Source organism: Lepisosteus oculatus, chromosome 7 (genome assembly GCF_040954835.1).
Source record: "Lepisosteus oculatus isolate fLepOcu1 chromosome 7, fLepOcu1.hap2, whole genome shotgun sequence".
In the NCBI taxonomy this organism is placed as follows: Eukaryota; Metazoa; Chordata; class Actinopteri; order Semionotiformes; family Lepisosteidae; genus Lepisosteus; species Lepisosteus oculatus.
This window is the reverse complement of record NC_090702.1, coordinates 40,738,390-40,874,171: the sequence shown is the minus strand read 5'-3', so window position 1 is coordinate 40,874,171 and position 135,782 is coordinate 40,738,390. Positions and strand designations below refer to the sequence as shown.

General features: G+C 36.7%; 5 protein-coding genes across 15 annotated transcripts; 3 read left to right on the top strand and 2 right to left on the bottom strand.

Moving 5' to 3' along the window:
- Positions 1-15,964: 15,964 nt before the first annotated feature.
- Positions 15,965-27,378, bottom strand: socs2 (suppressor of cytokine signaling 2). Of its 2 annotated transcripts, none has more exons than XM_015352373.2 (3): positions 26,850-27,378; positions 24,724-24,913; positions 15,965-21,353 (listed from the first exon to the last, which is right to left on the bottom strand). In XM_015352373.2, exons 2-3 carry the CDS (start codon positions 24,848-24,850, stop codon positions 20,893-20,895), a joined length of 588 nt encoding a protein of 195 aa, XP_015207859.1. In that variant the 5' UTR covers positions 24,851-24,913; positions 26,850-27,378; the 3' UTR covers positions 15,965-20,892. The 2 variants fall into 2 exon arrangements, with proteins under 2 accessions (XP_015207859.1, XP_006633374.1); XM_006633311.3 differs by lacking the exon at positions 26,850-27,378 and adding an exon at positions 25,722-25,857.
- Positions 26,052-55,427, top strand: ncaph2 (non-SMC condensin II complex, subunit H2). Of its 5 annotated transcripts, XM_069192500.1 has the most exons (23): positions 26,056-26,140; positions 31,578-31,737; positions 40,317-40,382; positions 41,809-41,936; positions 43,031-43,132; positions 43,319-43,374; positions 43,951-44,032; positions 44,943-45,014; positions 45,454-45,527; positions 46,277-46,422; positions 46,960-47,055; positions 47,943-48,034; positions 48,177-48,248; positions 48,385-48,451; positions 49,074-49,181; positions 49,446-49,493; positions 49,684-49,754; positions 49,929-50,046; positions 51,874-51,951; positions 53,506-53,555; positions 53,647-53,748; positions 54,160-54,309; positions 54,669-55,427. In XM_069192500.1, the coding sequence occupies exons 4-23, from the start codon at positions 41,823-41,825 to the stop codon at positions 54,810-54,812; spliced, it is 1,842 nt and encodes a 613-aa protein (XP_069048601.1). In that variant the 5' UTR covers positions 26,056-26,140; positions 31,578-31,737; positions 40,317-40,382; positions 41,809-41,822; the 3' UTR covers positions 54,813-55,427. The 5 variants fall into 5 exon arrangements, with proteins under 5 accessions (XP_015207856.2, XP_069048601.1, XP_069048602.1 ...); XM_069192501.1 differs by lacking the exon at positions 31,578-31,737 and having other exon boundaries at positions 26,058-26,140; XM_015352370.2 differs by lacking the exons at positions 31,578-31,737; positions 40,317-40,382 and having other exon boundaries at positions 26,052-26,140.
- Positions 55,428-56,263: 836 nt separating this feature from the next.
- Positions 56,264-59,396, bottom strand: sco2 (synthesis of cytochrome C oxidase 2). Of its 2 annotated transcripts, none has more exons than XM_006633370.3 (2): positions 59,304-59,396; positions 56,264-58,482 (listed from the first exon to the last, which is right to left on the bottom strand). In XM_006633370.3, exon 2 carries the CDS (start codon positions 58,430-58,432, stop codon positions 57,479-57,481), a length of 954 nt encoding a protein of 317 aa, XP_006633433.2. In that variant the 5' UTR covers positions 58,433-58,482; positions 59,304-59,396; the 3' UTR covers positions 56,264-57,478. The 2 variants fall into 2 exon arrangements, with proteins under 2 accessions (XP_006633433.2, XP_015207754.1); XM_015352268.2 differs by lacking the exon at positions 59,304-59,396 and adding an exon at positions 58,904-59,287.
- Positions 59,397-59,562: 166 nt separating this feature from the next.
- LOC107077995 (death-associated protein kinase 1-like) lies at positions 59,563-83,047 on the top strand. Its single transcript, XM_015352265.2, has 17 exons — positions 59,563-59,595; positions 60,530-60,647; positions 60,777-60,875; positions 61,082-61,186; positions 62,028-62,126; positions 63,490-63,588; positions 64,162-64,260; positions 65,456-65,578; positions 65,860-65,940; positions 66,860-66,985; positions 67,460-67,553; positions 70,529-70,692; positions 71,336-71,456; positions 73,439-73,593; positions 76,949-77,026; positions 77,837-77,950; positions 78,666-83,047. The coding sequence occupies exons 2-17, from the start codon at positions 60,546-60,548 to the stop codon at positions 79,857-79,859; spliced, it is 2,853 nt and encodes a 950-aa protein (XP_015207751.1). The 5' UTR covers positions 59,563-59,595; positions 60,530-60,545; the 3' UTR covers positions 79,860-83,047.
- Positions 83,048-92,446: 9,399 nt separating this feature from the next.
- ccdc136b (coiled-coil domain containing 136b) lies at positions 92,447-134,429 on the top strand. 5 transcript variants are annotated; one of them, XM_015352437.2, is made up of 10 exons: positions 92,447-92,632; positions 92,974-93,083; positions 110,840-111,205; positions 112,624-112,698; positions 116,136-116,453; positions 120,658-120,775; positions 121,186-121,495; positions 123,557-123,691; positions 126,055-126,166; positions 127,395-127,484. In XM_015352437.2, exons 2-9 carry the CDS (start codon positions 93,032-93,034, stop codon positions 126,154-126,156), a joined length of 1,476 nt encoding a protein of 491 aa, XP_015207923.1. In that variant the 5' UTR covers positions 92,447-92,632; positions 92,974-93,031; the 3' UTR covers positions 126,157-126,166; positions 127,395-127,484. The 5 variants fall into 5 exon arrangements, with proteins under 5 accessions (XP_015207923.1, XP_069048598.1, XP_015207922.2 ...); XM_069192497.1 differs by having other exon boundaries at positions 92,447-93,083; XM_015352436.2 differs by having other exon boundaries at positions 92,447-93,083; positions 126,055-126,172.
- The last annotated feature ends 1,353 nt before the right edge of the window (positions 134,430-135,782 follow it).

Here is a 135,782-nt window from a genome sequence, read left to right as displayed (position 1 = left end):
CTTGCAAGATAGTACAACATTACAGTAAATAGATCCAATAAAATTATATCCTAAAAGATAAAATAGAAAAATAGGTATTTAAATTAGATTTAAAACAGTTCACAGTTGCAGACTCTGTAATGGATCTGGGCAATAAGTTTCACAATTATGGTAGTGCACATGTGCAGGCTCTCTCACACATTATGTTTACTGGTCTTATGTAAAAAAGACACCTGAATTAGAAGATCTCAGATTAAGAACTGAAATATTCTCAGGCAACATATACTGTACTTTAAATAACCTGGAGTTAGACTGCTAAGTGTCATATGCATAATATGGATAACCTTGAAATCCATTCTAAATTTCAAAGGAAGTGAACAGCTGTGTAGCTCAGGCAGACTAGTTTTATTTAGCACTTAAACCAATGAGCTCTGGATGTACTAAAACTTATTTAGTATCTTAGTTAATACTCCAGTAAGAATCACAATACTGTTTTCTCATCTTGATGGAATAAGGTTTTGTAAAATTCCAGTTTCAGATAGAGCAAAGACATTAACCAGGCAATGTATGCAAACTGAGTTTTTCTTGAGATGTTTATAACATGAGCTTCAAATGACAACATAGGGTCAAAAATAAAACAAAAGTTCAATGAAGGATTTAATTTTAGGATTGTGTACAACTGTGGTTGTTTTTGTTCTTCAGAGTCAATAATAAAATAATTATTATTCCTAAATAATAATTGCTTACACTTATATAGCACTTTTCTTGATACTCCACTCAAAGAGCTTTACAGGTAATAGGGACTCCCCTCCACCACCACCAGTGTGCAGCCCACACCTGGATGATGCGACGGCAGCCATAGTGTGCCAGTACACTCACCACACACCAGCTATCAGTGGGGAGGAGAACAGAGTGATGAAGCAAATGCATAGATGGGGATTATAAGGAGACCATGAATGGTAAATAAACATGACATATAAACATAAATACAAAATTATAAACATAACAATAAACATAATGTATTGTTAGAAATGTCCAAATCACTGTTTAGTTTAAGAAAGTTGTATTGTGTGTTAAACACAATAGTTTAGCTTAAGAAAGTTGCGTAACTTAATATCCGACAGACGAGTATAAAATACAGAAACTGGAGTAGTAGCATCTAATTTAGGAGGAAAATAAATTTGACTATCATGAGTATTATAGTGAAACCCTAGTTCATGATGATGAATAATCTAGCCAAGACATAACCTATGTAAAATAAACAGGAACAGATTAGAGATGGAAATGTTTGGATCATCCAGAATAACATGGACATTAACAGATTTAGAACAGCAAAGGTTTATGAATTGACTCTTGGAGCCAAACCCATGAAGGGGAGTATAAATAATCCCTAAATCATTTTCCATACAATGAAATGGAATGATTGATAACATCAAAACCTACACTTAATTCCAGAAGCAGAAAAATAGTGGTCCAAAGTGAGAATCCATCGGCAACTCCTGAACTACAGTATCTTAACAAGGGCAGTTTGCGGTACTGTATCATTGTCTAAAGTGCAGCTGGAGAGGGTCAAACAACTCACTAAATACAAGATAAAATTGTAATTGTGCTGCAACCACCTGTTTAAGACTATGAGATTTTTTGCAATTTTGGCTTCAGACCAGTTTTCTTCGACACAGTTACTGTCTGATAGCAGGAAGCCTGAAACCTGGTCTTGTACTTGAAGGATTAAAGGTTAAGGATGAGGTTAGTAACCAATGGATAAAGTGGAGAGAATCTAGATTTGAGTAGCTATGTACTGTAGGAACAGTGGCCCAAGGTAGAAGGTCTCAGTTTAGATACAATACCTTCTCAGTCACATGAGACCTACATAAGTAGAAGCAAAAACAGTAAAATGAGATAAGCCCAAACCTGTGAGAGCATTGATTATTAATATTGTGTATTTCATTGTGAAAAATTGCTTTAAAGTATTACGTTGTTCAGTCGGTGTGTAAAAACCAGACATATTAAATTGTAAATTTTAATGAGGTTACAAATAGGAATGTGGGCTTACCATGACCTTTCTCAGTAAGACTTGGAAAGAAAAAGGATCTAGCAGCCTTCAGAGCAAACGTATAGCACAGCTGATGTTGTTCATCAGTCTAAAATGATTTGGTTGGTGCCGCATTTCACTTAGAACAAATCACCTTAAAGATCAATACAATACTCTTGTAATCAGAGCCTCTTAATATAATGGTTGGGGTTTGCAGAAAGCTAATCTTTTGAAGTCGCTTACCATAGAGAGTTTAGGAATAGAGACCATATATGCAGACATTTTGGGAAATTAGCATAGACAGCCCACACACATCCCTTGGGTGAATAGTGGTGACAATGTGATCAAACAGGAACAACATTGCAGCTCTAAGTATTATTATAAACAAACCTGCAACCAGAGACACTTGTGTTGGATATAGACTTTGCAAAATTCCAAGGGTACAAGAGTGGTAAGAACATAAAAGCAAAAGACGCGTTGACAACAACAGGAGGCCATGCAGATTAGATCTCTTATTAAAATCCTTTGCTCTAGACTGGAGAACCTTAGCTCCATTTAAGCTGTCATTCATACCGTTCTTCTATGAGCTCTTTCTAAGATTATATTTTATTTTGTGGAATTGTGTACCAATCTTTTACATTCCACTGTTTAGAAAGGCAGTCATGGATGTTTAGAAAGGAACAGTGTCCTGTATATGATCAGAAGCTCTGTCACCTTGAGACAGGTGAAGAGACTGTGATTATTAGTCAAAAGACAAAATTACAGTGAAAGTGTCGAAAACATATCAGTGCTGCTGAACAGCCAGTCCAAGTTATACATAGTATCCACTACAGCCATCTTGAGTTGGCCGCCATCTGACCAATAAGAAGACGACACCCTACGCTGTCCACAACAGCAGTGCACACCTCAGCAGCAGCAGCAGTCTCTGACAGCAGACAGCGGGTGTTAATTGTTTTTAGTCTTCACGGCCACCTATCCATTTGTAAAACACATTCATTACAAGGCTTATATACTTGCTCTTTTCTCACTGATCAGAAATAATATATTGCTGTTTCCCAACTTTTTGTAGGGTGCAGTAAGGCATGACGGTGCAGTAATTAGCAGTACTGTCTTGCAGCTTTGGGGCCCTGGGTTCAGTTCTGGACTTGGGGTGAATTTTGTATGTTTTCCCTGATGCGAGTGTACATCTGTCTCTGTCTGTGTGTACCCTGCAATGGACTGTTCTTCTGCTTGTTGCTTGCTGGGATAGGCTCTGACTCCCCCATGACCCTGTACTGGATAAGTTAATAAAGCGGTTAATGAATTGCAGTGAAAGTTCCCCTTGCCGGGTATTAAAAGCTTTCTGCTACAGAATGAGTTTAATGCTTGAACAATACCTTTTGTTTTTTATACATAGTTTATTTCCCCACATTTCCTACAGTATAACTGTATATCACATCAAGACACTATACAAAATAGAACGGAAAATAGCTGTATTGTTATGGACTGCAAAACTATGACTGCAAATGATTATTACACTGCATGTTTTCCTTTTGTCCATAATTTATCTAGAAGAATGAATGCTATTGTCCGTGACACTAGTTCTGATGTTTTTTGCTTTTTAGTCAAGACTGTGTGCTTTTACATATTACAAAATTACATTTTACACACATTCAGATTATTCTGAAAGTAATCTTTGCTTGTGGCTTAATATAAATAAAATCTCAGATGCTGGAAACAAAGTGAAGCCACAACTAACAACTAATTAACAGCATTAACTGTACATAACTAAGGGATCTTGGAGCAGCAGTACTTATTCTCAAAACTGTGGCAGTTAAAGAAAGATATTGGTCTTATTCAGTTATTATAATTTCTTATTTCTGCAGGATGCAGAAGTGAGTTTCATTTGATAAATCTCCCAATTAGAAAACCTAATCAGATAACTTTTCTTGTGGACTCCAAGAAAATATATTTCAGTTAATTACCCTCATGTGGGCACTTCTGTCTAGGTTGTTCAGACAAAATATTCTGTGCGCTCTGATCTGTAAATTGTATGCATTAGTTAAAGCTGAATTGGAATATTATGGTCTGTTTTGGTCACCATGTTACAAGAAATATAGTGGTATACGAGAGCAGGTAGAAAGAAAAGCAGCCAAACTAGTTCCTGGTTTGAAGGGAATGTAAACTAAGTGGTAATAAGTGAACTGAACCTTTGTAACCCAAAAATAGAGAAGATGGCACGGGGATTTGATCCAGATATTCAAGGTCCTGAAAGCATTGACCTAAGTCTACTCAGGGTGGCTTCTTCACTATCAGCAGCAAGACAAGGACCTGGGGACACGAGAAGACATTATGTTTAGGGCCGATCAGGATAGAAAACAGGAGACACTTCTTTAAAAAGAGGATTGTGGGAACAATGAGCATCCATGTCATGTAATTCTTATCCATCACATTCCTACCTGTATCCCCACTCTCTCATCTCTTCTTCTACCTACTGTACAGTACCTATTCTGCTAGTCATGGCCCTTCTTTGATTTACCGCTTCTAAATCTGGTCTTTATCTAATGTTGCCTCTCTCCAGTGGAATGACCTGCACAGTCCTTGACCACCTTTTGATGCCTCCACAAAACACATCTGTTCTGACAGTGCTTGTGATGATCTCCTCTCTCAACTACACTCAACCTTACCCTCTACTCCAGTTACTGTGATTCCTCTGAATCGGTCACTTCATCTCAGTATTTGCCCTAAGGCTACCTTTCACAGTGTCCTTTACCTGAAGCACTACTTGTGCTGGTTTTGTACTGTACTCTATCCTGTGTGTGTCATTATCTGTGTTGCACTTTTCTTTTGCAATGTTAAATTATCCCTCCCTTTAGACTTGTATATTGTAATTACCTCGCTTCAAGGCATCTGCACTTATCTGTTCCGGTATTTTATTATTATTATTATTTTTATGCTGCTATGTTATAAAATTCCTGTTCTCTGCTTTATTTTTTACTTTGTGCTTCATTATTGTTTATTCCTTTTTGTATAAATTGTATGCAACTGAAAGTCAATTTTGGTACTAGATTGGTGAAACAAATAATAAAGATGATGTGGTTGGAGCTGACTTGACAGGAGGCTTTAAGCAAAACACAGAATTCTTTCATCATCTTGCTGCTACTACCCATAATGAGCAAGACAGTCTGAATGGCCTTCTCTTGTCTGTAACCCTTTGTCGTTCTTCTTTTGTGTACTGTATATTAAATAATCAAATTATTAAAATAAATATTTTTATTTTAAAGATAATCATTTGCGACGGACAGTATTTGGAAATCTTTCAAAAATCTAGATGTTTAATTGCCAGATATAACAGTCAGGATGCTTTAAAAAACAACATCCTAAACACTAACAGTTAACGTGCTGTATGAGCCATTCTGTTGCAGCAGATATGGATCTTACTGTTGTTACTGAGTGTCTTGCCAGAAATAACAGAAGATTTTAAATGATAGTCTTTATTTTCATTTGAGCCACATGGTTAAGCTTATTTAGAAAAAAAACACTCTTTGCTCTGGTGTGTATCCTTGGAAAAGCTTTGTTTTTCCTTTACTCATGACATCATGCAAATAAAGGGAAAGATGGAGGTTGATATTTAAATTAGCTGAGCATACAACCACCTTAAAACTACTGACTTTAACTACTTTAACTGTAAAATACCCATCAGTGTCATTTCCATCCAAAGAAAATATTTACACAAGAGAATCTACCTAGGAAACCCACATTGTCGGGTTACATTATGTTTGACTTAAAATATTTAAAGAAAAATCTTACGCTGAAAGAAAAAAAGTTTTGTGTAAATGCATCCTGACTACCTTGTTAACATTTACTTTTGATACTGTAGCCTTAATTGTTTTATAATTGCCACCAGTTGAAGAAAGTGTAATTGTTAATAAAACATTGTAGGCTACTTTCTTTCACAATTGATTATTGAAAATAGAATATACTTATATTAACTCTTATGCACTATGGATACTATCCAGTCCAATATTTATTTTGGGTCATCCTGACCAAAATCCAGAGCAAATTAAGAATGTTAGATACCTTTAGCTGGATTCTTCCATATTTTTTTCTAAGGTAGTCTGGATTGAGAACAGTAGATGTTATGCTTTTCCTTTGTCAGTTTGAGTATTTGAAAATCTTAACATCCTTTGTCAATAAAGCCTTATACTGATAATAAAAGAAAGGCAATGAGAGAGGAGGCATTCAATATACTAACTAATCTATTCACATACAGTATTATTAGCTGTGAACGTCAATATTGCTCTTAAGATGAAAAAGGATTGTTTTATAATTGCCATCAGCTGAAGAAAATGTAATTAGTAAAACAATGTGTTATTGAATATTACATTTACTGCTCAGTGGAAACTGGGTCATGTTTGTCTTTCCTGGTGCAAGACCAAAACTTACAGGACAAATCATAAGGCACTTCTAAAGTCAAGCATATGTAATATGATTCAAATGTAGTTATTATAATGATTTAATTCTATGTTTTGGCTGTTTCAGATTCACTCTTTGGGCCTTACCGCACTCTTGTCCTGGATGGTGCTGTTTCTTCTCCAATACTTTCACCAGCTGCTACCATGCTGGACTAAATTATCCATGGCTTTTCGGGTTATGGAGACTAAGCACTCAGAATTGAAGGTTATTGATGGGGTTGGTCCTATGTTTCCCTGAGTTCTCTGCTTTGTTCCCATAGGGTTTTCCCATTTGACCTTGGTCTAGTTTTAGGTCATCCTAATCCCTTAGTATGGGTTCCCATATGAACTGTAAGAGGAGGTATGTGCTTCCAGCTCCCTTAAGGAGGACAATACCTATTAACCTCTGTTAAGTTCATGTGTCCATCCATACTATATGTAAGAAGCTTAAGGGATTTTACAGCATATGAGCTGAATATGATGTTATGTAATTAGGAGGTGTAACAGTTTCACAAAAGTATTTTTTAAATGAAAAACAAGAATGCTCTTAACAACGTCTAGGATTTGTATGTATGTTATGTCTTATAACTTGGAGCTAGGTTTTAAAATTGTCTCGACATGCTTCTGTTTTTATTTTATATTAGTAATTAATCTTAGTAAAGCAACAGGTAGCTATTTATTCTGTGCTGAAAAGAAAAGATGCACAGCATTTTGGCTGTGAAGCCTTCTCCAGACACCTGGCTCCACAGCGGAAACGTTGTGTCTCTTTTCTTTTCCTTTCAGTATGGAATAAACCTTTATCTGTTCCTTTAAAGCCTATGCTTGCTGAGGCAGTTACCTACTCGATTAATCTTAGTATACCACATTAGAGATATTACTGACAGCAGTGATTACACAACAAATTAAGAATTCAGTGATAAAATGTTTTAGTACTGATTTTAATTTATTAGTAAAAATAATTTGCTAATGATAACTTCATAATAGTTTAAATATAATTTTAATCAGAAACGTGCATTTTGATTCCAAGGGATTAAAGTGCTTTACATACTGTATAATGCCAGCAGCCATATCACCCTGCAGCTCTCAACTGGCTGCCCACTGAAGCTAAGCAGGTGTGAGCCTGGTCAGAACCTGGATGAGAGATCTCTTGGGAAGCTATGGTTGCTGCTGGAAGGGGCGTTAGTGGGACCAGCAGAGGGGCGCCCACCCTGTGGTCTGTGTGGGTCCTAATGCCCCAGCATAATGGCGGGGACACTATACTGTAGTGGGTGTTATCTTTCAGATGATACGTTAAACCGAGGTCCTGGCTCTCAGTGGTCATTAAAGATCCCCGGGCATTTCTCGATAAGAGTAAGGAGTTATCCTGGTGTCCGGGCCATATTTCCTCCAAATTGTCCCCATGTATGATTGGGTTGCACTTGCACTGCGATGGACTGGCGCCCTGTCCAGGGTGGACCCTGCCTTGGGCTCGTTGTTTGCCGGTAGGGTCCGGCTTCCCGCGACACCGTATGGTAAGATAAGATCACCACTTACTTTATTGGCCATATACAATTTCTTGTATTAGGAATTTGTCTTTTCGCATATGGTATAACGCGGTTTGGCAAATGACATGACATGTATAAGGAAGGGACCCTCTTCATCTATTCCTGGAGTGCAGTGCCACCTGAGTGATAGTCCAACCCCACTACATAGCACATCCGGTCGAGAAGTGAGGAATTTATTCACCCATTAAAATAGAAGGGAAATTTAGGTAAGCCAGAGCATGTGTGCCAAGTGTAAGGAGATCTTAGCCAGAACACTGAGATGCTAAAAACATCCCTACTGTTAAAAACAGTGCTGTGGGATCTTTGATGGTCAGGACCTCAGTTTAGCATCTCCATTCTAAGGAAGGCACCTCCTACAGCCCTGTGACCCCAGTCATCACACAGGGGCACTGGTTTGACAAACCCGGTCCAGGGGGAAGACTGTCCCAGCAACACCAGTTCCATCAGCAATCTGCTTCCCATCCCGGTATAGGCCATGTTCAGCCTTGCTTAGTTGCAGCTGGTGATGCAGTTATCTCCAACAGCCATCTTCCCTTCCAAAGAATTATTGAATAAACAAACAAAAAATGTAAAACCTGCTACAGAAGTTGCAATGATTGGCTTCAAAGCACTCTAATGAAACACAGGATTCTAGTGGGAATGGAGCCCTGAAGGTGTACTTGGAAAGATCTATTGTAAATAGATGTGTTATTGCTTAAACATCCCTGTACTTGCTTGTGTTATCTTGTTCTTTATGGTGTGTGCAAGAGGCTGGGATACAGTTAGGGGGTGGGGGGCAGGACCACAGAATGCACTCCTGTTACAATGAATTCTTTAACCCCGGGGACTGGGTTGTGCAGACTGTAGAAAGTCTACGAGCCCACGTGGTAGAAGGGATTTGGATTGGCAGGGATTAAGTTCTGTGTGTGGCTGTATTGTATGTCTGCTGTGAATGAGGCTTTTATGTTTTGCGATCACTTTTAATGCACGCCCCCACAGCACTTACCTGCTGGATTTGTCTGTGCATCCTCAGCATCCAGGCAATAACTTCTACTTTCATTTCAGCGTTAAAAACTGTAATTTACTAATCTCTTTCCTTTTGTTAATCTGCATCACGTCCTGTAGGTGTTGCTTCATGACCAAAAAAAGACAGTTGTCAGATGTTTTTTGATGCATTGACATCCAAAAAGAGTGTGTTACTGTGTATTGAAAACGTTTGTAACAGGTAAGTTAAAAATTTAGGTTTTTCTAATTTTTAAACATTAGTATTCAGATTACATTGTTTATGAGGATTTACTGTACACACTATAATGTATACAAGAGCAGTGGAAATTATATAATCTGCAGAAATGTTTGGGAACACTGAGATGATGTTGCTCTATAGTACATGCAATAATAATAAGCATCTTTGCACTTTTACCACACATTTGTTATTATTTAGTTTCATTGCAATATTCTAAAGTGAGGAAATAATTCCTACAGTAGGGCTCTCCAACCCTGGTCGTAGAGAGCCCCAGTTAAATTATTCTTAAAGGTCACCTTATATCACCAGTTATTTAAAGATTAGGAAAATGTATTAAGCAATGGAATGATCAATTAAGCATGTTTCGATTAAGTGAACGCTGGTCTTTGAGTATATTTACAGCATAAACATTCAGATTGTTTTCCAAATTATCTCAGAATTACTTAATTAAACACGTCTGATATTTAGTTGATCTTAGTTAAATTGTTCCAGGTCTTCAGAATCGCTACCGCGATTGATTGCAGCTGTGGGGAATCAATAGCTTGAGGGCCGTGGGTCTGTCTGGAAAGACTTCACAGACACTCTCTTACACCTGGCCCGCATGCATAGAGACTGTAATGGCTTTCTTGGATCACAGAGAGGAAAAGCATTCTTCTTTAAACAGCACTGCATGTCAGTAGAGAACTCCTTCCGAACCCACAGTATGAGAGTGTGTGTGAGTGTTGTACATAGGTTGGTCTGGAGTGAGATAGACGCTGACGATTGCAGAAGTGTTGTATGTAGGCTGTTCTGGTGTGAGGGAGGTGTTAGTGGCTGCAGGAGTGTTGTACATAGGTTGGCCTGGCATGAGAGGAATGCTGGTGACTGCAGGATTGTTATATGTAGGCTGTTGTGTTGTGAGAGAGATTCCAGAGACGGATTGTTGTACATGCAGTAGGTTGGCCTGGCGAGAGAGTGACGCTGGAGGCTGTAAGAGTGTTGAATGTCGGCTGGTCTGGTGTGAGGGAGGTGCTAGTGGCTGTAGGAGTGCTGTACATAGGCTAGTCTGGTGTGAGAGAGACACTGCAGGCTTCAGGTGTGTTGTATGTGGGCTGTTCTGGTGTGAGAGAGGTGTTAGTGGATATAGGAGTGTTGTACGTAGGCTGGTCTGGTGTGAGAAAGACACTGCGGCTGCAGGAATGTTGTTCGTATACGTAGGCAGGCAGGTGTGTAAGAAAGCAATGGCAGTAAAGGCATATGAGTGTTGGTAGCCAAGGACTTACAGCTGCAGTGTTGCTAAGGGCTGAAAGAAAAGCACAGCGTTGTGCTATATGAATGTTGTGTGATTGTGGCCCTAAAAGAGAGTTTGTCTGTGTGCTGGTGTGGCCAAAGAGGTGCTACATCCCATGGGTGTCGCAGAGGTACTGTATGTGAATTGTGCTTGGAATGTAATCCACCATGGACAGCCTGGTGAACTGTAACCTTGTAAGCTGCAGAAGGCTGACAGCTGGAATTGCCTGAGACGTGACACAGTGGTGCAGAGGCATGTGTTAAGTGTCGGCAGGGTCGTTTGCGAGAGTAAACTGTTTGTAGAAAGACAGCAGGTGAAGAACAGTCTTGCCTGGATAGGACACAATGCGGGGTTCCAACAGAAAGGGGCTTTGAGATCACAGCAGGGCTGGTCTCCTGTCTGGTCATACCTGTGTATGAGTAAAGAATGCGAAAAGTGTGTGAGAAAATGGTAATGTTTATTAATGACTGAATGGTTGTTGCTGATTTGGAAGGGCCACACACGGGAATATTAGGGAGAATATTATAATGGTGAGACTGGAAAGCAGGAGACTCAGCTATAATCTCCCAGCTCCCAGTAGGAAGGGTGGGTGGGCTGACATTTACCTTCCTGTCTCAGCTGCTGGACTAGGCCTAAGGGTCTCAGCTCTGTTCAAGAAGATGTGGAGGAATCTCTGCCTGTCCAGAACCTGGTTGTCTGGCAGTGAGAGGTATATGCCATGTCACCACTGCAGGGACAGAGAAGAACCTTAGCAGGGATGATTATATTCCACACTGAGTTGTTGTACCTGTGTAAAGAGAGGAAAAAATGGTTGTGTTACCTGTGTTTATGGACTGTGTGGTATGAAAGAAAAAGAAAAGGTGTTGGAGTGAGAGTGGGCAAAATCATGGCATGTCTAGTGTAGCTACATATAAAACCTGTTGGATTTGGGCATCCCAGTAATCCCCTGCCCTTTGGTATATCATCAGATTAAAGTCACACACTTTCTAATGAAGATGAGCAACCTCCTGTTGGTTTAACAATGATGTATGAAAAATCATTGCTGTTTAAAAGTTTATAATTTGGTTTTGAGACATTAAACTGCAAAACATTCACTCACATGTACGAACATCTGTATAAAAGTATTTAGTCATCATGGCAAATGGTTACATGATTGTAAAACCAGGTATTGGCAAATTGGTAGTCATTTTTATTTTAGAATATTCTGGAACTCCACCCTCCTCACTTTGATAGCTCATGTTTTTTCAATTCTGCAAGACAGACTTTGCTAATGATCCCCTAGTCTCCTAAATGTCTCTTGACTAGGAACCGTCCAGGTTAAAAATGTGTTGGCTGCTGGGAAATTGCCATTTCTGGTAATGCTTCAGGATAACGGGATGGGAGATGTTCAGCAAACAGTATATAGTACTTAACAAAGCATCTTAGTTTTTTAATATTAACCACTTATTGTACTGTACATCCCTAATAAGCATTTGTGGGATAAGAGGATTTTTGAGCTTCATTAAGTATCCCTCAAAGTTGTCCTTTCATAAAATGAAATAGGATTCACCATTTTAAGCTAAATGACTGACGTTTTTAGTTCACAGATTTTACAAGACATAAATCTAGCTTTGTTAAATGATCTGTTCAGATGCCTTCCTACATTTTCAACCTAAACCACAAACCACATTATAGTGTAACCAGTGCTGCTGAAGGTGGAACTCTAAACAGTTGTCCATGGAGCAGCAGGCAGTGTAGCAAACAGGCAAAGCAGTCCAGAAACATAGTAGGGGAAACAAGTACTGTTCAGGCACAGAGAAAGATCCCAAATCCCAGGTCCAACGATGCAATCCAGTTAAGTAACCAGGAGACAGGGGAGGAGATGTGATTACCCACAGGTGAAGCAAGCTTCCTGTGTGAATGCGTTTCCATGGCACCCGGCCTGACTGGCAGGGGGAAGAGACATGGGTGGCTGGTGACTAGCCCACTCCCCGACGCTCCTGCAAGGACGGGTGTGACACAATCAAGGACTGCAATTTTGATTCTAAAATATACTCTGAAAGGTCTTTTAGATGATTAAAATATGTCCACTCAATATCTGCTCCTGGAGGTTTCTAAGGTTCTACAAACTCATGCAAACCACTAACAAGGTTTACAAAAAAAAATCTTTATAAACTTGTCACGAACACGGACTGAAATCCGTGTCAGATCTTGTAGAAGACCCTATGCGATGCGGTAGGAGCTGGAGAAAACAGGAAGCGTGGTAAAAAGAAACACACAGGGGTTTAATAGTGCACAAAATAGTAGTGACAGTCCGTGAGACAGTGTACGGGGAAGACAAAACGGCATCCAAATCCAAACGGGTCCAAGGGCGGGTCAAAGCACAGTCCGAGAGTCCACCAACAAGGAATCCATCCTGGGACGCGACAAAGTTAAAATCCCCGGGAGGGGGGAGCACACGGACAGACAAAACACGGAGGTCCAAGGGTGACGGGGCGAGATCCTCCAGACCCCGGGCTCAGGAAACGGGAGGTGTCGGGGATGAGGCCTATGCCCTCAGGAGACGGACGTAGGGTTTCCTGGTGCTAGGCGGGCCTCGCGACATCTTACCCTAATGATGAGCCCCGAGGACTGGAGGAGCTGGTCTTTAAATAATAACACTAAAAGGGTACACTTGGAGAACTAAATCACACAAACATTAATGGGAGCAGTGGAGCGCCCTCTAAGGAGGGATGTCGGGCGTGACAGTACCCCCCCCCTTCAAGGGTGGCTCCTGACGCCCTACACAATTAAAAATAAGGGCAATACTATCAGCAAGAATATCACAAGCACAGACTATATACAACCAGAGAAGGAAATTCAGAATCACTATATACTCAAGAGATAAAACCAGAGGATACTATATACAGAACGGTAGGGCTGTCCACTCTCAAAATAGTTCCAGCGGAGAAAGAAAAAAAAAACGGAGCAATAAGACGGTCCAGGAAAAAAAAAATCCAAGAATTCCTTAAAAAAAAATCCACAAAAAATACCTTGTCCAGCGAAACAGGAATGGATCTTGACAGGAAAACAGGAAGGGCATCTTGAAGAGAAAAAGGTCCAGATGAGGGTCCGGGTGTTCCAGATTACCGCTCGCGGGGTCTGGCGTAGGCTCATCATTCTGTCACGAACACGGACTGAAATCCGTGTCAGATCTTGTAGAAGACCCTATGCGATGAGATAGGAGCTGGAGAAAACAGGAAGCGTGGTAAAAAGAAACACACAGGGGTTTAATAGTGCACAAAAAAATAGTGACAGTCCGTGAGACAGTGTACGGGGAAGACAAAACGGCATCCAAATCCAAACGGGTCCAAGGGCGGGTCAAAGCACAGTCCGAGAGTCCACCAACAAGGAATCCATCCTGGGACGCGGCAAAGTTAAAATCCCCGGGAGGGGGGAGCACACGGACAGACGAAACATGGAGGTCCAAGGGTGACGGGGCGAGATCCTCCAGACCCCGGGCTCAGGAAACGGGAGGTGTCGGGGATGAGGCCTATGCCCTCAGGAGACGGACGTAGGGTTTCCTGGTGCTAGGCGGGCCTCGCGACATCTTACCCTAATGATGAGCCCCGAGGACTGGAGGAGCTGGTCTTTAAATAATAACGCTAAAAGGGTACACCTGGAGAGCTTAATCACAAGGACAATAATGGGAGCAGTGGAGTGCCCTCTAGGGAGGGATGTCGGGCGTGACAAAATTGGTTTCAAAATTGGGAGTGTATATCTATTAATGAGCATGCATTCACCCTTAAGAGGCCATAATAGTTGATGGAGGAGGTAAAAGGTTGAAGAGCTCAACTTGACTGGAATGCATTACACATATTTTGTGAATTATCTTTTTAAAGCAGGTGAATGTCTTGAGAAAACCCCGATGCCTTATTTATGTGACCTTCCATACAGTATCTCGGTAAGCTTAAATACTGTACATAGTACATTAATACTGTACATACTGTACATAAATACCAGGTTCAATAAATATGTAAAAAACATGTAATTATCTGAACAACAACCAACAATAAATGAAAGAAAAAAATATTACAATTTCACTTGAATTTCTGTATGTAAGCTATTATGTGGTAAGAATGCTGCTTCTTACACTGAACTTCCCATTATAAAAAAATTTGAACACGCTGTCTTTAGGAAAGTGTCTTGAAGTACTAAGCTTTTTCCGAATTAAAGAACCTCTAGAATGTTGCAGTTTCCGCTCAGGCTTTGGAAGAGGATCCCTTCAAAGTTTTCAATACCAAATGAGAACGGTAAAACTGGTTACTTCTGTATCAGGGATGCCAGTGTTGTAGAGAAGCATCCCTGGCCAAACAGGATCAGCTGATAAGCTTGGTGATCAGTACCCATTAGGGGCAAGAGTAAAGAGATGAGTTGAGTAACGTGAAGATAAGTGAAGCGAAGATGGAGGATTGGACGACTCAGAATTAGTCAAGCTAAATACTCAAGTAGTTCAGGTAGTTAGCTGCGTCAGTGTGCGTAGGCTGCAAAGGAACGTGTAATAGGTTTATTCCATGCTGAAAAGAGAAGGAATTCTTTTCAGCGTGGAATAAACATATTACTTGTTCCTAAATACACAAGTGCCTGATTGTGTTCAAGTGAATAGTGAAGATTGAGAACCAGGCGATAAGGAGTTAATGAAGTTTGATACTCAAGTGCCTGGTGGTGTTAAATTGAAGAGTGAAGTGAAGATTGAGAATTGGTTAACAAGGTGTTAATTAGGCTGAATTATCCAGCACCTGATTGTCTTAAATTAGAGAGTGAAGTGAAGATTTAGAATTGGTTAACAAGGAGTTAATTGGGTAGAATACTCCGGTGCCTGGAGATGAAATGAAGGCAGAGAGCAAAGAACTACCAAGAAGACCTAGAGAGTGTGATGTCTATGTGTGTGAGTAGAGCCAAGGACAGACCAGAAGAAGGAAGGAGACCATCCCGTCTTTTCTGAGAAGGGTCAAACACATGAGGACTGGGATTTTGGATGGGGTCAAAAAGAACAGGACAACTCACTAAAAATGCAAAAAATATGGTGGCATTCTGGCAAAGTCAGGATCGTGATGGAGTGTGTGTCAGATTGTATCACAGAAAAAAAACTTTGTTACTAACTGCTTTTCACAAATCATGAAAAGCAGCATCTGACTGAGACTAAAATAAACTCCTCTTGACTTCTTGCATAAGAAAATATGTGCTGCTTCTGGGAGTAGCTTTATATAATCAAATTACCCTTATTGAATTAGCAACAATGGAAAAAAAAAATGTTTTAAGGTTTATTCTGACAGTATTGTATACACTGTATAAAACATATCATCTTGGGTTTATTTTTTGTATATGTGAACAGAATCTAGGATTCTCAACAAAGGCATGTCTTTGAAAAAAGGCATCGAGGCATTATGACAATCCCAAGAAAGAAAACCCAGTTAAGAAGGAAATATTTGATGTGTTTTCTGAAAATATGCAAAAGATTAAAAATAAGAATGGAACAACATTTTTATTAATGCAATAGTAGCAAAAAACATTAACACCGAACACTCGTACACAAAAAAATGAAAGTACATTGAAAGTTGTGCTATTGGTATCTCAGAAATTAATTTAGTCTGCAAACAAAATCATTTGAGATGTATCAGTTTATTTTCACAAGCAAAGAATGAAAAAATGCCGAACTCAATACGGCAGGCATGTAATGGATGTCCTTTTCTAACCTGGATTTACTTTTGAAGCTTTCAAGTATGCTTTTCACCATGTTTGTATTTTTAAATGAAAAAAAAACAATGTCCATTTCAAGTCAGGTTTGGCACACAAATAATACACCACCCACAATTTTCAGGAAGGGAGTGGTTTGAGCATACTGTATTTGTAAACCAAATAGCAAAGATTACCTTTAATATTGTTCTTGGAAATGAAAATAAGTAACAGAAAAAAGCTCAAGAATTCCTAAAGACAACCTATCTGAAATACAGAAAACAACTTGTAGGGGACATGATGTTTCCATTTTTTTACTTAACTAACTTAGGTTAAGTTAGTTAGTTAACTAATTTAGGTTTCAATAAAACATTTCTCATGTCCACGGAAGACTGGGGGTTTAATTAAAGAAATATGATTTCCCTAATGATAATCAACTGAAAGAGAATACAAAGGACAATAGAACTGTGTGACTTGTAAGGATTTAATAAAATGTGCAAAAAGAGTATGGAAGGATTTTAGACAGATAGTATATTTGTCCCTAATTCTAAAAGCCAGTGATTTTCTGTGATTTTCTACAGCTCTATGGCCTAAGAAGCAGTATTTATATCATGCAATGTACATACAATTAATTTACAGTTTGCTTTATTCTTAACTCAAACTACTTTAAAAATCAGCACGAGATGTTTTTTTTTCTGTACACATACTGATCTAGCTCTTCAAACATTTATGTCTACAGTATTTTCCACTTAGCTCACTAATTTATCTGACCAGTGTCAATAAAAGGCTTTTTTCTCCAATTTAAAATGACTTATATTCTTAAAATAAAAGCATACAAGTCATTTAAAGAATTAATAGCTGTAAAATGTGGTGTTTGTTTTGTTTTATTTTTACAGCAGTATATTTATTTTTTCCATCATTATTATTGAATGTAAAAAAAGTAAATTTTAGGAATTGTTTTTGAAAATAAGGTAGTTACTGTACATTTACTGTAAGTAGTTAGATTTTCGAGAATTTGTAATATTTTACATTATGTTGGATATTAATTGTGTAAAGTTATGCACATACATAAATATCTGTTCTGCTTAAAATCTACTAATTTAGTTGAATACATCGTCATATTCTGGGAAATATTTTGTGTAATGTAACAAATATCATAGTATGCACACTTTAGGCACATCCACTAATTTTTATTTCATGTAAAAATAAAGCCTTAAGAAATATCAAAATGGGCAGCAATATAATTAGGATCAAGTCAACAGGACAGATTATCAATCTGACTTTAACTATACTGTTTGGTTTATACCAGAAACTAAATTAGGAATTTAGAGTTTCTCTGTTTTTGTAATAATTACTATCCTATATATGATACAGTATTGTGTACCACATCCAAAGAAATATTTTGTCTTGCTCAGTAACCCAATTGGGGTTCTTAGCTACACTGTTGACCTCAGAACATGACTAAACATGATCATGTCACAGAACACAACTGTGAGCACTGGAATCCACATTCTTATGAAAACTTTTTTTTGGTGCCTGTAAAATATGCCTAACAAACAGGCTATATTTCACACTGATCTGCGATAGCTATGAGATCACTGAGGTTTCTTTGGTTATATTTTTAGCACACAAATTTTAGTAGATAATACTGATCCACACAAATTCCTTTGGTTGAAAGTCTGTTTGCCCATTAACATACAGGTTTTGGAGAACACCAAAAAGAAATATGTATAAGTATCATAAAATAACAAGAGAACTGACAAATAAATAACATTTTGCTCTAAGATCTTTCAACAACTGTATTAAAATGACTTAAACAAGAACAATGTGGGATCAATGTGTTCTTTTCAATTTCAAATAAAATCATAAAGTTCAGCATAACTTTAAAATTAATATTAATTTTAAATCTGTAATCTGTCATATTTATTAAACCTGGCAACTGAATACATGTGGTGCAACACAATTTAAATAATTTAGGCATGTTATGCCAAAAATATAGTCTATTGCATCACTGTAAATCTAGTTATCGTTAGGTACTGTAGGTATTTCTAGAGACCTATTATAGTTGGACTTCAAATTCTAAAACACAAAATACCAAGGGCAATTCTGAGAACCTTTAACAGGTGAAGGGAATTTTTTTCATCAACACAATCCACAATCCACACTAAACAATAATCATTTGATTGCGGTAAACTGGTTTTCATTATTTTAATTTTTCCAAAAAATTTATTTTTTTAATTTTAATTAAATTGTTTCATTGTTTTATCCTAGGTAGAGTATAGATTGCTTAATATCTTAAGTATTTCATGGAATTTCAATAAATCTTTTTTATTTCAGGCAGATTATGACAATAACTTTAATAAACTAAAGATATTTTACTTTAATTGATCATGAAGATAAACCAGTATCTTAGCTGCTTTCTCATCTTAGGCTGTTTCCAATTATGTTTATATACAATACTACTTCTTTACAATAACTCATCTATTCCTGTATTTTATGTTTTAGAAAACATTGTGTGAATACTTCCAGGCACAACTTTCTTTGAAGAGCACTACTACATTTACGAGCTTAATTAATTGGCCAAATTCCAATCATTCTTTTTCAACTTTAATGTTAATGCTGTTTTGTTTAATTTAAAATAACATCCTGTCTTGTACTGATTTTAAAGTATATACTGTACTTGTCTCCTACTCTGCATTACAGGATGGAAATAAGGGAAATAAAAATAAATCACTTGAGTACAAAAGCTTTTCTCTGCCATAAAAGAAATGTCCTTATTTAGACTTGCCTGATTTCAAAATGTATCATTAGATGTGCAGAAAATAAGAGCATATAAGATCATTTTTTTGTATCCAAATACTTTCTGGTAAATTAAATCTTTTAACTATTCAACACACCTGAGCAAATTGCAATTTGTTTGGCACCTTTTGAAAGCTAATAGCCTAGACAATAAATTAAAACAATCTCAGAATACAGTATTGGATTTAATAATTTTCTTTTCATACTAATGTATCAGAGCAGACAGGATAGACTACAAAATTAAATTTCAGTTATGATATGATTGCATAAAGTGATGCAAAACTTGGCTACTTTTAGGAATGCAGATAATGTATTTAACATAAAATATAGAGATTTGATGACCTGAAAGCAATGAGGTCAAATACAATAAATTAGATCCTCACTCTCTGACCAGGATAATGCAATTAATACGACTCAGATACTACAATGCACTTTACAAGTTGAATTTGTTGTAATTTCTGTACTCCTGAAAAATAGATGTGGAAAATGAGCAAGCCTGGATATAATAAGACATCTCATCAATCAACAGTCCAAAAAGCAAACAGTAACTACAGTATAAATATCAATGAGAAATAATGCAGAAACTCCAATTAACCTGTGACCCCTAAATAAATGCCTTACTCAGTTTCAGTACAGAATGGTTCCAGTTTCCATTTTAACATCAAATTTCTCATCTTATTTGAATTTTACCCTTCGAAAACACAATGTAACTAGAATCCAGAAAACACCCATCACCTGTAAGGTTTCACTGTCTGTCATTATTTCACAAGATCATAGAAAGAAATGGGCATTAAATTGTTAAACATTGTAGTTATATTTTAAAATAGACACCCCTGTTTAGTCATGGTGAACCCCAATCCAATAAGTCTTATAGATCACATTGCCTCAAATTTCCTATTTCCAAAGACTGGGAACACTTATTAATTATTGCTTAAAAAGGCTCAGCTCTGGAACTCTGTTCCTCATGGGCTAAATTTGTGTTCCAGATTTAGAGATTATTTAACACATCACCTGGAACTGATCTGAATTAAATTGTTCCAAGTCTTCAGAACCTGATGTTTTAATAGTTACCTGTAAAACTTGCAGCAGTGAGTCTCTCCAAGAACTGGTTTAGAAATACCCACTCTAAGAAACACAAACATGAAGAAGGATGGTGGATGCAGACTGGTTTCAAGTGGTGAAACATCCCGCTTCAATTTGACTCATTCTCTATTGTATTTTTTTTTCTTTGATTTAGACAGAGGATCTGTTCCATACATTGAAGCAATCTAAATTAGCTAAATACAATGATAACTGATTATAAAAGATTAAGGTAAAATGTACACCTGAACAACCTTTTCAAAACGCTGGGATAAAAACTAGTCAATTTTTTTTTCATTTCTTCCACCAAGTGTAACGACAAAGTAAAAGCATTTATTTTCAAGTGTTAAAAATATAAGGACTTGTAAAAGCACAATTCCCACAGCTGAGTTCATAAAAATGATCACATATACAGTATGTTAAGTAAGGGCACCAAAGTCTCAGTCAACAGAAAATGTCACATTTGTATAGCAGTCCCAGAGACTTCACCTAAATAATGGAGCTATTGCTTTGCCAAAAGCTTTTATTGCTTGCGACAGTATTAACTCAATTTGTGGCACAAAACAAAAGTAACAAGATTGTGTCAAAGACAGAAAATATCCCTTAAGCCTGTCAATGAAATGTCAGATCTTCATTTCAGATAAAAAAAGATACAAAATAAAAATAACACTTACAAATGTACTTCTGTGATTTTTAATATTGCTTGTAGATAATCTGCATTCATGCCACTCCAAAATCTTCATGAATTTAAACACTTTTTAACCCCTTATTTGGCAACAGTGAAGAAAAAAAAATATCATAGATTGAATGTGTGTACACTGTTACAAAAAACACCTTTATCAAACGTGGTAAATGTAGTCTGTTAAATAATCTTTCAGCCTGTTAGGCAGAGGCAGGTCCTGAATCCTTTTGGTTGCTTTATTGATGGAGATCCTACAGAGATGCTGCAGAGATGGTATTGATGTATAAACTGGCTTGGTCAAAAGCAGCTGGACTGTGCCATTGGGTGGGTTAAGAGACTCTGAGCCTTTCAAAGTCCTTGACAGAAACACATAGTGTTCTACAAGATGAACTACGCTGTCAAACTGCTTTAGTTTGGGTTTGATGAGCACCACTGAGTCCAATTTGAATTTGCCATCTTTGTATTCTATGCGCAAGTTGGTTGGCCCCACGGAGGTTTTGGCAGAGATGGTAAACAGGTAGTCCCTTTGTGAGCTATCCCTGACCAGGAAGGTGCCCTCCGGTGTGTCCTGGAGTATCTCTTTAGCTTCACTGGCAGTTAAACTACCCCAGTACCACCCTAGTCAAAACAAAACAAATGCATTGGATAAGTAATTCAAGTAAAATAACAATTATATTATCAATATAAAAAAGTCCTTATTTCCTTTACTTATACCTTAAATAATGTTTCAGTGCTGCAAAAACACCCAAAAGCATACCTAAAATAGCATAATTCCTTTCTAGACTAATACTTTAAGTTGAAAAGGTCAGCGATCTCATCTCATTTAAGAAAAAAATCCAGCATAAAAGAGTTTAGTTACTTTTACAATAAAGACATTGACTGAAAGATGCTAGCTGAATATCCCAAAGGCTCTGTTGCCCCATTGTTAGTATCATTTATGTCAGTAGTAGCAAATCAGTGACATGAAAGGCATTAATTCCAAGATCATGTACAGTACACTTACATTAGTCTCTGTTTAAGTACCTTGGAATGAAAAAAAATGTACAATCGAGGAGACTGAACTAAGTCATTTCATGGACCTGTAAAAGCTAAGTTACAATGTAACTGCTTGTTATGCGTTGTTGTATTTAATCGGCCAAGACACAATCTAATAAGTGGAAAACACAATACTTTGTGAAAAGCATTAGTTCATTCTATTAGATCAGCAAATGCTCACTGTTTTATAGAATCAAAAGAGCACCATGAACACAAGTAGAATCTTTGTGGAAGTGCCTTTAAATTTGAAATAAGGTGGCACTTCTTTACACAAAGGGTTGCAAGAGTATGGAACAAGCAACCTATCCATGTTGTTAAAGCCAAAACCTTGATTTTTTAAAATACATTTCTTGAAGAGATCCTCAGAAAAATAAGCTACTAACTACCACTAGATGGGCACAATGACCATTGGGTGTTCTCATGTACTTAACAACATATCTTGTAGTGAAACACTGGTTGCAACAGAATACCGATCTGAAGATACAGCAAAAAATACCTAGCATGATAGAAGTTCCAACTCCAGTAGCACACAAATGATATGTGGAGCTTACAGCAATGGGAAATTGCAGCAGACTTTAGTACGGACCATCAGAAATCCTGCTTAAGCACAAACAGACTCTGCTGAAGACAGTGAGTGTCTGTGTCCCTTTACAGCCAAAACATTAATGGAGGTTTGCTCTATTTCTAGATGACTGTACAGTCTGCACAAAGGAGCAGCATTTTGAACTCTGGTCTCTAAAAGAAACACTTGTGGTGTAATTAAATAGATAAGAAGCACCATACATTGTGGCAGTGATCTTAAATTCTTAATTTCAGGCTGTTTTGCAGTTCTAATAGAAAGGTGATATCTTATTACTCATTTATCTGTTTGCTGTTGGTCAAAACTGTTGCATTTCCTTACTAAGCTACACTTTGTTGAGCCCTTGCTCTTTGATTGGTCGCCTGACTAGATTCATGTCTGGATTATTGTGCCTGTGAGCACACCTAATTTCAACCCCAAGTGAACTATCCACGATGATCTTGAAGAAGGCACATTTATTTGACAACATCATTCTGGAACTAGGTGAGAGCTACCCACTGACTAGAGAAGAAGATGGTGCAAGGGCCAAACTCGGAAAATCAACTTAGTGATCTGGAGCTAGTGCCGTCTCCACTGAGCAGCAGTGGAATGACAACATGGAAGTCAACCGAGCCACCTCATAGCTCCAAAGTCCTGGTTTATGATTTTGGTGTTTGTGTTGGTTTCCTCGGGTACTATAATTTCTTCCTAAGTACCCAAAGGCTCTTCAAAGGATATCTTTACATTTATTTGTCTGACCACTGGTCTCCCATGATGAACACATGTGTGGCATCCTACCACTTAATACTCTGCAGAGAGCTTTGGTGCCTCTTTGACTTCTGCATTTGAGAATAGAGAGAACTGAGAGAAGTACAGATCTAGATTTAGTCTTCAGCTAAAGGTGACACTTAGGGAAATCAAATTGTATTTTGAGTGGTGTTGACTTAAAAGTGGTACCAGAAAGTCTTCTTATGACACATGGAGGGTTTTTCCATTCCTCATTTTTAATCTACACTGCTCCTGTGGAACACTTTATACAGTATATGTGGGTTTTCAGCACTTTTGACCATTTTAAATTTCCAAGCACAATTATTGCACAACAGACTCGGGCGGATTTTATTCTACAGCCATGTGACCCTTTTTGTTTTTGATCTGTTGTGAATAGCCATGCACGCGCTAGCAATCGCATTAAATAAACGATCTTCAAAATGTATGCTGGAAATGTGGAAATCTGGACCCACATTAAAACGGCCTGAATTATACAGTACATGTTGCAAGCAGGCTACTCCATGAAACTAAGAGTTAAGAAACTCTTCTAAATGTAAGTGGGCATATTCAAGAACAGTACAAACTAAAATGGTAGCAAAATGGCTGTGTGAAACATGGAGAAACTGACTTAAAATGATTCCAAAACTCAAACTGCTTTGCACTTCTGAAGAATTGTAATTTACTCTGAGATAGACTCATTTATATTGAATTATTATGTATTAATTCCAACGTGTAGCTCCCATGTATCTTCTTTGAATGATTCATGCTTTCTTTGAACAAGAATTAAATTGGAAAAATAATAAAACAGGCTCACTTAAGGAGTGCCAGTTCTTGTCCTGGATAGCCATTGAATCTTCTGGAACCCTGACGTAACATTATCCTGTATAAACTGACTCCACTATGGTTTTGGCTTCTCCAAATCTTATTTTATTCCAGGAATTTAGTTACTGATATTTATAGAGGCCAATAAACCGTGCAAAATGTGGCTCACCAGTTACAGGTTAGATCACCCCTGGGCTACATAAAAATTTAATACAATAATTTACAGATTTTATTTTACTTTAGGCTAAGGAAAGATATCAGCAAGAAAGCATGTGATGACAAAATACTTTTAAAATCCTTGGTAAATCACAAAGAGGCTTATTTGTGTGCATTAAAACACAAAAGCACATCTACAATTGCACCACAAAATCACATTTTGAAAAGCCACGGTACTATATAATCTGAGGTGTATAGAACTTTCCCTGTTTATGATTTGTATGTGTCACAAAAAACAGCTTGCATGGAGTACGAACTGAGCTATCATTAACTGACTGAATTAATTTAAAAATATGAACACTTTAAATTCTTGGTCAACCTGAAAAACTTTAGTACAAACTGCTTTTTCAAAATAAGAAAGGGAAACAGTCCCACGATAACTACCTGGCATAACGCTGCCTCTCTTTTCATAAATCTAATTTACACGGACAAAGAAATATGAAATGACATTTTAAGAGACAGAAAAAAATAGCGTATTACTCGTTTAAACGTTTCCCTAAGAACACTCAGTGTCCTGAAAGGGGCTGTGACCCTGAGTTGTGCTGATGGTGAAATACGTTATTATAACGCAAACTGTGGTCATCGTACCTGTCTTCTTAAGATCTCTCATGGCTGCTGCAATGCGGTTCTGATCGGAATCTACAACTCTGGACTCGGTTTCCGACCTCCTTTCATTCTCTATGGTTTCGGTGGAGTCGGATGAATGGCAGGTCATTGGAGAACACCCTGAAATCCACCTTCGCGCCTCCAGCAATGTCTTTACCTTTTAAGTGTATTCCTTCAAAAAATAAAATAAAATGAAATCAAAATGGGTTGGCTAAACCTTCCTATCTTTTAGTATCGGTACAAATCTATGTTCTTCCACCTAAAACAAAAAAGGGTTAGAGTTACTTTATAATGCACTACTGTAGTAGGGGAATTTTGGATACAGTTACTTTATACACTGTAGTTGTGTAAATTCAGTTACATATTGTTATATCGCCTTGATATTTTGAGATTACAGGCAAGACACTTAACTTTTATTTATAGCATGGTTCATGAGCATCGCAGGCGAAAGGTGAGAGGAAAACGTGTATTCTGCATTTCTGCTACATTTTTTCACTTTCCGACTATTGCATAATACTGGACATTTTTAAACAAACAACACCAAGCACAGGGCTCTCTATTAAACGCACCAAGTCCTAATTTGCCTGTTTGGCGTAAAGAACAAATTTAATGTTCACTCCATTTTTTAAATTCAATAAATTTAAAAGTTAACAATTTTGAAAAAAAAAATACTTTGGAGTCAAGTTCTGTTCTTAACATTGGAGTCAAGTTCTGTTCTTAACACAGAAACGATGGGATCCTGATAAACAGCGTTACTAGTCTATACATAACTTCAACTTTAATTAAAAAAATGAAACAAATGAAGCAATGACAGTAACACACTTCGTTTCCTCATCTTGGACGAGATGGTGTTTAAACGTGATGCAGCCATCATATGAATACAGAAGATTCATTTGAATAAATAAAACGAATGAAAAAAAAAAGAAACGACGTTTTTAGTACAGCTCAGTGCTGTGTCGTTGGAACGAAAACAATCTTACCTGTCAGCACGGAAGGAGCGGGCTCCAATTTAAAAAAAAAAACATTAGTTGTTGCACCAGATTTTGTGTTTCACGGACTTCATCTGACTGACAGTGGGATAAAAATGTGCAAGACGTTATCACATCCACGCGTACAGCGCGAGAAGCCACTTGAAAGAGTTCCCCTGAGCAAAGGCGTTAAAAATCTTCTAATGCTCCATTACCCGTATAAATGGAAGCATTCAACGTATCATCCTTACAGATATATCCACCAGGCACCAAATGTCAAGCCTTAGGTAAATATGAACTGAGAACGTTTTCCCTCTCAACCTCACTGGATTTACATTTGGTGCTGCCTGAACTGTGCACTATAAGCACGAGGACGAGCGACGAGATACCGCATATCTCGTCTTAGCATGGCGCGCATTTACAGAAAAACGGTAAGGATGCGGACATCTTCTGCGACTTCGCAAGTGTTTCTCTTTGCATTTGTATTTTTTTTTTTGTTGTTGTTGTTTGACCCAGTCCGTAAGAAAGACTGCCAGCTGCTAAACACAAAAGGCCGATTTCCAGGAACTTTCCAGGAATCGTGTCACGTGACCTCACCAGCTAACCCAATTTTCTTAAGGTGGCTCCAAAATGTGTTTTCTTTAAAAAAAAACGTTCTTCCACCGTGTTGCGTTGTCTGTCGCGAGTTGCAATAGGTTCAACATTCCTACGAAAATGTATCACATCGCATTTTTTCCCCGTTACATAAAATATGTGTGCTATATCTAAACATTATTGGTCGTCTGCTAAGGTGAATTACAATGCATTTTTTAAAAAAAACGTTGTTTCAATGCAATAATCAATGAAATATTTTCATAAATCACAGCGCGGCGTTCTCCATTTTATGTTCATGTAAACAGAAACACGAAAGTCTTACAAGATAGATCCCAATAAAGTAATATACTATTATTCATGCATTTTACAGTTATACAGCTGCTTTTTTTCCGACTGGCAATATTTTGCTTCCCGGTGTTTGCGAATATGAATACAAAATTTGTATGTCTTTAAAAATGTGAACAGGAGATCAGTGCTTCTGTTCATAAAATGTGTGTACGTTACAATCGCCCACATTATACAAGCATTATATTAATTTGCACTTACCTCGGTCGCTGTTCCTTCAATACCTAAGAAACACGCCAATTCACTTTGCATACGGTACATTTAGCATTACACCTTAGCTTTGCAGTTTCACGGCACGAAAACGAAGTTATAAAACCCGTCCGCAAGGTTTTTAGAGTAGGGCAGTAAAGTAGAATGAAGAGCCACTTATAATGAGATGTAATAAATTCTGGTTAGCCTTAAGTAACTCTTAATCTTTCTCCAGCTACTGCAACAATCGTAATTGTAATCCTAACCTATATTTACTGTATACCAACTGATTAGATAGGTGTTTATATAATGTCCAAAACTAAAACGGGTTTCTTCAAATTTGGACTCGTTCGATCATATTATTCCAATCCATAGATCAAATACGGCTTCAGAGGACTGTATGTCATGCACTTTCGGCACTTGACAAACCATAAATTCTCCTTAGCTCATGTTATGTTTGCGTTTCTTGTTGTAATTAAAACGTTGCTTCACATCTGAAATCATTGTCTTTTATTCTGTCGATGGATTCTAAATATGCTTTTGAATAAAAAAAATCGTAAAATAAATAGCCAGATCGTGGACAGGTTATAGTTAAAACACTTCATGCTGGTAATTGCGACACCACGCTTCCTTAAGAAATGAATTTTTCTGCACGGTATTTCACTTAATATTAACAACATAATGAAACAAAGAAAAAACACGAACTTTAAGGTTGTGGTATACTGACTTTATGTGAGTTCTTAGAAAGTCAAAACAGCTCCGGTACTATCAAGAAATTAACAGACTTCCATTACAAGAAAAATGAAATTCTTCACGTTGTCACATTATCCGATCGAAACTAATTTGTAGATCCTAGTATGGATTATTATAAAATCTGTATTTAAAGTTTAATATCACGATAACCCATTTCGCAGCAAAGCTCAGATTTGTTATTATATAACTGCCTAATTCTTTTTTTTTAATTTTAGATCTGCTTAGATCCGCTTTGGAATAAGAAAGAGAAACAGAAAACTAGTTTTGAAAATACACAATCTATCTCGGTTTTGGCGTTGAAATTAACATGAAACAGCCAATTATCGCATCGATTTAATATGAATTTATTGTAATGCAGTTGAGGAATGAGCTGCAGTGCCATTGAGTAAAAGCATCCTGGGGCCCTTAATTTATGCGAAAAATATTACATAAAAAATACTGCGCACTAGAGTTCAATTACGGTGAAAATGTTTTTCCGAATTTCGGTTAAAGCTGTGTCGAAGAAAACACCATCACCAAACTTCAAAGTCCTAATTTATTTGATTGTTTTCATAGTTCATTGCATTTAACAACCCAATTTAATTACATTTTGGAAAAAAGTACATTAACATGAATCTGTTTTAAAACTCCCACTAAAAATGTTTAAAGTGTTGTATTTTTACCAGTGTTAACTTTAGGTTGTTGTTCCTATTACGATCTCGCACCCTCTCCCCCCCCAAAAAAAAATAAATCTAATCACCATTTTCGGGAATAAAATAGTTTTTTTAGTCTTTTTGAAATGAGCAAACATTAAACAAGCAAACAGAGTACTATAGGGTGTCTACAGATCAGTTAGCTGATTGGGCTTTTAATTATACTGTGCATAATGATTAGCTGTGTCTTGAACTAGGCGTTGTGTTGTGGTACTATTTTAGCAACGCAATAATTGATTTCGGCGTTGATGTGGTAGCAAAAGTTAATGCAGATTCCAAGGTTAAATTGTATCTTTTCGTGGTCGGTGTAAGCTGCTTTTAGTTTATAACTAAGTGTTCCCATATCATCGTGATCTGTCCTTAAAATAAACTAGGCAACTGTTAGGCCTAAATTATTTTATCACAATACAATACTCATGCACGCTTTAAACGCGATAGAGCACGGTTCGCAGCAGTACAAGGTTGTTGGATGTGCAAAACAGAATTAGAGGTGAATTATGTCTTTTTTTTATATGAAAATACAATTTATTATACTCATATGTTGTAAATCAATGAAGACAACCTATGATCACAATCCTCCTGGTTTTCAAATTATAATGCATTCTTCACATAATATGTGTTCTTGAGATCCAGTAATCCGTGTAATACCGATCTAGTTTGGCCATACAGCCCGAAAATCAAGGGCACTCTCGGTAGTATAAACGAAAAAGCAGTGGATTGAGGACTGAACATCTGAATACCTTATTTATATCAAGGTAATGGATGTTTGGAGCAAGATTTACAGCTATTTTGTTGACGATGATTCTATCGAAATCTTTCAAGAAACTGAAAAAATGACGTAATTCTCATATCTTTGTAATTAATTAATCACTGCAAAGTAGGTACAGTAATTAGCACGATGCCTCACATGCCTCACAGTTTTTAAAAGGCAACTTATACAGTAGATACACATAGGTCAAATGCGTGTGTACAATGCATACCCCAATTATCAATCTACAGTATGTGTAAATTAAATGTAACTAGTACTTTACATAACACATAAAGGTACTCATGTGCTGATTTTGCTGTTTGTGTTCTGTTGATTCAAAATGCATCACCCTAATGTTTTACAGACTCTCTCAATTTTTAAGTAGGAGAGTGGTCAATTATTCCAGATTTCATAAAGACCAACTAACAAATACTACCTAATCAAAAATATCTGTGATGATTAGGATGGTTTTATTAACACAGATAAGAATTTAAATTGTGAGACATTGAAAAATGGGAAAATGTAAACATTACCTAAGAATAAAAATGCATTCGTAGTTGTAAACTATAGATTTTTTTTCCCACAAAACCACCTGTTATTAACAAAACAAAATCAGTTCCACAAAGAATTATAGTTTATTTTATCTGTTCCTTTATTTGAGATTAGGAGCCAAATTAAATACAGACATCTTCAAGACTGAATGTCTTTAGTCTTTGAAAGTATTTAAAATTCTGGAGGTTTTTGACAACTTGCTGATGTACTTCAGTATGTGCTGTGAAAGATGAACCCAGGGACGCAGGTGGAAATTAATTGTTTTCTTGGTGCTAAGCAAAGTCTAATTCAAACCTACTGTAGCTAAACCAATACACTGTACTAGTCAAAATCAAGAATCCTTAACTCTGGACCCAGATTATACCAAACCTTTTCACCCAATGGAACACCAGCATCAAGTACTGGGTCTATAATGTGCAGCTGGCAGGTGGATTGAAATTTTGATTTAATTTTATGCTCAAACCATGGAGAACCAGAACGTCGCATGAAACTAGAATACATGAAAACTTTGATCCAAAGAGCTGTGCTCTTACAGCACATTTAATAATGAAGATTAGTTTGGGTTTATCATGTTTCATGTATAAAATGCATGATAATTTTGTCAAAGGCAATATGGTTGAGGTGTTACACTCAAGGTGTACAACAGCAGTATGCAGTGGGCTGGTTGGAACTCCCTTACCTTTCTGTTTACAAGTCCAGAGCGCAGACTGCTCTTCGACACCACTGCCTGTACAAGGCATCTATTATTACCACCCATTAAATCTGTGGGCTGCACCACCTGCCTTTCAAGAATGTTTAGTCTTCTTGTAATGTGGAGCAGTGGTCAGAGCTCAGGAACTATAACTGCAAGGCTGTGGCTTCAAATCCCTGATGGATCTCTGCTGGTTTACCCTTGAGAAAGGTACTTTCAGTACACTTACAGTAGATCGCTTCAGTGAAATGCCCAACTGAATAAGTTCAAATATAAGTCACTTTGGGTAAAGGCATTTGCCAAATAAATGATTATTATTATTTTGACAAAAATGTCCACTTGTCAACTGGGTAAAGGAATTTGCCAAATAAATGATTATTATTATTTTGACAAAAATGTCCACTTGTCAGCTATCTCAGATTAATGACTATATCATGTTTTCTTCCCTATAAGGAAAAAACAAAAACATGATTACAATTACTGTAAATCAAGAATACATCAGCATTCATAATGAGTTAAAGTTTTACAGAACACGATTAACCTACTGTACCTGTAGGTTTATAAATTTGGAGGAAGACGTCAGGAGGAAGCTCACACAAACTCCAAGAGATCATGCAAACCCCATGCAGAGAGCACGACAGTAACTGAACTCAGGGTCCCAGAGCTGCAAGAGAGCAGTGCTAGCGGCTCTGCCATTGTGTCTTCCAACACGTGGAACATAGTTTACTTTATTAGTGATTCAGTGCAATCAGCTAAAATTCTATTTTTCAAATTACCAATTTATTTACAAAAAGAATAACTGCCTGAATTATTGGTGTCCCTCTTTTCAGTACTATGTGCACTCCCCCCTTGCAAGGATAACAGGATAGAGCCTTTTCTAGAATGTTTTATGAGATTGGAGAACACATTGGGAGGGATGTTATATCATTCCTCCATACAGAATCTTTCCAAATCCTTGATATCCTTCTGTGTGAGCTTATGGACTCAATGAAACCCACAGGTTTTCAATGGGATCCAAGTCTGAGACTGAGATGTCATGTCATTGCTTTATACCATATGGTGTCGCGGGAAGCCAGAGCCTACCTGACCAGCAATGAGCGCAAGGCAGGGTACACCCTGGACAGGGCGCCAGTCCATCACAGGGCAAGTGCAAGCCAGTCATCCATGGGGACAATTTAGAGGCCACGGTAAAGGATAACTCTCTACTCTTAATCGAGAAATAAAATAATCATAATCATAATCATCATCATAATAATAATAATAATAATAATTGCTTATATAGCGCTTTTCTGGACACTTTACAGGTAATGGGGACTCCCCTCCACCACCACCAATGTGCAGCCTGGATGATGTGATGGCAGCCATAGTGCTCCTCAACGCTCACATCATATAAGCTATCAGTGGGGAGAAGAGCAGAGTAATGAAACCAATTCATAGATGGGGATTATTAGGAGGCCATGATTGGTAAGAGCCAATGGGAAATTTGGCAAGAACACCGGGGTTACACCCCTACTCTTTTCGAGAAACACCCTGGGATTTTTAATGACCACAGAGAGTCAGGATCTCGGTTTTACTAATTTTAGTTATTCCTTGCATTGTCATCTTAATTAGGTTTAATCTATATTTCTTCTCATATTACACATAGGATGGTAAATTTAATTACATGTGTTTTGAACAAAATTGCAATTGTACACCTTTTTAAAATTAGTTTAATTCACTTTGTATGAATTGGTTCTTCAGAAATTCTTCAAGAATCTCTTCACCTTGTAGAAATCGTGCTTAAGATTGTTAGAGAAATTTCAATTTTAAATCACTGTGTTTTCTGTGGTCTCAGGACTCAGGACAGCAGCTGTAGTTGGATCCAAAAGTGTTTGTAGAGTAATTCCATTTCAGATCATTGGATTTGTAAGAGTTAATAATTTCTGTGTGACATACTCCAACTTAAGCATAGTGACTTGAGGAGTCAGAAAACATGAAAAATTCAGGTGGATGTAAGAAGTACTGCATAGGAGTCAGTAGTTCAGGTGGGTAGCTGCGTCAGCATGCGTAGGCTGCAAAGGAACAAGTAATAGGTTAATTCCATGCTGAACAAAAGAAGAAAGAGAACACAACGTTCACACCTGAAGAAGGCTCCACGGCCGAAACGTTGTGTTCTCTTTCTTCTTTTGTTCAGCATGGAATAAACCTATTACTTGTTCCTTTGCTGCATAGGAGTCTTTAATTACAGAGCACCTCAATAAATATACACAGCCAATTACTAACAGCTTCAACCACCACCTCACATTGTAAGATGCTTTATATATCCAAACTCATAACAATTGCTTATCATGTGAGAATGAGACCCCAAAACCTTTACCATAATCACTTGGGTGTAATTAATCACCTATTATCACCCTGTGTGTCTATTTACAATGATAGAAAGCTATATTTGCATCTAGTGGAAGGTTAACTAATAAACACTTTCCTGAAAGACCGACTTGTCACACTCCATACAGCACGGTATAATGAAATTCGCATTTTTCTCTTTTCTCTTCACTTTCCAGACTATACACGTTGTGACTCTAGGTATTCTCATCTGCAGGCTTTGGCACCACCAGTAAGCAATAAGTATTGCTGTTCAACTATTCCCACCACGTGTCAGACTGTGTAAACAGCTAATTGATATAACTAACTTGATTACAGAGAATTTAAATTTGGACCGTTTATATTTACATTGAAAATGAAAAAAATGTAACTGGAATAATTGCAAAAACAGAACATATAAAATACTAGCAGTTAAACTGAAAATGCAATTGACCTCTGTGTTTTAGTAGAATTCCATGTTTTTGCCGTTTCCATATGGTAACTAAGCAATAATCCCATAGTGTCTCAGGTATTATGAGACCAATGAGAGGTTTATGTAACCACATGTTGAATCTATTATGAAATCTTCCGTCTATAAAATCAGTAATATTTTGAAGGAATGCCCATCTCTCACCTGTCAGTGATATTCTCCGTTTCTCTCTGATTTCTCTGTTTCTGGTCAAGTTCCTATCACAGTTCATCAGCAGACTCCAACTTTCTCCTGAAATCTCACTGGTAACATACAGTAAGCACTTTTGTGTAAGAATTATTATTCCTACACAAATTCTTATTCTGAATTTTCAACTCATCTACAACTATTCTGTATTTTGTTCTGTAACTATGAACTTCCTTAGTTTTTTAAAACTTCTTAGTAGATGGATAAGCTTCCTGTAATTCTCACAATTTCAAACGGTCCTCTGTTGATTGATACTCAAATAAAAAATCCAGTTTATTCTGAAATGCATTTTTTTTTATTATGGTTGATTAGCCTTCTATTATGAATATGGAGGACAGAACGTCTCTTACATAAATAGGTATATACTGCACAAACAATGACAAAAATAAAAATTTTATATGCTCAGACATGACACTAGATGATTGGAGAGCACACGCACAGATATACAAACACAATTCAGAGATGAAAGCATTTGGCAAAAACGCACACAAAGAAGAATATGCAGATTCCACACAGAATCTACCCCAATCTGGACTTTTTAGGGCAATTCTTGGACTGGATATTTTAAAATCATTTTTATAATACACGTGCAAAGTGTCAAATGTGAACTTGTGTGTTGTTTAGGCTTTGAGGTTCATTTTGCTTGAATACTAAAATGTTCCCCAAATACTCTCAGTGAATTGTTAAAATGTGTTGAACAGCAGCCAGCGTTGTTCTTATTGAGTTACAAAGTTATAAAAAAGTAATTTATTGGCATCAAGTAAGGCCCACGCTCATAGGTTTTTCAGGATTCTTGGAAAATTGTTTTCATGGAAATCCGAGCTCTCTGCATTTCAGAGAAATATACTGTATGGCTGCACAAGGCTGATTACATTGCACACTGAGCGGCTCTTGAGTGTCTAAGAGCCTTTTGTCAACTTATTTCAATTGAAAATTAAATATGTCTAAGCTTCACCGTGTCATCTTTCAAAATCAGTTCTTTACAATACAGTACATACAAAAACACTACAAAAATAATGTGCAGCATTTCCAAATAACATCATCACTAAACCTCACCACGAAAACTGTATCTTTAATAATGATACTCTTTTTCATTCTAGCAAATGGCAATTACATGTCCTGCACACATGAACCATGCTGACGGATACTGTACACTGTAACTGTATAAAGTTATTAGAGCAGCAGCAGGCTGCTAGCACACTGACTGAATGGCTGTCTTTTTGTAGACTCTGTTATATTCAGACATATCATTTTTTAGTTCTTATGGCATTTGGGCTATCAGCAGTCATTATTATTTGTAAATGATCTGCAAAAAAAAGAACAAAAGGGGAGAAAGAACAGCAAATTAAGAAAAAAACAACAACCAGCAAATAAACTATGTAGCCTCTCTCATCTTGGCGTAAAAGGAAGAAATGATAAAATTACTGTTCCAACAGTAAAATATAGCCCTATTTTTAAGTCATTGGTATGTGTGTTTTTAAATGACATTTTATTGTATTTTAATTATTTTTTCCATATCAATACAGAAACAAATAGTCTTATACAGAATACAAAAAATATAATAAAATGTGTCTGATAATATATGGAAGCAGTGAGGTTGATTTTCAAATACTCTTTTGGTGTATATTTTCATAAATATTATTTTTTAAAATATCTTTTTTAATTTCTTACATTATCTACAACTAGTGTTGTCAACAGGTCAGTTAATTATCTTTGACACAATGTTTTTTTAGAAAAAGTGACAAGTAACCTTACAAACAATATCACACTAGATGAAAAAACGTCTAAGATGTAGAAATCAATGCACTAAATTTAGTTCAAATGTATTTTCTCTTTTTTGTTTGAAGATCTAACATTAACATAAACTTAGGCTAACCCTAAATCTGTCTCCTTATACTGTATCCTTAGAGCTAACCTTAGTGTCAATTCTAAGCTTAAATCTAATACTAGATCAAACCCTAGCCTTCAGACAGCTTAATCAGAGTCCTAACCAAAGCTGTAGTCTTAATCCTAAATCTAACCCTAGAATTATCCACAGGACTAACTGCACCCTTAGCCTCAAGTAAATACATTTTCTTAATAATATTTTTTTTTAAATAAATTGGTAATACAAAAGGGAATTTTGACAATCAAAGGTCTTAATGATCAAATAATTACAATATACAACTACAGCTGACAAAACAGTTACAGCTTCAATTATATACACTTGCACATAAAGTGTAATTCAGACACGTGCGGGATTTTGCATGCAGGAAGTAAACAAAATGAAGACTATAAATACAGAAAAAGAAACACTGAGAGGCTTCATATGAAAAAGACTGTGTTTTTGTTGACACATCGTTTACTGTACATCTTCTAGACATTTGGGGAAGCAATTAAAAATTCAATTCAGTTCAAGCTGTATTATCCCAAGGGGGAAATTTGTTTTATGGCACAGTCCAGTACAACAATAAAATTCAGGAAGACAAACATAACCAACAGGAAAGACAGAAAAACAGTGTTACTGGAGATAAGAGAGGAGGTAGTTACTTGACATTGTTTTAGATTATATTGCAGTAGAGATGAAAGATTTCCTGGATCTGTTATTTTTACACCTGGGGACAAAGAGGCATCTTCCAGATGGGATTAGTATAAATTCACAATGAAGGGGGTGAGACACACACTCCATAATGCTCTTGGCCTTCTTTATAACCTTTTTCTTGTAGAGAATATTGAGGTTGATTTGCCCCAAGTATTTTGCAACGTGTTTTTATTTATTTTCACAAACTGTTACAATTAATTGTACTGATGTTGCCAAACCAGCAAGTGAGACAGTATGCTAAGACACTTTCAATAAACAACTTGTAGAAAAGTGTTAAAATAGTTCTATCTACCTCATAGTAGATCTACCTGAGTTTCATAAGAAAGAAAGAGTCTCTGCTGGCCTTTTTTATAAATGGTGTCACAAAGTTTCCATCTAGCAAACAAAATTCTACTTCAGAATTGTAATAAAGGAGTTCATCCATGCATTTTCTAACTGCTTTACCCTCTTTATCCAGTACAAAGCCGCAGAGGACAGCGAGCCTAATCCAGCAAGCATTGGGCAGTATACAACCTGGATTGGACCCCAGTCCATCAAAGGCCTTCACACAGACACAAACACACACACTCATACCAGGGCCAATTTTTCCCAGAAGCAAATTAACCTACTAGTACGTCTCTAGACTTCTGTAGGAAACCTGAGCGTCTGTAGGAAGCACATGGGTAAAATATACAAACACCACACAGAAAGCATCCCGGGAATTGAACCCAGGGCCCCAGAGCTGCAAGGTAGCAATGCTAAACCGATTTTCAATTTTTTAAGAACTTTATTTTTTCACAAAAAAATACAGAGAATCACAAAAGAGGAAAGTTTATAATATATATACATACCTAAAACAGTATAGTTCAAGTAGGTACTGTACAGTAGTTGCGTCAGCCTGCTTAGGCTGCAAAGGAACAGGTAAAGGTTTACTATACTTTACATCTAAAGAAGGCTACCCAGCCGAAATGTTGTGTCGCTTTTCAGTATGGAATAAACTTTGACTTTTTCCTAAAACAGAATATATGACTACATCTCACTAAGGTTAAAAAAAGCATCAGTTACATTACAAATAATTACTTTGTTTCCTAGTGCATTAGTTTATGTCCTTTTGAATCACTGAAAATAAAAGACAAATGCATTTTTTTCCTTTACACGATAATCAGTATCACAGGTTTGTGAGACAACTGTGCACCAAGTTAGGTTAATTGGCTGCTGGGAAAATTGACCCTGGTGTATTTGTGTCTGTGTGTGACTTGCAATGGACTGGCATCCCATCTAGGGTGTATCCTGTCTTGCACCTGTTGCTCGCCTGGATAGGATTCGGCATTCCTACCTCCCTGAATTGGAGGAAGCTTTTAGAAAAATGGATGAATGGATACATAAGTACCAGTGCACTTCCTTATTTACAGTATATCAGTAATTTAGACTGGTATAATAAGTGTACTAGTCAAGCTTCAAAATAATATAACTGTATATTGGGAAGATTACCAAAGACGATGGCAATACAAAAAAAAAGATTTAGAAAGAATTCTACACTGGGAAAATATATGGCAGATGAATTTTAATTTAGACAAAGAATCACAGCAGGAAGCAAAAGGCTACAAATACATTACATAATGGAATATACAGAACATTGATCTTGAAGAAGCTACTAGTTAAAAAGATTTATGGTAGGTTTTTATGTTGATACATAATTTACATTTTCTAGACAATATGGAGAAGCAATAAAAGGGCAAAATAATGTTAATATATACCTAAAGGTGTAGAACTATATTCAAATAATGTTATGTTACAATTGTACAATGCACTAGTTAAATCTTATTTAGAATATAGTATATGACATTTGTCACAACATTAAAAAAATTACTGCTCTTTTTTTCTTACTGTCATCTGTATTGGATTTCATACACTCACCCCCCCATGTAAAATATATAGATGAGTGATTATGGATTATTTACTTACATATAACCTATCCATACATCTTGAGAGTTTTCACATTTCTTCTACGTTTTACGGTATTTAATATTTAGTTTATCAGGAGGGCTAGATTATATTAATCCTGTGCTTCAGTATTCCGGGAACTAAAATGGGATGCCAAACTCATTCCAGCTGGCACTTAAATTGCACACTAGTTTAGTACACAGCTGCATACTAACTACGGGTTCATCCCTAGACAGTACACAGTTTTCAATTTACCCACTGACTACACCATTAAAGTACTGTATATTCAAATCAAGTTTACAAGACTAGAACACATGCAAATCTTACTTAACCCAATTCGAGATAATGCAAATTAGAGTTCCTGCAAAACGAGTCTATTGCTTATTATATGTTAACCAGGTGGCCATGGCATGCAACCACATACAGTACGCAAAGTATCTACCATATTAATATAATGAACTCTTTCTATACACAACAGTTACATTTATAAATAATATTTATATTAAAAATACCTATCTGATCTAAAACAGAACACTTATGATTAGCCTCCAATGGTTCAAACAGAAGTATAAGTGCAAGTAAACTGTAATGGAATTGCACCTGCCGTTATGATAGTTATGTAAATGATTGCGTTAACATTATATACAGTACGTGGACGCAGATTTTCACTTCTGACAACACTGCTAACAGTTCATTTGGCAGAAAGGTGAAGCTATAGACAGTTTGTGGAGGTTTTGTTACAGCAGTGACTGCAGAAATGTAGGTAAATTATAAGAGGAAATTTCCAATTACATTAGCTGTGCTATGTTTACACTATTAATTAATAATAGACTTACAGGTGTCCGTGAATACGTGTTTCGTATAGAATAGATACGGTAATTTTGAGACTGATGTTGGATTGGATTAACTGCTGTGTGTTGTCTCCCTCTAGTGGCCGAAGATTCCTGATCGAGTACGGAATCTATCAGTATCTCAATGGCTTTTGAATCATCGCACCGAGAGACACTAGAAATCAATGCCAAAAAAGGCATTCGTTTAAGCACGGCCTTGTTTGCAGAATACAAAAATAAATCATTGTGTTATAACTGTTTATCCAATAAGAGAGGCTATTGCACATACCAAAGTAGCTAATCTGCAAATGCAAAGGATCAAAGAAAAAATCAAACAGCTACAGTAGAATATTAAAATCGTTTTTCAAGCAATTCTGTGGGCATTTTCTGTGGTTTGCATCAGAAAAAGCATCTGACATGAGTAGAGGTATGTACCAAGTATATATAACTAATCAAAGGTTTCTGTTTTGCACTAATGCTTAGAAATTAACTTAAATTTGATTTAGATTTTACAAACTATAGTGTACTGACCATATGCTCTACAGTTGGACTGTGATGCTATAAATAAAACGATTATTTGCATGAGGGTATTGTCAAACCCACTAGGAGACTGAAAATCTGTAAATTATAAATCTGTACCCAGTGATGTCTGTGGGCAATAGAACCCACAAAACCAATTAAACCCACGTGTACTTCAACTCGAACTTTATTGCCATATGTAACTGGTACATGTACTGGTACAATGGAATTCTTACTTACAGAAAGTCTTTCGATTGTTAAAAAAGTGTAAAACACAAAGTGCAGACTTTGTGCATCAAGACAATATACACGCAAACAGACAATGTACAAGCTCTAATGTAAACAATGCAGACATGCAAACAATAACTGCAGATTAAAATTACAGTGAGTTACAGTAGATGGGGTAGGTGTGGTCCAAGGGGCATGGTCAAATGTGTTTACCAATCACACTGCTTGTGGGTAGAAGCTATTGAAGAATCTAGTGGTAAGTGTCCGTATGCTCTTGTATCTCTTGGCTGAGGGCAGTGGGGTGAAGAGCTCATGCCCGGGGTGGTGACTGTCCTCTGTGGTATGGTATGGCTATGGTAGCTATGGTAGGCCTGAATTCTACCATAGCAGCGATCGTCGTAGAGCTGTTTAATCTCTGTGAGACAATGGACGATGATCTTCTAGGCCACATCCACTGTTCTCTGCAGTGCCTTTCTCTCTCGAGAAGAGGTCTTGCCTTACCACACGGTGATCCCATTGGTGAGGATACTCCCGATTGTGCAGTCTTAGAAGTTCACCAACACAGGTATGGGCATCCCCCATCACTTGAGGCACCTCAGGAAATAAAGGTGCCGCTGACCCTTCTTCAAGATAGAGTGCGTGTTCACAGACCAGGTTAGATCATTAGAAATGTGAATTCCCAAAACTTAAAGCTGATGACTGTTTCCACTCTGTTCCATCAATACTGAGTGGGCTGTGAGTGTGCGGCCTGTGTCTCCGAAAGTCCACTATTAGCTCTTTTGTTTTACTCACGTTCAAGTCCAGGTTATTGCTATGGCACCACCTCAGCAGCTGTACGACTTCATCCCTGTAAGTGGACTCGTCATCATCGCTGATCAGGACTATTATAGTGGTGTCATCTGCAAACTTAATGATGCGGTTTTTTCTGTGTCTTGCTGTGCAGTCATGAGTGAATAGGGAGTACAATCTTGGACTCAGAGAGCAGCCCTGTGGGGTGCCAGTGCTCAGGGTGAGTGGTGTTGATGTTTTATTACCTACCTGCACCACCTGTGGTCTCTCCATTAGGAGGTCCAGCAGCCAGTTGCAGACTGAGTTGCACAGTCCTAATCCCCTGAGCTTTGTCACCAGTTGGCTGGGTATGATGGAATTGAATGCTGAACTGTACTCCACAAACAGCATTCTCACATATGAGTTCTGGCAGTTTAGGCAAAACAATTTCTTGGGTATGCAACATTTCTCACTCACTATCGTTTTCGAAACACGAGATCTCTCTTTATAACATCTTATATTTACTGCATTGTGTTGAATTTCTAACTAAATACCCGCTACTGCCAAGTGGGAATGAGAAATAAATATCATGTTTGTTTTTGTAATGGAGACGACTCTACCCAAAACACTATGCAAATCTAAGTACTGTGAAACTTTCGATTTGCTATCTCAACTATTTGGAGGTGCAATTGGCCCTACTTTGGTTCCTCCCATTAATGCAGAAGGACATCTTTCTTCTAGGAAACACTCTTTCTTGTTTTCTTATTTCCTACCGGTAAAACAGACTTCAATGTCCCTGCTTTCTAAGTCCATAACGAATTCATGCGTCCCTAATTCAAACATCACCCCCGCCTTCCTTGTTGTGCGTGCTGTACTTATGACGTCTTACGTAAGGCGCGTAAGCGGGAAAAACAAAAATGGCTGGTGCGCGGTTGTTTTGAATCACACAGAGGAAAATTAATAAATCATAATAATCTGATCAATCAGGAAAGGGGTTTTAGAATATTATTACATTTAAAATATTTGCGCTCAAATCTTATTTTATTTCAAAGTATTCTTTGAAAAGGTAAGTGTTAAACTTGCTTCACTTTTTAAATAAACGGAAGCGCAGATTTGGTACTTTATGGAGGGCTAGTGCCGGAGTGGTTATCTTTACATTCAGTTGTTAATGGGTATTACGAAAATTATTTTCAGTTGTGTTTTTTATCCCTTCGGCAAAAGGTGATTGTTTTAATGGGGTAAAACGTAGTAATATAATGTAACTGTCAGCTTGATTAACCTTTTACTTGTTTCATAAGAAAGGAATTAGTTGTAGGTCTGTTATGTTGTAAGCTGATAAAAAATCGCTGGGTTGATCAAATCAGGTGTATTAATATAGCATCTGATATATTTAACAAATGAATGTTCTTGTGCTGTAGAGCGATTAGAATATATAAAAAAATGTTCCCAATACAAAATACATTTAAACTGCTGTGCCCTCAAAGTTCAGGCGAATTTCGAATCGATTTTGAATTGATTACAATTAATTAACCGCGCATTAGCGGTCAAATAGACTATTTTGAACAATAATAAAACAACAGTGTATTAGTAAAATGCTTTTCTGACGGCAAGTACATTTTATGTCAGACAGACGTCTAGCTGATATTGAGACTGTTGTTGTTTCCCAGGACGGGGAAAAAAGATGATAAACGATTCTGCAAAATCACGGTTCAACCATCTCCTCCAGCCCATCAGAGACCTGAGCAAGAACTGGGAAGTCAATGTGGCTGCTGAGTTGGAGGAATATCTGGATGAGGTGAAAATAGATGAAAACCAAAACTGATTGTAAATGTTTGTTTCCAGTCTTTGGATACTGATACATAGATCCTTTTTTTGAGGTGTAAAATAACACACAGAATGTCCAAGAATTTTTAATATTCTGTCAAGTTTACATAGATCTTTGCTTTAAATGCAAAAATGGGAAGAAATTATATTCTGTATTGCAAGAAAAAAATGTCAACACTGATTTTACATTACAGGGTGTATTTAAATTTAATTTTTATACAGGAGAGCGGACTATCCACTTATTTTTTTAACTAAAGCAACGTTAATCTGGAAACTTTAACTTGAGTGTCCTTATGTTGTCCACCTAATCGTGCTTTTTTATGTTTAAGGTCATTTTTTCCAAAAGAGTTATTGTGGTTACACAGTGAGGCCCAATTTATTTATTTTCTAGACACTATTAAAAGAAAATGTAATTGTGGAGAATGCAGGAGAAATTGCATTTGAGGCCAGTAAAACCTCATTTTGTGTATTGTTCTCAATTTTGATCACCACGGTACAACAAAGCTGCTTTAGAGTCGGTCAAGAGAAGAGCAACCCGATATCTTCCTGGCCTCAAAGGAATGTCCTGCACTGACAGGCCTAAGGAAGTGAACCTTCTCTGAACAGAGAGGGATACAAGGTTACAAAGACATTGACAAAGTCATCTCAGTGGACTTCCTCAGAATCAGCACTGGATCGTGAGCCAGAGGACACAAGTGGAAACTAAGGGAGAGTGGATTGAAAACCAAGAACAGCAGGCAATTCTTTACACAAGATGATGGTGCTCCACAGCCATGTTGCTGAGGCTGATACCCCTTTTCAAGAAACACCTGAATGGAATCCTGGGAACAGTTAGCTCCTAAACACCAGATGCACTGTCCTCCTCTTTTATGTAAACAGTTTTATGTTCCATTTGTATTTGCATAAATCCAGTTAACTTATGCTTTTACACTTTGCGGTTATTTGAAAAGGTTCTCATGTTATAGAGATTCAATTAATCCTAACCGATACATAGCTAAGGGTGAAAAAGTTGAATGTTACGTAAGAGACGTGCTGTAGATAATGTTGTTTTTTTCTGTTATATAGTTGGATCAGATCCCAATTTCTTTTGATGATGGTGCAACAACAATGAATTTTGCAGAGGCAGCTTTGCTTATTCAGGGGTCGGCATGTGTATACAGTAAAAAGGTGAGTGTAAATTTGAGTAGTTAAGCATAACTGTTGCAATTAATGCTAAGCGTCTATTTTATGTTCTTTGTTTTTAATGTGGACAGTCAATTCTGCATATTTCTTATCTCTTAATGAAAAAAATACTATTTTACAAAAAAATGTACAGTAAATGAAACTTTATTTCTTAATTATGCTTGTTTTTAGGTGGAATACCTTTACTCTCTGGTGTATCGAGCCCTGGACTTCATTTCAAATAAAAAGTAATAAATCTTCTGAATCAAAGTTTTTTTTTAGATCAGTAATTTGCAATCTCTTTTCATATCATTATGTATTATATTTGACCTGGGGCAGAGAGATGGCCCTGTAGCTAAGGATCTGTGCCTGTGGCTAGAAGGTTGCCGGTTCAAATCCTGTAGCCGGCAGAGGAATCCTACTCCGTTGGGTTCATGAGCAAAGCCCTTAACCCCAAGTGCTCCAGGGGCACTGTACAATGGCTGATCCTGTGCTCTGAATTTGATTTTTCACATACCCCAACTTGCTCTCCATGAGACACACAGACACAGAGACAGAGAGAAGCTTGGGGTATGTGAAAAATCAAATTCCTAATGCAAGAAATTGTATATGGCTAATAAAGTGCTCTTAAATACGTCTTTACAATTAGAATGTTTTGTTTTGCCCCTTGGATATAAGTTAAATATTTTTCCAGGTAGCTATATTATTAGTACAGTGGCAAGTATTGTAGGTTAATGAAGTATCCTCTGTTTGAAGTACTGTGTTGATCTTTTTAAATGTCAGTGTTAAGGCAAATCATATATCTTGTTTCTCTTTCATCCCAGGCGAGACAAACAAGCACCATCTGTTGGCCGGGATGGTGTAGATAATGATGCCACTTTTGCATACAGAAATGATGATGAGGAGGTAATTTCTGAGCAGATTATTAATTTATAAATGCCGCTTTCTATGACAAAAGTTCATTAATCATCAAAGGAGAAGGAGAAGGAGTGGATGGAATATCTAAGAAGGATTTTTGATGTGTTTACACTATAACAATGGGAATGTCCACACTTACATGCAAAGTTACTGACTTATTTTGACATGTTTGAGAGGTCAGATACCTCTACTTTTGAGTAGGTTGTTGTCTATAGCATTGTCTTGTCTGTGTTTGCACCGTAGACCTGGAAAACGATATCTCGCTCCTCTATATACTTACGTATGGCTGAAATAAATAAACTTGAACTTGTTCACGAATCATTGTTTTAGAGTATTGAGTACAGCAGCGAGGAGTTATTTAGGACCCCCATGCAGAATGAGTCATTAGGCAAGCTGTAAAAGTGACAGAGTGGAGGAGGAATGCAAAATGACAAATACAATTAAGAGATAGGAGTTTATTATGGAATTTACAGTTTTTCAGAAAGGATTGTCATGGAGGATTACAAGTTAAAGAGGCAAAGGACAACATGGTTGTCGTCATCCTTCTGGAACATCTGTTAAAAAAAACACACATTTTCTCTGATTTTGTTTTAAAACACTGATGTTTTAGGTTATATTTCCAACATCACTAAATGATATACATTACAGGCAGCAGCATCTGTTGATAACCGTTGTAGGTTTCAGGAGCTGCAAAATTAGAAATTTGGAAGGAATCAAATTGAATCCTATGGCCTAATTCTCTCACCTGTTTTCTAATTCAGTGATCTCTTTCATGCATTAGAGTAACTGACTGCCTTGCCAGAGTACCTGTAGTTCATACATATTACGGCATTTCATAATTACAAATTATGTATTATAGTCCCAACGGTAAACTTAGTGTCTCATTCTTCCCTCTTAGCTTCTCTCTTTGGATGACATTGGCGACAACAGCAAGACAAATTGTGAGCTCAGAAAAGAAATTGGTTCCAAAGTAAGTTGTAAGTCTTTGATTGTCAGTTGTTCTTCCTTCGTTCCAGGAACTAGGATGTGCTGAGCATATTTAAAAAGCATTTTAATGTTTTTAGGAAAAGTGGATCATTGCCTTTATAGAAAGACGAAATATACTAAATATAGCTGTTCACTTAAAAAATAAATAACACAATAAATGAAAGTTGTACATGTGCTTTCATTGGTTTTCTTTTTGCTTGATGTCAATTTAGTTCTCTATTTTTTATTGTATTCATTAGAATTGTTTGTTGAGACTCTACTGTATTGAACATGAAAATTGTATTAACTGTGGTCTAAAATAGTAGAAAATATTTCAAGTCACTGTAAAGATCATTGAAGCTTTAAAACAAATAACTGTGTTGTTAGTTTTGTACAGTATGTCACTACTGCCATGTACTTACTTTTTAATTTCAAATTTTCAGACATTGACAATAGCTCCTCTAACTCCCCTGGCTTTGAGTCCACCAGACGAAGAAAATAAAATAAATCTCCTCAGGTAGAGACTAATCGTTTTTCAAAAAGTTGAGCAGGTTATCAACTTTAGAATACTATTTTCATCTGAATTGCACCCAAAGGGATAATTGAGCTCTGAGTGTTCTGTTATTGTTTTAATGATTCATGGCATCAAATTCATGGTAATGATACAAACGTTAACTCACTTTGAAGAACCGTATCATTTCAAATAAAGTGCTTAGAAACGAAGCTACAGTATAGTGCAGGATATAGATGAACAGAAAGGCTCTTAACACATACAAGAATTAACACATTCAGTCTGCCATTTGCCAGGAAGAAAGAAAATAGCAATTGAATTAGAAGACTGCAAATATTTTAATTTGGAAGTTATTCAATAGCAGAAATGTAAACTGGTTTATATATTGAAGGTAAATGTACCAAAATCCCAATCCAGGATTGAACATATGTGAATTTTCATATTTGGGCCCAGCTTTTAATAAGCATCATCTCTGGCAAAGCTCCATGCGTAAGCTACAGTACATAACTGGAAATCATGAACTGAGATAAAGGATGCTAAAGAAAATGCAGAACTTTTATTTTATTCTCTGCAAATTACTCCGTTGTTTTACATCTTTGTTGTTGTAGAGTTTATGTCTGCTTTGGAAATGTAGTCTTTTTTGCCATTTAAATTCTGATGTGGTTACATTTCATATACAGTACATTTAAAAAAAATATTTGATTGTTTTAAAAATAACCATTGTCTTTAAATAACATTTAATAAATGTTTTGTAGCAACAAATGTGAGATTCTAGCGAGCTACAGTGATTTTCGTATGCATAATTCCACTCCCCATGGAAATGGGACCTTCCTGCTGGTTGCTGCTGGAGATGCTTCCCAGTCTTTATGGAATTTACAGATAAACCACAAAGATAATTCAGGTAAAATTACTCTCTAGAACCTATGGAAGTCTTTAAAATGTAAAAGGGCTTATTGTTTGTATTGAACTTGCTTCATGGATGCATCCATACATTATGTAGATCATACAAATACCCTATATCAATACGGATACCCTATATCAATGGGCTATTTTGTCTAGAGGGTCTAACGTGAGTGGGCTGTGCAATTCAGGAAACATTTGAATCTTTGATCTGACTACATACTTTGCCCAAGCATTGTTGCTTTTAATTTTGATTATGAATCAGCATCCTCTCTGTCATAGGTCATGGAGTTTTTGAAACACATCGCATTCGTTTTTGCTTATATTAGTCTTGATTGTGGTCAGTCTTTTATTTTTAAAGCTTGACTTTTTAAGAGCAGTTTGGAAGAGAAACTATGTTATGAAACGTGTCCACAGCAATGTCCTTTTTTACTGTATGCGAATAAAATCCAGTAACCAGTGATATGACAGAGAAATGGATCAACATTGCTGTTGCCCCTATTGATATAATAACAGTAATCCAGCTCTCTGATTCTAGTAGTACATGAAGATGCCATGGATGTCAACAGGATGGTTCTACAAGAAGTGAGTGACCATGAGGCTTTAGAACCAGCTCTGAATATCTCTGGAGAAGGTAAGGTTCATAAGGTGGATGTGTAATGACTTGAACATTTGTGTCATTTTTTAACATCGTGGCTGTGATACATTACTTTATACTGATGGTACTGTGTATTGGTTGTGTTTGGTAAATGTTAATTTTCAGTTACTGGATGTTGTAGCTAGCGTGAACATAAGTTAACACAATTTATTTTTAAAGGACACTGCTAGGAGAAGTAGATGCAAATGTACTGTATATGTTTTAGATGACAAATTGGCAAATTATTTTTTTTTGTAGAGATGGAACAAGCTCTTTTGCCTGATTTGTAGAGAAGCATTTTTTTTGGTGAAAAACCATCACAGACATACACTACAAAGTAAATTAAATCTGGAGAATTAAAAGGAACAGTCAGAATTTAGGCACTAAAAAAAGAATTTATGTGCAGATGTGCAATGGACAGTTTTGATGATACCATGAAAGGAACTGGACAGCACGCCTCATAAAACTTTGAGCTCGATCACAAGAAACATTTATAAATGAATGTGTCATTGCTTCAGAAGCTTTTCTGGCTCCAGAAACTCTTATCTGGCTGGACAATGGCAAATTGAATTAACACAATCGTCCAGGATATTGGTGATTTTGATTTTGAGTTCTGCTCACTAGTTATGGATGAGGGACAAAACAAATACTACTAATACTACTAAAAACTGGCTAAAACTGTTGACATCAGGGTGAGATGATTTCTTATGCTAAATATCAATTTATTTTTCTGACTTTTTATTTTACTTACTAGAAAATGTCCTGTTGCTTAAAATATGACCAGACATTTAATTTTCTGTCATGGTATCATGTCTACCTATATATCAATAATTCAATTTCCCTTTTTTTATTTTCTTCCGATGCTGATTAAAACCACTATGAAGATGCAGGGCAAGCTTTTGATCCACAAGGAGATGACAATGAGATGGATGTGGAAGTTGGACCAGTGCATGACATACACATTGAGCGACATCAGGTACGATTCTTCTTTCCTCTATTTCTTCCCAGTGATGAAAAGCATGGCTGTTATTAAGGTTGCCAAGTATGCCTGGCAACCAGTCATGTTCGTATAGAAGATATATTGTATTCAAATTGCTATTCTTTCTGTGTTCTTCAAGATCTCTGGTGATAGACGCATGCTAAGGGAACGTCCTCCTGTGCCATCTGAAAACGAGAAGGATAAAGTACTGGTAATATGCATCAAATTATTAGTCACATTTATGACTGCAAAGGCGTGGGGATGGTTTTGACATTTTTGCTTTTTTCTACTATCTATAGTAACATACAGTAAAAAATACAATCTCCAATCTCCAATACAATTTTTAGGAAATTCTGGACCCGTGGAAAAGTCTTGATCCTTTCAAAGCCTCTGAAGACAAGCCCTTAAAGAAAGGTCGGTGTTGCTTATATTTATCATCCACAAGAAGCCTATGGTGAGAGGCACAAGCTAGTTGCAAGTGTGGCTACTGTTTGAGACAATACAAGCTGTACAGGTTGTCAATGCTCCCATGTACTACCTAACAAAAACATTTCACTCTTGCTGTTTTGACTGTTTTTCTGTGTTGATTTTCAGCAGGATCGACATTCAGCAAGTTAAAGCACCTCATCACTTGTGCCCAGGCATTGTTCTCACTTTTGAGATGATTAGGCATTAATCCAGTAGTCAAAATCACTCAATTCTATGACGGTCAATCATGAATGAATAATTGGAATAATACCAAAGCTTTGAGTATCCAAAATCCATATACTTTAACTAAAATCATACAGTATGTGCTTAAATAGAGATATGTTGCTTTTGGTGCACAGTACTTGTTTGAACATGACAAGATCTTTTGCTTTGTGATAAAAACTAACCTAGTTATGTATGTATGATCCACGTTAAGTAAAAAGCTCATAAGTGTTATGAGAGGTGTCGTATATGTGAACTGCAGATGAGTATAGGTAAAAGACAATATATGTTTCAATACAGTCTATAAATCCCATTAACTTTGATATTTAATTCTTGCTTTCACCAGGCAGATATTATATAATCCCTCAGCGTGTTCAGGAAGTAGAAGGAAATAAGAGAAAAAGAAAAGTTCCTAATAAGCTATTGGATTTCCTGAAGTGGTTCTCTGGAGTGTGTGAGTAGACTATCTTTTATCTAATACTTAATATATCTGTGGAGGATGTTTGTTTTTTTTGTTAGGAAGAGTTGTACTTAAAAAGGTACAAAATGTACAGGTATTAGTCTTTAATGTGTGGCTTTTTACAATAGAGCTGTACCTTTTTGAAAGAGATGTACTATTCCTTTTTTAATCTTAATGCGTCTTATGGTAAATCTGAATATTTTAAAGCATTTTGATCATGGAATTGAATTCATTTAGTAATTTGTAATGTAATTTTAGCTTCTGAATCCTCTGGCCGGAAGATTAAGAAGGGACCTACATTTGCAGGTAATGTTTTTTTTTCTTTACAACATTGCATGTTTTGTGAGCATTTTTTTTGTACAACATAATTTCAGTATTTTGTTTTCTCAAATGCTTGTGATCAGAAGAGTCTTAAAATATCGGATTAAAAAATGAATATGTTAACAGTTCAAGATAAATTATTTCACAATTATCAGTTAAATTGTTTGTTTTACAGACTTGGAGGAGTTGCACTGCAAGCAAGTGAAAGAAAAGCTAGCAGCACAAAAAATGTTAAAGAGGAAAACAGTAAGCTGATACATTATACTTGCATTATGAAGGTATTAAAATTGTAGCCTTATGTGTCAGAATCTGTGATGTATGCATTTGTCATGAATTTTCCAATTCAGAGCTTTAATTTAATTTTTAAATTATTTTTGTTTTACAGTGGGTTTCAAAGTTGTAAAAGTATTTTTCTTTCAGGGAACTATATATTTTGAAAAATGTAATGAGCTGCAAAACAAAGAACTGGTTAATGCAGAAGAGCAAAATGAAGCTGAAGAAGTTCGACATGACGATTACCTAGACAATGATGAAGGGGGTAAGTGGTACTTGGCGTATTTCCCACATTTGGCTACTCAGCCTTTGCTTGGCAAATACTGTAAGTCATTCTCACCAACATGAGCCCTGGATTCTCTGTTCATTTTTGTCTTACTTCACAATGCCTATTGACATCTGATATTGATAAGAGGCAAAGGTTAACGGTTAATCCTTAAGGTTTCCTTATTCTTTGTATTATTTTTTTCTGTGAGATTGCAGGATGTGGAAAATAAAATGCATGTTAGTAAATCTTATTGATATAAAAACTTTTTTCTGTATGATGGCTTAAACGAAGGTAATACCCATATGCCTTAGGAGACATTTTGTTGAGTGTGACTGTAAAAGACCCTTTTGTGCAAATACTTTTTGAACGAAAATTCTTATAAATGGTTACCAGTTAGATTAGATATTAGATGTCAATTAGATAATGAAGACAAGCACACTGCTTGCTTATTTTTGTGACCATAAAGAAAAGCGAGGGGAAGTGACCAGGCTTGTTCTGGAAGTTTGTGGCTGGCTGGGCACTGATGTTGTACACTGGAGCAGGGTCTTTTGCTCAGGTTGCTGTAGTAAAATACCTATATCCATAAAAAGGTGCAAATGTAAATAACTTTGGATAAAAGTACCAGCCAAACAGATGAGTAGTCGTAATAATGCTAGAACAAAATTGTATTCAAATGAGGCAAATAGAACATATCAATCATTACTTTGTAGAAACACATTGCTGAAGTGTTTGAACTGTTTTTGATTATGCAGTCTAGGCTGCCATCTTGTGGACCCAGGAGCTGTAACATGCATTGCAAATTTTATGGATTGTCTCCACCAGTATAGCTCCTCATTATGAAGCTGCTAGGATTCAAACACAAGCAACTATAGTTGTTTGCTTCTTGGAAGCATAACAACAAGAAAATAAACATTTATAGGGGCACAGACTTCTGCTTCTACAAGTAATATAAAATACAATTCTGCACTACAGAAAAGTGTGTTAAATTCTATAGTGTATCCTGACATTGTCATACTAAAAGTGATTTTAATAAGAGAGTGATTAAGGTTCTTGGAGGCAAATACTTTAGAGTCCTCTTTGTTAAATATCTGCATACATATATATGCTCTAAAATTACCAAAACAGACAAGAAACTGTTCATCGCAAGAAACCACACTTTATTTGTGATGATGTGCATCCACCCCCACACTTAAACAGTTAATTGAAATCCTTGTAATATACTGGTGGTTTATGACTGTGATTAGGTTTGTGAGTTTCCTATACTTGCAGTTGTGGTAGCGGTTTTGATTGCTGTTAGAAGGCAGTCCCTTCAAAGGTGATAGCCCTTTAAGTCTTTACAGGTCGTTGATCTGATCACTGTTGACCACTGGTGTTTCTTAGCAGTTAGTAGTCATTTTGATGATGGTTAGATTCTAGATACTCATACTGAGCTTTCTTTTTCTGCATTACCAGACATGGCATGATACAGTATGTTTATTCATACAGTATGAATTGGCAAACCCCCATGTCTTAGATGTTCACAAATTCAAAAGTGATGTATGCAGACTTACATGTTTTTTCTCAATTTCTTAGCGAGCATTGAGTAAAAGTGCACAAGAACAATTTTCTCAGCTGTGTGCCTTTCATAATCTTTCAGAGTTTATGTACTCATAGGTTTATTCTTAAGCATTGTATAATATCAAAGGAAAATGTTTGTGATGCATTTCTGAACTGTTTTCATTATGATGAAACTGAACTTTCTTCAGTTTCTTAACGTTTCTTCACGTTTACCTAATAAACCTACTACATCCTTCTGGATTTTGAACTGGAGATTTGTCATTTTAGGTGATTTTTCGGATCACGAGGACTTTGCCGAAGACTGTCCTGCAAAGAGAGCGGAAGACCTGGAGGTGGTTGCAACAGGTGCAAGTTTTATTGCATTTCAACAGAATGTAATGTTTCCTATCTGTGTCCTCCTCCTATCTGTCTTGATCAACAAAAAGTCCTTATACCTTTAACATTAAAAGAGCTTATGGTAGAAAACTAAAATGAACTTTTAGGCATTAATTCAACACTTTTATTCCAGTCATCTTGTAGTTATTCAGTACTGCTAAAGGTTATGCCTTTGTCTTTCAAAGGGTTTTGAAGTCAAGTAAAAGCTGAATGTTGTAATTTTCATATTTAAATGGTTATGGATAAGTGTGCTGTATTTCAAAGCCTGCAAATTCACTGGGCGCAAAATAATATATATAAATACACTGATTCTGCCTATGTAATTAAATACATATAATTAAAATATAATTATACATATTGTATTTAATTAATTAATGTATTGATGACAAAGTCCTGATATGAATCAAAGGCCATACGTAATGTTCCAGTGAGAATAATGTATATTACAGAATATGTGCTATAATATCAATATACAATGCCTTCAGAAAGTATTCACCTCCCATTGATTATTTCTCGTTCTGCTGTGTTGCCAAGTCAAATTAAAGCATATTTAAATGGGATTTTTTTCCACACCTGTAGAAGTAATTCTCTATTATGTTAAAATGAAATAAAGTATTTAGATGTCTTCAGAATTATGTTAAAAATGAAAATCTGAAAATTACGTAATTGATAAGTATTCATCCCCCTTTGTTTAAGCAACGTAAATTGGGTGAGGTATTAAATTATCTCGAGAGATCACAATAAATACCCATTGTCACTCCCAAGTGACACTGAAACCCAGTGTCACTCCCAAAGCCCCAGCTGAATATACATGGAAAGAAAATTTGGTTTGGAGGATGCATCAGTTGATTTATCCTTGCAGTCAAATCTGCAAGGATTTAACAAAATGTGTATATTATAAACAACAATATACAGTCCATTATGTCGAGCCTATGTTAAGCTCCCCTGTCTTGTCAATCAGCAAAGCAGTGGTTCTGTTTCCAGGAGCCCATGAAGTACTGTAAGCTGCATGTTCTTATTTAAAGTGTTGTTGGCATTCCACTTAAAGTCCTAAATTTAATTTAGAGACAAGTTAGTGTAACGCATACGGCCACCATTTGTTGTGAGAGCCGGCTTACCAGCACGGTGTCGTCACTGCCCTTCCCTGTGTATAGCAGGGACCGCAGCCGTTGGGTTGACAGGAGATTTCCCTTTGGCTCAAGTGGCTGGGTCCCTGTTGAGTGACGCCAGAGGCCTGGGTTCGAGTCCCCGACGGTAGGGGGCCGACCCAAGGCGGCAGAGGCGAGGGCACATACCCACGTGAACCCCAGAGCGTTACATTATTATACATGAAGTGACACTGAAGACAGTTCATAATGGACTGTAAATTGTCGGCTTAATATGAAAAATATCAGATTCTTATCAGAAAATGAACTCATGTTTTTTTGTCTTGTAATCTGATTAAACATTACATTAGTATTTTTGAAAATGAAATGAATAAAGCGAAGACAAACTGTATTCAAATGTATAATTAATTTCTTTCAGCACCTGAAAGAGAAGGGTCATCTTATGAAGATCTGATCCTAAAACATGTGGTATGTATGTCACTGAAATATCCAAATATTTCAGAACACCAAAATGAGTGTTTCTCATCAGTTTCACATAATATTCATTTGTCTTTTGCAGGAACTATTTATTGCTGAGTCACAGAAGTATGCTCAAGAGACAGCTTTGTCTCTAAAGATAAAAGAATGGGAAAACAAAATGGGTCCCCACCTAACAGCACAGGTAGTTTTTCATTGTTCTGAATTTTGATTGAATTTTGCAAATGTTATTGTGAACTGTTTCATTTAAATATTAATAGCAAGTAAACCCCTAAATATTTACAGTAATTTTTTAAATGACATCTCAAATGGTTTAATTTTAAACCATACATCTTAACAAAGAACAGGAACAAAGAAAGGGAAAAGAAATACCAACCCTCATTCTTACTATAGTTTAAGAGCTTATCTCTAATTGTTCTTTATTGAAAATTGCAGAAAACAGGATTGCTGTTAATCTGTACTGATGGGTTTTAAATTCACAGGTCTTTCACATCTAGTATCAAATAAATATGTATTAAATTGTTTCATATGGTATTAATTAAAAATGCAATCTAAAGATAGGTATGAGTGCCTTTCAATTTTCTTTCCTATATAGGAAGAAAGGTTAGCATTTGACATCCATGACTATGGGGGAAAGATCATAAGTGCCTTTGACAGTGTTGGAGAGAGGCGCACATTTGCTTCAATTGTGAAAGGGAAAGAGGAATACGAGGTGTGCCGGTACATGTTGGCATCTCTGCAGCTTGTAAGTACTAACACATTTCAGCCTATGAGGAGTCATGTTGCTGCTTTTCCAAACTGATGTTAATGTATTATTTTAAAACTATAATATAGCTGTTTACAAACGTGGAGAAGCTAAAAATTAACTTTCTGTGCACGAGCTAAAGCATACATTTCATATTACCTTGTTTAGGATATAACTTATTTTTAGCATTATTTCAAATGTATGTTGTGATAAATCATACACAGTACCAAGAGGCATTCATTTAAAAAAATGAGTATATAGTAGGAACTAATAACATTTTTTGTGTTTTAAAGTACAATAAATGCTAGTATTCTACACCTACTATCTTTATACGTAATGCATTATTTTTTTCCTTGTAGGCCAATGACTACACTGTGGAGATACATGAAAAAACAGGACTGGAAGAATCTCTTGATTCAATGGCGCTTACACTGCTTAGCAAACGGCAAGCCCATGAAAGATTTAAAACATACACCGCTCCTTCCATTTCAGAGACGACTTAATGATTTCGAAACTTTATTTTCAAGACTGTGAGCAAAAAAAACTCAGGTTTTCCTAATTTTCATAGGTTTGGAATCACCAGTTGTGTATTTTAGTGCCTCCCAATTTGGAATCCAACTTAATCAGCCTAATATTATTTCTCCAATCCTGGTATGCCATGGGGGGGGGGAAACCAGGCCCTTTAAGTACACTTCTTCAACGTGGACACATATTGGGACTGTTCATCATGGCAAATGCAGCTGCACAGTGTCATGCAGGTGTCATGGGAAGAGGGATCCACTATCGCTGACAATGCTGCAAACTTGTAGGCACACGTCAACACCTAGGAGGTACTGCCGTGCAGCAGGCTGAGGAAGTCCTGACCAGGCCCTGGTGACTCTTGGTCAACTGCGCATAGCCATTGGGGATCCTGGCAACATCCAGCTAAGGACATAACCCAGACACCAAGCAGTGACATCTGGACTATGGGGCTGTACTGGGTGAACCTCTCATGAGCCTAGGTTTTTATTTCTACTTTTCCTAAAACTTTTTGCTCACCTGAATTTGACTTTTTTTTAGTTGTCTGTAAAATGAAATGACTTGATATAAAATAAAGCTACAGCAAAAGCAACATTTAATCATTGATTTTACTCCCACAATGAACATTTATCTAAACTGATAAATTTTTCGGCATGGTATGCAATTGAAAGCATGCAATAGAAAAAGGTTGAAGTTATTTTGACTGTTATCAATAATGCAATAATGTACATTAATATACAAAGAAAACATGAGAAATTATACTTGTAAAGGAGGCAGGGAAAGAATTAAATCAGACCACATGGTTGCCGTCTTTCCTCCTCTTGTGAAAAGCATGCATCACATTGGCCTCCTAATAATCCCCATTTATGAACTGGCTTCATCATTGTTCTCCTCCCCACTGATAGCTGATGTGTGGTGAATGTACTGGTGCACTATGGCTGCCCTTGCATCATTCAGGTGGGGGATGCACATTGGTGGTGGTGGAGGGGAGTCCCCATTATCTGTAAAGTGCTTTGAGATGAGTGTCCAGAAAAGCACTTTCTAAGTGTAAAGAATTTAATAATATTCATCATCATCATCATTGGATGCTTTCTGACTACAGATACTCAAAATTTGAGGGTTATGCAAAGTAAAATGGAATACAGAAAGTGTCACACGCATACATCACTCAGGGGTGTGGGGGTGGGAATTCTGCAGTCTGAGCGTAGCTGTTCAATTCCTGTATCAATGGCTTAGCAGAGGTGGTGGTACAGTTACTGTAGCTTCTGGCCTCCATGACACTGAGACCAAGTTTCTGCTTAATGCTGATGACCTGGCTCAGGTGGTGCTGAAGAGCCTGGCACTTCAGAAGTGGTAATGTCAGCCCTGGGCTTTGCAAGTCAATCTGGACAACACCCGAGATATTGGTTTTCCAAAAAACACTGAGCCTCTCAGATAATATCTACTACTTTAAGTGTTTATTCATTTTTCCTGCTTTGGAAACACTTGTCATTCATCGGTCACACCAATAAAGCTCTTTGAATTTGAATCAGCGCTTTGTAAGAGATGAGTCAGTGAATCACGGAACAAGCTAAGAAAAACTACCAGCATAACATCTGCACTTTACACAAGTTTTATTTGTATTTTATATTAAGGTTTTAAATTCTATCAGAAAAGAACTGCTCATTGAATTCAGAGCTGTTTACTTTCAACATGTAAGTCTACATTTCTATAAAGTGGGGAAAACCTTTTAAACTAAAATTATTGGTAAGATGTTATATCTGGGCCAGTATAATATCCCGATTATTAGGAATTGTTAAGGATTTAGATTTGAATCTTTGTTCACAATGGAATAGTTTTTGGATAGGTTACTGTGCATTCTGGAGATTCTTATAAGATTGAAAAGCTTTAGTAATTCTTGTGCTATCTCTTTTGTATGAGTTAGAAACTCATTTTTTATTTGCACTGTTTTATGCAAAATAAGCTGTTCTATTTTTTTTAGAAGAGATACAATGGTTAAAATTCTTAAAAGAACTAGGAATTATTTATGAATGTTGTGCTAACAGAAAGCATACATTTAAATCTCATATTAACAGCAAGTTGTAAGATGAACTTGGAAATATTATATGATCATATAAAGTACGTTGATGTTTGTACATATTATTCATATATTGAAACTTTGAGTGACATTCTTTATAAAAGCTTGAAAAGTCTGTGTTTGTGTGTGCCCTATGAAGGACTGGCATCCTGCCCAGGCTGTATCCTGCCTTGAGCCTGTTGGTGATCCTCTGCTGGATAAAGTGGTTTAAGAAAATGGATGGATGGATGCTGTTGAGCTACAAAATGTAAAGTTTAAGAATGTCACAACAATACAGATTATTTGTATTGATACATTTACTAATCACTTTTGAGTGGCTAAAAGCACAGTACACCAATGCACAAATAACATATATATATATAAACAGGAGTGATGATAAAACTCTAAATTGACCCACTAAAACCAACAGTACAATTTACACTTATTGAAAAGAATAGAGCATTGTGGTTTGGTCACTTTGACTGCACAAAACTGTCTCCCCCATAGAACCTATTGGAAACCTTTCTTTCCGTGGTTTGACTGGGTTGTGTTATTCCAAAGGTCCCTCCCGGAGCATTATTGCGAATTCGGTTTCTAAGTGAATAACTTCACGTACGTTTGCATGTGCTTTTTGATACTCTCTGCTATTTGCTTATCAGATTTGCTTCTGTTGTAATAATCCAGGAACAGCCCATCTGGATTGAGAAGATAAATGATGATGGTGTGATCCACTATGTAGTCATTGTCATCATCCTTTGGGCCCATGCTATAGTACACTCTGTAAGCCTTCCCAGCTGCTTTCACCTGTTCGGGAGTCCCTGTCAGCCCAAGAAGACGAGGGTGGAAATCTTTCACGTAACTTGCCATGGCCTTAATGTCGTCCCTCTCTGGGTCCACCGTGACAAATATGGGCTGCACCCGTGGGAGCTCCTGGTGTTCATCCAGAATACTGACCACGCTGGACATCTTCTCAAGCTCATCGGGGCAGATATCCGGACAATGAGTGAAACCGAAGTACATGAGAACCCACTGACCCAAGAAGTCCTTCTTGGTCCTGGGCCTCCCATGGTGGTCCACCAGGTCGAAGTCTCCCTGCCCAATTGCCACTTTCCTCAGCTGCTCAATTCTCCGCAGCTGTTCTTTCTTTTCCTTCTCAGATCGCACAAAGTACCAGGTGGCTAAAATGCTGCCACCGAAAATCAAAGTCACAAGCAGGCGAGTTTTTAATTTGATCCGAGGTGTGGATGTGGACTTTGGAGAGGTGCCGTTTGGAGCTCCCTGTGAAAACGGTCTTGGAAGTGAAAAACTAGAACAGCACAGTTTATGCCTATCCATCGGTCCGGCAATTTTGAACAAGCCATTGTTCATGTATTTTAACCTATGACAGGAACCAAATGTCATCGACAGCGACCTTTGAACTTGGTATACAGCTTCCTTACAGTTGGGCCTGGAAGATCCCAGACATCTTAAATAATTGGAGCCAGATATCAACAGGCTTCCACAAGTAATGGGTAGGTTTAGTCTTCTGTAGTTCAGAAGGCAGTGCATCCTTGAGTTTTGATGTTGTAGTTTTTGATGTAATGTCTAGATCAGTATATCTACAAAAAAAAAATGCTTTCGTTTGTAGATTTCTTATATTGACGACAGATTTCATCTTAACCAAACATTATTTAACATTTTAATAATAATAATAATAATAATAATAATAATAATAATAATATAATTTCTTATTCAGACTTTTGAATAAGACTTTTGGGAAGTCCAGCACACAATTCTGATCACTAGGTTTACATTTTTTAAAATAATATTTAAAGTTAAATGACAAATCCCTTTCATGAAAGAACAAAAGATTAGATGTGATACAGTTTAATTTGACAGATAATTCAGTCTAGAAAAGTATATTTCGAGATATACTGTAATAGACAAAATATTAACTTATTAACTTAATATCAACAAGTAGAGGAACCGCAGTCATTAAGCACAGTACATTAATACTAAAGAACTGCTTTTGCTTCTTACCTTGAAAACGAGGCAGGGACGATGTAAACAGATAAAATGTTTACCTCAGCTAATATTTAGATAAGATTTATTAAGAACCTTATCCCACCTCTTTCCACATTTTGTAAATAAAAAATCATCATGTCAGCTCATAACGTTTGTCTTTTGTGTTTTAATACTCTAGTTTGTTACGTTGCACTTAATTTCCTGCAAAATCACATGGCAAAGCGCTTTAATCTCAAAGTATAGTTACAAAGTCGATAAAGCAAAGAATTCAATGCCAATACATTCTCGAGTGCTTCACCTCCTTCCCAGTATTTCACATAATTTGATAATCACTAATTTATATTTAACTGTTTAACATCTTCATTAACCCTAATTATTTTATAAGGTAGTAAATATACTAAAACAGCCGGCTTACCTGACCTCCGCGGGCAATGTCACATGGTTGTACAACAGCATTTAAAGTAAACCAATCGGTATGATTGAGGCGCAGATTCAATAATACTGACAACACCGAATGTTGAAATAATACTATGAAATACGAAAATAAAAATTTAAAAATATTAAAATAATACTTTAAATACCAAAAAATAAGATGTCTCCCATGGGTTGAATTTCTAAATGAAGGGTAGTCACCACCCTTCCTAGGAGTGTCATTGACTACATCTCCCATTATGCACTTTTCTGCGCGTTTGAAAGAGGAAGTATAGGTGAGTGGTCCATGTGTTTTTTGGAAAGTAGAGCCGTATTTAGCTTTAACTTTTTAAAAACTTTTAAAGGTGTAGATGATATTGTCTTCAAATCAATATGAAGCGAAATGTTATGTGTAATACGAATAATGTAGTATTTAACAGTGACATTTCCAGACACTATATTCCTGCTCAAAAGACTGAAGCTCGTACGTGTGTTTTCTATAAACGTTTTTGGGAATGTTTAATACATTGTTTCGTGAGACTTAACAGTTTATAATGCTGTTAGCGTACGCACATTGCATGGACATATGTACCGTTTTTAGATTCAAAAGACTGTGTGTGGGTCTTAGCTTATTAATTAGGTAGGAATGAAAGTTAGACGTTTTCACTTCACTGGGAATAGTCACCATCACTTAATAACTTATGCAATTCAGGGTCACGGTGGCTTGGAGCCTGGGACGCCAGTCCATTGCAGGGCACACAGACACAAACCATTGCGCTTGAGACACCAGAAGCCAATTAACCTGCCAATATGTCTTTGGACTGTGGGAGGAAACCCATGCAAAAATGGGGAGAACATACAAACTCCATGCAGATAGCACCACTGTGCTGTCTCAATGGGAATAGTCTCTGTGATAAAAATGTTCTGTACTGCACTTGACATGAGACAGTGAATGGCTTTTCTGCCTGCTTTAAAAGCTTTGATGAAGAATTCTAAAATCCTTAAGACAGAGCTAATGAGGTACTGTATACACAGACTTGTGTATAGTGAAATAAAGGGTTTATTTAGGGGTATATACACAATTCTGTGTACAGTCATAAAGTACTGGGGTTTAGCTGCTTTAGCTAGTAGTTATTCTATAACTTTGAAAAAACAGGTTGAATTTTCCATTCTTTTCAGGTTTTACAGACCTTTTTTCCATGTAACATATCTTATCTGTCTTCTTTCTAGGACTGTAAGAGCCAACATGAGTGAAGAAGAGTTTCTCAGAGTCGTCAAAACCCATCCACTTCAGACTATCCAGGATTACCTGACACAACAAGGTGTCAACATCAACTACTGTGATGAGGTAACACAAAGAAGCCTGTTGAATTTTTAAACCTTTTTACCGGGAATAACGTTGCTAATTATTGCTTCAGACATGGATATTTGACTTTTTCTTTGTTCTACAAAGCCTAACATTTCTGTTTTGCCTCAGTTCTCCAACACTGCTCTCCACTATGCAGCCCACAATAGGAGCAGGGAAGTGGCCCGTTTGCTGGTCTGCAGTGGGGGGAATATACTACACGAAAATATGGTGGGTCTGTCTGGTTCTCTGGTCACAATTTATTTTTCACTTAGAGTGTCCTTTCTTTCAAAGTACACTTAAGGTTACAGGTAGAACAGAGCTGCCGCACTGAAATCACTGTAATGAAATGCTTCATTGCTTATTTTGAGGTTGTCACTGAGTCTAATGCAGAAATGATTCATTTTTAAAAATGTTGACCATTGGTGTCCCTGCAGGATGGACTCACTCCTATTCATTTTGCTGCCTTTGGCGGAAACATAGAGGTCCTTACAGAGCTGCTGCTGAAGGTGCCGGAGGCTGTCAATCTTCAGAGCCATAAGGTGGGGACTATTGAATATAAATGTGTGCCTTATGCACACTTTGTCCACAAGGTGGTGGTGGTGTGCCGCAGAAGTTAAAGTATAAAACAGAAAGAAGGGCTCGCTGGTACCCTGCTTTAGAGTCACTGGGCCGTATGCTTGTCTTACTCTGCCCCCCCACCAGAATGTCTTAATCTTGTAATTTAAGTGAAGTCTAATATGGGGAAACAAGAGAAGGGTTTAATTGAAGACAAAAAAAATAAAAGAATACCTCTTTTAATCTTACTGTCTGTTTGTAGCTTCACTCATCCTGTGGGTGATGGGAGGGTTCTAAAAGGTTTCCCAGTATAAAATCTCAGCCCACACTAACTCTCTAACTCTCCATTTATGATTATGCTCAAAAAAGGCTTGCACAAACACATGTACAGTGGTGTGAAAAAGTGTTTGCCCCCTTCCTGATTTCTTATTTTTTTGCATGTTTGTCACACTGAAATGTTTCAGATCATCAAACAAATTGAAATATTAGACAAAGATAACACAAGTAAACACAAAATGCAGTTTTTAAATGAAGGTTTTTGCTATTAAGGGAAAAAAAATCCAAACCTACATGGCCCTGTGTGAAAAAGTGACTTTTTCACACCACTGTATGTGTGGAACATTAGTCATTTCTGAGTGATTTCTGCTGTCTATATAAGTTATAATACTAAATATGCATGATCATATTTATGTTCATATTCTTTATATTACTATATTAATCTTTATGTTCATACATGATATGTTCTTATTAAAATTATATGGAATTTGTGTGTCTCACTGTGGTCTGGCACAATAGTTTTCTGAATGCACTGTTTTTGTGGCTCAGAATCTCTCCACCCCTCTTCACGAGGCTGTGTCGGGGAAGATAGTGCAGGCTGTTGAATGTCTGTTGTCCAAAGGCGCGGACTGCAATTCTCAGAACCAGGTAATGTACTAAAATCATAAGAGGGCTTATGCCACTATACAGTACACACTTCAGTTCTCCGATATTCTCCCATACACATGGCTATGACCATGGAAATGGTGAATTTGGGCATACAGTATACTGTACCATGAAATTTGTAGGTAAGTGATGCAGACATTTTAAAACATGGTGTTGTGGATAATATTCTGGGGAGATGTTGTATTTCCAGTACTTGAGCATAGGAATCAATACCATGATGTATGGTATGAGTGAAAGACAATCGATTACACTCCACTGAGATGCATCCACAAGGCACTGTTGTTACTCAGTCGACAACCCAGACAGGTGTGTTTGTGAGTTTATACATGCTAACTTCATTACTGTTTTCTTTTTGTTGTAATGCAAGGATTTAATAGTATGTATGAGCTGCTGATTTTAGATATAACTGTGCTGTGATGTTTGTTTAAATGTACCTTGACAAAATCATGTTCATATCCTTACTCCTACATGCATACTCAAAGATTGCTGTTTGCATTCTGGAATAGTTCTAAATTCTTTATGAAAATACAAATCTACTTGTCTATAGAACTCCATTTTCTACAGAGAAAATGATGCCAGATCAGACATGACACAGACTGTAAGGTCAGCTGAAGTGAAGTGTGAGCTATAAAGTGTGTTCAGAAAAACATAATGCACCCTTCATGTCCAAAATACTAACAGCCCACATCAAATGATATTTTGCAAGGAGCAGGAAAAGCCTGAACAGGGTGTTGCCAGTATTCTACAGATTTCTGAAATATTTAGAGTCAAGTCAAGTCCCTTCCTAGTGTGATCCGTGTAGCAAGGTCACCATCCCTCCAGGTTGTGAAGCCAGTTATGGGGAATGGGATCACTACCTCATTGATTTGAGGTAGGGATCTTATTATTGGTGCTGTTTTAGACACTTTACCAGCTAATTGCCTGTTTTTAATCTTAAAATACTCAGTTGAGTTCTGACTGAGCAATGTTGTTTTGTATCATGGTTTTGTACTGTTGCAGTACTGTTTTATTGTCACATATTGTATGTTATATGATAAGAACTCTTGATGTGCAGGGCAGATTCCCTTTGGGGTAATAAAGGGTGATTCAGTTTAATTCAGATCAACAGCACATCCCGCTAGTTCTTTCAGTTTTCAGTAGTGTTCAGATCTGGGGGCTGTTCTGACTGAGAAAGGTGACAGAAGTCTATCTGGTGTTCTTCAAGTCAGCGACACATCACCTGCCACTCTGTGAGTCAGATTATTTGACCGGAGACGGAGTTTGATGATATTTTGTCATAGTGACTTATCAGCTGTCTGCATGATTTCTGCTTTTGTGTCAGAAACACAATTTAATGTATTTGTAGAATGGTGACACTCCACTCCATCTTGCGGTCTCTCAGAATTCCGAACACATCTGTTGTTTACTTCTGCGACACGGAGCCAATGTACTGCTGAGGAATAAGGTACTTAATCTACGAACCAGTTTGTTTATTCAGCAATGAGTCATACTGGCTCCAGTAAATATCAGGAATGGTGTTGGAGCCATTATAAACACATCTGAAATAATATGAAATAAATCCAGAAAATGGCTTTACAAAAAACAAATTAAAATGACCTTTATTATGTTACTTCCATGTGAGTTGTGCACAGCAGCTTCTAAATGATTTTGTAGACTTAGTGTATAGTGATCTGTCGACTGATAATATTCACATTTTCCTTCTTCATTTATAACTACTGCCCTTCATTCTTAGTTTACCTTTATTTTTCGTCAATCCCATTCTTAAAATTTCTCTCCTAAGTGACAGTAGAGAGAACTGAAGTCTGGATGTTTTTACCCAGATGTTGGGCAAGGTATTTTCCGTTATTAAGGTTAATTAAGTGAATATATTTACAAACTTTATTGTCCCAGCTTCACTAATCTCTAAATTTGTAACATTGAATTATCATTTGTTTAATTACATGACATTTTGTGCTTGAGAATTTTTTACCATTTTTAAAACGGTGATGGTGCCTCAGTCCTCTTCTCTCACTCTCAGAGAGGGGACACCTGTCTGCACTCTGCAGCTGCCAGAGGGGCGCTGTCCATCTGTCAGATGCTGGTTCGGAATGGGGCTTCCATGCAGGCAAAAAACAAAGTAAGCAGTTGCTTTTATATTAACATTAATAATCAATTCATTTTTTTTGCTTTTTTTATTGTTCACAGTGTCTAGAGCATGTGATGTGTCAAACTGAACACTCAGATGTTTTTTACTACCTTCTGCACATGCAAGATCTTGTGTGTCTATATTATTAAATGTGCCAGGAGTTTTCCGAGTCTTGGGTTTTATCGAAATCTGTTGAGTTTTGTAATTTCATTTTCTGCTTCGTTAATTTATTCATCCTCCTATTTTAGTATCATTTCCAAATGTGGCTAGTTAACTATACCACAGTCTAAATCTTTGATAGACATTAAGAAGACTATTGGTTCTAGTATATATCCCTGTGGTATGCCACAAATTAAATCACCTCAATTTCACTTTAGGTTAATGGAAAACAACCTTCCTTGACTGCAAGAGATACACTGTTAATCAATAAAGTGAATGTAGGGTGGTGGTTTTAGTTGAGTACGTCTGTGTTAAAAGATGCTTAATGCATGAATGTGAACTACTTTAATGCATAAAATTTTGTGATGCCTGATCCTCCTGAGTTTAAGGTGCAATTAATTTAATCAGTCTAACTAATGGGTTTCCCTCTTCTAATTCTAGATAAAATTAGTTTTATTTCCCAAACTATCTAAATTAAAAGCTTGAAATCTCTAGTTTCAATATCTAAGCTGCCTTTCAGTAGATTTTCACCCTTTACAGTTACAGAAAATCTTTGTTTTAGAGCAGGGTTTTCAAAATTCTCTAGTAAGTTAATTGTTGAGCAGAGTTTTTTTTTGTGTATATTGATGCAAATCTACATTATAATGGCCAGCATTTTGTTGCAAATCAAAATTAGTAACTTTAAGAGAGTATTGTGAAAGAACAGGGAAAGGAACAGTTACCCTCTACAGTTATTGATTTTACCAAGCTTGCATATGTTAAAACATTAAAGAAAAAATAATGCATGATTATTGAAAATTGAAACATTTTCAGATCATAAACCATCATGAGTTTTACCCCGAAGAGAACAAACTTTCTTCTTAGCTGTTCTGATTAGGACAACATCCCACCTATTGCAAAAATACATAAGAGATTTATATTTGGCTTCACTTTTTTTCTAATGGATAATAGAACACATCTGACCTCAAACATATGGAGTTATGGATGGTTGAATCCTTACATTTCTGTCCATTTTATCTTGGAACAGAATTCTGAGACAGCTCTTTTCAGTGCTGTGAGGGGAACAGGTAATAAGAACGGAGATGATTACTGTGAATTGCTCAGCTGGATGGTAGAAGAATTGGGTCCATGTTTATTATACAGGAACAAGGTAAGTCATTTACACAGTGGTGGTTTCATGATATATACATGTCTACAACTTCATACTCTTGATGTGTATTACATAATAGAAAATCAAGAACCCTTGTCCATCCAACCAAGGAATTGTAAAGCATGCACTTTTTGAGTCTAAAGATTATCTAGGGTTGCTCCTGTTCATGTTCTGTAATGAAACAGAAACCACTTTGCCTTACTCGCGTTACCATGTCAAGCACAAAAAGTTGTAATTGTTATCATTTTTTTCTGAACTTTTGTGTCCTGCTTCTATAACAGGATGGGCTGAGAGTGTTAGATGTGGCCAGACAGAGTAATCTTCCTTCCAAGTCTGAAGTTCTGCTCCAGCAAAAAACTCAGGTTATTTTTTTCTTCATAAAAGTGGAGGTGGGGGTGAACACGGGCGACTCGCACTAAGATGTGTGTTGCCATAGCCACTTGAGAGCTGTGGAATTCCAGGGAGTGGGGAGTAACTTGTGAGCAGCACCTCAGCCATGGTGACAAAACATATATAAATCTGTGAGTCATCCTTGCGTCTCCAACCGCTAGCACAGTCCAGATAAGTGGCACCAATTAAACAACAATTCTCTACTTCACGTGGGATGTTCGTTTTACAAAGAATGCCATGCAACTTGTTTGGAGTTACCAGTCACTGTATTATTTTAATGGTCTGCCACTGAATTTCCTCAACCTGCTGTATTATAGAGAGATAATGGGAGATGATGTGCATACTGTGTATGCATGTATGAGATGACTGACTTCAGTGTAATGTACGACAAAACCATCCTTCGTTATCGAGAGTAATGATCCCTTATGTCCTCTGCAACTGTTAATCAATAATATCTAGGTCATTTGTCTTAATTAAATACTGCTTTCTAGACCCTGCTGAGTTAAAATTAACAGTGTTGACATGGGATTAGTGTATATACAATACAGCAAGGCCTGATACAGACATTCACATGGAAGGTATACTGTATAAGTTGTGAAAAAACTGTGCAATTCCACTACGTCTAGTTTTTTTGTTTTAATTTGTCATGCCTCTGTATATCAAGTAATCACTGCTTCTGTATGTGGGCAGTCTTTTTGCTGAACTGCTTTATTTTGTACATTTTATGTTTCTTTACAGTCAATATTTTTTGTAAACATTTTCCTCCTTAGTGTTCTGAAAAGAAGAGTTTAAAACCATCTGCTTCATGCTCAATGACTGCTAGCAATTGGTTGTGTCTGACCTGTGTCTGAGATTATTCCGTGAAATATATTTTGCTTGTGCTCCTTGCAGGAGCTGCAGATCAGGGATCTCCTGAAGGAGAGTAAACCAATTGATCGACGAGTGGCAAAGCTGTGCATTTGTGGACACTCTGGAGTAGGAAAGACTACACTTGCTAAGACACTGCAGCAGCAGCAGGTAATGGAGTCTGAACGATGAGCAGGAATGTAGCAATGGTAATGGAGTGTTGGTTTAATTGCACTCTTGGGTATAAAAATTAGTGTATAGGGTGTATAAGAAGTTTGAGGTCACGTAGGTCTCAGAGGTGGAGGTAATCCTCTTTCAGTAAAGGATTTTATACTGAGTACAAAAAATTAGCTGTTCCAGAAAGTTGTCTAGGGTTTAGTTAGGGCTTATGTGAGCTAGGTATTCTGTTTTTTGTTTGTGTATAAAAGACAACTAAAGCCAGGAAATGTCCCAGGGCTTTAATTTACACTGTGGTTCGTGTAGATTTATGTGTGAAGCTTGTCGCAGCTAAGCTGATACACAAGAGGATTGTCTGCAGTGCACTAAAGGTTTTCACTTGTTTCACTGGCAGTCATTTTGATGTCATTATTTCAAATGAATTAAAACTTTCCCTCGTTGTTTACTGATTGTTCTTTTTATTTCTAGGATGGATTTCTATCCAAGTTCCAGTACTGGTTTAGCAGACCAGATCCACCTTCTTCTACCCAGGGTGTTGCCATTACCGAGGGTAACCTTTCAGGTAATATAGTCTCATAAACTGAGTTTCTTCTTCCTATTGAAAGAAACAGAGTAAATTCTTAAGGAAAGAAATCAATCATGTGTCCTGATAAATATTGGAGGTATAAGATATCTCCAATATTTTATCTATCCTTCCCTTTTCTAACCACGTTATCTAGTTCGGGATCTTGAGTAGCCAGAGCATATCCCAAGAAGCACTGGGCTCAAGGCAGGACACAAATCCATTGCTGGGAACACAGACACAGTTATCCACACTCACAGCAGGGCCAGGTTTCCCAGAAGCCAGTGAATCTAGAGTACCATTAGGTTTTTGTTTTGGACTGTGGAAGGAAACCGGAGCACTTGGAAGAAACCCATGGGAACAAGATACAAACTCCATGCAGATAGAATCCCAGGGATTAAACCCATGGCCCCAGTGCTCTGAAGCTACAATGCAAACCACTGGCCCTATTTTATCTATGTATGATAAAATATACTGTATATTAAAAGGTCAGTATTCCATGGTACATTTCTGTGTCACTAGAAAAATAGTCCTTTGTTGTCTGAATGTTTTGTGTTTGTATCTGGTTTAAGTACTGTTGGAAATTATAAAATGTGTCTGTTTGATATCAGGAGTCATATATAATGCATTATGCTTTAAAGATTCTGTATGTTTATTTGCTTTTGTTGTAAAAAAACAGTTCTTTACACCTATTAGCAAGGAATTCTTTAAATAATTGTAGGAATTAGCTATACAATAATACCGTGTGTTTATATCATGCTGAAGTGAAACAACCGCTGTGTTAGTAGTCAACAGCTCTCTTGCTAAGCAGAACATTAACAAGATGGAGAAGTAAAAAGCTGGTCAAAAAAGTTTCAGTTGTTTTTGAAGAATGATTGACAGGAGACTGGTTTGTTGGACATGCATTTTGTAATGTTTGGAAAAAGCTTATTTTCTTTACCTGTTGTTAATGTAAGGGCCTGCCTTGCTGTGCCTTTAGTCTGTATTTCTCTTCAACTCCAAATGTCTGTTAGAATTCAATGACTTGAAACAATCAGTGAAATTACACAATTAGATTTTAATAATATTTTAAAGACAATTGATCGTTGTATATCTGAGGATATGACTGACCAAGCTAGCCAAGTGTTGAAATAAGTTAGATTTCGTGTCCTTTTTTATGGTTGAAATATATTTTATGACTGTTTATTTTAAGTGTTTTCTGTTCTTCTTGACTTTTAGATACTGCATTTCTTGGCATCTGTGTAAAAAGGCTAAATGAATGAGGTATAGGACAGTTTGACAAAATTAAACAGGTGTCCATGAAAACAGCTGTGAATTTCTGACATTGAAAGGCTTTCATGTAAGTGTTAAGGGATGCTAGGAAGGAGAATTAACAAAACATGAAATAAATAAGCCTGAAAGCGAAATATAAATGCGATTAACAGTCGCTTGAAGTTTATTTATACTGATATCGGCATGAAGTGTTACAGATGGTGTCAGAAATGTAAGAGTATGTCAGACATCATTAGAAAACTGAAGGATGCTCACTGAAGGGGTGTGGTATCAGCTCAGTCAGTTCTTTATCATGGAGGGAAGGAAGAGGAAACCTGCTCTTTCGTTTGTGCAGACCTGTGCATCACACAAATGCTTAAATAAAGAAAAAATGTGTCACAACCTCTAGTCTGGGTTCTGAGTAGGCAGATCTGTCAACATGTCATGTCATTGCAGATCTGCATCTGCTAAAGTAGCCCAGATAAGCAGCAGCTGCCAACTCTGATTAACTGAGCACAAAAGGAACAGGTGACTGTCTCCAACAGCCCAACCCATCAAGGAAAGCATCCAAAGTCCAGTGCACTTTCGCCAGTTCACTTTTTGTAGTCTATTTTTTTTTTTTTACCCTAGAAAAAAAAAACTTAACCTAAGGAGATTTTGAATTATGATTTCTGTTTTCCATTTTATATAAAATAACACCTCCACTAAACATGATTTCCTTTTTTTGCCATAACAGGAGCAACATATTTCCAGAACTGTATCAATGTTATTTTCCTAGAGAAAAAACAGTCAACTCATGAAGAAGGCTTAAAAAGTGTTTATTTATGGAAGCACAGGGCACAAAGTGGGACTGAGAGCATGCAACTGGTGCCCCCTGGTGAGGGCTCCAGGCCATTGCAGGGCCATGGTGAAACAGAAAGTTAGAGTAGACAATTCCTTAGTTCCTTTAGGTCTCTCGGAAGTGTAAGGAAACTGAAGCACCTGAAGTAAACCCATGCTAGCATGAACAGAACATGCAGACTCTGCATAAGCAGATGCCCAAGGCAAGAACTGGTATTTCATTTTGCTTCCCTTCATACGTTATGATGCTAAAAATGACTCTTTGATCCAGTTTGAATTATAATAATAATTGCTTACACTTATAAAGCGCTTTTTCTGGACACTCCACTCAAAGCACTTTACAAGTAATGGGGACTCCCCTCCACCACCACCAATGTGCAGCATCCACCTGGATGATGCAACGGCAGCCATAGTGCGCCAGAACGCTCACCACACATTAGCTATTAGTGGGGAGGAGAGCAGAGTAATGTAGCCAATTCATAGAGGGGGATTATTGGGAGGCCATGATTGGTAAGGGCCAATGGGAAATTGGGCCAGGACGCCGGGATTACACCCCCTACTCTTTTCGAGATACGCCCTGGGATTTTTAATGACCACAGAGAGTCAGGACCTCGGTTTTACGTCTCATCCCCGTCACTATACTGGGGCATTAGGACCCACATGAACCGCAGGGTGAGCGCCACCTGCTGGCCCCACTAACACCTCTTCCAGCAGCAACCTTAGTTTTTTCCCCAGGAGGTCTCCCATCCAGGTACTGACCAGGCTCACACCTGCTTAGCTTCAGTGGGTTGCCCGTTGTGAGTTGCAGGGTGATATGGCTGCTGACAAATATCAGCAGCCACAAATACACAACAATTATTTGTTGCTTTGTGTTTTAATCACAGCAGGGAAAGTGGTGATCTGGGACTTTGCTGGACAGATGGAGTATTACTTCACACACTCCCTGCTGTTGTCAACAGAGAGTGGGAATGTTCTTTACTGCATTGTCTTCAGCCTGGAGAACATTCAGTGTGACAAGGGTGGCACTCAGTCTGAAGCTCTGAAGCAGGTAAAGTGGGCACAAAACGTTCTAAGGACATACTGTACAGATAGAAATTTTAGCACTCAATAGAAATAGTGGCTTTCAATACAAATAATTTTCATACTATACTATATTTTAAAATATGGGAAGAAAAAGCTATGCAAACACATAATGTTTTCTGGACAACTGCTTCTTAGTGTTGCTTAAGTGCTTAGTGGGGCGGTGCGGTGGCTCTGTGGGTAAGGATCTGCCCCTCTGGCTGGAAGGTTGCCAGTTTGTATCCCGTGGCTGGCAGAGGAATCCTACTCCGTTGGGCCCCTGAGTTAGGCCCTTAACCTCAACTGCTACAGGGGTGTTGTATAAATGGCTGACCCTGTGCTCTGACCCCAAGCTTCTCTCCCTGTCTGTGTGTCTCATTGAAAGACAAATTCCTAATACAAGAAATTGTACAGTATGTTGCCAATAAAGTGAACTGATCGTTTCTTAAGAACCAAGATGTCCAGTTAATGCAATTCACAAAACAGTCCTATGATTTTCCACCGTCCAAGACAAAAAATAATAATAACCATTATCCAAATTGGGTATAGTACCAAATATGCATGCATGTAGTCAGAACTCTGAAAACCGTTATTTTGACTGAACACATATTTACTTTTCCTGCATTCTGTAGGTGTTGTATTGGCTGCGGTTTCTAAATGTCTGCAGGAACAGCGGTGTTGCACACAAAGCCAAGGTGTTCCTTGTCGGCAGTCACAAGGATACACTGGAAATTGAGTGCAAAGACGAAGTTGGTAAGCTGGCAGTATGACTTAAGAGTGCAAATATGTATGTGTGTGTGACAGGTTTAGAATCGTTTGTATACAAAATGTCTAAATTGATTTGGCAGAGTGGCAGCTGTTGCCAGTATAACTGTTAAAATTACCAAGCGACCATTAAATTAAAATTAAAATATCTTAACAGCTAAAGACAACATTGTGATTGGCCTATACATTTTGTTACACTAAATACATTTCATGAATTTTGACAAAATGATTCATTCTTACAGCTGTTGCACTCGAAAATAGAACACTGCAATAAAGTGAAATGCTGAAAGTGATCTGAGAGTGACTGATTTGACCAATTCTGTCCAGGCTTGTCTTCCATTGCTGTCCATTTGCTTCTAAAACAAAAAAAGGTTATGAAGCGGTTATTTTTAACATTTTGGTTCTACAAATTGACACCTATATACTGTGCAGTTTTGTTTCATTCTGATTCAATTGAAGTACCATTACGTTTCAGTGTTTTCTGATCATGCCATACAAAAAGTACATGCTCATTTGCTACAAGTTTAGAAGATGCTGCAACTTGTTAAAAGAGTAAAAGAACTTGTTAAATGTCAGTGCTTGTTCTCAAATACCACATTGTTTTCATTATCTGCAGCTGAAATCACCTAATTTCTTCATGGTCCAAGCTTATCATAGCTGTTTAAATGCAGTACAGTATGTGCTGAATATCAAAAGAAACTCATGAACTCTGTTCATACTGTACATGTGTGTCTTTAGAAAAACAAAATAAACTGATTTACTGAATTTTGACTGAATTAGAGAGTTGGTTGAGCACAGATGATGAGGTGATTTAACCCAATGTAAATCAATAAAGCAAAACACAGTAAAGAACCAAGTATGTTGGAGGCCGGACTAAGTCACCTCAGGTGGACTCACCAGCAATTGATCTAAAGTCCTCTTTAATGGTGAATAAAAGTTGTGTGTAGACCGCCCTTATGGGCATGAGCAAGTGTAGTGCCGGGTTTCTGAACTATACACTAATTATTGTGTATAAGACCAATGAATGGGCATTTCTGAATGTCGGAGTGGGCGGGATTGGGATTCTGACTGCGTAACGCTACATTAACCAAGTCCTGGGGCTTCACCTGCTGCCCTTCCTGCGGACTCATCCTGATGTGACAGCATTCCAGCAGGACGATGCATGCCTTCATGCTGCTCCCTTAACGGATCTCTTGTGAGCCGAGAATTTGACAAAATGCGCAGTGGACAGACACCCTGCTTGCCAGACTTGAGCCGTTTTGAGGATTTGTGGGAAGAGCTGGGGTGTGGCATCTAGGGTGCAGAGACCAGAGAAAAGGCATGGGCTTGTGTTGGCACTATGAGAGGAATGGGACAGGAACCCACAAGACAGCATCTGGAACCTGGTGCAAAGAATATGTAGTACTGTAGATTGCTTGTGTTGCTTCCATCAGTGGCTACACATGCTACTAGCTTGTGACTTTCCTGGTGCACCCTTAATTGATGACAAATGTTAATCAGCATAATGAATTTGCCTGCATTAAAATGTCAGGGCACCTGCTGCAGGAACAAAAAATGATCATTTTCCTGTTAATAACTCAGTAAATCATCTGCGGCTGAAAGTGGTACTTCAATTTTCTTCTGATACTTAGTATATATTGAGCTGAATAAATGGATAATTTTATTATAAGAAATAGGGATTTTAGATTATTTGTTGTTTCCCTATGAATGACTTAATCTTGTGTATGTGTTTACATTTTTACAAAATTGGAAGTGATTTTACACAGTTAAATATGCAGTGAAATATAAATAGGTAAATATACACTTATGTACTATATATATTGCTTTCTTTTTTTCTCATATCAGTAGCCTGATGTTCTTGTAATCCCAAAGATTGTTTTAAGGTTCACATTGTGTTGTTAATGATAACCTCTATTATTTAATACAAAAATTAAAATTATCCATGCTATTTCTGCTTCTTTGTATTTCAGTGAACCATTTCTTTGATATTGTGCAGAGCCGTGTGAGAGAACTGGGCACTAACCTGGATATTGACACAACAGTGCTGAGTGTGAACTGTAAATCTCCCAGTGATCTGCAGACACTCAGAAAGAGGTTGGAGGAGTGTGTGGCACAGCTACAGCAGGTTGGCAGCATGACTGGGGCTACTATACACATACTGTACTTACAAGGACCCTTAACAGATTGGCCTGGCACTTTCACTTGGTGTTTAAAGCTGTTACATGAAGCTCAGTTTCACTTTTGCATTATAGCGTTATTCAGCCAGATACAAATATCTGCACACCCACCTGCATTATTGGTGCAGAATATTTTACTGATTCACACTGAAACTGAGGCCTCCTAGGAACAAGGTTATATTTGCCAATAAAACAAAGTGGGCTGTAATGGCAAAATGGACTTCTCCCACTTGTCACGTTTCTTCTGTCTGCAGGACAAATGATATTCCATCAGAATAACTAGAGATAATAATACAAATTGAAAGGTTGAAAAACATTTTAATTTGCATGAAAATTGTGTTTTGGAATTAAGTATAGGCCTGTAGTTCTAAACCTAGACATTAGCTGGAGATTAAGTTTAATGACTGTATTCATACAGTAAATTGTTCAGGTAATGTGACTTAAATTAAGTTTACTTGCTTATTCCTTATTTGTTCTCTTTGTTAATGGAATAATATGGAGTTAAAAAGACAGGGTGTGCTTACTGGTGAGCATCTTTGTGTTTCATGTTTACATACATGTAAAAAAGAAATTAATGAGTAATATCTAAATTCGTAAACAGAAGTTAACCTTTATGTTAACAATTCCTTTCAGGTAGTGATCATGGATGAGCAAAATGTCTTTATTGATCATTTTTAAAATAATTGTTCATTTTGGCTGCTCAAGCAACACAAACCTGAAGGATTAATGTTTCTTATACTGTATATGGGGCATCAAACGAAACATAACATTAATAACTGCAACAGATTTACAAAGGTGTCATGATGAAAATGACAATCTTTTTTTCTGACATTTTGTGGAACAGACCTGCTGCTGGGACGTCCATTATGCTGATGAACATCTGTCATCAGCAAGGGGTCTAATGTGAAAATAACAGGCTTGTAATGTGTGGCCACTGTTGAAGAAATGCATCCTGTACATCTGCACCACATGCTTTGTACCAGGTTGCAGATACTGTGTTGTGGGATTCTGTCCCATTTCCATCTGCTGAAGTCTGGCAGAGAGGTCGTCCTTGGCTTAACTGTCACATTTTCATTTCACAAGAAAGGCGTTGTTAAATGAACAGGATAAGGATGTGCGTAGTCCTGCAGGAATGTTTTAGTGTCAAGTTGAGCTTAAAGGAAGACAAACAAGTGAAGTACCAGATTCATTCAAAGTAGTGCTGTGTGTTCATATTGCCATCTCGTATTAGTTCTGTTGCAACTTGACACACTTGGACCTCCCCGTCATTCTTTTTGAAGTGTCATGACTCCTTGTCTTCTAAATCGTGGCCTTTCATTGATGGACTACATTTGTCTGTTAAATCTTGATAGGTTGGAAATTGTTGGAGGTTTAACCCTTCCGAGGGTGAGCAACAGACTGCAGACTTAGTCCAGATCCCAACATACTTAAAAGCACAAAAGTGTTTGCTGATAAATGGTATTGATATTGGTTCCTTTCTGTGCTGTTCTCAGTTTTCAAAAATTTCTCAGGTTAAATCATCTCATCAGCTGTGTTGTGTCAGATCAACTCTTACTAAATGAGGCAAATAAGTGCTTATGCTGCAGTCACTGGAGTGTATCGTGGTCGGTCATGTATGAGCAGTTATCCCAAGTGAAGTGAAAAATATTTAATCAATATCCAAAATCCATATACATTATTTAAAAAAAAACATACATGAATGAATAATGCTCATCATATACTGTAAATTATGTCATTGTTTTTTTATTTTAATATATCTGGCAGTGACTACTCTGTTTTTCTGTAATTCTTTCAAATTTAGCTTGCAACCTTGGATAAAACAGCTCTCCCAAGGTCTTAGAATTGAAGATGCGGAGGTGGATAAAAGCACTCTTTCTGCAACCCACTTGAAGCATCGTCTTTCTCTTACTTAAACTAGGTGTTCATTCAATTTCTTTACAGTATTTTTGCTTTTTACATTTAACCTTCCTAGAAACGGAAACCTGGCCCTCCATTCCCTCAGTATTGTCTGACCTATTTTTACTGGTATATTTAGTCCAGGCAGCTGTGAAGTATGGCAAGTTTGGTTTATCTAAAACTTTTAAACCTCCTTTGTGGCAGTAGATATTGAGTAAGTGTGCAATTGCAGAAAGAGACTATGTAAATGTAAAACTATTCATGTAATTAGCTTGCTGGGTGGTCAAATAAAATGTCTTTACTATGAATCTCTTCAGTTCTCCTCATTATACTCTCCTAATTTCCTGAAAGGAGAAATGTCCTGGCATATGTTAGTTAAAGGGGAACTGCAATGCTGTTTTTATATTTTGAGGTTGGAAAGAAGCAGCATTGATAAGTGTATTTCAAATCACAGTAAAAGTAAAATGTACACATTAACTTGCAAAACTTTACAAAATTTACAAAATAACTTTTCAGGAATGCACGGTGATTCATGTTCTGTGATTCAGAACCAGGCAACAAAACCTCCAGTGAGGTGAACTGGCCCTATTACATTGTAAACAAGCAGGTTTGTGAATACATCTCTTTTAATCAAATAGAATTATTGCTCTTGATTTTGAGACGGTTTTGCTGACAAATACTACTAATTTCTTAACTCTGCATGCAGATCACATTGTAACATTTTGTGGTGAAATGGCTGTTGCACAACCTGTACTTATGTGCTCATATAGAACATCACATTACATTACTCATTATAGTGACTAGTGAGCAGGAAGGGCTGCATCACGTTGCAATTCTTGTGAACTCGAATGCGAGTTTGCGACAACATGACGACTTGCAGTATTTTCATAAAGGTCAGGATTTTGTGCTTAATTCAAATTTTCGTTAAAATTTTCTATAACATCAGTGAATATAGTTTGTTACCAAGATTTAATAACCACTTTAAAAAATTGAGACTGCAGTTCTCCTTAAAAAGACTTCAATTTCAAAATTACAATCACATTATTATGGTGATGTTTCCCTTATTTCTCCATTTTATCTAAATATTTCTGTTTTTACAGCTTTACATTATTTACATAAAGTCTTTGTTCACATTAATCATTATTTTTTAACCTTTTCCATTTGGGGTTTTCTGATTAAGTAAAACATTTTTCATGTTCTGGAAATTAGATGCTCTTTACATTTGAAAGATGGCTTTTTATTGCACAGTCTCAGAATAAATTTGCATGATTTTAACAAATCTGAAAAAATCTTATGCTATATGCTATACAAGGTATACTAAATTCTTTATATTTGGTTTTATTTTAATGTTTGGTACTTTGATTCAGTTTGTTTTTATGATATGTGATACCTGCTTTTTTCTTTCAGAGTACAACAGACACCAAATTTCCTGGAATATGCTGTGAAGTTTTGGATGAAATCCATACCATCAGATGTAATGGTAGTGTAAGTGACTCAAGTCAGTTTATAATCTTTTAATTGTACTTGAAGGTGATAACATTTACATTTTAGGGTGATTTATCCTTTGATCAGGAGAGGTTTTTAAAATTTGTAGTTTTTTTGTCAAATGACATCCTCATCCCATGCAACTTGGAAGTCTCATTAAGCAAAGGTCTTACCAAAAGATTTTCACGGGGATATTACATTTTGTGTGTCTGGAATTAATTATGTACTTACTCTTTTCAGGAAATTCTAAGGAGGTCTGACCATCTTAGTGACACATTAGACATCTGGATTACTAGTGTAGGATTGCTTGGCAAATGTGCCTGTTTTGGGCAGACTTACAGTAAGCACTGATATGCAAGCCAGTAGCATAGATACAGTACTTCAAAAGTGAGGAAAAACTGTTTTCTGTGTTCTGTTAAGTGTCTGAATAAGATCAAAACAAGATACAGCGGAGCTAAATTCAGCAAAGAAACAGATGTTAATACAGAGATCCTAATCTATGTTATGGCAAAATGTTTGTTGCCCATATGGGACTGTGGTGTCACCAGTGGCGCTGTGTTGTAGTATAAGGAGCTGGGAAGCCTGACTCTTTCATCACAGCTGTTCAGTACTTCTCCACACTGATGAGTAGCCAGGTGCACTGATGTCAATTAATAGCATTAGCATATTTTGTTTAGCATTTTTCCTCCTTGAAACAATAGTAGCATAGCTTATATGCAGTCATGCTTAACTCTTTTAGTGAAACATAATATGCATGATGTACTGACATAGAATATTTGGTTTTTATAACTCATTATTATTTTATTGTAGGTAAAGTACTTGCTGTGGGGTGATTTCTTTGCTTCCATCAACAAGAACAGGTTTGAAAAAATTAGTGTTGAAACACTGAGGACTGCTGTGGAATACCTTCATAATGTTTCAGAGGTGATTGGAATAATATCTTCAATAACATACAGTATATATGATGGCATTTGCATTTCATACTTAAAGCCAATATTGTCTTATGGTTAGCAATGAATCAGTGTTGTCCTCCACACAAAATACATTGAGGAAAGCTGGCATCTAAAAATCATGTCTGTGAAGGTTAATATATGGAATGGGAAAGAAAATAGAGTACATTAGAAAACTGGAACTGTCCTAGTCAGGACTGAGGGTGTTTTAAGTACTTGCTATAGAAACATACACTACGGAATAATAATTGATTGATTCACTGATATCCTAAGTTTACAGCATACAGCTATATCCATACTACATCTGCCAACTATTTCAGCTATTTCTAAATACAGTATGGTCTCAACATTTGCAACTGTTCGGTGCTGCTTTTAAATGTGGGCACTTGAGCAGGGGATGGAGAGAGGCTCACTAGCTAGAGTTGTCTCATAATCCTAGTGAGTTGCACAGCTCATTTTAAAGTTATGCTTAACGGCCTTTGGTTATATCTCCTCTGCTCTTCTTCCATACAAGATCCCCTCGGCCAAACCGAATTGCGAGTAAGCAAATTTGCTAATGTTAAATTTGGAGGTCTCCTACTGTAGTTATTTTTAAAAGTAGTCTTTAAAGTATTTCTGGGATTCAAAAACATAACTGGTGTGTATTATCAATAGTATTGCATGAATGCATTGTTTTTCTCTCTGTGCAGTTGCTTTTTTTCCCCACTGTTACTGTGGATGGACCAACACAGTCTGCTGAATCTGGGACAGGCAATGGCTTGGTCATTCTTGATGTCCAGTGGTTATGCCAGGACATCTTTGGCAAGTTTGGCCATTTTGCTCTCTCCACACTACCATTGCAGCGAGAGAAATGGACCACTGAAAACATAGCATCCTTATTAAATCTCGAAGATTCTCCAAGCACGGTCTTGAGGTTACTTGAAATCCTGGAGCTAGTCTTCAGCGAAAAGGAAGGGCAATACATAGTCCCGGCATGGCTTAATAAAGGGAGGCCTGCGAACATATGGGAGAGAGAGGAAGTCTTTAATGTCTACCATGGAGTGTCCTTTGGGTGGCAGAGTGAGTTGGGCCTCTTCTCCCAGGCTTTCTTCTGCAGACTTCAGCTGAGGCTGATGAAGCTTTTCACTCAGACCACAGAGGACGGGGCCTCAGCCGAAAAGTTCATCATTTGGACAGATGGGATGAAGTGCATCGACACCGCGGAGGCTCTTGTGCAGGTATCTGCTGGCCGCGGATCCATCAACATAGCAGTCAGAGGCTACAAACCTCAGAGGAGTGGGAGCAGGTATCCAGACACTCGCCGAAAGTGTTACGAGTTGCAGAACGTGATTTCCTGTCAAGTGCAGCACTTGCTGCAGGAGTTCAAGGTGGGTAGTGAATGTGAGATGCTGTTCTTGAGCTCCAAGGACCTACTGGACAAGATGGATGCATCTGATGTTGACATAACAGCTTATACAAAAGATGAAATCTTACTGAGCGCGCGGAGTGGGAGGAACCTTTATTCAAAACTTAAAGGCAGGGAGGAATACCTCCATGATGTGTTGTTAGCTGGGTATGACCAAACCATCCTTCAGAGCTTGAAGTGGGAGGCTACCATCCAGTGGATGACGGCCGAGTGCACCGAGAAACTCTGTGCCCTTCTAGATCCTGTGCACCCCCTTGGGAATTATTGGAAGCGCCTCATGGAGGCTCTCGAGGACTGTACATATGAAAATGTCGAGGCTTTGGCCACACAGTCTGAGCAGGCATGGGTATCACCCACTCTTCTTTTGTTTCAGAAGCATTGCCACACAACAATATACAGCTTGTATAAAGCCTTTGAGAAACTAGAAAGAGAAGACTGTATGAGCCATGTTGAAATAATGCTTAATAACATACGCTAGGCTCAACTAGGTACAAGCACACTCTGCAATAGAAGACTGTCAAACCAGTGCAAACCCGTAAATCTCACTTCCATAGCACTGAGAAACACTACTTGTTGCATAAGTAATGAATTGTCATAAATGAAAGAATATCAAGGAAAAGCTCTTTACTGTTCAAAATATCTGAATATTATTTGAAGATTAGCGTAGAGGATTATTTGTTACAAAAATATTTTATTTTTCTAAAATAGGAATACCTCTCGGATCAAATATTAGATATATTTCTTATGTATACTTGTGCACAATTTCTTTTAAATCTCATTGAGGTCAGTTTTCTAATTCAAATTAATATTGTGCACACTCCAAACTATACATTCTTGTACAAATATATCTACATATTATGAAGTACAGTATAATGTAATTTTGTCTGTTGGGAGAAATATGATTTCAGTTTTAATCTCTATAGAAGGCAGTAAAGTCCAAATTTACATTTAGTCTTTGTTTTAAGATGAGTGAGCTAAAATAATTACTTTTTTCTTCTTAACAGATTTAAATAATCTCTCATTGAAATGCACTTTTTATTTAATGTAAGGCATGTGTGATCTTACCTTGATAGTTTAAGGAATCCGGTGCTTAAACATTCTGCATTACAGCTTTTAAAACATTTGATCTTACAAACTTTATCTGTACTGAGATAATAATATACGACCTTGTCCATGGCAGTCTTGCGACTCATCTAGATATTTCACACCCTCGAGATGAGTTATTGTACCCCACTCAACTGCAGTGCCACTCCCACTCTCACTCAACCTCTCAGGAAGACTTAACGCCTTTTACAAGTCTTGAGAATGCCCTTTTAATCAAAGAACAGAATGTGTTAAGGCTATTCAAAAAGCAAAACTGTAAAAAGGCAGCAGGACCTGACTGTGTATCTCCAGCCACACTAAAACACTGTGCTGGCCAACTTATTCCAGTCTTTACAGATATTTTCAGTCAATCATTGTCCCAGTGCACAGTGCCAGACTGTTTCAAATCTTCTGTTATTTTTCCTGTTCCAAAAAAGGGCAAAATAACCTGCCTTAATGACTATGGACCCGTCGCACTAACTTTTGTACTTTTTGAGACATCTCAAGAAGCATGGCGTTGCGCAATCTATTCTCATACAGTTCTACAGAGCCATTATTGAAAGTGTGATTACTTCTTCTATCATCAACTGGTTTGGCTCTGCTACTACACAGTCCAATAAACAACTGCGGCGTATTATCAAGTGTGCTGAGAAAGTGATTGGCTGCAATCTTCCATCCCTCACCGTGCTTTACAAACCTAGAGCAGTGAATCGGGCAACCAAGATTATTGCAGATCCCTCCCACCCCTAGTCATCATTTATTTCAAAAGCTTCCCTCCGGAAAATGTTTTAAAGCAATCAAAACTAAAACCAACAGACACCTGGATAGTTTCTTTCCCAATGCCATATCCTTGCTTAACCAGCATCCTCCTCCAACAACTCCCTGTTTCAGCTGAAAAAACTTTGAACTATTATTACTGCTTAGTTCATACATCTTGTATATCTTGCGCTTAAGAACTGGTGCGTCATTCCTAACGTTTACATAGTTGCACCTTACTCCACAGACAGTACTGTCGCACATGGTCTGAACTTGCCATGTGTTTTGCATATACTATAATGTCTATTGTTTATATATTTTCACTGTACTGTAAAATGTGAGTGTGCCTGTGTCTTATATATATAGTGTATTGTCTACATGTTCCGTACCGTGAGCACATATTATGACGGTGTTGTGACACCCCCATCTTTTGTATATTGTCCAATGTAACTATGTCTGTAATGCTAATGCTCCTTTTGCAGCTGGGTTTTGTGGTGAGCAGGTTCCAAATGTACCCATGCAAATTCCTGTACCTGACACGTACTGGCCAATAAAAGCGATTCTGATTCTAATGTTTTTTATAACTTTAGCTTTAGTACAACATTTGTACATTTGTACTGTATGTACCAACCTTTGTTCTTTGGTGCACTAACCTTCTCACTAGTACATTGAAGTCCAAATTATCACTTGTTGACATTTGTAGTAATTACACAACACATCATACACAGTTGAATTGATAATTATCCAGTTATAAAGAAAAAGATGGGGATTATTGGAGGCCATGATTGGTAATGGCCAGGATATAATTTGGCCTGGACACCATAGTAACACCCTTACTCTTTGAGAAATGCCAAGGTATTTTAATGACCATGGAGAGTCAGGACCTCTGTTTTACTTTAGCTTCATTGGTTTACCAGTAGTGAGTTCAGGATGATATAGCTCCTGGTTTAAAGACCAAGAGTTATCATTTTGTTTTTCAACTGTTTAAAAACATTCTTTATATGCAATTTTACCAGATCACTGATTATTATATATTTGAAAGTTGAAAAAGTCAGTATACCGAAGAACAAATGCTAACCTATAAATACTTTTTGGAATTCTTTATATGGGTCAACAGTACATTAAGCTTAAGAACTCCAGTGTGTTTCTCCTTTGTATGAATGAGTTATAACGGTTTATAATATTAATGATAGATATAGATAAATAGATCATTCATAAACTGCTGTAAAAGACACCTAAAGTGTTAAAGCATCAGTGCTATGTTTCAGTTTATTTGGAGTATGAGCCTTATAATTAAATCTCTTAGATCTGTTGGTCTTTTAAAACCACTCTTGGTGCCTCTCAAAAAGATGAGAAATATTTTCTCCACTGAATGAATATTTCAGTGCTCATTTAAAACCTTTCAGAATTGCTCAGCAAGTGTATGACATTAAATCGTAAACACTGTTGAAAACATCTTTTTGTGCTACAGTAACATTAGATTCATATTTTCAAACTGCCATAACCACTGCTGAATCGATCCAAATATTTTTAAAACCTCTTTGCAATAAGTGCTTTTTTAGATTAGTCATCATCTTTTTTTTTTCGGTCCTTTTGATTTACAAAAATTGACTGCTGCAGTTAGTCACATTTATTTGAAGGCAGTGGATCATAACTGTTGGATGACACCACATTTGTGTTATCTGTAAGTTAAGGCCTAAAGATTCTGTGATTGCACATATCTAGATTGCTGTCACTTTTTCCTTTGTTTGTCACATACTTGAAGTAAATTGATTAATGTTTGCAATGAAGGTCCATTAGAAAACAATAAAAAGATGTATGATCCTGTATTTTGTATTCATTATGGGTACCAGAAGATTTTCTTCTGTTAAAACTATGTATTGTGTATTAATTCAGTGAAGGAAAACTAGGGGAAGTTTCCCAAATTGCTGTCACTGCTGAACAAATCATTTGACTGCTTCCTGAAAAAGCAAGAGTTTTTCAAATGTGGAACCAAGATGAACTGTTGGCATCATTTAGTTTTATGACATGCTTCTCTGGAACTGAGTATTTTACTACACTTCGGAAATGCTGGATTTTCAGTTTTCTTTACCCATTAAGAAATTTACAATTTAACCTAATTTAGTTTTTAATAAAATAGTACACAAGCACCTTGCTAATGAAATTTAGGATTGCTGGGTATATAATTATTTTTTAATTTGAATACTGCCACATGAGGAAAAAAGGTTAAAGCCTTATAGGAAAAAGCTGCTGTTAATCTTTTATAGTGTAGGAATCCTTCCATGCATACAAACATCTCAGAGATTTAAGAATGTTTTTTTAGGAAAAAGCATTTGTTTTTAAACAGCAGTATAAAACATTCCCACATTTGTATTTGTGTATTCTGACTAGATTTCTCTGCTAAATAAAATTGATTGAAACAGTGCACCCAATCTGATTGTATATTGTATATCTGCATTTATAGATGCAATTTAATTGCCTCATTAAAATGTTTATGTTCTGGAACATTAATTCATGAGGTCAGAGTTTATTTCACAAGTTAGGTTTTGCCATTTAAGTATTTTAAAAACGTGTTTGGCACAATATACCTCTTTTTATTAGAGACATTTAAAACATTTGATCTGTTTACTGTAAATGATTAGCATCAAAAGCTAATTCTAGCGTTTTTTGTGTTAGTCAAATATCTTACATTTCTTTAACTTCACAAATTTTCATTATGGATATTAAATAGATCATGACAATGATTTCCATATATAAACTCAACTGCTTTCTGCAAACCTTCAATCTACAAATTGTTATTCATTGTCTTCAAAATAAGGCTGTTTAAATGAAATGTGATCCTTAAAAATGTGTTTTAGATTAAAAAAATTTTTTAGAAGTGGTAGGTTGAAGCTTTGTGTTATAATTAAGTGGAGGTTCTTTGAATTTAGCTCAGCGGGTATTTAAATAGGCAGCATACCTTGTAGAGTATGACTCTTAATGATACAGACTAAGTTTAGAGTTTATGTGCAACAAATTCAAACAGCAAAGGTCATGGCGTGCTGGGACTTGACCTCTCTAAAAGGCTTTTTTAATCCAGTCTGTGCTTGTAATGTATATTATAGGGAATGGGAATACCCTCAGTAAATCATCAAATCATGCTGGCTGAAGGACTAAAGTAATAAAGGTATGAACAAACATAATCTTTTTTTATCTGTTATCTGTTCAAATGTAATGGGCCCAGAATGTGCTTAGGCTGTTAAATTAGCTTAAAGTATAAATGAAAGAACTGCTATGATATTTTTCTTAAAATGTTAAAAATTCCCAGTTTCAAAATGTTGATTTGAAACCAGGTTGTTCAAAAAGGTCTATGGTGGCCTCCAGCAAGGTGCTGTGCTCTGTTGTGTTGGCAGTTCTCTCTTTCTGTGTGTGGGTACTGTGGCAAGGCGAAGGGAGAGCTTAGGAGCTCCCTCCTGCAGGATAAACAGAGTTTCTACTGCATTGGCAACATGATCATGAAGGTGAGGCACGCGCCAGCGACCCTTCCTGCAGTGCAACCTGCATCAGTAATGTAAAATGAGCCCGAGGATTCAGGAATGGCAACTCATCAGCCATGACACCAACTATCCCACTTCACGCAATCGCAGCAATCTGTCCATGGAAACCAATCCATTAAAAGGCAATACAAAGTATTGTACTGTCACTACACCCAGACCTGCTGACAACAAGGATCTCTTCAGGCTGTAATCTGTGCATGATTAATCACAATTTTAATCCAGCACTTGGAAGCAAATACACAGAGAGGTTTGTGAGAGCTGGAGGCGTGGGAGGCTGTGGGCGTGAAGCAGTGTTTTCTAATTCTTTAACTCGTATTTTATCCCTCCCACCTGGTGTCAATGTATCTGTTAACTTGCCTTTCTCTCTTTTCTCTTCCTCCCACTCTGCCTCTCTCTGACCCTTTATTTCTGAGCTGTTTGGCAGATTTAGTGGATAGAATGAACGCTTGCTTGTCTAATGGAGCACACTGCTGGTGGCTGGCGATCTCTTCTTCAGCGAGAAAGCTAAGGTCAAAGAACTGAGGTAACCATGACAGTATTTTCCTTATGAAGGATTCATCTACAGCACAGGATAGAAAGGCAGCTGTCCTCCCCTCAGACACTTATGTATTTAAGTCTCCCATGCCAAATTAAACATCTTTTACATTTGTAACAATCCATTTTGTAGAAATACTTTCAAAAATAGTTGGCAAAAATGGTCCATGTGTCCTTGTGTTAATAGCAAAAATGTTATTTTTTTGTTATAATCAAGCCATTTGAATCTATGATCATGATAGAAATTTGAATGTACATGTAGCCAACAGCCATATCACCCTGCAGCTCTCAACTGGCTACCTCCCTAAAACTAAGCAGGGTTGAGCCTGGTCAGTACCTGGATGGGAGACCTCCTGGGAAGCTATGGTTGCTGCTGGAAGTGGTGTTAGTGGGACCAGTGGGGGGCGCCCACCCTGTGGTCTGTGTGGGTCCTAATGCCCCAGTACATTGGCAGGGACACTATACTGTGTCCCTGCCAATGGGTGGGTGCCACCTTTTGGATGAAAAAACCGAGGTCCTGACTCTCATTGGTCATTTAAGATCCCTGGGCATTTCTCAACAAGAGTATGGTGGTGTTCGGGTGAAATTTCCCTCCAAATTGTCCCCATGTATGATTGGCTTGCACTTGCCCTGCGATGGACTGGCACCCCATCCGGGGTGTACCCTGCCTTGTGCTCATTGCTTGCTGGGTAGGGTCTGGCTTCCCGCGACACTGTATGGTATAAAGTGGTTTGGCAAATGACATGACATAATATACATGTTATTTAGTTCCATTCATGAATTTGATCATAAAAAAAACATGAAGAAAGACACCTGAAGAAGGCTCCACGGCCGAAACGTTGTGTTCTCTTTCTTCTTTTTTTCAGCATGGAATAAACCTATTACTTGTTCCATAACAAAAACATACTTTGTGTTCAACACAGTGATTTCAAGTGAACATGGATATTGGAAAGCATTCACTTTAAGTATGTTTTTGAGTGTAAAAATCAGTATTTGGTTGCATATCCTTTTGAGTTGCATGATATAGTTACATAGAAGAAAATTTATTTGGTGGCACTTTTTCATGCAACATACTGTACAACTGATGCAACCAAAGGGGTGTTCAGAGAAGTAGAGAAGAAAAGTGGAAAGTTTGGTGAGCTCAGTGGGCTCCAGACATCATGTAGTTATTGACTGCAAATAACAAATCCGGGATTGCATTGCAATTGCATTGTATAGCCTTTGCCGTCTCGAATTATTTGTAGGACACTGTAATACCATCTGTCTATGCCTCTCTAACTCTTTATACCTACAATATCTCTATCCATATTAGGTGTTTTGGGTTATTAAACAGACGGTACTTTGAATGTTATAACAAGTCTTATGAAAGGTCATTTGTAGGCTAAAGTCTTAGTTACGGACTTGGTAGGAATTCCTGTTACTTTTAAAATGCTTTTCCTCTTTTACTATTGTTTCACTGGTCTATTGAAGAAAAAATCTAACAACTCTGGTATATTGGAACTCTGGTAGTCCCCTCTTGTTTACTTGGTTATTTCAGCAGCTATCTGAGAACTGAGAACAATCTGTCATGACATTTCTTGGAGATTCTGAGAGGACGACTTGTGACTCCACTGAAGTTTTGTGGATGGTAGTAGGAGGACACTTTAAAACATTTTTAGAATCTTTAGCCTAGAGTTTAAGGATATCATTTATAAAAATGTAATTTTATTATAATTCTGACTGATGTGACAGTAAATTTATAAAGCAAGATGTATTTGCATATGACTAGTTTGAATAGTAACCCAATCCGTATTTTTATTGTTGCAATTTTTTCACTTTTTCACTGCCCCTACACATAAAAGACTTGTGGAGGGCTATCGATAATTTGAACAATTTGATAAATCTCAAATTGGAACTGAAGGGAAAGAGATTCATGTATTTTTATTTTCTTGTATTTTCTGAAAACAGTATGAAAACTATTTGTTTCAGAAACGGCTGTGTGGTTTATTTATGCACCATACATATTTTATCTTAACTTTAGTTCCTTAGTACATGCATTATAATTTGTTTAAACTCAAGTGAAATGTAATTTACCAATCTTTTATTTGAGGCTGAGTGTAAGGGAAGCATTTTCACTTCAGAGACACAGAATCCTATATCCACAGGCAGCAGTTTCAACCACTGGTATATCTCTCCAAACCAAAAGTTCTGATGCCAGAAGATACTTATGTTGCCTGAGCCTTTATCGTGAATGCACAGAACAAAATGCTTCATTTGTTAGTTTAAAGTAATTTTTGTTGTGCTAAAAAATGCAAAAATGATTAAACACATTAAATCTCAATACAATATCATGAGGCGACATCTGTTTTTTCAAAGACTGTCTGGTTTAAATCTGCATTTGATATGTCTGCCAGTGTTTTCACTGTGTCACCTATTGTGAGTGTGAGGTTGATTCTAAAACTTAATTAATAGATATTAACAATATATTTTCTCCAGATGACATACTGAAAGGCTTCATTGTTATACTACATTTGAAATGAGAAAGGAGAATGTTTCAAAGCAATTCACTTTCTCAGAATCTGAAAAGGTATTTTATTCTAATCCACCTTAAACTACTTATAACACTAATATTTATTTAATTTTTTTCCTTTTTTTTCTAATTGTGAATAATACCAGATTTGTTGGTTTTACATTTTAACAGGTGTGGTGAACACAACCGAGCTCAAAGAAAGAAAGCGTAATGAAGACAATTGTACCTACCCCAAGGTATGAGAAAAAAGGAAATAAACCTTAAATGTGAATGCCTGTGATTGAAAATGGGGCAAATTGCTGTCATGTCCTTGGACTGGACCACGAGTCCTAAAATACAGGGATTATGCACGGCTAATAGTGACAGACACGTGTGACCTTTCACGAATCTTATTTGATTGAGAAAAGGCCTTTAAAATTTAACAATGGATAAAATTTTGACCCAAGACAATTTACAGATTGATTCACGAAGTTGGTATGAAGTCCAGAAGATCTCTATATCCAGAAACATGAGATAACGTACATCTCGTTAGGTGGATCATCATGGATTGGACAACCCTGGTTCTCTTAACTGTCAACTGTCCTTCTGTTCACAAGTCCTTATACTGAGAGTGTACTTTCCAGTAAGAGTCCGTTCAAGGATTTTTTATAAATCACTTTTCTTATTTTCTTATAATTTAATGTATACAGTATAGCAGTACCTATAAATAACCAAAATGAGCTTTTCCATAAATGTTGTAGCATACAAATCCTGTATTGAGCATCCTTGACATAAAGCATACTGTATGTGTGTTAGACAAGGCAACTTTCCTGTTCTTTAAGTGAATTGAATAGGTACAGTATTTGTAAATTTAGTAAAATAGTGGCATGAGCTATTGGTTATCGCTGCAAAGTAAGATGAATGGTAACTGGACAAGTAATAGGTTTATTCCATGCTAAAAAGAGAAGAAAACACAATGTTTCAGCCATGGAGTTTTCTTCAGGTGTCAATGGTATCTGAATGGTAACTGGGTTTGTTCAAATGTACTGCTATTTACTGCATTTACCATTTACTGTATTACAACCGATGTAATGAGTAAATGGCTCCCAGTGTTGTAAAACTAGAGGTGGTATTATTAATCATAGAAAATATAAAAGCAGTATTAAATTACAGTTGCCTTGCAAAAGCATTTTGCCACTTTTTGCCCCTTTATTTGCCCTAGAGTAAAATATGTTAATTGCATAAGTATTCACTTCCTAAATCATCAGGAGGAAGAAGAACCTTTGACAGCAATTACAGCTGTGAGACTTTTGGGATAGGTTTGTGCCAGCTTTGCACACTATTGTGGTGAAATTGTTGTCCACCTTTCTTTACTAATTTGCACAAACTCTGTCAAGATGGTTGGGGATTGTTGATGGACAGAAATACAAATCTGCTCAGTTTGAGCTTTTTTATTAACTTTTGATGGCGAATATTGACTAAAAAATGTGTATCCATCGTATGTAATTCAACAAAACGAGATATCATTACAAGGGGTGAGTACTTTTTCAAGCCACTGTAAACCTCTGAGTCAGAGACGTGTTTTCTCTGTTTTCATTCTGTTAACAACCAGGTACAGTTTTTGTCATCAATACTGTTGTATATTGTGGTTTATTTAGTCACTGATGATACATACTCTTGCTAATTAATGTGGAATATTTAGTGACAAATTAGTTTATCTGTTCACAAGTAATAAGGACTGTTACAAATAAGTGATACAAATTATTGAACTTTTAAGTAACCATGCAGTCTTTAGGTTTATCAGAACTGAATCCATTTTTATGCACATAACAGGGAGGTACATGTCAATGTATTTCAGAAATGAACGCTGCGGCTGATTATGTCAAACTGCCAAAAATTATGTATGCAGTCCACAATAAATGCACCTGGAAATTATGCTGCATTATGCAAAATACATTTCCCCTATGTGTGTTGCACAAGGAACAGTGTGAGCTCAGGAGGATTTACGGCTCTGAACAGTTCATATAGCTTTTGTCTGATACTAAAATACTTTAGTCTTTGTTCTACTAGTAAATACTTTGTTTGCACTTTTACATACTGTATATCTGACCTTTCATGAGAGTAAGACAGTACCAGTTTTCCCCTGTTGTCAGTTGCGTTGGTAAGGCTTCTGGAAGGTTCTGCAGTCTGCAGCAAACCAGTGAATAAACTCTTTAATAACAGAAAAAAACTGTGACAGCCTCTGCTTCCAGATTGTGCCAGTGGAGGATCTGCATCACAGTACCTTTCAAACTGAAAAAAGAAAATGCCTGTTTTTTTAAATAAGTACGTAACAGTTCTCTCAGCCTTCTTAAATTTATTAACCATCAGAGCATCAAATCTCTGTTATGCTTTAGCCAGTTACTGGATGGGTATTCTGCTGGACATTTCTGAGCTGTCTCATAGACCTACAATCTGAAAGCACATTGCTATGATTTATAAGGCAAAAGAAAGCACCAAAATTCTTAAGTGGCCAGAGCTACTGTATGCCTTCCAAAATCAGAAGGTTCCGTATGTGCTGTAGGTATTCACTTTATTATGTTTCTGTATGCACATGCACAGTATGTTTTGCATATGTGTTTTGTGTGTTATCTACTTTTTCTTTATTTTGAGCATTTTGGTACTTAGCTAAACATAAAATACAACAAATTACAGACTGGTACCTTCTGCAGCTCCCAGATTTCCATCTCTTTGCTGTTTTCACACCTTAGCCATTCTCATAATTTATTTAATCCTCCATACCTTCCTTCACCTCTCTCTACACATGAAGAAAGCTCCACTGCCTAAACACTGCTTTCTTTCTTCTTGTCAGTGCTGATCTGTAGCCTGTAGTCTATAACCTTTACTTGTATCTTTGCTGCTCTCAGTCTGCTGCAGCTTCCCACTTGAACCTTTCTACAGGCATAAATACAGATCCCAACCACAATTTCCTGTGATTTAATTGTGACCCCTGCTTGCAGATTTACAGACTGTTCTTTTGTTTAACACATGGAACTCTGCTGTGCCTGGAGATAGAGAAGAATGCTGTGTGCCTGGCACACTGCTCAATAGCATTTACAGTCTGTGACTCTTTTTTTGTTTATTTTCTGTTTTTACATAGTAGTAGCCAGTATGTACATAGGAATATAGGAGAGTTTGCAAATGAGATGGTAGTGAGGGTTCAAGCTCACAGTTAGTAGAGAAAAATGTATTGACTTTCTGTACCATACAGTAGTTCAATGTTAACTGTTTTAGTTTAATGGGTTGTATAAGAAGAACAATGTTTCAGTTCTTGATAAATGTAGATTTTTTAGATTTAGAACTTGTGGTATGTATAGAATGCGTAAACAATTTTGATATCCTGTTTTCGAAATTTGCCTTTAAAAACTTTAATGCCTCTTTACTTAGTATTATTGATATTTTTGCCATACATTGAATTGTAGTGGTATTCAATGCAATTAAGTTTATCTGAAGCGTTATGAAAAAATGGTTTTGAAATTTAAAAGGAGCAAACCTTATTTGACTTGTGGCAGTACTGAAAAGGTCTTTGGAAAACCCTAAAACTACTTTGATTAAACTGTTACTTTATAAATATATTATGTGTCTGCTGTTGCCGCCACATGAGCAGTTTCTCAGAACGACAGGTCTGCTTTTTTCCCTTCAAGGATAATACAACACATGAGGTACATCAGGCAGTGTCTGGAAGCTGCATTCTTTCAAGACTCACAAATGTCATCTGTCCACTGTAATTCTTGAGCCAGCTAAAATTTTGAATGGATTACGATTTCTAATCAGATTCTATATATACTGTAAGACAATAATTAAAATATAATCATATGTATAAAGTGTATAAGAGTCTGTGAAACTGACAGATGAATGCTAATATATATTTTCATGTCTGCTGTAAAAGGAAATAACTTAATCTACAAATAGAAGCATATAAAGTGCAACTGTTTTCTGTTTAAACTGTTCAATTAATTAGCGACCTTCATCCTATACGTAACAATACATAATTTAGATCATTAAGACATCTCAGGAGCTCCTGTAAAAATACACAGCTGCTACAGATGAGGCTCCACTGTTATTGTGTATCTCATTGCTTTTTCATTTGGATTTAACATTCAGTTCATAATGGTTAAAACTAGAGAAGTAATTCTAATACACTTATGTAACCTCTTAAATATTTCCCTGAATGTTGCCAAGACAGCTGCAGTGTACTTTCAATTGCACAAGGTTTTTTAGTTGTGATTTTTCTCAGTCTTTTGGAAACACAAATGCACCTTCACACTGCAATTTAGAAGTGCTGTGGATTAATACCTACCCTTAAATTAAGACGGGAGTCTTTGCCTTGTGGGTACAACATGTTCCTTTCTCTAAGTACCTGGGTGGCGTTGTACACATCACAGATCAGACAGTCTCAGTAAGGTGGTATAATTGTGATAACATGTTTTTATCAAAACATTCAGGATCACAGTCATTTATGATCAAATAGCAATTTAAAAAGGCTAGAGGTTATGCTTGCATATTAATGACAGTGTTTGCGTCTGTCATGCCGTGCTGCATTCCATACAGAGCCCCGATTCTAAAAATAATTGAAGGCCAGCAGTTGAACAGTTAAAATCCCCAGCTGTGTAGAGAGAGAGTGTGTGTGAGAGAACTACAGTACAGTGTAATAGAAATGCTCAGCAACATTTAGCAGGAGGGCTGCAGCTAGCGACAATTAATACCATGTTAGAAGGCAGGGGGGAGAATAAAGGAAGAGAATGGATATAAACTCAAAGGTGGAGGAGATTTAATTTAAGTGTCCTGAGCTGAAAGGCCTGGATCTTATTAAGGGTAAATAAGACTAGCTTGCCAGTGGAGCTGTGTGTGTGTGAGCATACGCTTGTTAGTGTGTGCGGCATCTGTGACTCCGAGTGTGTGTTTCTGAGGGAGACAGAGGGAGAGAGAGAGCAAAACCACTCTATCCACATACAACCGACAGGGGCTCTTGAGCTCAGCCTTCAATAAAGCTCAGTCTTAAGGTCTGCAATCTCTATAATGTCGCAGATGCAGCCCTGCTTCTGAGGATCCTGAGGAGTCTCTCAGGGCCTTTATCTGCGGCTGATTCATTTCCTCTGCTCTTCCGACTCGCCCAGCCTCAGCCCCTCTCTCCTCACTCTTTCTCTCCACTTCAGAAGACGGCATCTCCTCGCCTGCCCCTCTCGAGCAGCAGCAGCAGCAGCAGCCGCCGCGATGGATGGACTTCGGCTGCCGCCTGTGATTGAAGAGGTTGGGGACCCTGCAGGTTGGTGATCAGCTTTTCTGCTCCCTTTGCCATCTGGCTAATGGAGGTCTGTCTAATTAGCAGAGCAGAGAGAATGAGAGGAATTTATGAGGCACAGCTGAGGACAGGAGCTGAAATGAGTCTAGGTCTGCTGTTCTTTTCAGTTCAGCGATATGTCGGGATTTTACTTTATAGATGCTGCCGAAATTAATTACAGTTATTTGCTTTGCTTCAGCTATTATATCAAAATTATAGGTCATATGTTTTGAAAAAAAAATGTAATCTTTATCTTGATTGTAGATATTGTTGATATTGCAGTAGTTCCCTCTTTTGTTTCTTCTGAATGTTAGTATAACATTTCTGTGATGCTGCCTCTTTTAGTTTCTCTCTGGGGACAGAGCATTACAGATTCAGGTGAACATCTCTTTATAGTGTCACAATCCACAGGTAGCATTCTGCTTGGTGGGATGAGGTAGTGATCAAAAACTGATTTATTTCATCTATCAATGCACAAGATGTCTGTGAGAAGCTTTCATAGACGTGAAAAATTTACTCATACTGACAAAAAATGAATCCTATTTTTCCAAGATAAATGAAAGAGCAAATGCCCTAGAGTTTAATGTGCAATTCATAACATCCTAAAAAGAGAAAATACATGTATTAATCATGTCAAGGCATTTAATAATTAAAAACCCTTTATGGACATATATTGTGAGAAAATTACTGAGTGCGCATTAAAAGAAAGTCTTGACCTCCAATCATGACGCTCCATGTCTATACTTTTTAGCAGAAAAGAGATGTGGCCATCTAATAAGGAGGTATATCGAACAGTAGCACCATATACTGTACTACCGTTTTAAATTTCACCCCTCTGTGATATATCAATGTCATGTTCATTTTGTTAGAAGTAATTAAACTTCTTATTTTTTATTGAAATAAAACAATAAACAACGTCACTATTTTGATGTAATATTTAAATGACCCATTAAAAAAAACAGATTATTGCTTCTGCAATAACTGCAGCATTGTTTTTTTTACATCAGTTTTTTTAATTACAAATATTTTAGATGTTTAGACTACTAAATTTTCCCTGCAAGTAAAGATGTAAACCTTATTGTTTTATCACCTTTTTAGAAGCAGTCGTGGGATGTTCCCTATAATTACATGGGAAAGGCATTTTTAATGCAGGAATATTTATAATGTGTCTAATTTCTGAAATTTTCAGACTTTTTCACAACTTATCCAATTAATTTAATAATAAAATGATTTCCTCTATTCCAGCGAAATTCCCAACTGCTTTTCTCACACTAACACAAATGCCCCTTATTGTCCTAGACATTTGTTTCAGATTGCGTTCCACACCCACCCCTGTAAAATAGTCTATAGTCCCTAAAGAACCCACAAGTGTCTCCTATTGATGGATACTGATGGATACCACCCTAGTGCCTGGTTGAAAGTGTGCTGCAACATAAGCTTTGCTTATTTCTGACACTGATGTTGTAGTTTAAGCTAAGCTTAAATGCTTTATCATCTATGGTATTTTTTACACTGACTTTGTACCGTAACAATCATAGATCACCGTGGAGACACCTCAGTGACACAAACTGGCAGGTTTTCTGGGTGCCTTTAAATCACCACATGTGTTAAACCTGGAAATGAAGCTCGAATGTGTTCACCTTAGCCAATAATTGGTTTAATTGAAAGGTAAGGTGGAACACAATGCAGAAGTCTCTGCTGACACCAGCCACTAACAAAGAGCTTTTAACACAGCTAATTACCTTATGTCTTAACTTAAAAAATTTGACGTAGTGTTACAAGTGTTACATTGATTTAAAGTAGACTTTTCTTTCACTCCTGATTATTAGCTCTTACTTTCATCATCTTTTGTGTTACATCTCAATGATGGGCAGTGGAAACACTCCAATCTCTCACCTGGGTAACTCAATCTTGTATTATCGGTTCAGGTGGGTAGCTGCGTCAGCATGCATAGGCTGCAAAGGAACAAGTAATAGGTTTATTCCATGCTGAAAAGAGAGGAAAGAAAATGCAACATTTCGGCCTTGGAGCCTTCTTCAGGTGTGAGGTCACACCTAAAGAAAGATCCATGGCCGAAACGTTGTGTTTTCTTTCTTCTCTTTTCAGCATGGAATAAACCTATTACTTTTTCCCTTGTATTATCAGTGTTCAACAACAATAGATTTTCTTATGCCCTTGGCATTCATGGCAAGGAAAGAGCGTAAGTCCATATCAGTTTCCTGGAACTGCCAATATGTGATGGAATAAGAAGAATTTCACATTACTCCTTTCCAAACTGGCATCGTGTGCATTGAATCGAAACTCTGCAGAAGTGATTAGTCTCAGTCTTTACACCTTAGCCTGACAGACTACCCTTATATATTCCAATAAGCCAACATTTGAAATAAATACTGCTTGATTCCCAGTAGCAAATCTAACACATAATAATGTTTTTCCATCTTTTTAATGTACCATATGATCTGTTAAATTGCATTTTAATTTATTCTTCAAGAAAACATGAGCTCATCATTTATTCTTGCTGGAACAACTTCTGTAAAGCAGACGCTTCTTATCTGAGTTTCTGTTGTCAGGTCTAATCTAAAGGGATTAAACTTGAAAACAACATACTGAACTAAATGAATAATGCTGCTTTTTTTTACCTCTATAGTGAGAGACTATTTTCCATTGAGAGTGTGCACTCTGTTTCCATGTCAAAAACTGATCAAAGTAAGCTCTTATAAAAGGTTGTTTTTTTGTTTAACTTGAGCTACATTATTTTTTAGGCTAAAAATGCTGTGTTTTAATGATGGTGAGTTTAATGATGGTGAGTTTAGCACAAATTTATTTTTTATGAATGCACAAAAGGCACAATTTCTGTCTTAACATTAACAAGCCTAATCCACTTGGGAACCCGTCTCCATAGCGATTATAAGCATTATAAACATAGAAGTGTATTGCAAATGCTTTCAAGGGCTTTCAATATTTCCTTTTGAAAGCGTTACAAAAAGAAAAAAACAATTTATGGTGTTTTTTTACTTTCACATTATGACAAGCATCCACTTTATTGTGGAATAACAGCGACAATGCAATTCTTGTAATACTGTAACTACTTGAAAGCAGAACGAGGAAGAGACATTGAATAATTCATGCCCTCCCACATTGCAAAATAGATCCAAGGCACACAGGCTTTAATTCTGCATTCAAGGAGGGAGCCTAGTGCAGTGGCAGGCTCACAGCAATCGAATCATATGAGACCTTTGGTATAATTTGCTCTACAATTAAAATATGTTGATGTTTAAAAATAAGATTTATTTATTTGGCATAGTAGTTGGTAAATACATCCATTGTGTAATTGTTTTTTCATGTTATTGCCTTAATACTGTTTTGTGCTGCATGACTGACTGCATGCCCGAACCAATTTGTTAGCATATACCACTGTAATAAAGGCCATTACATGGTAGTGTGTGTTTTAACAGCATTAATTTGACCACAGATGCAACAGATGGTATCACTGACCTAGGTTCTACTGACATTTAGTTGTTTTAAAAATAAATAGTCTCCTATAATGCAGCCTGATTATTAATCTAGCCAGAAACAAACACATCCAAACCTATTGTGTAATTAGATAAAGTTTTCAGTCATTACAGTAATTTTTTTAACATAGTTGCATAGGCCTCACGGATTGAGATTAATCTCTTCTCCTGCATCATATATGGTTATGGTGATATCTGCCTCTGTTCAGCATTTCCTTTCTATCAAAGCTTTCGAGTAATGAGAAACCAGATGTTGTTCTGGACATCCTGCTGAGCTTCTGACTGTATAGACTGAAATTCAGAGCTGGAGCAAGGTGTTGTTGTTAGGAAGAAGGGATATGTCTTTGGGACACTTTAGCATGTTAGCACATGACCTGTTTTTGTTCAGAATCTGTGACTAGAAAGCTATTAGATCCACACTGGATAGATTGGGCCCACTACAGCTCGCACATAGTGAAGGGGCTGCGAAAACTAATGAGTTTTACATACAGTAAGGTCCTACTTCTCCTTTATTAATAGGTGATCATCAAAACGGTTCTGTCCACCAACTGTACACCCAATTATTTCGGTACGAGTAGTTATAATGCCAAGGATTGTTTTTGCATTGCATATTTTTGTGTACTGCATTATGTTCAAAACCATAGAAACCTACACAGTATGTACATGGCATCTGTCTTCTATTATAAACCTTCAATAATTGTGGCTTTACTTAAAGCATTAATGATGTGCACCCCCAAATTTTCTGCATGAAGTTATAGAGGGAGGAGCCTATAGTAAAGATACTGATAACTGCTACTGTACAGTATATGGAGTACAACAGGGACTATCTCATATTAGAAACAAAACCTTTAAAAATATCAAAAGGCTTAAAAATTCCTGTACTTATGTATTCCAGTGAATTCTATGCCTTGAAGTAAAGATTAATAAACAAAAGAGAGCCTGTGCTGCGATTTAGTGTTCTGGTTACATTTGAAGCTTACAGCACAAAGCAGTGAAAAACCTAACACTGACATAAAAAATCCTGGCTCGTTGAAAAGGTGGTAAACTGCAGCACTGGTTTATATCATTTGGCTTTAAGTGTTATTTAAAAAAATCATCACTCTTTGGTTGCTAGGTTACACCTAAAAATTGGAAACTGCTGAAGTTAACCTCATTTCTAAACTCCTAGCTGCAATGCAGATAGTGGAAAGTATGTGCAGGAGCCTTTATGACATGTAGAATTGCAATCATCCCCTCAGGTAAACTGAAAGGGCAGAGAAATACTGTAGGTTAAATGTTGTCTTGTTGGTTTTAGTCCATTTGAACCGGACATGGAGTGAGCTGCATTTATTTCCTTTCGCTTTTGAAAGGCTCCAGTTAACATATAGTTTGTCCACCTTATATAATTCTATACCAAGATTTGTTGGAAACCAGAGAAGGTAGAGTTAAAAGGCTTGTCTTAAATATCAACTATTGGAAACAACCTTTGTAAACAGACACAACATTTGCTACTGAGCATCAGCCTTTGGGTATAGTCATTTCCTAGCCTTTCTCTTTTTACAGTCCCTCATTACTAACTTATTACTTTACCATCAAATATTCATAGGTTTTCAAGAGGAGATGATGAAAACGTCTATAGACTGGTTTAAGAACTTGTCTTCTCACCACTGCCAGAATGAGTAATGATGCAGACTGATTAGTCTTGCAGCATCACACTATTATTCTTGTTTTATTTGTATTCTTGGCCTATTACTGTATGCAATGTGGCTGTCAGCTCCTAAATATTACAAAGTCAGTTCCTGTCAAGTGCTCACACTATGGGACTGATGCCCGAAGAAAGGAAGAAAAAAGGAGAATGTATTTGCCAGCAGAGCAGACTTGCCACTGAGTGAGATTGCTGAAAGAGGGGCACCTTCATTCTCATGACTCAGGCAATTAAACGTCAAATTAGGAAGAGGCACGTAGCGTCTCCAACCAGCATGCATTTTCAAATGTCAGATTAGAGGAGAGCCATGTGGTTTCTAACAGGGGGAATCAATCTTTGAGAAAGAGGTGCATTTAGCATGCTAAGTATTGGTGGGTGGGATTTCCTATGAATTCAGCCAACGTAACAGAGCAAAGTAACTCATGACGAGCACTTGGAATTGACATTTATTGAGTGTGAGTCAGGCCTGTTGTTCATCAATGTGTTCAGAGACAGCTGAGATTTATTTTTCATCATATCTACAGCAAGGATAGCTGATTAGTGCCGGCAGAGACACCTCCAGTGTTGGAGTGTGAGATGTGAGTAAACTGTTCTAGCTGATAAACAAGGTTAGAGAAGATTCTCAGCCCTATTCTGGTTTAGAGGAAGACATTTGGTTTAGACTAGAGCAAATCTATTCTGGTTTGCTAGTGAACTTATTTCCTGAGTCCTAGAATTATAGAAAGAGAACTGCTTATTTCTTGCAATATAATAAGAAAATGACTAATTGTAGTAGATACTATTCTCAGTCAAACAAGATATCAGTGAAGGGACTGATCAAATGAATATAATTAATTTCAAAAGTAGTTTTTCCTGCTTATGCTACTTATGAAATTAGCTTTTTATGTGAAAGTGATGTTGATACTGTGCAGAAGGAAAAATAAGATGACAACTACTAAAGTTGTCAGATTCAAAAGTTTTTACAAATGGGATCTGTCCCGTTTCAGTCAGTGATCTGGTGCCTACAGTAACATGGGAGGCACAGGGCACACACACTGTGGGACTACACCTTGGGTGGCATGCAAGTGCATTGTTGAGCCTTATGTGAAATTATCCAAAACATACTATGGTTTTACATTAAAAGAAGTCTGTATTTTGTTAGTTGAGTGCCTATCATTGCATTGTAGTGGCTATACATTTGTGAAGTATGATTCACAATGTTCTGCTCTTGCCTGAATTGGTGTTTTAGCAGAAACTGAGCTTTTGTTGATCACTTTGCACTCATGAGAATGAACAACTGTTTCCGTGAATCATTTAATCTTTTGCTATACTGTTAGTAATAATGCCATCGATTTACTTTTTTCTTTTAACATGTATGTAGCAGTATATTTTTATTCTGCTTTGCTTGCCTTTACTGAAATAAATGTTTGCACTGTGTTGGGACATGCTAGAAGGAAATGTTCTTTGTATTTTCTTTCAGCTGGAGTAGGAAAAACACAGACGAGGATACACAATCCTTGCACACTGAAGACACCCTCTACTTTATATTGTAAATTATTGATGACAATAAGCTTTACATAAAAGCTATTCATATTGAATGATCTTACTTCAGTGTTCAGAGAACATTTTTATTAAGGTGCTAATCCTCTCTGTTTACAGTTTAGCAGACTGTTCAACACATGAACATCGCAGGGTACAGTATGTACATCCTGCAGAACAACAAATCAGAATACTCCTTGTGTAGCAAAGTATATATCTATGGTCATCGTGAAGCAATAGTCTTGGAGTCAGTTGTGAGACTAGAGAGCATAGTTAATTTTAGTGTTCTGCTGAACATGGAGATGGGTCAAATTTGAAAGTTGCACAAAGATAGATTTGAATCAATCTTCCATAAACAAGGAATTATATGTATCCTCTCATAAAAACAGTCTAAGATCTTCCATTTCCTTTGTTTGAAGGCTGTTTTCCAATGCATTTTATATGTATCTGCAAGACAACATTTCTCAGAAATATATTATCTGTATTTTGATCGGATGGAGAGAAGTGTCTGAATGCTACTGGTGTATTAAATCTTTTTCTAAGTGTATTACATTTTTTTGCATCCTTTTTAAAACCAACCTTTCATGGTGTCTGAACCTTTAAGGTAAGATGGTAAGAACTTTAGAAGCAAATTACAGTTGTAGAACTCAGGGGACATTTGTGGATTTACATATCTAGATCCTAAATCCATTACTCTCTCTTGTAAATGAACATACAATACATAAGGCACATCAAGGCCTAAACGAAGTATTTAACACAGAAGGAAATATCAACCAGTAACTGTATTGCCGAATGTTGAAACATTTAGTGCCCTGTTACCATGGCTGTTTTTATGTACATTTTTAGACTACAAATAGTGAACCTAAACATTGTAATTAACATTTTTGATAAATATGATTTATTGCCACAAATAATCATATTTGTAAATATTTTTTCATTGTTGTTCACACTGTGAAATATAGTTACCTAGCTGATATTTTTCTATATAGTGGACCAGGAGAATAACAGAATTGCAGGTATGTATTCAAAAAATGACTTGGCTTCTGTCCCCTAGTTTGTCATTGATATACAGTCAGGTTCACAGCTCATTAAGGCTTTGCATCCTTTTTAAAGCCGTGCATTAGGTATGGTTTTCTTTGTAAGGTGTCCAGTGGAACTCATGGCCTTATTTATTAATGTGCAACTGTACCTTAGTTACTGAGGAAAATGAAAACCTTTGTGCAATTTAAGAAGAGAGGGGAAGACTCAGGGTTGCAATTATTAAGGCAATGCAATTTTTAAAACTTGGGATAAAAAGAAACACGTTCTATTATTTCCCATTAGATACTCCAAAACTGAGGTTTTCATGGCTCAGTCAAATGATACTCAACGTTCTCACTCTCAGCACAATACACAATTGAAAACACCATATGCAGTTTAATATGAATGCTTAAAGGGAGTATTTTAATTCGAACAATAAATGACATTGAACACTCTGAATCCTCATCCCAGAATAATATGTATTTATTTAACCTGGTTAGTCAACCAACACTGCCAGCTGTCAATGTTCTAACTTTTGAGAGGTGATGTGACCACTTACAGCCACTTCATTTATAGCTTGTGAATTGGATAGAAGCAGAATACATTTGGAACATGTCTTACTCAATGAACATGTGCTGCTAGGTGAGGTGTATAGTTACTTAATCTCGGAATAGTTAGACATGGGCTATAAAAAGTAAGATAATGTCAGAGTCTGGCTGGCAGCCACAGCAATGCAGAAGGTTAGGGTCAGGACACAAGGGAAATAACTCAATGATCATGTGTGAATGCTGGGAGACTCATAAGGCTCTCAGCCAGGGAATTCAGATGATCACTTTAGTTTCTGGGAGTCACCAATGGTACTACAGCTATAGACCCTATTTTTTCAGTATATCTTAGTATTACCGCTCCGACTCTAATTCTAACCTCAACTCTTCTAACATTGCCTGTAATTTACCTGGTTTCTGAGTCAACAATGACACCATTAGTACACCATTGCTTTGTGGGGATTTTATACAAGTATTCAGTCTGCCACCCAGTAGGGAGTACACATTGGTGTCTCTATTTAAACAAGTCTGAGACATTTAGAAACTGAACTGACTGTGTTAAAGAGTTGCTAAATACTCTTTAGTAGGAAAACATAGTATTGTATGTAGAGTAAGAGGTGCTCTTAACCCTCGATGTCTATCATGTTTTCATAAAATATATTGGTATCTGTGAATTGTTTTTTTGACCACAGGTGTACCACACATTTAATGTACAGTATATGATGACAACCAATGCTTTATTATATTTCTTAATCACTGACAGGACTGGAACCACAGATTCATCCTTTTAAGAAGACCGTATGTTGAATTAATAATGAGTTTGGAGGAATACTTTGTGACAAATATCAACAAAGTGTCATTATGCAATAGTATTTTTTGGAAAAATTAGTATCTTGAATGGATTCTGACCATTTTCATTCTTAAGCATGTTGCAGCTAGGGATTTACTTTTGAATTCTGGTTGAAATAATGTATTAAATAAGATGGAATTAAATGGAAATAGATCTTAAATACTGGTTAATAACATACTTCACAATGATATAATACATTACACTCAATATGAGGATTCAAAACATTTTCTTGTAATTGCCACAATAGGTCAGTAGCATGATAGAAGGCTAATTAGCACTACTACCTCACAGAATTTTAGTCCAGGATTTAATTCTGGACTGGGATTCCATTTTTGTCAAGTTTCCTTGAGCTTTCAGTGTTCCTGTGGATTTGTGTTGGGTGCTATGATTTCCTTCCACCTTCCAATGCTACATTAATTGTGTATACTGTGCGTGCCCTCTGATAGACTGGCACCCTGTCCAAGACATGGATTTATGCGTCTTTCTGACAATAGATGAATGGGTACAGCAATAGGTGCACTGATAATATTTAGTATAATTTGCAGTATGCATCCTCTTTATGATATGTATTTTTAATACATGGCATCATTATATTTTTACTCTTAATCACCTTCAAAGTCTAATACTGTACCTGATACAGAGATGACATTTCATATGTTTGATATATTATGTAAGGTTCAGAACCTAGAAGAGGTATAAGTCTGTTGAGTTACAACTACTTTATTAACTGCTAACTACAGCATATTCAAAGCTTGCTTGTTTGTAACAAAGTGAATGCCAAAGAATGATGCAGATATTCAGTGTGTGGTCTGTGTATAACTCACAAAGCTGTACAAAAAATATTTGTACAGATTATTGATATTATGTACAATACTGTGCTAAATGTGTAGTGAGATACCATTGGGTGATTAATTGAATCTTAAAAACAGTTGTTCTTCATATGTCCTGGAGGGATACTTTTTGAGGTAAACAGTATAAATAGCTCGTCATTACATTTTTTGTTTGTTATTTAGTTATAATGGTGTGTAATAGTGCAAAAGCTTGCTCTGCCATGCTTTAAAGAATCAGTAAAAAATGTAATAATTCGTGGAACTTGAAGCATTATGTACTGTACTGTAGGTCCCTGATGTGAATACCTACAGTAAGTTCTAAGCAAGGACAATTTATAGTTTTGCAAAGGAACTGCTAGTCTTCAGGCTGATTATTAATAAACTCATATTTTTTATTTCAAAAGAAACATTAATTTCAGTACAGCAATACAACAAGATTTGCAAAAATAATTATAGATTCAGTGCATTAATATTTCTTTTTAAGATGCAAAGAACAACACATTTTATAGCACAGTTCTTAATTCTTCACAGTTCTGTACATAGATTTTAAACAGAAGTTCAGGAGGAGGTCAAAACCTATTTCCACCTACAGTACCTACAGTATGTAGAGATATCACACTCCTTGCTTATTCGCTTGCACTTGGCTTGTTTCTGTATTTCACCCTCCACCCCATCTTTGTCCTTGCAACGTACACTGCAAGCCCTGAGGGTTTCTGTCAGCCCTCTCTTTAGGCTGTGGTTCTCTACAGACAGGTACTGTAAGTTACTCCTCAGTAATGCTTGCTTTTTGAATCATGCCTCTTCTCCACCTTAATTGCAGTTTGACCAAACTACTGGTTTGTGTTTCCTTCCTGAGTGATAAAAAGTTGCACTGAAAAAAGGTTTGTTACATTTTCTGTTGCACCTCAGAGCGTTCATCTTAGATGAATATAAGATTACAAAAAGGCTACAAATGAGATCAGGCCATGTGGTGCATCCAGTTTACATGAATGCTGGGAGAAAAGTGATTCATTCAAAAGTGATATTAGCTTCTTGAAAAAGCCAGGAAGGATGTCAGCTGAGAACATAGCTGGGTGGCCTCTTAAGAACATAAGAACAGAAGGTTAAAAATGAGAAAAAGCCATTCAGCTCATCTAGCCCATTTGGTATTTAGTATTTAACTGATCCAAGGATCTCATCCAGCTGTTTTTTAAAAACAGACAGTGTATTGGGTTCAACCACATGGCTAGGTAGCTTTTTCCATACACAACACATTTTCCAGCTTGTTCCAGACTCCAAATGGGACCTCTGACGTAATGTTTTCTTGAACAGGTGCATGGATACTGTGGCATTTCATTACTGAGTCATTGCTTGCAAATCATTACCTTTTAACCTCATCTCATAATCCTATATCATTTAATCTTTTACACGGTAACCAAACTAATCATAGTGATAATTCTGTTGGTAGTTTTGAAAGTAATTCAATTAACAATTAGCTTTAGGTAGCCATTTAACAAAATGACACTTTCATGTAATGTTTTCAGTGTGTAAATATTGAGTTTTGTAAACTATGAAGATAGTAAAGGAAGCTTTAGAAGATATTAAATTAGTAGAGACTGTAAATTTTGTATCTCACTTACATGTATGTAACTACCTTAGAAGAGATAATGTCACTGCATTCACTGATCTGAATCTTGTGCCTCTTGTAGTGTGTAGTGACAATATACAGTAGTAAAACTAAGGAGAAAACTCAGTTTACATTTTACACACTTTTGAATTGGTAAGCATTCAGTCCAGCAGACTGAAACATTAAAGCTTTATTTATAAAGCCAAAACCTGCAAAAGTGTTTGGTTGATACTGTATCTAAGCAAATAACGCTGGACGAGCAAAGCTTTGGGAGGAATAGCAGAGACCCAAAACTCAGAGTAAAGAGCAGTGCTCGGAAAAGAAAATCATTTATTTCTAAAACTTACAAGAAAAACATTCTGAATTAAAAGAATGTCAGTGTGCAAGCTGCTGCAGGTTGTCACAAAGACAGAGACATGGTGATAATTGGACAGGTCCATGTACTGTAGCTGTCATCTTAGTAGCACAACACTGGCAGCTTTCCAAGTCTGTATCCAATCGGTTGGGAAGGCAAATCATCATTTAATTTAGTCACTGCACAGCTAATTATAAGTAAATAGAAAAAATGAAAAGCAATTACCCTTTCTGCAAGGCATTTATACTTCCATATTCATATTGAACAGTTCCACAGGGCCATCCACACAAATATTATTGTAGGGAAGAGAGTAAAGCCTACATGCTTGCAAATACTCATATACTGTACCATATCTCCTTTTTTCCTCTTTTGTTTTTTATTCCTGCAGTTCCATGTTGGACATATTCACTATTCTAGACTTCTAAACATCCAATAATTATTATTCCTGACACAAGGATTAATTAGGCACCTCCCTGTATCAAATTAAAAGATTTTATTGATTTGGCCTTTCCAGTTGCCTTCTTTTTTATAGGTCACAGGTATAGCTCAGATGCTGCAATGATATCATTCACATTAGAAAATAGGATGAGTCAAATGGCCAGGACAGAAGAGCATGCAATGTAAACCTTACCAAATAAACTACATAGGAAGGGGATGTTGTTTTGGACAATTGCTAGAATTCCCTGTTTTGTAAACTTGCTTTCTCCCATCTTTGCTGGAGGTGGTTGTGCAGATATTCATTGTTCTTTTTATAAAGGTATTTACTTTAAACGTGTGCAGCACAGAGGCGCAGTGGTTAGCATTTACATGGATTTTCCGTGTACTGCAGTTTCCTCCCATAGTCCACAGATGTACAGTACTGGCAGGTTAATTGGGTTCTGAGGAAATGGGTCTGGTGTGACTGTCTGTGTCTGTGTCTGTGTCTGTGACCTGTGATGGACTGGTATCCTGTCCAGGGTGTATCCTGCCTTGCACCCGTTTGCAGGGATAGGCTCTGTGTGGCTCCCTCATGTGCTCCTCCATTCCACTATGTGGAAACACTTTGGTCAGCAATTAAAGCTGTGAATCTTTTTGGGTAGGTCTGTAGCACACTAGTATGGTGCAGTTTTCACCTTTTTATTTATTCTAACATGCTCAAGTTCTGTCCAGTCAGTTGGGGATCATTGAGGGACAGGAATTGCTACCGACTTTCTATCGGATTAAAGTCAGGATTTTGATTCGGTCACAAACTTTCATTTGACCTTATGCTTTGGGTCACTGTCCTGGTGGAAGGTGATATTTCATTACAGTTTTAAGTCCTTAGCAGACTGAAGCAGGTTCTCCTCATGTACTAACCTAGACTTTGCTTCATGCATTCTCTTCTCCTGACAAGCCATCCAATCCATGCTTATAAGAAGCATTCCGACAACATACTGTAGTTTAAAAAAAAATTTTTCCAGAGGAATGGCAATGACTGGGTGATGAAGTGCGTGTATTTTGTGTTTGGCAAATATGATATCAGAAGAATTCCAACTTTGTCTGACCACAAGATCTTTTGCCACATGTTTGCATTTGCAGTATCACTTAAATGTTTTGTTTTGTTGCAAGTCCATATTGTATTTGAGAAGGGTTTGTCACTCTGCCATACAGGGCAGCTTTGTGTTTTGTCTAGGATATTGTCAATTCATGGTATTTTTTTCATCTCAGCTATTGAACGCAGTAGCTCTCTCAAAGTCACTGCAGGCCTCTCAGTGGCCACAACCACTTTCCCAACTACTCAGTTTACCCAGAGGGACAGCCCAATCTAAGCATTGAAAATACACCTACTACCTCATTATGATCAACTTTTCCATGTTCATAGGGACATTGCCTTTGAATTTTTTATAAGCTGCTCCTGATCTCTGCCTTCCTACTTTATCCCTAAGTTGTTCGAAAGCCGTTTGGTCTTCAGTGTTGAATGTTTGCTAGAAATTCAGTACCAGACCGAGATGACAGAGTGATCTTGCAGAGACAAGTGTTTATACTCTAAAATCATGTGAACCAGTATTACTGCACACAGACAGAAGCCATTCAACTCATCGTTGGACTTATCGAAGTCTTAACTAATTTGGGTTTGCTACAGTATAGTAATGAGAACGAATACTTATTCAATCAACATATTTTAGTTTTTTATGTTCTCTGCAGTTGTTGCTAACATTTAACTTTTTCATCCTTAAAACTGTTTATTTGAAGTATTTACATTTTAAATAAAATAAACATTAAAAATGAGCATACAGTACATCATTTGTAAATCAACAAAATTGGACATCATTTGATGGGGAAGAATGTTTTTGAAAGACACTGTACAATATATACAATACATACTACATTCATTTTATAATGACAGCATTTTTGTTTGTGTTGACAAACTGTATAGATTTACTATCTCTTTTCTTTAAAATTTCAATTCAATTTTTAGGTACTTTTTTAGTTTATCTTAGATTTTCTTCTGATAGTTTTCTTCATTACAGATGAAAGGTAGAGAGAATCTTTGAAGTTATTATTGCAATAAACTAGTGAAAGAGCACAATATACATTCTGTAAAACGTACTGTACCAGCACACAGACAGGAACACATTTAACTGACTGTGAAATAGGTATTACATATAATAGGATAAGGGGATTTTATTTCTGTCTGACCTGAGCTAAATCTTTAAGCCAGTGACCTTTCTTGATTAGGCAGCCCTGTAGGCCAGACCTGTTGTAGCAACAAAGTACTTAGAAGACGACATCTGCTGAATCGGAGACTGGGTTGAAGTGCTAAGTTCTTTAAGAGTTAAGTTCAAGTTCTATTTTAATTGTTGAAACTATTTTTTCTAGTGTTCTTGTAATTTTACTCTAATAGCATTTTTGTAAAGGTGGAGAATGATCAAAGCCGTCTCAGGACTGAAAATGACAGTGTTACAGTATGTACTGTACTATACGATCCCCGTTGCCTGGCAACAGGAGCACAAGCTAGACACAGTATTCTATATCAGACTTGCTTAGATATTCTCCCCTTTTATGCATTCCCTTTTATAAAACACATTTCTCTGAACTCTCAAGTTAACGTTCTCTCTCACTGACATATGTGGTGACTCTGAATCAATTGAAAGCAACTATCTGCTTCTGTGTCCCTCATAAAACGGTAAAGAACTCAGGCAAAGCTTTACATAATGCCTCATAAAACTACAATATCATGTGACATTCTTGCTCATTCCCACTCTTGACAATATTTTTTTCTTTGGCATTGAAGGCAATCATTAATTACATGCGATCAAATAAAGACTATTATTCTGAGCTTCGTGGCCAGATGAGAAAAGATAACAGACGAATCGGAATCCATGTTGAAAATGAACAAGTGTGGGTGTGTGGTGTTGTGGCAGTTGTACTTTTCCAAGTCAGAGAAGTAATTACTTCACTTCAGTCCTTTGGTGTGTGAGTAAAATAAGTGAAGTATAAATTAAAGTAATGGATAGAAAGTGCATAGTTTTAATTAGCGCTTTCCTCTCATTTTACACCGGAAATTCGATCCAAGTAGAAACTAATTTTAAATGGAAAATACGGCTCCAAATGAAAACCGTATAAAAAGAATTAAAATATAAGTTAACTGATACAGAGGAAAAATAGGCTTGAAGCACATGCAGCTGTCAGTGTTTGCAAATTAGTAAGAAAAGCAACTATATTTAGACTATGCCTTCTGTTTGGGCTTGAGTGACAGAAGGATAGCAGGAGCAGAAGGTCGAGACACAGGAGGGATTCTTTGGCTGAATATTCTCTCCTGGATGACCCAGCTCGTATTGCATGTTTATCGTGACTGTTTGTCTTCCTTCCATCTTGCTGCTGACATTCCGAGAATTCAGGTGGATGTCAGCTGTTTTTATGTACATCCAGGACTGGTATGAAAGAATGTGCTTTATAAACCATTTGAAGAAAGTAGTACATACTGACAATTTAATATTCTTCTCTGTGAACGACCCTGTGGAATTCACCCTTCCGCAACGCCGCGAGATACGAATTTTATTGAGAAGCTAATTTCACGGTTTAATTCTGAGGTTGTTTTTTCTATTGAGCCACAAGATGGCGTGATTGAACATTTAAAAATTGAAACAGGATTATGTTGAGAAGTTTTTATTTATTCCCCGATCTTCCAGTCCTTGTATATCTTTCAATTTTGGGGAATTGCTTTACTACATATGGGTTCATGACCAAACGCTGACAAAAAGAACAGGTGTTTTGCATTTTGGATTCTAGCATTGCAGGTCCTCCAAATCATGATTCAAATAAGGATAAGACATTAAAGAGGTACAAACAGGCGTTACAAGAAGAGCCAGATATGACTGTGAAAACTGTGGAAGCGATAATTGGTAGATTGTAAGTGCAAACAAATGAGAATTATTTTTAGACAGTAGGTTAGTGTGATGACTGTTGTAATATACTCAAAAAAAGAGTACAGAAATAAAATAAGAGAAACAAAGAATTGTTTAAAGGGGAACTTAAAAGCCAAGCTGAAATAGTCAGACTTATTCCAGATCAGCCTTTCACCTCTGATATCACACAGCAGAGCATTATAAATGTTATTGAAAGCTGATAATATTTTATGTATGAATCTTGTGCAGTCTTGTAATAAATTTGTTTGCTGTCATTTTTAAGTGTATAGTATATATACAGTTGGATAAGAATATGGCACAGTGGTAAGAATTGATGCCATGCATTAGTATTGCTGTATTGGTGGGGCCCTGGGTTCAATTCCAGAACTGGGGTGCTATCTGTGTGAAGTTTGTTTGTTCTCCCTGTGTTTGTGTGGGTTTCCTTCCACAATCCAAAGACATACTGGTAGGTTAAATGGCTTCTGGGAAAATTGGATTGGTGTGATGTGTGTTTCAGTCCCTACCCTGGCATCCGGTCCAGGGTGTACCCCGCTCATTGCTTGCTGAAATAATTTCTGGCTCCCCTGTGATCCTAAATTGAATAGAGTGGTTAGAAAATGGATGGATGGAAGAAATTGTATTTTTAACTGGGGTATGCATTGATATAGTTCTGAAATCCACAGGAATCCTGTGCTAGAAACTAAAATTGGAGATCTAAGCTTGTGCATTTTAGTTCCAATTAAGTTCTGAGCAAATGAGTTCTGAACGTTTTGCAATTTTGTAAGCACATATTTTCAATCCACCAGAAAACGATGCCTTCTAAAAATCATGCTTGAAAAATCAAAGTTGCACATTTGCTTTTTCTTACTTAGATTAGAAAAGACATTAATGCATATGAGTAATATTCTGAAGAGAACAAAAATACAAACATTTTAATTCTAATATGAGTTGGAGCAAATTGTTCAGATTTTGTTCCACGGAGTTTCATGAAGGGAATTTGGTAGCTGCATCGGGGGAATGGTGCATAAATGAATCTTCTCTAGTTTTAGTTGATAAGCTGGCTCTTAAAGTAAAACATGAGTGAAGACTTCTGCAACTTTCTATAGGCTTGTCAGAGTCTAACCCTTCTGCCAGGATCTGTGGTGGTTGCAGCATTTTAAAAAAATAAGTGGCTGTTTTTCATTTTTCCTGTGCAGTAAAGGATTAATCACTGTAAACTGAGAGAATTCCAAAGATGGAAGGCATGACATCAAAAGAAAGGCTAATACTGTATGAACTTCTGATGACTAGAAAAACCAACACCCCCTATTGTCTTACTGTATTATACTGGTAGTGTAAAATCCACGTCCATTTGTAAATAAAGAAGACTTATATAGATCTTAACATGACGATGGAACTGTGGCCTCTTTCCTTCAGTGGTGGCTAACCATTTTTCAACTTCTTTCTGAACAAAGAGGACGCCTGCGATGAGAGGCCTGATAGACCTGGGCAGGAGGACATGACTGCTATGGAGAAAGAGGTGAAGAAAATTAATAACAAGGAAGAAGAGAAAGAGGTGGCAGGGGTTAAGGAGGAAGAAGAGGGGACAGCAGTCAACGACAGCAAAGCACAAAAGGAAATGGAGGGAAAAGAGGAGAAAGAAGCGATGGATGAGAAAGAAAAAAGGAACCTGAAGGCAGGAGGAGACTATGGTGAGGAACTTATATCCGAAGAGCAGGAGTTGGAAGAGCTAAGGTCCCAGGTTCTTCAGCTGCTGAATGAGCTAGAGGAGGCAAAAGAACTCTCCCAGAAACATGAGGAGAGCTTCAATGAATTGCAAGGTAGGAAAGACAACTGATACTTTTAGAGAATTAATATACAGTATAAATTGATTTATATTTATATATAGAATACCTCTTCTTGTTTGTAACGTTTCTTACAGTATGTTCTAACTCTTTGTGTAAAGAAGTGCATCCTCTTCTAAGTTATATATGCATTTCAACCTAGTTTCCCTTCATGTTCAGTATGTACAGTAATTGATAGGATTTTGAATACTTTGGTCAGACTGCCTTGTAATGGTCTTTGTTTAGAACTCCGAAGGTTTCTTTTAGCCTTATTGTAGGGCTTTCCTTTAATAACAGTAATATTTGTTTTGTGACGTGGTGACCAAAACACAAAACCCCACACACAATGTGGCACACAATATTCTAAAGATGGGCATCCATTTAGAATCTGTCAACAACAATAGGTTTCTGTCGTGTAAATTAAGTAAAATGTGTAGTAGGATTCATTTGCCTGCTGCACTTGAGAGCAGTTTGTACAGGGGAAGGTGAGTTAAACTTTACATGCTCCCACATCTGACAGCTGCAGTCCCAGTGCATACATTGTGTAGACAGCTGTTTAAGACTCTATTGTGACATCACTGCTGGGCTCTCTCAGGGAATGCTCAGCTGCTCGGATCTCTGCGCCCACGGTATCATTTCAGAGTAGCTCCAAGGCTGCCATTTTAATTCTTGCTGAGTCACAGCTTGCTGGACTGCAGTGGGTCACCTCCTTTCAGCACATACTGTCACTCCACAAAAATAAAGGCTTCTCTGTGTCCAGAGTTTTAAAAAGAAGCACGACTGTTTGTCCCTAGAATTGCATGTATTTTAAAAGAGGAAACTAAAAGAAATAAAAATGATATGAAGTCTGCATAGGTCCACTTTCTCTATGCATTTTACAATTTTGTAAATATTTTAGATCCCAAATGACTTCCAAAAAGGGGATTTTCAATTTCTTTTAATAGTAAAATAAATCTCAGGAATGTTTTAGTGAGATACCTACAAACTTAAAATGTAGATTTTTACTGTTCACAAACATGTTTAGGAGTTTTTTAAAGTAATGTCACATGCTGTAGCCTTGAAGTCAGACAAGGGGAGAACAAAAGAACAGAAACAAAAAAAAAGGTCACTAAGCCAATTGTTTTTTACATGGCCTAAATCCAAAATATTCATGTACTGTGACTTTCATTTTATAAGGCAATGCAAAATGGGAAAAACATTTAAGAACTATGTTACAGAAAAACACATCATCTCATGCAAACTGTTGAGTAGTATTGAAATTTAGGTCTACAGAAATTTTTGGCAGATTCACATAATATTTTGTATTCTAAATGGATTTTTGTTTCTGAAACTTTTCTAAATGAATGTTAGAAAGTGTTCTCCGTGTCCGTGTAGGACACCTCTAAGTGCATCATTTCCAATTTCCCAACCAACAGGGCTGCTGGAGGATGAAAGGCTGGCCAGTGCACAGCAGGCTGAGACCTTCACCAGACAGATACAGAGATTACAAGGTAATGATACCAAATTATAGTCCATTTGTATTCATTGATTTTAAGTCTTTAAGTGTGAAGTCTAAAATAAGACACCAAGATATTATTTTTTCATGCTGCTCTACATGCATATTTAAGGAGTTCTCAGCCATAGAAAAGATATATTACTCTGGCAAAGATGCATAAAAAGATATATAACACATGAAAATAATATATAAACAAAGAAACACTGTACTGTGTCGTAACCATATATTAATCTTAAAATTTTATAGATGAGAAGTCTGTTTGAAATCTGTCTGTTGTGTCATATACCATACTGTATGGTGTTAAAACATAGTCAATGAACAAGACTCACTAAAATGGATTGGATGTGCGTCAGCAATGGTTTTTATGGAAGATTTTATGTATTCAGAGGGAGGACAGATACAGCAACATCAGTATTCCCTAGATGTTGTCTAGATGTCAGATTTCAGGCTCACAGAGAAGGCCCTCTTTTCCCAGAAAACCCAAAGCAATCACATCGGAGAAGGGCAGAAGACTAAATAGTGAAATCAAACATAGAGAAAGGCAACATTGATATTGTTCCTCCAGACTCCTGCAAGATTACAACCTTTGGCCCTTGAACTAAATGGAGAAAGAATGTCTGGGAAGGAGCAGAGCACTTTGAGAACCAAAGCTGTCAAAACAAGGAAGAAAGAGAGTTAACCATGACTGGATTGCAACTGGAATCCCACATTGCCCTGATCAGACATCTTCAGGTCCATGGACATCTATCATCCTCAACTATGAGGGAGAGCCTTATTCAGCTGTATAAATGAAAGTGATAGGTTTATTCCGTGCTGTGGAGCCTTCTTTGGGTGTAAGAAAGATGGGGCAGTCAGCAAAGATAATATAGCATGGGAAAACAAAAGCCTGGATAGAGGAGGAGGCGGGAGCAGGGGAGAGGCAGAGTGGCCAATCAAGTGGTGTGAGGTCGAGAGAGGTGAGGAGAGGTGTGAAACAAAACCTACAAATGAATAGAGAGAATTAGAAAAAAAACAAGTCTGTCGTTGAGAGAATGGGGAAGGTGTGAACGAAGTTTCAGGATAATTTTAGTTTCTAATTCTGCTATAGGAGTTAAGAAACCCTATTTTGAGAACACAGACGGAGCGATCAGTGTGATCATGGCCGTCAGAGGTGAAATGAGAAACTTTCATTTCAGAGGTGAAATGAAATTGTCAAGTAACATAAATTGAGTTCATTGAATATTTTTTTATCGACTTCTGCACTTCTTATACTGACTGAATCCTGGCAATATGATAAATCATAGAATAAAGTTTTTGATTTATATCATGAACTGTATAGTTTCAAGACAAACATATAATGTACAGTATATTGATATTATAGTATAAAGAAATTTCAAACTGTAGTGTGAGGAGCTCCGTTTATACAACTGGAATTGTGCTATCAGCTCTTTCGTGCTGCTTGAAGTAAAAAAAGCTACTTGTGGAGTCAACTGATGAACTAAGTAAAAATAAAATACAACTACAATGTATTGTATTGGAAGTGAGGTTTTTTTTCAGGTTCATATTGAATACATTAACCAGCCGGTGAAGTTCAGCAGCAAGTGTTCTCTTGATTAGTTCATTGCATGCCAAAGGGTTTGGCACTAGACACCACATTAATATCATTATAGTAATTGCATTAGCACAGAAGTGTTTTCATTTATGTTTTCTATTGAGACACCAAATCAAGCCACCAAGCTAGTCAGCACAAAACACACAAATGTTATACGACTATGCAAAAGCAATGTTTAAATACTGCATGAGTTCTGATTCAATCTGTTGCCAGAAAGGTGTCATATAAGATTTGGGGAATCATTCACACCAATCACAGCATTATTTCAAAGCCCTGGATTTCATCTTCACAGTATACAAGCCAGTACAAATGTAAGAAGGAGTGGAAATACATTGTTCTGTCTTCTGTGTGATATGTTAATAAAAATGTATAAATCTATAATATAGAACAAATTAAAGATAGCTTCAAAGATTTTAGAATTCTGCATGGTGTCTAAAATATCTATAAAAGTATTTTTAAAGCTATGAATTTAAAATAATTTCATTTGAATTACTCACTTTAAATGTTTGATATTCATATATATGCTGTTTCTTTGCTTGCAAAGGTTGAAAATAATATTTTCCTGATATCTGTGCAAACAGATTTCATCACATGTGATTTCTGAAGTGCTGATTGTTTGCAATTAAATTGACAGTTTGTCATTTTATGGGATTCACACATAAGGCTTGAAGGTCTACCTTCTGTGTTCTAATTAATTACAAAAAACACTTTAAATGTGAAGACTGTAAATACCAAAATAACACCATGGCCAGAAGTGAAAAATGGAGTTGACTGTATCTTGCCATTTGTTGTATAAAAGAAAGCTTTTAACAACCAAATCAGCACTTTGCAGAGGTATACTTTATATACAGTTCTGCCAATGAGATGGGAAACAAAAATAATGTAGAATAGAATTAGTTAATGTGTTTAAAACTATTCTACAGTAATCATAATAACAGAAGAAACAAAATATTGATTTACAGTATTTATCAGAAATTCTTCACAAGACTAAGTATTTCTTTAAATGAAGTCCAACAAAATCGAAGTGAAAATCTTCAGAACTATATACAGACCTTCGAAAGTTTCTTCTTGCCCTGTGGTACGAAGGGAGGTAACACAAGGAAGGCGTTCAATAGTAGCACACATCATGATAGTTAAGGTCACAGAGCTCCACAAGAAAGAGGGTGGCTATAGAATAATCCACAAAAGAACTGAATCTAATACTTGCTGTACTTTGGTATCTACTATCAAGAAGTTTAAGGATGTAATTGCAAGGATGCCAAGAAGAGAATTCAAGTACTGCACATCTTGCCAAAGGCTGTAGTTGGAAGTTTCCAATACAAACTGCCATCCATTACTATTGTTTTTGTCACAGTAAAGAGGACTTGATATAATTAGATCCTTAAAAATCATTTTAAAACTTAAGTTCTTATTTTGACTGGTAAAATAGATGTATACAGTATACACAAATGTCAGCTGCAGGAAGTACAGTATTTGTAAAATGTTTGTGTGACAAGCAAACAATGCTCTGTCTCCAATATGCATAAATGCCTTCGGAATGTGTCCTGAACTTGGTTAACTAGGGTGCCAATATAATGATCATCTTCTTAATGTGAGAACTTAATGTGAGAAAAATAGTTTATTGCCTTTTAGCTGTATTGTTCTAACATGTAGACATGTTAGAAACTAATCACACAGCAAATCACAGACTGGTCAACAGGAGCCACACATACAGTACATAGCTCCGGGAGTATGAAAAAAAACAGAACCGTTTACCAAGCCATTCATTTTCAAATGTGTTTTATAGCTGAATGTGCACGTAGAGTTACTGGATCTTGAGGTGGTCCCGTTGTCTCCCCCAGCCCAGCTGCGTTCAGTGCAGGAGGAGATGGACAGTCTGGAGGAAGAGAAGGAGAGCGAGCTGTCAGAAGCACAGGAGGAGCTGCGGGCTGCGCAGGAGGAGGTCATGGTCCTGCAGCAGGCTGCGGAGGAGGCGGCGGCCGAGCGGGAGAATGACATTGCCAGCTTGCAGGAAGAGCTGTGCCGCCTCAGGGCCGAGCTGCAGCGCCTGCATGCCACCACCCAGGAGTACGAACTGGAGATCACCAGCCTGCGAGCTGAGATTCACATGAAAAGTCAAGGTGTGGGAACCAAGACTGAGGACGTGGAGCCCCTACAAGGTGAGCCCCTGACTCCCTAAAAACAACGATCCACAGAAAACCTCCGATGATCTGAAACGCCATTACTGGAGTGCTGTAAGTCTAGAGGTTTCAGAGTTATGTTGAACAGCCAAAACCACAGCCCTGGAAAACGCTGTTGTGTGCAAATTAGGCTTCAACTTTGCCTGAACTAAGCAAGTTAGCAGGCACAGATATGATATTAACTTTGAGACAATAATCTGGGGTCTTGAGAAAACCAAGATGGCAACTTGGCCTGTTTATTCCAAAACCATCAAAACCGTTTGAGGATATTCGTTTTGTGAACGGCTGCGAAGACTGAATTAAAACTTGGCAGCACCAACCACAGCCAAAGCTTTTTCAAATTTGCATCTCAAAGATAGCTGCAATACGTTTTAGACCTGTACATGAACACAAACATATGTTCAGCAGACTACACAAACTGTTCCTGCTCAAAAACCATTTCGGCAATTAACTTCAAAACCAATGGGTATAATTTTAGTACCAACAGGATAAATATACAGTATGTGAAAATATTCCTGTGTAGATGAATATCCTTGTTGTTGCTACATGCCCCATATCACAAACATTTGGCCAATTAACACCAGATGTGGTACAGTATGTACAGTACATATCATTCTAGTAAGCGTACTATTATGCAGTACATCTTATGTCATTCCTGTGTACTGTACATCATGAATGAATGACCACAGTTTTATTCTCACAACACAAACTATTTTGAGAATTCCTACACTGATTTAACCAAAATGTGGCAGATTTCATGAACAAAAGCTGCCTATGATTTGCACCTCTCAAGTTAGCTTTGATCATTTTCTCACTTACTATGGATCATGCATGGCAAAACACAGCCTCTTATGAAAGTGTCTGCTGTTTAAGAACTGTAAAATCAATTGACTCCAAACGTGGTAGGTATCATATTTGTGACGATGTACAACTGGAAAGAGGTTCCTGATTAAGCCATAATTTCTGACTATCATTTTGTTTTATTACTTCATACTGTTGCTGCATACTATTTAATTAGATCACATTCTTTGTAATTGCATACAGTTAGTTCATATTTAATCCAAACACATTCATCTTCTATTGATACAGACCTAATTTCGGGTCAGGTTTCTAGTGGACTGGACTGCTTTACAGTAATGAACATTCGGAGAATAAACTGATGTTTGAAAAGAAATCCAAAGATGCAAACCAATGATTAAGCAATTTCTCTGCAAACATCGAAATGTTTCCTTAAAACTTTCCGAAGGTCAGATCTATAATATTATTGACATATACTGTTTGTGGGTATTGAATTGAATTAGGGTAAAAATGAGATGGCATGGATTGTACAGCTCTAGAATGTGATTCTGACAGTATTGCATAAGGACTTCTTTAGTAAGTAGATGCAATGTTTAAAGAATAATCTGAGAAAGTTTGTTTCTATAAATATTTCCCAATATTTATAGAACCAATTTTAAGCAATGATAATATCTAAGGAATGTAATTAATCTGTTCAGTTGCAGTCAAAAACTGCAACCGTGAAAACACTACTGAGTGTAAATCAGATATTTCACAGCTCCAGGAGAATGCTATTGACTCTTGTTATGCCTAACAACAAAATAATGAGATTTAAAAAGCTAGATTTATTAATGTTTTGATGGCTTAGCAGACCCTGGAAGAAATAGCAAATTACTGCAAATGTATTCACCCCTCTGAATTACAAATGATATATACAGTATATATAAATACTTCACTTAAAAAGTGAAAATTTTAAGCAAAACATGCTCATCTTGCAACACTTTTATGGGTGAAAGAAGTTAAATTTCAGCAGATAAAAACAGATGAAAATAAAAAAAAAACTAGTATTCACTACCTTTACTATGACACAAAAGCAGCTCAGGTGCCAGAACTTACTTTGATAAGTCACACTATGAGTTGAATATAAGCAATGTGTAAAAATGGTGGATTATATGATTTATGAATTAATACTCCTGTCTCTTTTAAACAACTTGGAGATACTGTTTTAGATAATCAAAGATCAAGAGAATGGTATAAAACATGAAAAAAACACAGAATGTCCCTTTGTTCACAGTGAAGTTGATCAATATAAAGTGGAATCAACAGAGACTTTGAAAATCGAGTTCAGTGGGTGAGATGGGAGAAAATGTTCAGGAGCCAATAATATCCTTGGTACTTCACAAAGCTGGCCTGTATGGCAGATTGACAAACCAATCTCAAACCATGCATGCAGTTTGCAGCAATACATTAAAATGATGTTGCAAACATGGCAAAAGGTCATGTTCAGATGAGACAGAGCCAGAAATCTCTGATGTAAATGCAAATTATGTCTAGTGCAAACCCAGCACAGCACATCACCCAGTCAAAATCATTCCTCCTGTCTAGCATGCTGATGACAGCATTACATTGTGGGTAGACTTCAATCCCTACTCTGGAAGGAGACAGAATGGCCAACTTTTCTGAATGTACTTCGGGAGTTTTACAGTAGGTTCATCTGGCAGCCTGAGCATGTCTCTTCCTGATGAACATGACTCTTTTTCGATTTTCCTGGGAAAATGGTGAGTGGATGGTGGGTTCCTGTATCCTTCCATCTTCACCACTTGCATAGGCCAGCTGCATTTCAGAGTTCTTGCTGAACCTGGCCACTTTGCATAGCACTCAAAGTGGTATGTCAGTCATATGACTTTCATTACTGACGGTAGAGCCTCTGCTGGCAATCTCCTGTTTGTTGTTCTGCCCTTCATTATGATGAGCAGCAGTTCGGACTCTAGCGGGGATTGTGCTCCAAGGAGTATACAATAGGTAATGGAAGGCTTGCTGTAGCCCAGAATAATTAAGTCTTCTGAACCTTTCTCACATCACTGCTTACTGACTCCAGGCTTGTAGAGATTGTAACAGTAGAATTACACATATATTCATAAAAGACAAAATTATTTCTGTTGTAAAAGTTTTACATACTTTACATTTTAGGCCAGAATGAACAGATAACACTCAAACCCTTCCTAAAACGTAGTAAGCTTTTGTTTGACAAGCAACATTTCAGGACCACAACTTCATTTTCCAGCGTCCTGGCATGCAATGTTAATGTTATGCATTGTTCTGGACAACAACGTCAAGGCTCAGTTTTATATTGTTTCCACTTTACAATGTTTAAAATGCTTAACTATTAAGAGATTAAAAGTAACAAGTTCACATTCAATACTTTATTTCCATAACAACCAGCTACATGGAATTTGGTTAGGTGAGCTCAAACAATTAAAGACATACAAAACAAATATACAACATAAAGATGATAATAGGTAGCATCCACTAACACATTTACAAATCATTCTAAATACATACCAGTAAAAAATCAGTAATGGTGGGGCTTGGTAGGATACCAATGAGCCATTCAAAAACATCAAAATTAAAGTGCAGAGTTTATGCATCTCACAGCCTCAGGGTAGGTACTGTTATGAAAGGTAGGTGCTAGCAGGCACTGTACAATAGGTGCCAGTAGACCTCGTCTTGATTGACCTGAACCGACTACCAGACGGGAGGAAAGAAAAACAGGTAGATTCAGGTTGGGGGACTCAGTGAAGATCTTTAGAGCGTCACGTTTCAGTCTAGAGAGGTAGAATGAGTCAACAGAGGGAAGGTGGCCTCCTACAGGTTTGAAGGTGATATACACTATTCTTTCTAGCTGCTTCCTGTTCTGGGCAGAAGTATTGCCAAAACCACACAGTGATGGAGAAGGTGCCTGGGAGCTTCTCCACCATCTCTACAGCCTGACCATTGGTGTACAGTGGTGAAGAGTGCTCCCTTGCTTTGCTAGCGGCTCCAATAAATGATATTACAATATAAACAGCTATTTTAAACTCTGCAAGTACAATTAACCGAATTAACAGAGTTTAGTTGTCAGTTAAGATGCAACATATTGAGCATTAATCAATCATATTAATAAATATATTAGGGTCATAAAGAGTAGATCTGTTTGACACATACCATCTGAACATAGTTCATAGTCTCACACAAAGATTTTAATTGAAATAGCATAAATTTATTCTTATCATCATTTAGGGTGCACAGTTTTGTTAATAATGATAACATGCAACAGGTTTTTTAAATGTTGAGGTAATACCCACCTAGATGCACAAGAAAAGTGTAGAGATCTGTTTGAACCCTTTGCTGTTTGACTTGATTTTAGGTGACCTGAAGTCGCTGAGGGAGGAATGCCGGAGCCTGAAGGCTGAGTCAGAGTTTCTGAAGGATGAAAATAAACAGCTTCTTGAGAAACTGAAACTGTTGCAGCTGCAGAGAGCTGGGTGAGGATTGAGAAAAGTTGTCTGAACTCTTTGCATCCACTATTTGGCTGCAAAGGCCCTGCTTTGCCCTTAGGCATGATTAAAATATTGATGTTTCTGGCAGTGGTCTACCCAGCATGCTAATTAAAACACTTCAATCCATGGAATTGAGAAGCTGTTGATGCTTTTTTGTGGGGAACAAAAATAACAAGGAATATGTCATATACATTCCATTTAGAGACATAACCTGAATTGTAAAATCTTTTATGGAAAAAAATGCCTTTTTTTATATTTTTGACTCTACGTATAGTCCACAAAATGATTTTAAATCACTTATTTTATTGTTTTGTTGTAAGTCCATTATGTACAACTTACACATCTCTATGCAGTAAAATACTGAATGTAAAGAAAGCTCTTTTTCATCATCACAGATCGAATGATGTATATCTGGCACTGAAAGAAGATACAGTGAACAGTGAAAAAGAGAAACATTTAACTGGCATAAAAGACATTGGAGAGGGAACTGAGGATCCATATGAAATGCGAAAGGCTGGCAGCTACATGACAATGACAGAGCCAAGGACAAACTGCAGACTGGTGGATGTGTCCATTCAGAAGAATATCTCATTTGACGGAAAACCAATGACACCAACAAGTATGAACGGTGGTTTCTCTGAGATTTATTCTCTTAGAGACCAGCTAAAACAAGCAGAGGAGAAGGCTTTGCAAGTGCAGAATGAGGTATGCCTAGAGAAGATATACAAATTATTGGTGTTGTTAGACACCCGTGTGTTCTGGAGACTATTTGGAAGTCCATTTAAAACTGAGAAGATGAGGTACTATTTACAGTACACAAAGGATTTTAAGAGTTTGTTGCAAGCTACTCAACCATATTGCTGAAGCCGATACCTTGGCTTCTTTGAAAATATATATGTATGGGATCCTTGAATCAGTTGGCTACTAACTACTATAAAGGCTAGATGGTCCAAACGACCTCTTCTCATTAATAACTGTTCTCTAATGTCCTTACATTGGGTCAGATTCTAATGATGAAACAAGCCAATGAATATAAAAAAGATAAGGTACAAAACTCTTTAGGTTTAACTCATCTGGCTGAGGAAATTGTAGTCCTGGTCAGAGATGAGTGCTGTCACAACCCGCCTCACCACCACCACACACTTATGAAGGATGAGCAGGGAATTGCTGCAATGTGGATGTTGGAGTGGAAGAAAGGGTTCTGCATGGGGAAGCCGAAGTGTGATATTAGAATTTTACCTCCTCAAGAGCTTCTGTTTAACTGAACACCATTTTCTCACACAATAAAACTATACACCATTTATATTAACATATTTAATACTTTGACTTTAAATCGTGTGACTGAGGAAATGATAATGCTGGTCGGAGATCATACACCCAAAACAATCCCTAAAACACAGACACGGATTTCAAACACTGAGCTATTAACAAATCAGTTCAACTACAGTTTTGAAGGAATTTGGCAGAAGATGCATGTAGCATGGAAAGAAAGAGAAGTGCATAAGATGCAGACGTGAGCTTATTTGGGTAGATTCGGGTATGCAGTGAATGAGAAACGTGTGATGCAGGTGACAGAATATGAGGTAGCAGCACTAGCAGAACTGGCTATCTTGAGATTGGAATTCTGTGGTAGAAAGGAAGGTGTACAGTATGTCACATGACACAGAAGTGGGAAGAGAGCTACAACTTGCTGAGATTTGCTAAACAGAATGGATAAGGATGTATTGCAAGCAAAACCTCTAAAAGAAGAAAAAATATCAACTCTGTATGTGGCTGGAAGCTTTGGTTGGGGGAACGTATTGAGAGCTGACACCGTACCAGTTGGACCCCACTGTAGCAGCTTAGGTAGTGGGTGCTAGGGACAGCCTGAGTATGAATAAGGATGCCCAAGTCTGGTACATATTGATGCAGTGCACTCATACCTGCAGGGTGGAGTGGGGAAGAAGAAGGAGAGTGGAGCAAGCAGGAATAGGAAGAGAGGGAAGGAAAGAGGAAGTCAAAACTGCCGCAGAGGTTCAGAGTTTCTAGATGGCTTGATGACATCGGTTATTTTGGAAAAAAAAGCACATACAGTATACTGTTGCATGGCAGTATGTGAAATGCTTGTGTTTGGTGGAGGGTGAAGTTGAAGATGCCAGTATGTGACACCACTCCTGTATGAGATTAACATGGTGAAGGTAAGGTCCAAGCTCTGCCAAGTGCGAAACACGTCCCTCTGCAACAAAACAACATCTGACTGCTAGAAAAGATCTGTGCAGGTGGGAAACCAGGCATCTTATATGTTTAGGGAAACAGAAGTGTGAGATTATTATTTGACCTTGTCCTAATTGTCTGTTTAATGATGGATTCTTTAAGATATGCTTCCTGAGAAACTACCTGAAACAAGTCGAAGAGTATGTTTTATAATGATAGAATGAGGTGCCCATAAAATGAATGGTATTTGAACAAAAGAATAAGATACTGATAAATTTGTATCCCCCACACAACTTGTTTCCCCTCGCCTATCATATGTTTTATCTTTTACTTATAAATTGATTTTTTAAAGATTTCTAATTATCTTGCAGCATTCTGCTCCATAATCAACATTCTGACATCTTTCAATAAAACTCTAATTTAGTATATTTATAAACAGAGACACCATTAATAGTGATATCATACAAAATGTTTTCAAAAGTTCTTAGCTCTATTTCTTTAACTTGTCTTGAGTGTGTTGTTTTTATTTAGTGTAGTAATTTTCCAAGTTTTGAAAACAAGTCTCTTCTGCAGTGTGATGGACTGAAGGGTGAGCTGGAGGAGCTGCAGAGCCGATACCAAACAAGCCAGAAGGAGAAAGATGAACTTCAAAGGGAACTTCAGAAGTGCCGGGAGGAGCTAGAGAAACTCACTGGGAAGAAAGTGCAGGTAAGAGACTTGGACATCCTGTGACATTGCTACCATTTGGAAGAACTCCTGTTGGTTAGTATTACAGTGGCAACAACATTTTGCCATTGGCATTCAGCAAAGATGACGAGCACTGTGGTGGGAAAACGCAGATATTAAGAATCTCTGGCCAACACCCTAATCAACCAGTTAAGGATGTTTCTCTTGTTCAGCCAACAAAATAACAATAGTTTTCCCCTACATATTTCATAGCACTTTTCATCCAAAAGGATCTGGCAGCATTTTACAGGTAGGAGGGGACTCACTTCATTCACCACTGAAGTTGAGCTCTCAGTTAGCTGGTCCTTGACAGCCATTCCATTGTAGTACTGTACCTCACTATACTGTACATCAGATAAGATGGAGAAGTGAGTTCATTGCATAAAGTCTCTCTGAAGTACCAGACCTTAGGGAAACTCACATCATATTGCCAAACCATACAGAAATTGCATGGACAATGCAGGAATAAGCATCAGTTATCAATAAAAGTTATGATCATAAAGGTTTGTCAGTAGACATTTTCATACATTTTCATGATCGGTGATCGGTGGTCTTGGTTCAATTTACTGTAGGTTGAACCTCAAATTTCCAGGTTTAATTAAGTCATTGTTGGATTTTTTTTACACTGGGAAAAACATGCAGTGCATGTACAAAATAGAATTAGTTTATAATCATGGTTAAACAACAGAAAAAAGACGAGCACATACACTGCTCTTTTAAATACTTAATCTTTATGTTATACAGTAATATTACTACTGTTCTGGTACCTTTTATTTTGTATTAGCATGTAAATACAGTATGAAAGGAATACTTTGTTTAAAAATCACAATATATGTCTGACAAGAAAGGGTTAGCCAGAAGATTCTAAAGCATGAGAAAATATACAGGAATAAGAAAAAAAACTTAAATCCATGGTATCTGAGGTTAAAAAAGTTTTATTGTAACATTACCATAATCACCGTATAAATGTCATGTGTGACAAACATTACAATTGCTTATGCATTCTTGAATCTTTGCCATTTTTCTGTGTTGCTCTGTATAGTTTTATACAATTAAAAAAAAAGTTTTCTTCTCTCTTTTATTTTTGTTCATTTTTGTCATCGTCTGAAAGTATGTGCATAACAGTGCAGCTTTTAAACTTTAATGACTGTACTGCAATAAAATCAGTTGCACACATGCTTACATACCTACACCTACTAATATCACACACAAATAAAAAAAATTACACACAAGCATCCTGAAACTTTCTCTACAGCAGCTATGCTCTCATCATGCGTCTTAGCCAGCACTCTTTGCACAAGCAATTGTATTTTGTTTTTGTTATTAGAATTTTAAATATAATGATGATATAAATGATGACCACTATTACCGTTACATTTTTAAACGTTTCTAATAGCTTTTTAAATCATTAATAGTTGATTTAAGAAGCTGTTGGCTTCTTATTTAAAAAATGAATGTGTACAAACCTTTTTTGTTCTTAAAAATAACTGCAACATATTATGCATAGAATGATTGTGGTTAGTTAAACAGTGATAACAATTCATTGAGAAAGAGATGGAAAACACAGTACCAAATTTATGTGCAACATGGGTTTTAATTATTCATGAAGGTACTGTAGCTACATCAGCATGCGTAGGCTGCAAAACAGCAGGTAAAGGTTTATTCCATGCTTAAAAGAGAAGAAAAGAAAAGAAGCAAGTTTCGGCTGTGGAACCTTCTTCAGGTGGAGCCTTATTCCATACCTGAAGAAGGCTCCACAGCTGAAACATTGTTTTTCTTTTTTTCTCTTTTCAGCATGGAATAAACCTTTACTTGGCACTTTATTTATTCATGTTGCAAATTAATTTACTACTGTGTTTCTTTAATGTGGATTTAATTTCTGGACAGTAAAAGGCTTTGTTTTGACTTCTGCACCAGAAGAAACACCACTAAATGAAATACCTTTGTGTCATGTCATTTGTCTTCCATAACTGCTGTGGACCTTGTGATTAACCCTTTCAAAACCATACCTCTTGATTCAAACATCAGTTTACCCCAAAAAGTGACTCATGGCACCAAATATGGGCAGCACTTTGGTAGAGGTATCTCTTCGTGTGTGTGTGTGGGGGTTAATTCATAGCAAGGTGCCCAGTGTGGTGTAGGTTCTAACTGCACTTCTTCACTTTGCTGTACATTGTCTCTTATGCTTTTCTGATTTTACACCATTATTCCATATTCACCCTGCCTCACTGCTTCTGTGTCTTCACCTTTCTTGATACCAATGTCGATCTATCTATCGCCCTTTCTTTGCCTGCCTTTGTTTCACCTGTCCTTTTCATTCCTCACATTCCCTTATTTTTCCTCAGAATTCTCCTACCCCTGAGCCACCTGTTCTGTCCATTCCCCTAATAGGAATGATTGTTATAGTGGCCCTACTTTGGTGCTGGTGGGCGGAGACCTCATCCTAGAGGGGACAAGGTACCGGTATGATATTTCTTTATCTTCCAAAAGACACCTCCCCGGTCCACCCAGAAATAAGTAAATTAACTTCAGTGAATGGCACAGGCCAGATTTGCCAAACAAGAAACGCTCTCTATTAAAATGCATGACCCTAAGGATGTTATGCAGACCACACACATGGTGTGAAAAGGAAGAAAATCAGTTTCATTTCAACATTTAAAATGTACAACATTCAGTTAGAAGCACCTATAAGGACTTTCACTCCCTACATTACTTACAATAATCACTTTGGCACTACTTTTGGTCTGCATGTGTCATACTTCATTCATTTCAACACTGGTACTGAAATGTTTTTGTAGGAGGGCATACACCAAGTGTGCTGTCTACAGTGTAACGAATGTCTAAAAACAACCCCTTTATGAACAATTATTAAAACATATGTTAAAATAATGAGTGCAATCAGAACAATACATTAATACATAATAATAGTACACTGGTATTTCATAAAGTAGTTTTTAGTAATAGCTGACTTTTCAACAACAGTTTGAAGAATTTCCAACTAATTAGAATTAATTATTTAATTAATTAGAACCTTCCGGCAAATTTCTGCCAGAGTTACATGAGGTCTTGCAATTGTCTTATCTAAGCTAAAGAAGGCAGTCAGACAATACTACATAATGTCCTAGCAAGAAATACCAATATTTGAAATAAAAAGATGGTCTGTCAGCCTCAATTACTCACTTGCTATTTATGCAGGCTACTGGTTGGGTCAAAACAAGACAATCCTCATTTTGATGCTGCTGCATTACTTTCATACCCAGTAGTGAATACAATTTCAGTCTCTTACCAGCCAAGAACTTCCAGAATTCAAAATTTCTGTTTAAAATAATAGGTAAATCCTCGCTAGGGACATCTCATTTACTGTACCTAGTCCAATGTTATCTTTGTTAGCAAGCCTTCTTCCTGGTTGGTAATCATGATTAAACATAAGCCATTTGTAAAAAGGGGTCCAATTATATTCGCTTACCAAAATATCATGCTGTGGGTTTTGAGGCTGAGAGAAATTCTATCAAAGGATATTTTATAAATTGTCAGAAGTAATACTGTATATTCTGTATACTTTATATGTGGGAAATTGACACACAAACTCTGTGATAAGACCAAATACAGTACTTACCTCCTTACCAGGTGTGTGATTTCTTGTGAGTTAAAGTGCCCTGCAAGTGTTTTCCTCTGTTGTTCATAGGAGCCTGAAGGAGTCTGGAACCCAATGATGATGGTGGCTGTGGCTGCAGCTGTGGTGTTGATCTTTCCCACTCTGTCACGAGCACTCTCCTGAGGACCTCTCCACGGCCTTCCTTGGCAGTTCCCTTCTTCAGATGCAGCCCTCCCTCGCACACTCAACTCTCCACCAGCATTCACATCCTGCTACGCCTCGGGCCCCTGTTAAGCCTAGTTGAGGAGGGTCTGCTATCAGAGACAACTGTCTTTATGAGAAATGAGGATCCTGACTGCTCCCTCGGTTCCATGAATTGTGAGGATCTCTGGAGCGTTCTAAGTAAAGCACATGTTTTGCAGATTAACAGTAGGACACAGTTGAAGAAAATCACTTGAACGAGTGTGATTCTTAAACCAAGTTAACCAAGACAATAATCATTGCACATTTCCCCCATTACCTATTCTTCTGTACAAAATACAAGGCAAGTTAGTATAATTATTTGAATTGCTTTCTATACAACTTTACAGATTTTTCTCTTTTTAATTTAAAGATGCCTCCTTTCATTATGAATAATGATCTCGGATGCTGTATAATGTGACTTAAGAGACAAGACATGGACTGGATTGTTGCACTGGACTTTCACTATTGCTGTCTTTGTTTTACATAAGGCGATATCCAGAGAACTTTATTTATTTATTTGGCGTTGTGTAAAATGTGACGACAGTCTGCCTTAGAGTTGATTTCAAAGGTGTTGATTAGATTTACTCTGAAATAATGGGCCAGATCAATACATTGATTAACTGTATTGAAAAAATGTTTTTGCTAAAAATAATATACAGTATATTCAGTGTAGAAATAAAAAGCTGACATGCACAAAATGTGACCAAAAGAAAGCAATGAAATATTTTATATTGTATTTCATCTGGAAACCAAACCAATGCAGTTTTTCAAAAGACAAAAGCAGAGCTAAATGCTGACACTTAATTCCTTAAACAGTTGAATGTTAATGTGCTCTTTTTATGTTCTCTGGCTTTTTAGAAAACTTTGGTGATAGAAGTATCTGTTGTTTTCAATCATATCATAATACACTTGTTCCTTAATTTATACTTTATTGATTAGCACTTTTTTTCAAATTAAATCCTGAAATCTCATTTACTTGTAGCTGCCTTTTGAGATAGAAAGACTGCCTTCCCTTTTACTAACATTTATAATAGACATAACTCCAGGGATATGATAAATCAAACTAATTTTTAAAAGTGTTCTTTTGTAAAATCTTGTATTTGATAGTATTGCTTCAGAATGCTACAACATAAATGGAATGTGCAGTGTATCCAATGTCCATCCAGGTCAATCCATGTGGGAGTACCTCTTGTCTGTAGCTGTGAATCCTGGAAGTCTGGCCCTTGTTCGTTCAACTGCGGCACATATTTCCTGACCTTTTTGGCAGCAGCCCATCTGTACATCCTAACTCTTCACTGTCTAAACTCCTGGCCTTCATAGCCACTCAGTACTGGCTTGCTGCCTTTGCCTCTTTGGTTGTATTTTCTAGTCTATGGTTCAATGTCCCCTGCATTTCTTCAAGCAATCATGGGTCAGTTTCATATTGGACTGTGGGACTCATAAGCCTATCACAAAAAAATAATGTTTTCAAAGGATAGATACAATGAAACACCTAAGTGATCAAAAGATGTTCACACTTGAGGCTCCCAATTGTAAAATTGCCAATTGTACAATTTTTCAGTCTTTATAGATTTGTTTGAACCAAATATTTCCTGTTTTTGTTTCTATTCCATTTAATGTCATACACAAAAAAGAAAAGTTTAAAAAGTATTTATTAAGCGTAAAAACATAATAGTCGAGAACTATTCCACCTAATGGTCATTAGTCTCACAGTGCATGTGAACATATTTTTTTTCTTTTTCTATTAATGAAAAAATTGCAAGAGCTATTCGTGTAGATCATTTAAACACAACATTCAAGGTTTAACATGGGAGCCCTGCCTGGTTTTGTTTGTACATTGTAAGCACCCTGTCTTTGGATTTGCATAGGAAATATATACACACTTAACAGAATATATACTGTACATATGCATTGAGATGTATATTCTAACTTTTCCTGCTGCTTATACTACTAGTAATTATTATTGCATTTTCTGAACTAAAAAAGGAAAAGGGAACCAAGAAAAAGGAAAGAAATTGCAGGAATGAAATGGCTTTGAATGTTTCCACCATTTGTAAATACAGTAGTTCTATAGGACACAATTTACCTTCATTCAATCACATTCCTGGGATCAGAATTATATACATATGGAATATGTATACAATATATATAATATGTGATTTTTTTTTCCATCTGTATTGTGATTTATAAAATACAGTCCAAGGCCAACTAAACAGTAAATAAAATCCATACTATAATTTACTAAAATCATAATGTACTTTACATTTTTTCTGACTGAAAAACATTTGTTTAAGAGTAGTATTTTTAATATTCTCACCAAAGTGGAACTGTTTGGCTAATTATATAATAATAATTTAAACTAAAAATGTAATTAAAAACGGTACAAAAAGCTGTACAAAACCACAAAAACAAACTCTTTAGCAATCAGGTCTTTAAAACATATATAGGACTTTGCATAAGTCATTTGTTGTTCCAATGAGGTACAGTCTTGTTGAATTAAACAAGATATACTGTACATTGTTTAGAGTGAATATTTATATTCTCATGCTTTTAAATGAAAAGTGGATGAAGTTAAATGTAAAAAACAAAATCTAAATTGAATCCAAAATTAAAATAGGTTGATTGCATTAGATGTCAAGAATTGGTGGAAGCACCTTTGGCAACAATTACATGTGTCTTTTTTCGTAAGTCTCTATCAACTTTATCACACTTGGATAGTGCAATTTTAACCCATCAAGCTTGGTCAGGTTGGTTGGAACTGTTGATGGACAACAGATTTTTTGTCTTGTCACAGATTTTCTATGAGATGTTTGTCAGGACATAAAGCTGCCAGCACAATGCTTGATATTAGTAGGAATGATATTGACTCTGTAATGAGCTGGTAGATGTAACCAGACTAGACAGCTTCCAGTGTTGTCCAACATAACCACAAAAACATTTACAACATTTTTGCAGTATCCCTAACATTTTGTGTTGTTTTGTTTTCTGTAATGGCCTCCTTGTTTTCATTTTGCCATACTAAATCCCTACTTTGTGAAGTAAGTAGGATATTGCTGACTCATGGACATTTTCTTTCTTCTTAGCCATTGAACTCTGTAGCCTTTCTAAGGTGCTGTTTGCATCATAGTGGCATCCCTAACCATTTACTTCTTTGCCCAGCTGGGTGGTATGATACATATTCCACCTCATAATATTTATGTTCACTGTGCTCAAAGCAGTGTCTTTTAATTTTTTTTGTATCCTTCCCCTGATTTGTGCTTTTCTACAACTTTATCCCTGGGTTGCTCTGAAAGCTTCTTGGTTTTCATGGTTGAATCTCTGCTAGAAAATCATGACCTGACTGAGGGACCTTACACAGATAGGTGTACTGTATATATTCTGAAATCATGTGAGCCACTATTACTGCACACAGACAGAGACCATTCACCTAATTGTTTGACTTATAAAAGCATTTTTTGCATGTGAACAAATGTAAGCTTGTCACAACAAAAATAATACTTTTGCAAACAATATATTCCATCCATACATTTTTTAATGTCTTCTTTCAGTTCAGGATCATAGGGGAGCTGGAGCCTATTTCAGCAAACAAACAACATATTTGAATTTCTAATTTTCTTCGCCATTTTTACTGGCATTTAAGTTCTTTCACTCCTGTAACACTTAGGTTTGGATAAAAATATTCACTATACAAATGTGCATAATTCATTTGTAATTTAACAAAATGGGATATCTTTTGAATGAGGTCAATACTTTTGCAAGACACTATACAGTACAGTACATACACCTGTGTATGAATAGATATAAACCAAAGTTAAATTTACTGTAGTTTCCTTGAAATGGCCTGTTCCTGTGTAAGGACCTTATGTCAGCACTTTTTATTGATGAATTAACTTTATTTAAAAACAATCCAACCTTTCAGAAATATTTCTTGTCTATATGTAGTAATTCATGTTTATCTCACTTATTATCTTATTGACAGAATTCATAAAGGATATGTGCCAAAAAGATCCCATTGATGCCTTAGAACTATATTAATGTCTTATTGTGAGATAAATCCTACAGATCCATAAAATACTTCACTCAAGAATCAACAAACATGCAAAAATTATTTATGTATGATTTACAAGGCAATAATGACAAACTGTGTTCATGCTACAGTATCAATACATCATATCTATCCAATTGATGCCCAAATGCTCCCTCACTACTATATTTTAGTACACATCTCACTACATTTTTTTTCTGTGGGACACTATGGCATACTTTATTTTAGAATGACAGACAGTATAATTACTGTGGTTCCTGCAAAATTTACAATCTTTTTGAAATGTTTACAGTGTTTGACTGCGATGAAAGAAACCTACAGTATAAGGCAAAACTATGTACTGTACATATAAACAAAATGCTCTCTATTTCCCAGCTGTGAAAATGTTTAGGAACTGCAGCACATTTTATTTTTTAAAAAGGCAGCTGCAAATGTGAATGACATTTTCTATTGCACACTAGAGATTTGTATTTCTTCATATCTAGAATTTTGAACGCTATTGAGAGCACTGAAATAATTGACCCATAACGTGGCGTTTGTCAGACATGTAACTCTATTTGTTTTAATACTGTTTTGAAAATATGTTTTGGAGGCATTTATATAGTTTTATTTTGTTATTTTGGGATTTCTATCATTTCCATTTGTTTTGAAGTGTGTATCATCTCTTCTGTATAAATGTCTGTTTCAGTTTATGTTATGAGTTGTATTACCAAATACCTTTTTTGCACAATTGGCATGTTTATTTAGAAGCAAAATGAAATTCCACCAAGCTCTTTTGCCCAGTGCTGAAGTACAGAATTAAGAATCATCTTTCACTCAGCTTTGTTAAATCTGCTGTAATCTGGCTCTAATCTCCTGTAGTTTTGCAGGAATAGTTACTTGACACAACATTGTAATTGTTATTTGCTTAGCAGATCCCATTGTTCAACAGACTCCATAGCAGGACATTTAAAAGGTGCAGTGCATGAAACAGGAAAATGAGAATGGGACATACTACTTGCTTTAATCTAGTTTCTTTATTTTTTTCATTTGAGAGTAGTTTCTGCTCATTTTGTTTTTATCTCTTTTTTTAATTCTCCCTGGTATAGGAGGAGGAATTGTGAGCACTTCTGTTCAAAAGGAGTTTTAACTCCTTGTTGAAATTGCATTTAAAATATTTGCATCCCTCTTTTTGCATTTTAGCAGACCAAAGCAGGTTTTCTTCTAAGATTTTACTATACTTTGCTTCAATTCTTCTGTAGTAGTACAATAAACAGTATTTTAAAATAACAGCGCACCTAGAGTGAATGTGTAGAACACATACAGTATTAACAATGAAATGCTGTATAAAGTACCCGCATTTAGTGGTTAACAAATTTCATACATTTCTATTAAAATGTAGTCTTCCCTTCACATGTCTAAAATGTAATGCATTCATTTATTATTCAAGCAGTATTCCTTTTTTGCTATATTTTTGTAGTTTGTCAGCAGTAAAAATATACTTTTGAAGAATATTGAAGCTTTATTTCCACATAAATTAATATTAAATGTAATTTGCAAATATTTTGTAACTGTCAATGAATGCTGTAATTTAATGTAAATAATACATGGAGACAACATATAAATAATGTAATGATATATTTTGTGTTTAGAATATGGGATGTTGCACATATACAATTATCAGTGTTTAATGAAAATTAGAATTGTTTAAAATATTTATCCTAGGCAGAACACAGGATTATTCACTTTTACTACAATAAAGTATACTTATTACTTTTAGTATTACACTTCAGCTGCAATAACAACGGTTAACTACTTACTGAAATGAGTCCTCATTAAAAGAAATACAGTTCATGATGTACAGTATTGTTTCTATTTAAAAATAACCCTATCCCACATATTGTGTTATCTAAATATATTTACCATATTGTATTGGTAAATATATAGTCTTTCTCAATCAGAACAAAATAACCTATTTATCTTGTCACCTTTATTTTTATTGTATTTGTATGTTGAGTTTTTTTTGTCTCTTTTATTTTGGTTGAGGTTGCATCTTGAATTTTGCATGTAATCCTCAGTTTTAGAATACATTTCTAAATAATGTGTGTTTTTGGATTGCTTTGAAAAAACTGCATGCACAATTTACTTGGTCGTTTCCTAAATCTTGCTCCTAAAATTGCACGATTATTCCAGATTCTTGCATAATATATACTGTACATACTCTGAATTTTCTGTGGGAAATGCTTTTAAAAAAGCCAGTCCATCATTAATGCTTAAACTGCTATTTGTAACTCAATTTAATGCACAAAATCAATTATTTCAGTGTAAATCATGAAAACTGTCCTAGTGTTTGAACTTTGAATTCCACAGCTGGGTTCAAGTGTATCTTCTTGCAACTCCACACCTTACACAGTCACAACAGGATCAAGGTGTGGTAGTAACCTGAAAATGTATCAAGACTATATAGCTAGGTAATAACAACTAAGGCTTACTGAATGTGGATGTATTTTTACTTTTTACTTTATAAAACAATTAAAACATTCAATACGAAAAGCTGTATTAAGTAGATGAGTAAAAATATTTACAAATTTCTAATAAATTTAATTAGACAGTACAGGCTCTGCTTGCACTGAGTTGGTTATTTATTATGTTGCATTGATGTTAAAGTCTATGAAAAACTGGTGACTGTCTATGTAACATAGCTAAAGAAATGTAATGTTATATGTTTTCTAGCAAGAATGTATATTCTGAAATGCTTGTTTTTTTAGATGGCTTAATTGTTTTCACAAAATGTGAGTATTTTGGTAATAGGGTGTATATTTTGTAAAGGAACTGACAAATAAAATAATTTAGCCTTCCTTTTCTTTCCCTCACATAAACGTCCTTGATTTCTGAATTATTTTATTTCATTGTTTAAAAACAAATCTTGTCATTTCCAAAACATATTTATTGACAATCTTCCTGTCAACAAGCCTGCTAGTGATTGGGACCATGTGATGTAGCTACAAAATCTCAAATTACTGTGAAAGCTTTTTGCGGCTTGCTGTCTTTTAAAGTTCTGTCTGGATAACTCAGGCAGAAACTCAGAAACTTTTTATTATGTTAATAACATGCACAGAATGTACTCATGGGATCTTGATTTATCAACCTTTAAAATGGCTAAGTCACTTCACAGTCACCGATTCCTATCGCAGACACACAATGTATCAGCCAGAGTAACATCTCAGGGCCTATTTTTATCACCCATTCTGCACTACTAGGTGAAGTAGGAGGGTTTCACATTTCATATGCAGTAATAGTAGAAATTGTACTATAACAATATTTTACATTTAGCATTGCTGCCTCTCAACACTAGAGCCCAGGGTTCAGTTCTGGGCCTGGGGTGCTAACTGCTTGGAGTTTGTATGTACTGTACTGTACTTTCTGTGCTTGTGTAGGTTTCCTTTGGGTACTCCAGTTTCTTACTAAATTAATACTAGTAGGTAATTGGCTTCAGGAAAAAAATAGCCGTGGTTTTTGTGTTTGTTTGTGTCTGTGTCTGCCCTGTGATGGACTGGCGTCTTGTCCAGGGAGTATCCTGCCTTGCGCCTGTTGCTGGCAAAGATTGGCTCCAGCTCTCCTGCTACATTGAATTTTATTAAGCAGTTAGAAAATGAACAGATGGATAAATAAATAACAGGATTTCAGAAATCTTGGCTTTGGCAGTGTCATTTAAATATGTGTCAGAATAGTGCAAGGCTCTATACAGATGTGAATATGGGAAATATGCATTACACTTATATAGTTAATTAGACAATATTTCAATTAGAATAATGTTCATAGTCTCAGTCCATCTAAATACATAAAAATTTAAATCTAACTTAATCTTGTGAGGTTAGTTATACAACTGGACGTATGCAAAGCAGACCTGCAGTAAACTACAGTACCTACTAAATACTGTCATAAAGTGTTTCAACATTTCTTATGTGCAAGTTCTTGAGTTTCATTGGTGAACACAGATCTAGCTGTCCTGTGTTCCTAGCAAAAAAGAAATTTGCTGATAAGACTCTATAGATGTCAGAAGACTTTCTCAGTATAGCCTTTGACATGTTTTCAAGGAGTATATGGTCATCTCTGCACAGATACCAAGAAAGATAGTAAGTCAAGGATATAAATGAGGAATGATGAGCAATAGTTTCCTTGCACCAGTACTTCTGTATATCATTTACTGC

Coding starts and splice junctions, on each gene's coding strand:
- socs2 (XM_015352373.2), bottom strand. CDS start 24,850: ATGACCTGCCATTCATCCGACTCCACCGAAACCATAGAGAATGAAAGG. Junction 21,354..24,723: donor GAGAGATCTTAAGAAGACAG/GTACGATGACCA, acceptor TGTTTTGACTAG/GGTGGTACTGGGGTAGTTTA.
- ncaph2 (XM_015352370.2), top strand. CDS start 41,823: ATGATAAACGATTCTGCAAAATCACGGTTCAACCATCTCCTCCAGCCC. Junction 46,423..46,959: donor AAACCACAAAGATAATTCAG/GTAAAATTACTC, acceptor CTCTGATTCTAG/TAGTACATGAAGATGCCATG. Junction 50,047..51,873: donor CCTAGACAATGATGAAGGGG/GTAAGTGGTACT, acceptor TTGTCATTTTAG/GTGATTTTTCGGATCACGAG.
- sco2 (XM_006633370.3), bottom strand. CDS start 58,432: ATGCACTGCCTTCTGAACTACAGAAGACTAAACCTACCCATTACTTGT.
- LOC107077995 (XM_015352265.2), top strand. CDS start 60,546: ATGAGTGAAGAAGAGTTTCTCAGAGTCGTCAAAACCCATCCACTTCAG. Junction 77,027..77,836: donor CCATCAGATGTAATGGTAGT/GTAAGTGACTCA, acceptor ATTTTATTGTAG/GTAAAGTACTTGCTGTGGGG. Junction 77,951..78,665: donor ACCTTCATAATGTTTCAGAG/GTGATTGGAATA, acceptor CTCTCTGTGCAG/TTGCTTTTTTTCCCCACTGT.
- ccdc136b (XM_015352437.2), top strand. CDS start 93,032: ATGGATGGACTTCGGCTGCCGCCTGTGATTGAAGAGGTTGGGGACCCT. Junction 112,699..116,135: donor ACAGATACAGAGATTACAAG/GTAATGATACCA, acceptor TGTCTCCCCCAG/CCCAGCTGCGTTCAGTGCAG. Junction 116,454..120,657: donor GGACGTGGAGCCCCTACAAG/GTGAGCCCCTGA, acceptor ACTTGATTTTAG/GTGACCTGAAGTCGCTGAGG.